This window comes from Tetrao urogallus (assembly GCF_951394365.1).
Source record: "Tetrao urogallus genome assembly, chromosome: 1".
Lineage (NCBI taxonomy): Eukaryota > Metazoa > Chordata > Aves > Galliformes > Phasianidae > Tetrao > Tetrao urogallus.
Window position 1 is genome coordinate 51,635,886 of NC_136813.1, and position 137,859 is coordinate 51,773,744.

At 44.1% G+C, this 137,859-nt stretch overlaps 1 protein-coding gene across 1 annotated transcript; it reads left to right on the forward strand.

The window, feature by feature from the left end:
- Positions 1-33,766: 33,766 nt before the first annotated feature.
- On the forward strand, positions 33,767-117,261 carry CLYBL (citramalyl-CoA lyase; the record flags this gene model as incomplete). Its single annotated transcript, XM_079540243.1, has 8 exons — positions 33,767-33,951; positions 41,240-41,429; positions 92,643-92,831; positions 96,087-96,188; positions 97,905-97,998; positions 99,387-99,554; positions 104,571-104,695; positions 117,166-117,261. The coding sequence occupies 8 exons, from the start codon at positions 33,767-33,769 to the stop codon at positions 117,259-117,261; spliced, it is 1,149 nt and encodes a 382-aa protein (XP_079396369.1).
- Positions 117,262-137,859: the final 20,598 nt, after the last annotated feature.

The following is a 137,859-nucleotide window of genomic DNA, read 5'->3' on the forward strand; positions in this document are numbered from 1 at the left end:
GAGCCAGTGTGGCTAGTGAGCTCCACACTTTGCTTTCAGGCAAAGTCTGGAGGTGTTTCTTTGCAGCATGGCAGGCACTTGCAGTGAGTTTACAATGTGCTTTTTTTTATGTGCATTTGCTTTTGTTTTTTTTTCTAATTTGGCCCTTGCAGATTTAAAAATTGAAACAAGATAAAGGAGGGATCCTAGCAAGATTATGTTGGTTACATTCTGTTAAGGACTTCACTAAGTTTATCATACTGCTAGACAATTTTTATGTATAAATTCAATTTGGGGAGGGATAACACTGCCAAATAAATAATTGGCACATGATGTTGGTCATATTTGAGGGCTTATGCCCTCAATAACCCTCAAATAAATTGATACAAAAATCCTGAACTTATCTTTCTCAACTCTTCTACTCATTGTGCATATAGTGGGCAGTGCAGTGGCAAGAGTAATGGGATGATGAAGATATCAGAGCCCTGAGAAACACGAAGGTTGCAATTATCTAATAGTTACAGAGGAAAGGAGATGTGTGCAGTTATGTCAACCAACTTCAGGAAATCTATAGGCAAATGGAATTTTAAAGCTAGGTTGTATATTAGAGGGACAAGTAGGGACAGGGAACACATCCAAGGGAGTAGAAATATTATTTAGCAGTATTGCTTGTAGTCAGACGGTGTAGTTGGAGTGGTAGCTGTTACCATTAAGATTACAATTAAGAATTTCCCTTAATTTGGTCATAATACTTAAAAAACCTAACAACCCAACTAATTCTTTACTGTGAATGTATACCAAGTAACTCTTCGGTGTGTCTTCTTGTTCATGCCATGCCTTGCTGTGCTGCTCTTTACTCTTCTATTGCCTTCTGTGAAAAGCTCCACAAAGGTTCTTTATAAAGAAAACAAACCAGGAGCTAGAACATTAAGAGAACATTATATGTTTGACCAATCACTTTTATGAAGTCTGATGCAAGTCTTTAATCTGAAATCCTTAGAGAATGCTTTCGTTTTTAATATTTCTATGACCTTCTCCAGGGGACTGAAAAATTACTTTGAAGTATCAAAGTGGTGCATGGAGTTTTAGCTGTGTGATTCCCATTAAAGTCAGTAGGAGCCAGGTAGCTAAAACTCAACACAACTATGAAAACATGCTCCTTGTGCAGTGTTAAGTAGTTAGGCAATTCTGTGACATGGTAGTGACATTTTACTGCATTTGCTGGCTTATAGATCCATTCAGGGCTTGTATTTTTACTGGAGTTTTACTGTTTGGTGAGAATAATAAAGGAATATTTAAAAGTAGGTGTAGGCTAGTGTAGGAGCAGGCACAGATGTTGGGTAAAGCTGATGCCTTGCATAAATTTTTAATGTAAAATGGCGAAATCACTTTTGCAGACTCCTAGTTCTCCTACGTGTAGCAGTTGTTGGAGATGCCTGAAAATGCTTTGTGTATTCTCTTAGCATGGGAACAAATTCAGCCCTCGGTGAATTTGGGTGCTGGCAGAGAATGGGGACATATTCCCATCTATGGCTGCCTTCCCCCAGCAGCGATAGAATGGTTGTGGGTTTTTGTGTCAGAGCTGTGGGTGCTGCAGGAGGACAAAACTCTGTTGGGCAGTGTTTGTCCTATGGACCAGGAGGACAAGGCTTTCTGTGGGAATGTCAGCCCTTGTCAGGAGGATGTCAGTGAAGAGCATCATCACCTGTTTTCAGTGGTGTGTCTTCACTTTCAGTTCAAGCTGTAGTATTTTGCATTTTATCTGTCAGAGATCTCCATATATTGTATACGAACCCACTCCAGGCTTTCCTGCAGATGATTTTACCCCTCACAAAAAACCGCATTACATTATTTTGTGTTGACTATAGTAGTCTTGCCTTTGTCTCTTCTAGCAAAGGCACCCCAGAAAACCAGAGGCTCATCCTTGTTACTGAACTTTCAGCTTCTCTGGATGTGTTGCCCGTGATATGCTGTAGCTGTAGTGCCCCTCTGTGTGAGGATAGATGTGATTTACAAAAAAACTCTTGTCCAACTGAATTTATACCACGTAAGTAAGCACAGAATATGAAATGTTTTCTGCAGACATCTAATTATTTTGTTTTTAATGACAGAAAAGTTTGTGTACCAGGTTTTCTGAAAGACTACATTCATTGAATCACAGAATGGCTTGGGTTGGAAGGGACCTGGATTGCTCAGTCTGGAGAAGGCTCTAGGGGGACCTTATTGCTCTCTGTAAGTACCTATAGGGAGGCCGTAGGGAGCTGGGGGTCAGCCTCTTCTCTCACCTTTTCCAAACTTGGTGATTCTACAATGTTATGATTCTATGACCTCAAAGACCAGCCAACCCCAACCCCATGCCGTGGGCAGGGCTGCCACCCACCACCTCAGGCTGCTCAGGCCCCCATCCAACCTGGCCTTGAGTGCCTCCAGGGATGAGGTATCCGCAGATTCTCTGCAGCCTGTGCAATGCCTCACCGCCCACTGAATGAAGAATTTCCTCCTAACATCTAGCCTAAATTTCCTATATTTTAGTTTAAAGCCATTCCTCCTTCTCATATCATTTTCTAGTCATGTAAAACATCAGTCCTCCTTTTTATAATGTCCCTTTAAGTACTGGAAGGCCGCAATAAGGTCTCTTGAGAACCTGCTCATGGTTGAACAAACCCATCTCTCTCAGGCTGTCTCCATAGGAGAGGCGTTCCAGACCTTTGATCATCCTTGAGGCCCTCATCTGGACCTGCTCCAACAGCTCGACATTGTCTTCAGGGGCTGGAGGCTCTGGGCCTAGATGCAGTACTCCAGGTGGGGCCTCACAAGGGCAGAGTAAAGGGTGACAGTCACCTCCGTCTCCCTGCTGCCCCCTCTCTTTTGTTGCAGCCCATGATTCCACCGGGTTCAAGTTACTTCCAAGATACTTCTGAGCTGCAAGTGCTCACTGCTGGCTCATGTCCAGCTTTTCATCCACCAGGAATCCCAAGTCCTTCTCTGCAGGGCTGCTCCAGTCTGTACATATACCGCAGATTGCCCCGGCCCAAATGCATCACTTTGCACTTGGCCTTGTTGAACATGGGCCCACTTTTCAAGTTTGTCCAGGTCCCTTTGGATGGCATCCCATCCATCTATTGTATCAACTACACAATTCAGATTAGTGTCATCAGCAAAGTTGCTGACAGTGCACTATGATGGAGGAGAAAATGCAATGGTATCTCCACTCGGTCATGTCCTAAGATGCAATGAATTTCACAGAGGCTTGATCCTAAACCATAATTTTTCTTTTTCATGCAAAAGAAACCCATCCTTTTTGTCTGTGGAGCTGCATGCAGGGATCTGTAGGGTTACTGTATATCACAGACCAGATATAGAAATAATTTATAATACCTGAAGTGTTGATAATGTTTGAGAAAGCAGATGACAATGCCATCACAATCTTTAAGCAAAACTGAGTTGCAAGTTTTCCCGACAAGGTCATCTTTCCTTTGTGCACTATTTAGGAGAAGAGCAAGAGTTCAGAAGGCCTGGCAGTCAGAGCTCTATTCAGCTCCTCTGAGTTGTGCTTTCTCCATGCTGGCCTTTGTCCAACTCAAAGCACCCTTGGAACCAGCGTGTTCCTTTGCATCCTTTTGCCTGGAACCAAAACATCCTTTAAAAAAAATCACAACAAACTCAAGTAGTTAGATGCCTGTGAAGTTTTATTTACACCGATCTATAATAAAAATCAGGTATTCTATTCATCTTGCCTCAAATCAAAACAAGGCTTTAAAGCTTCCTGACCTCACATTTCACCAGTGCACCCAACACACCAGCAAGCCTCCGTGCACAGAGCTGTGTACCAGGCCATGCTCCCTGGTGCAGCAGGGCATAAGTGCCTGATGCTGCTACCAAAGGTCCTTGAGGAAATCAACTGTCCCATCTGTTCCACAGTCATCCCTGAACAGTCAAAATGAGTTACTCCATAATTCTGGGGCCTGAGCTCATCCCTATTTGGCATGACATGCTGAGAAGCCCACAGTACTCAGAAGATAAATCCAGCAATTAATATCTGATTACAGTTTCTTGATTACGGCTGGTAACATGCTGACTCTTTCCTTTTCACCAGAGAGGAGTCTGGCTTGTGCATAATACGTCACATTACCTCAACTACTGCAACTTCTATGCAGCTAGGCAAGCATATTTATGGAGTTCATGTTATAGCATATCAAGTTTTTATAGCACCAAGTGTTACATCATTAGCAAGATTGTTTCAGTTTTCCTCAAGCTGTCTGAAAATAGATTGAAAAAAATACAGAATGTAATAGCATGGGAAGAGAACAGGTAGTGTCCCCGGGGTAATCTACCCTTAATCCCCAAATTTTGCTGGTGTGAGACTCAGTGCCGCTTGCCAGGAGCTCAAGTACTACGCAGGGTTTTCAGAGAAAAGTAGTGGTAATTCATCTCTAATATGGGTATGTAGCTCCCAGGATCCACGGGCTGCAGCATATGAGCTGCCCCTCCGTGACCCAGAGCCCAGGCAGCAGGGATGTAATCTGGTATCGCAGAGGTGTTTCACTGCACCTCTGTTTTAAAACAGCAAGCTGCATTTGAAAGTCATAGCACTGACTTCCTTGGGGCAGTCATTTCTATGAATTAGATTTCTGGAGCTGCTTTGATTCCTTTCAGTGCCGTTTTAAAGCCTTTTGAAAAGGCCAAATTTATGAAATATTGACCTGTGCTTTAGGGTTCACGGTCAAGGCCAAGTACTTGCTCTGTTTTCTCCTCAGCTACCTTGTGCATATTTATACTGATCTGTTGGAAAACTGAGCTGGATCTTCATTGCCATATGACCGTAGAGCGACTTTTCTCATATAGTTAATTCATACTGATGCTTCTTTAATTTTAATAAGGCAATGTGTGCATGTGCTTACCTGTATTTGTATGATACGTAGTGAGCCATGTCCGAACAACAGGTGTAGTAGTATCATTGCATTGGCTTTATTAGGCTTCTCAGTTTCAGAGATGTAAGCAGATTGTGATTTTGTTTAATGGCTTATGATTTTATTATTTGTTTCTCTTTAATTGAGAAATATTTGGAAGTGTGCAGAGACTGAATCAAATGTTCATTATGTACCTGCTCAGGGACCGGGCTAAATGATTCTTTAAGCAGTTTGGAGAAAAACGCTCATAGAAGACTTGTTAAGTCGTGTGAGAATATGCATTAAATGCTTATCTCTCCTGTGGGTATGTAGGTATCAGATATTTGGTTTGCTGTGTGAGGTTTAATGCTTTTCTTCTAATTTCTAATGAACTTTACCACCAGACTACTTGATCATGACTAAGCCTATGAACAATGCAAATGGAATTGCCCCCTGATGGTGAGGAATGGGGCCCAGATGGCCCTTAAAAGGTGATAATTAGGAAATATAGCATATCTGAGTAGCTAGAAAGAGAGAAATTTGTTGAAGACAGTCAATCTGTTTGAAGCAATGGTCTTTCCCTTAATTATATAGATTTTCAGTTAGGGCTGCTTTAAAGTAAATTTTCCTGGAAAAAATTATTTGCAACTGGGAACTAGGAAACACTGCTTCTGCTGCTCCCTGCTTTAAATTATCTGTGGAATCTTCTTGTCTCACACTGTTTTCAAAACCCAGATGAAGGCTGCTTGTATACATTGTGGCAGCATTTCAGGCTGTTGGGATTCTCCTGCTGCAAAATGGTAGCAAAATGAGAAGTACTGGAGGTAGATATCAATGTGCTGTAATACATAAGCCTGACCAGAAGTTGGTTGTAAACTCCAGTAGATGAGAATCTGCTTGCTTCTACAATGATTCGACCTCGTTTAGAGTGTTTCATCGCCTTTTGGGGCTTTCATAAAGCTCAGACTTCTATTCCTCCATTTATCTTTATAACTTCATTAAAATACCGTGATTTGGAAATAGGTTCTTGCTTTATATTGTAGCTCAGATGCTAATGAAATAGTAGCACAGGTCATTTAAGGCTTTCCACTGTAGTTTTCCTTTTACAGCTGCTTTATGAAACGATGCTTTATGTTGATTGCATTTGCTGTGTTCGTTTTGAGAAAAAATGCCAGTGGGAAAGGAGCATCTATATTACTGGGTTCTGGCAGGATATTATGAGGGAGAGACAACTTACTGGTAAATCCACTGCTATTGATTTTGTCTATTTGCTAAATTCTGTACCTGAGAGTGCTGTGACTCAAGCACACATTTCAGAGAAGAGGCAGGTACATGTAAAAGTAGATACAACTGATAAATGCTGATGTTTTTTTTTTAATTTAACCTTGAGTTCAAGTGTCAAATGCAGGCATGCGACAAATATTTTGCAGTAAAACCTGTTGGGATGGCTTGTTTGCCTGATAGTGATAGGACAAGAGGGAATAGCTTTAAACTAAAATAAAGGAGATTTGGATTAGATGTCAGAAAGAAATTCTGCTGTGTCAGAGTGCCAAAGCACTGTCACAGGCTGTCCAGAGAAGCTGTGGTGCCCCATCCCTGGAGGTATCCCTCAAGGCCGGGTTGGATGGGCCCTGGGCAGCCTGAGCTGGTGAGGGGCAGCCCTGCCCAGGGCACAGGACTGGGGCTGAGTACCTTCCAACCCAATCCGTTCTGTGATTCTACAGTTCTAAGTTCCTGTATCCTTAAACATAAATGCATTACTGGTGTCTTTTCTGCTAGAGCATCCTCTTCTCACGAGAAATCAAAGATAGCGCTAAGAGGCAATCTACAGGAAAAGTACTTTTGTTATTCCTCTGGATTTTCTTTCTTCCAAGTCAAAGGCACTCCAGTGTCTAGTGCGATACCTGTACTCGGTTACTACGTTTGTGTCTGGAAGTGCAGCAAGTGAAAGAGTTCTCAAGGCTTTGAGCACTGCGACACCAGCCAGAATACCTGGGGAAGAAGTATAACCGCAGCCAGGACTGTGGGCTACACAAGGTCATGGCTTCATTGTTACCTGTTGCAATCTCAGAAAGCTCTGAGGGTTGGACTTCTTTCGGTTCTGATTGTTGTAAGCCAAATAATCAAATCTTGTCTGCTAGTCACAAGTGTGTGGCTTCCCATAGTTTCCATACAATAAACATTTTAGGTACCCTTCTGCTAGGAATAGAGAATTTTTGTTTATTCCCCTGCTCCTCTGCAGCTGGTTAAAAAAAAAATCTAGTCATGTTTGATGCTGATTATTGCTTAAAGAGAGTGCCTTTGGTGTCTCTATACATCCCATCCTACCTAAAATCTTCCAGAATGGCATTCTGTCATTTTACAAATAATTTATTGTAATTTATTTTATAGAGCACAAAGGAGAAGACAGACATGGGAGGTTACTTCATTGGGCTCTGGTGTGATTCAGTACGCTAGTCGTGTTTATTATAATTGATTGGGAATGGTTAAAGTACCTAACAGCTGCTGCCTGTATTGTGCTGATATTTATATGGTACTTTAATACTCTGTCTGAAACCATAAGCACAAAAGGTTTCCAAAGAATTAATATTAAACTTGCTTGTAAAACTCTAAGGTTTACAGCATGATTTCTTCAGTGCAGGCTTGCTTGGTTTATGTGAGTAGATGCTACTTAACTTTGCACGTTCTTTTCTGTACTTCTTTCTTGCAGAAAAATGCCAGGTTTTGAAGTTTAAAGCCCTTTTACCTTACCGAGACACACATACTGCCTTTTTGTAAGGCAGTTATTTTGAAGGCAAACAACATGTATACGTGCAGGATTGGTGTAGTGTAGGTACATATAGATATCCTGAAGTACTTTAAGCCACTTGAATAACCAGTGGCCTCTTTTCCCTAGCACTTGGAACATTTTGTTTAGAATTAACTCTTCAATAGCTTTCCTATTTTTTCTTTTTTTAATTTTTCCTTTCAAGCAGTCACAGCCTATGGCTTGATCCAGGAGAGGCTGCCAGTACAAACTGGCTCAGAACCATCTTTTCTCCTTTATCCCATGACCATGCTTACCTTGAGCCTGGCCTCTTCTGATACTTTCCCCAAAGCTGAATTTACGGTTCAGGAGTTTTACACTGGCTTCCAGCTGTGCTAACACAGCCCACCTCTGTTTGGTAGCCACAGACTGCTTGTTTCCTTGTGAGCCTGTGGCCATTGCCAGGCTTCACACCATCTCCATCCATATGCCTTGCCCTGTCATTGCAGGGGCACACAATAAGGTAGGGGAATCCTGCAGCTCTTTCTATATGTTGGCAAACTTGGGTGTCTCAAACATATCCTCTGGAGCCTCTGCACACATCTCCCACTCAATTTCGGTGGCTTCTCATGATCCACTGTATTTCATTCCCATAACTAACGTTATCCTCATGGCACCTTTCTCTCCATACCTTCTCTGCTCTAACTTGAGTTGGAGCATGCAAAAGCTGAGAAAGGTGGGCATGCACTGATGGGATCGAGGGAAGGACAGTGGGCTGTAGTCCCCAGTGGGTGGCTGTGCCAAAGGCATTGGAAGTGTGATGTGTATTTTTTCAGAGCCCTTTCTGTTAAGTTCTTTGGTATGAGGGTGATAAGGCACTGGAACAGGCTGCCCAGAGAGGTTGTGGATGCCCTGTTCTTGGAGGTATTCAATGCCGGGTTGGATGGGGCCCTGGGCAGCCTGGTCTAGCATTAAGTGGGGAGGTTGGTGGCCCTGCATGTGGCAGTGGGGCTGGAGATTCATGATCCTTGAGGTCCCTTCCAACCCTGGCCATTCTGTGATTCTCTGATTTCCGACTGCAAAAGGTGTTGGGTCTGTCCTCGTCACTCCCAGCTCCTATAAGGTTGGTCTTTCCCCAGCAGTTCTGCCCATGTCTTGGGGTTGGTGTTTGGCCACGGAAGAAGACCTTGCAACAGGCAGGCAGAGTGATTCTTGTGTTTCCTATGGAATTGTTTCTGAATTTTTGGTGTAGTCCGTGCCCAGCCAGTCCGTGCCCAGCCTGGACTAGCGTGCCAGGAGCACCAGAAACACAAACTCCCTGTCTCTTCCCACCCCTCCTACCCCCAGCTCCGATGTTATTACACAGTGTTAAGCATATTCTTTCCTTGACATTTGCAAAAGAATAGGAAGATTACCTTATTTTCATGTCTATAGCCTGCATCCCAGATAGCTTGTGCCCTGTCAGAAGCACTCCTACTTGAAACTAAGTCTCTGGATAATCTGCACTCTCAGAAAACCTGTATTAAATGAGGAGGCAGAGTGGGATTAGAGAGAGCAAGGACTAATTAGTCCCCCAGAAGAAGCTTTTGGCTGAGTGGAAAGTAAACTTCCCATCACATACAGGCTCCATTCTCCCTGTTTGCTTTGTATTTTATCAGACAGCTCGTGGTTTACACGCATACAAATCGGAGAATAGAAGCCTGCACTTCAAGCGAGGTGCGAACCTGGCTGCTTTGGCAGTGCGCTTTGCCGGGTGACAGAAGGATTGCCTTCACCTTGCAGTGCAGTTTTGAAGCTGGGTAGCTAATAGACATCTGCTGCGCACAGGTGAGGCCCAGTGAAGGCAGGCACTCGGGCTGTGCTCTGAGGCCATACCCAACTGCGTGCTGTTAACCTCCTGATACAAACAAAGTGCCCGGGTTCCACTGCCTTCCTACCTGCCGATGTCTGCCATGCACACGGTATCCCAGTGGGGAAAAAAACGAAAGCTCCTTTTCTCCCTTTTTATTGTGGAGAAAAGCCTGAGGCTGTGGAATCTTTAGCCTTACAAAAATATAAATGACCAGGCTTTGATTCGTGCAGAAGGTTTAAGGCCGATTATTTTAAGAACCGTTGAAACCTGAAGCCTCAGCCCTCTGATTACAGTTCTAGTCTGTATTTGACACAGTGCAGAAATGATTTTGAACATCTATTTTAGTTTGGATTTAGAGAGAGAGCCAACCTACATTGAAGTATATTACCGTGCTCTGACTTGCGAGCATTGTGTAGGAGGTTTAAGTCAGATTATTTTAAGAACTCAACAAGCCTGAAACAGCATTTTTATGATTATAGCTTTTTTCTCCCCCATCCTTTCCACACAGTGCAGTAGTGAATTCTAACATCTCTTTTAGCTGGCTTTAGAGCAGAGCCAGCCTACACTGAATTGGCCTCTTTTGATGCTACAGTATTGACTGAGGGGAGGGACAGATGGAACAAAAATCCTAATTGCCCAAACTTACAATAGATTCCCAGCAGCAGCCATCACAAAAGAAATGTTAATGCAGTAAAAGGTAAATGGAAGGAAGCTAAACCCAACTTGTGGACAATTCAAAACCTACATCAATTTATTTCAAACTGCTTCCTGCCGTTTGTGAACACCTTCCTTGTCATAGTGGAATTATATTTGTTTTAACATTAGTCACCGCTCTGCAGAAGTCTTACCCTGCTTCTGCAATTTGTAAAGTAAACTGCAAACTGTAGTCTGGCATGGGGAACAAATGACTTCCTATGGTCTGGGGCCAATGGTCTCGAAGGTATTTGTTGCAAATGGTCCCCTGCGTATCCTTCGCAGCTGCAGCTGAACACTGTCTTTTCTAGCAGTGAGATGTGAGGGTATCTGCTAGGAAAACAGATGGCAGTAGTATTTTGATACTTCGGCCATGAAATGAGGGGGAAAAATGTCATTTTCCATCCATCCATCCATCTCCCAACAATTCTGTTAACATTTATGTATGCTTTTTCTTCCACTTCCACACCCATATTTTTGACGCCCTTACCTTTGGCTGACTATCACTTTCTTTTCTGGTAAGGGTGCAGCCCATGATAGTTTTAACAAATTCTTTGTCTTCCATGCTAAGCATTAATTCAGTATACAACTTTAATGTATTTTTTGCTGGGATGAAAAGCATCGCTAGTCCCAGAGCAAGCCCCTGTGTGCTCGACAGTTACAATTCAGGAAGATGGGCCATCCTCTAAAAATACATAAGTCATAAGTAATTCATCTCTGATTTTCTTAACTTGTGTTTAGGATGGTTTTTATAGATTGATTGGATTCCATTGCTCAGTGACCAATGGATACCCAGACTTTACACTCTCAGAAGAAGCCAATAAAATTGTCCTTTAAAATTTAAGATAGGAACCGGTAGGTATTTAGCTTCCAATATTTGATTTTTTTCCAACATTGTAATCAAAATCGTTACATGCATAAGGATCACACTTGGAAACCAAAGGCAGCTGTGGCTCAGCAGCTCCCTGAATCCAGCAGCCAGGTGTTCCCTTGCCCTGGTGAGCATCACTCCCACTGGGGCTGTCCCTCATGTGGACAGTCCAAGGTGGCCCCCTCACCGCCCTGTCCCATGGCAGGATATAGCCTTAATTACAAGCTGCTACAGGTTTAGCCTTAATCACAAAGTGCTTTGTCCCTCCTCTGCCTGCTGATCAACCTAACCTTTGCCAGCCCCGTACGCCAGCGGAACATGGGTGGAAACACAGCAGAAGCACTGGGCAGCCCCTTTAGCTCTAAGTGTCTTTTTCTCCAGAGGAATTTTTCATAGAAGCTTTGCTTTCTGTGACCCAAACCCTTTCCTTCCCATACCCTCAACTGCTGGCTTGCTGGCAGTGCTGCTGGCCAGTCCCGCCAAGGTAGTGATCCAGGGTCTGCATGTTTAGTTATAAAAGTCAAAGGTTAAGTGATTTGGGAATAAAATGTCATTTAACGTGACAGAAACGTGACAGAAATGAACCTGCCGATGCTCGCATTTCTCCTGGGGTTTTCTTTTCACGTGCAGGCTTGGTGTTAAGTAATTTTATTAACTGAGGAGGGGGAGACGTGTTATTTGCTAATGTTTTTATCCTCGCGGCAAAATTTATTGTGTGTCGCTTTGTAAGTATTTTAAAGCTGAGGGATGGGGAAGGCAATGAAAGTAAAAAAATGGAACATGTTTTTTCTCTCGGAGGTGTTACTTAAAACATTGTACGGCTAGTCAGAAAGATTAATTGTTGCCGGTGGCTAAACAGATGATAAATTTTAAAATGATATTATTACAGTGTGTCAGCATAAAGGCTCCGTGTCCCAAGTGTGTCGCCTTTTTATGTTTCTGTTGACAAGGTTCACATTTTATAGCACGCTACCAGAAAGTGTTGACACATACTCAGATCACTGATTAAATGTTTTAAAAACGTGCCACTCAGAAACTAACCCTGATGGTCTTTGAGACAGGCGTTTCAGGAGCCTGAGCGCCTTTCCCTTCATCAGTCATGCTGTAGCACAGTGAGCAGCGGCAATTAACATTTTAACTTCTTTTTAATTTTCCTGCTCTACTATTTTTAGAACAGAACGATGGATTATGTATTTTCAGGCATACTTTATGGCTGCCTTCAGTATGGTTTAAAAACGGAATGCTAATGTAAAAAAAAAAAACACCTTTCTCATGTGGAATTTTGCTGAAGGATTTTTCTTTTCCGTTTTTGTTTGTTTGTTGCTTTTGCTCATTGTTAACATTTTGATGTGTCCATCTTGAGACCATTGGATGATGTTTAAAAGCACAACTCAGTGTTATCTTTGTAATTTCAGTTGTTCAAACTGGAGGTGCCCCTTTGTACTTAAAAGTACATTTCATTCCACGTCCTGTGATCTGCTTTGCCACCTCCAACATTTTCTCCCTCCAGGGCTTGTCCTGCAGTTCCTGAAGCCCAATCATGATGTTGCTGTGCAGTTTCCCGTCCTGCTGCTTTCACAGAAATGTTGCTCATGGGATGAAAAGCAAAAGCAGTCCTGAAAGCACAGGGTGGGACCCACGTGGTTCCTATCCCAGCCCTGCTCTTGTTCACCAATTCAGGCTGCTCTGTAGCTCCTTTTCCCACCTATTTTCCATTCTGGGAAGGCAAGTGCAGGAACGGCTCTGCGTGTGCTGGTGTTTGAGGGATCTGGGAAAGTCCCTCCCACAGGTCACGGCTGGCATGAGCACCCTCGTCTCTCTCTCTGGGCAGCAGCTGCTAGGTGGTTCCTGCAGGAACTATCTGCTGAAAGAAAATAATTAACCCTAATGAGGAAAGGAGTGCTTTTCATTGAAGCTATGCTGTGAAGCTCAACTTTCTGTTTTCTTAATGTTTCTTTTTATTTTTGAGAGAGAAGGCGTTACTGAAATATGAAACGTGCAATCTATCGGTGTTCTGTCGCCCTGCCTGCAATTCCAGCCTGTTCAGAGCAGAGCTGTAGTATTTCTGGAGTGAAAAGTTTAGTCAAGAAAGAATATTTGGCTGACAAATTGCCTTGCTATTTCCTGTGACAGGAATGTGTAGAACACAAGGAAAGCGCTTTTCTATGTTCTGATCACACAATTGTCTCATCTCTTGGTTCACCAGTAGATTTTATTGTGCTTATTATCTTCTATCTAACTCTATTCACGTTATGAGTTTTCTTTCTCTTCTTCTTGTGATTCAGCTGATCAGAGATTTTTTTCAATTGTCAAAAACATGACTAAAATATTATGCAAAAGGTTGGCCAGCTGAGTGAGGAGTTAATTAATGGCACTTCCTAAAGCTTTGTTTCCAAAAGATCAATTGTGATGAAAATGTGTTCGTTCCCTTCAATTCCTACCAAAACCTCCCTGTAAACTTTTTTAAATAACAATTTTTTGAGAAGAGACTTCCTCCCATCTTTAGGAATTGAAAGAACCTGCTGTGAGGAGATAGGTTCGGTTCCCACATCTGCAGGCCTTGGGAAACACTGAATAACTGTTCAAGGAGAGCAAATCATATAGGCATAGCATCTCACTTCTGCTCTTTTGGTAATGCTGACCTCTCTCTGGTTTTCCTGTCCCATTACACCACCAAAGAGCACTTCTCTGGTGTCTAGATTTTGGAATAAGCCCGTCCGTGGGGCCATGGTGCATTTGCACAGGCAGGAAGTCTGTCTGGACACCATCTCACCCAGGAACTGTCCTTCTCATTCTGCACCTGCCCTCTTGGGGCTGCCACCCTTCTGCTGGTCCTCTCTGCCAGCAGAAAAGGGGATCTAGCTTACCTTATACAGAGTGATAATTATGCATTAATAAGAGAAAAGAAAAAGGAAGATTTTCCTCAAGAAGGTAGTTCTCCTCATCCCTGAAGTAGAGATTTAAGACAGTTGTGATGGGACCATCTTGTGAAGAGCTGCCTCTGTCTCCACTAACTGCTTAAATGAAACAGGTGACTTGCGTGAGCTTGAGACCTGAATTTTAAGTGGCTAAAGTTGAAAAAAGTGAGTCTCAGCCTGGACTGTAGAGACTAAAAAAGTTACGTGTGGCCTCTGTGTTTCGTCAATGATTCTTAAGCAGTGGAAATTATCACCGTGATGCAAAATACCCACATTTATCCTGGGCAAGGGGCATCTCCAGGGGTGTTGCGGTAGCCAGGGTTTGGCACAAACCACAGTGAAACGTGAAGAATGTTGTCAGAGTTGAGGGCAATATCTGGTCGCCGTTTGTGGCATGAAACTCCCAGCCTTGATTGAAACCAAATACGGTGGAAATGCTGCCATTGGCTTCTGAGGGAGCAGAATGTAAAATGGCGTGTTGTGGTGTTGGGTGCAGCGCCGAGCATTAGGGCACCTCGAGCTCCACCTCTGCTGGAGTGACATGGGCAGCGCAGGTGCCACAGTGGCCTCTGTGTAGGGTTTTCTAAGAGAAACAAGCATCCCCTTTTTAATTTGTGTTCTTGAAAGACAAAGTGCATTCTGAGCAATAACAAATGGAGCCATCACGGTGCTAACAGACATGAAAATTCATCCGTTGCTCCACTTAAACTACAAAAAAGCTTTCACCAAAACTCCCAGTTGGGCATTATTTTCTGGATTTACTACAAAAAGAACAATGCATGTTTATTAAAAACAGAGTGGCTTTTAGCAGCAGCAGTAGCACAGCACACAATACACCAAAGCACAACAGGGGCCTTCTCCTCGCAATTGATGTGGAGAAGACCTTTGGCAGAGCAATATGGAAATTCGCATTCAGTGGCTTGATTAATTTGGAGTTTGGAAGCCACCTTCCAGAGATGGATGACAGTGGCTTATTAAATAAATAAATAAGAAAAAGCAAGCCGAAGCAGCGCCGGCACTACAGCACCAGATTTATGTCATCGGCTGAGACAGAAAAGGCCTTTGTGGCCGCTATTGTTCCGCCTGTCAGCCGAGCCCTCAGCAGCAGCCTTTTGTAGGAACTTGTGCTGGGGTAATAGCAGGGAGACGGCGGTTGGTCTGTTTGATGTAACCCGGTTTTATGTATCCTGGAGCTGGCATCTAGGCACGCAGGCGGAAGAAAATAAGCGTGCCGGAGCGCCGGGGTGGACGGCCCACATCCCATCCGGGGCGGCAGCTCCCATCTCTGCTGGCTTTGGGCCCTGAGTGCCGGCACTGGGCAGATGCTGGTGAGGGTCTCCAAAGTCTGTTTCCTGCCTGGGTGAGAGTGACGTGGCAGTGGAGGGCTTCTCATGAGCCCCTCACAGCTCACAGCAGCACAGCCTGAAGCCTAAGTTGGTTCTGCGATGGGGCACACATGGCCAACGCTGCTTGGAGTGCCTGTTACAGAATGGGGTACAATGACACGGTATGTGGTCATAACCTGGCACATTTGGAGTAGAAACAGATAGGGACAGTGAAAAAAAAAAAATTATTCCTGTGCCACAAGTTCAAATACGACACTTTTGGAGGAGTGAACATGCCCTCATTTCACATCCTCGTTTTACAGTCTGTGACCCTGTGCTCCTTACCAACATCTGTGCGTTTCTTTTCAGCTTGATATTTTTCTGTCTTATCCTAAAATGTAGAAGAATTTTAAAAGCGTGATTTTATTTCAAGTGCTGTAGGATTCATTTTCTCTACAGAAACACAGGTGAAGTTTATGTTGCTCATGCTTAGCTCTTCCATGTTAAACACGAAAAGTAGGTAGATGATCACAAGTCGTCTAAAAATGTAAGCATGCTGTCCTGAAGATATAAGATAAAAAGGACTATTAACTTGCAGCTGACTATAAGAGTAACCCACTGTTTTCAGTCTCAAAGCCAATATCACTGTGTAGAAGTTAAGGGGTTCATAGCGTTCACTGAGAACAAACCCCTCCGATCTTAACCTTAAGAATGAAGACTGAACAGTTGCCATGCACCCTGGAAGCTTGAATTTTCAATTTGCAAGCAGAATACAAAAGTCATTTCAACTCTGCTTACGACAAATTGAATAACAGAGAATTTATTATGAAGACTTTTTAAACTGTTTCTCCTCTTTGGCATTTCTTCAGAGGTAAGTAAGTGAAAGTGAATTAAGTTTGACACCAGTAAACTAAGTAACACAGTGAGACTCTTCTTCAATAACCTTTTTTGAGAGAGGTCAAAGTCATCAAGTTTCCTACTTACTTGCTTTGGAAGTAGACTTTATACATATATAAATCCTTATGTACAAAAGTAAAATGCATGCAGTAATAAATCAAAACAAAGCAAAACAAGCAAAACCAACCATGGGCAATCCTCTTATCTTACTGCAACTCATGTCAGTACTGGCATGATTTGGGTGTTCAACTTTTTGACTTGCCTGTGCTGCACAGAATGAAGAGAAATTGTCTAGGGCCACATCTACAAGGCTTGCTCTGAAAGTAATGCCTCCTAGTTATTTCTGTGGAAAATACAACCAATACAAAGATCACAAAAACAGTATTTAATAGAGCAAACCTTCAGTTACGAAACAATATTTTTCAACCTAGTCGCTACCATTAGCTGTGCATTTTCACCAGCAACGAAAAAGAGCCTGCATACTGTGCTCATAACAATCTGCATCAGTGAAGATGACCCACTGTTGCTCTTGCCACCGCTGAAATGTGCTGACCAACACCTCACTGTGCTCACATACGCTGGTTGGTCTCCATAATGTTCAGCAAGTGCCAATGAATGTCCATGGATGCCACTGTGCTCCTGTGGAGGAATTCAGTGAAACCCATTTACTTCATACACACTTCCATGTCAGACACCATTCTGTCAGACTGCCCCTCTTCTGCCACCTGTTGCACAGCAACAACATGGAAGGGAATACTGGCGGACAGGTTCAACCTCTGCTGCCATACCACCACCATCTACCTCTGATGTCATGGGCAAATGTCAGGAAATAGGGGACATTACTTTCAAAGCAGCTCTCACAAAATATATAATATAGTTAATGTATGTAAGTAACAAAAAAACTTACATATTTTCTAATTAAGAAGTAAAAAGGAGAGCAACAAACCCATAAAACTAATGGGATATGTAACCTTGTTTTTGTGAAACTAGCACATCAGTCCGGTTCTGTGGCAATGATTGCAGTTCTTAATGAGCTCCCAAGGTCAGATTTTTGATAAAATTTTGCTCTTCCTGTACTTCATCCTTGAAAACAGTTGTTCACAAATGTACTTGCTGCCAAAAAGTGATGACACAAATAAGATGTGATTGTGAAGCAAGGGATATTTCTCTCTGGTAAGAGGGTGCTAATAGAGGTCTGGTAAGGAGGTAAAGGGATGTGATCAAATTTTTGAATCCAACTCTATGGATTCTATTTTAAAATTGCCAAGTATTGTACTTATTTTGTCTGAAAAATGGAGTTGCAAATAAACCAAATAACTGATGATTTTTTTGGGCAGTCTTGAAACCTGTTCTCAATTTCCTTTATAAAAGCAGAAAGCACAGCTGCATATTTTTTGCTGTTCACAGGATTGTGTTTAGCCAATGTATCAAAACCCAGAAACTTATTTGCTGTGTCTTGAATTAGCACTCCACTGCTCCCTGTGCCCTGGTTTCAGCCTAGAATAGGACACAGGTTCTGTTGTTGTGAGTGCCTGGAGCTGAGCTGCTGCCATGATGGTACAGGGCAGGAGGTAGCAGCAGTGTGAGTTGTGCTGGGTGCATGCGGCCCATGGGCCATGGGTTGGAGATGCCTGGCCTACATGTGTTTTGCCAGGATGGAATCAATACATATGAGTTTTCTATTTTTTTTCTATTTATTTCTTTTTTTCGAAAGGCAAATGGGATCCTGGGCTCCATCAGGAGAGGGGTGGTCAGCAGGGACAGGGAAGTGATTGTCCCTCTCTACTCGGCTCTTGTGAGGCCCCATCTGGAGTACTGTGTCCAGGTGTGGAGCCCTCAGTACAAGAAAGACATGGAGATTTTGGAAAGGGTCCAGAGGAGGGCGACTAAGATGATCAGGGGGCTGGAGCACCTCCCCTATGAGGACAGGCTGAGGGAGTTGGGCTTGTTCAGCCTGGAGAAGAGAAGGCTGCGGGGCGACCTCATTGCAGCCTATCAATACCTGAAGGGAACCTACACCCAGGAGGGGAGTAAACTCTTCATAAGGGCTGACAATTAGCAGGACTAGGGGAAATGGATCCAAGTTGAAGGAGGGAAGATTTAGGTTGGATGTTAGGGGGAAGTTCTTTACGAGGAGAGTGGTTAGGCCCTGGAACGGGCTGCCCAGGGAGGTTGTGGATGCCCCGTCCTTGGACGTGTTCAAGGCCAGGTTGGACGGGGTCCTGGGCAACCTGATCTAAATGTGTATGTTTGGTGGCCCTGCTAGGCAGGGGGGTTGGAACTACATGATCCTTGAGGTCCCTTCCAACCCGGGTGATTCTGTGATTCTGTGATTCTGTGATTCTATAAATTCCACTGGATAGAATTTCGTCTCACCTGTATAATACAAAATCTGTGAAGATACTGGTCGTTTTTCTGGGTTATGTCCAAACTTGTAGTGTTTTTGGAAATGGGATTATTAATTCTTTGTGTGTGCATCTACTGGAGAAAAGTGATTCTGTGAAACAAGTCGTATGCTGTGAAATTGGTGGTGCAGCTGATGGTAAAAACCCTTTTGGCTTTCCCAGTCTTTTCACATTTCTAACATTTTGCTGCTTTCAGAAAAGTTTGTGTTGTCTTATTAGCTAGACGTGTGCTGCAGCTGGATCGCTTGGTCTGAGAATGCCAGAGCAATGCCTGCTAAGGTCAGAGGTGTTATTGAGATTACAGTGTATGTGGTAAGAGCTGAGATCTGTAATAAGGTGAGCTCATTTCAGAAACTGCGCACTGTGTTCACTTGTATGTGAATGACTGGGTTCAGTGTTTGCAGTGTTTGACACTGATGAGCTGTGTAGATTGGTGAGGTACTGCATCAAGCTCATTGGTTATGGCCCAACTACAGGAGATGTTTGAAACGTAAAGGGTAAACACTGTAGGTAGCCTCACTGTAGGTTTTCCTCAGTTTCGTCGTGTAAATTCAGGTTATACGCTTTACCTCAAAATGTGTTTCTTAATATTATACAGAAAACATCCTTGCATGACTTTAGATTACCTAATGAGCACGCTCTGTGCTTCTTAAATAGGCTGACGGTTGCCCTGCGCAGTGAAGGTTTTGTTGGCAGCTTCAGCAGGGACAAGATTTCACCCACAGCCATTTTGTAGGAGTAGAAAATCCGACTTCCAAAAGGTCATCTTCACTTCTGCTTGACTTAAGTTGATGAATTGAGAGCTTTGGAAGTTTCAAAGGAAACAAACCTCATTTTGAAGGGTTTATCCATCCTAATTTACTTATCCCAAATTTTAAAGAAATATATAATGATTTTTTAAAAAAGAAATTGTGAAGCATCCTTCTGCTGGAAATGGCCACAAATTTACGTCTGTGGGGCTATTTTTTCATGCCACTGTTTTGTAAATTGTTAGACAACACCTTTAGATAGTATTCAAAGTGTTTTAAGGAAATTACAGTGTATGTCATATATAATGCAATTGTTACATTTCAGACCGACAGAAAATAATTTTCTCAAAAGCTGGAGTTCTTCTTTGGGTGAAACAAGCACAATTTTTTGCCTTGTAAAGCTATCGAGAAAACTTTCTAACCTGTTCTAGCTGGAGATATCCAAGTCTCTCTTCTTGCTGATTGAGCTGATTGACACTTGCACACCTTAGAGGATCTTTTGTTTGCTTGTTTAGCTGTCCTTAGACATACTGTCATTTGAAAGCAGTATAACTAGTAAAATATAACTCTAAATCAAGAACTGTGATTGAAACAATAGGCTTAGAGATTCTGCTGCCACGGAGGACTGTTTTATATTGCACCAAAATACTTTTTTCTTGTTTCTAAGAAAACTTCCTAGATTCAAACCAGATCTTCCAAAAGAGAGTGAAAAAGAAAGAAAATCTTTATGGAGTTAGCCCTGACCTATAAAAGCACCACTCTGCAGGAGTCACAAATGGCTTTTTGGCTAAGTTCAGCAGCTGAAAAGGCCGGTACTTGTTTTGTCTCCAACTCCAACAATAGCTGTGAAGAAGAATGTCTTCTTTAAAAGTTCTGGGGATCAAGCTGCATGTTCGGCTGCTAGAGTGTTGCCTCTTCTGATCCCAACCCCCCCCCCCCAAAAAAAAAGTATGCTAAATGGCCTAATCCTGCTTCCATTGAAACTGATATAACTTTGTCTCTTCTCAGAATTTTATGGTTGACTCTATTTTGGGGTTGCTTTTTGTGCTTTCAGGTTAAAAACAGGTTTCGTATTTTGCAGCACAATATAAAAATATCTAAATATCTAAGGGAAGGAGAAGATATTTCATTTCTGAAAAACTCATCTGGTTTGACAGTAAGCAGTAGGAAGATTTCTACAGGGTGATTTTTACATGGCTGCAGATGGCATGAGCTCTCCCATTCTTGTTTGCAAGCTTCTGTGCTGGGGCTGTTGGCAGCCCTCAGGCTCCAGCAGGCTCTCTAAAGCTGCTTTTCCAGGGAATAACTGAGTTTTCAATGAGTCTCCTGGTTTATTTCTTACAGTAGGAGTGCTTTCTGCCCAGCATCTTTCTGGTGTTCTGGTGCTATCCCACCTGGCAGTATGTGAGAGCTGGGCTCAGCTCCAGCATCAGCCAGCGAGGGTTCAAATATTGAACTCCGAAGATGCTCTGATCATCCAGACATTTGCACTTTTGGTGGCAGGGAATCCCCTGTTCCTCCTGATGAAATTGAGTAAGAAAGAGTTGTCAATGACTGCTTGTAATGCCAAAATGTACCTACACCTTAGTTCTCCCCAAAAGAATCAGCCAAGGGAGAGAGACAAGGGGGAGCAATTCCTCCAACCCAAAGGTGCCAAGCTTGCTTTTTGGATGCTCTCTGGAAACACGTGGTTCTCTTGGTTGATAGTAATGTTTTAGATTACCGCTGTGAGGTAGGATGAAATCTACTCCTGAATAGCTGACCTGATTTACAATGAAGAAGTGGTGATGCCACTGAAAAATACCAGTGGTATCTGCAGTAGTCCTGCAGCAGCTATGGAAGCAGAAAAATCAGCAAAATAAGTCAAATGGCAGAAATAGGCAGCAAAAATAAGTCAATTAAGCAGAAAAAGGCAAAATAAGTCTCATGGTTAACTGATGGGAAAGAAAAATGATCCCAGGTGTGAATTTCCAAATAGGTCTATCTCTGAACACAAATCCTTGAGTATGTAGAGCTGTAATAAAACCACAACGTGTATTGCAAAGGAATGGAGAGCAGACATCAAATTGACAAAATCTAATTGAACACAATTTTGAAGAGAATTATTACAAGCCAGCATTACCATTCTTACATTTCCCGCCCTGCTTTGTTAAACTTGTTCTCCTACAGTGAAGATACACTGGGTGTGGGTGCGCATCTCCGTGTGTTTGCCTGGGCTGTGAAAAGACCATACAACCTATTTCATGTGACACGAAGCAGGATAAAATTAGAATGAAGAAGGATGGGAAGAGGCACCATGTGGCTCTTGAGGGGCAGGGGGAGAAGCCGAGAAGCACGAGGCTGTAGCTCTGGCGGAGCTGCCCATGCCCATGGGCTGTGGCTGCATGCCCGCTGAGGGAGGGGAGCCTCACTGTGTTCCACCCACGTTCCTGGCTGGAGCAGGGAGCAGCGGGTTCCTTTCGGGGATAATGGAGCCTTTTAACTGCCGTGCCTCGCTTGATGTATGAAGGTAGATTCACAAGGAGTTCCCATAACATTTTGCTGGTGGTTTAATCATTACCGAGAGAAAAGGCTAAAGAATGCAGAGAACAGGACACTGCACTTGTTCTTTTTTTCGGGGGTGGTGTTTTCTTCTGTTTTTAAGAAATGCGTGTCTTTGATGAGATATTGCCACAGGCTAACGTTTTACATTTTATGTCGGCCACCTTTTGTCAGCGGCTCGTTATTGATGCCGTACTCTGTTTTAATTCACACTTCTCTGCTAATCAATTACAGCGTTTATCCATTAATCAGGTGTTCTGACAGGGTCAATAACTGCTTTTCGGTTTTGTGGGACGTTGCGTGTTACCAAGCAAGTAGCAACAGTCGGCAGACCAGCTCAGCACGGTGTTATTTCTGCAGGCCGGCGGGCATTCGGGGGAACAAACACATAGCACAGCTTCTGGCCATTGCTTCAGGTTTGGGATTCCATGTCACAGACCTCAGCTCTCTGCACGATTCACCCGCACCGGCCATAGCATGAATGTGTGTGCCCATGCGTGTGTGCCCATGTGCGTGCGTGAGGCTGCGCCTGCCCCCATCTGTGTGCCTGCGGACACAGGTCGGCACCTCACAGCCCAGATGTCTGCCTTGGGAAATGGGCCTGTTCAGCTGGGAGGCTTGCAGCTCGTAAAGCCACGCAGGAATTAAAGTCTTTTTTTCATTTTAACAAGTGGTGTAGATAACAGAGGGGGCAACATTTAATTGAACAGTTACAGTTTTGGTAGTTAAGTTACCATCTATAATGATGGTAACAGGTTTCAATTATCTTTTTTATGACAGATGTACCAACATTTAATTGTTTCTCGTCAAGTGTGGAAAGAAAAGACACTTCTGTAGATTTTTCAATTCTTCTACATGTCACTTAGCTGTCTGCACCATTGTTTGAGCTCCTTTCTCTCATCCTCTTTGCAGCAATGAGTTGTGTCATTCCCTCATGATCAGCACTTTTGTTGTCTTTGTTTTTTGCTGTACCTCAGAAGTCCATCTTTTCTTTCATCTCCTTCCCATTCATGCATGAGGGAACAGTTGTGCTCTGTTGTGGGGATGTTCCGCTGGATTTCAAACAGTAGGGTTTCTTTTTATTCTCTTCTAAGTAGTACAATGGGGCTGAATGTCTGTTGCAGAATGCACACACTAATATGCCAGGTTATTTGGTTTCTAAGAAGTCAATAAAAATGCTACATTTAGGTTCAGTACTTGGCTTGCTTTTTTTTTTTTTTTGCTGTTTGCTTTTCAGTCTTCAGTTATAAATCTGTTTGTTTGTTTCTGGTTATAAAATATAATCCTCTATATTAAATCCAAGCGTGGAATCAACAAACACTTAGGAAAAAGCGTTACTGGCGGTGGGGTATTTTCACACTAGCAGATTTGGCAGACCGCTTCTTCCCTGATAAGGAAGGGAAAACTGCCGCCAAATCTAATTAATGGGGTCTGTAACAGAGAAGGGGAGAGGGAGCAGGGAGGGGGAGATGCGATCATGAGTTGGTCTTGGCAAAACTTTCCTGTTTCTTGGAGACTCAGCAAGTCTTTGCATTTAAAAGAAGGTGGCTTTAGTAGATTGGATTTTTAAGGGTTGGGTTTTTTTGCCTGTGCTTGTACTTAGTTTATAAACATTCAAAAGCCGCTTCACCAGCAAAAAGCTAAAGACACAAAAAGCTTGAGATACCTTCAGATACTTTGTTCTCATATTCAGGAACAATCTTCAAAATCCTTCTTAATGAGGTCATAAAAGAAAAAAAATCGAACAAGTGGTACTTGTGTACCTCTCTAGGATGTGTCATTGGGGTCACTTGCCACTAGGTTATCCTATTTAAAAAGGGATTGGGATAGTTCAATCAAGCATTGCATTAAGAGAGAGACTTTGATTAATTCCTTCTCTTCTCTATTGTGCTATAGATAATTTCAGTAAATTTGTGATACTTTCTTCTTAGTCGGTGTTGAGGCTTAACGTTCTTGATGCGTCATGCTGAGTATTAGCATTTATTGGGCCTATTTGGCTCTAGTAAAGAGGAGTGTAGGCTGCAGACAGCCCTCTAATCTTTGACAAGTGAGGCCATTCTTTCAGCATTACCGTTATCTCAGGTCATAGAGAGAAAGTGTTCTCTTACAGGTTTGCTGCAGGAACAAATATTGCGTGTAAAGGAAGGGGAAGAATAAAAAGTAAGTAGGCTGATGATTTATTGCAGATTTGTTTTTGGAAAGTAGAGTCGGCTTTTATGCAGAAAATCACTGTTGTGAGTAGCTCGTTCCTTTTGTGGCACAATGAGATGGAGGTTAAGAAATGCAAAGCTGAGCTGCTTTACCGACGTACGCTGAAACACAGCGGAACTGCAACTTAGAGGCCAGCTGCGATTTTGTTATCTTTGTACTGTGTGAGGCCTAACTTTTATTTAAAATGCTGATTGGTTGTTGAGAGAAATTTCCTTCTTCAATTCTCTTAAACAAACAAACAAACAAACAAACTTGTCCTGACATTGACAAAATTGACTTAATGTCCTATTTATCAACTATCTGTGCACATTTGTTCCCTTTAAACTCAGGTCTTTAGAATTTGCATGATATGTCACTTACTCATTGTAAAACTTTCTATCTCCACGTTGCTTGGTGTAATCTCCTTTCTCTCTCCCGGCTCATTTTGAAAACGTGTGCACCAGTCGCTCCGGAGACTCCAGGCCCTGTTGGGTGTACACATATTTAGGCTCTCTTTAAGAAGTGGATTTTTGACCTGATAGACCGTAACGGCTCCCAGGGAGCCACTATGGTCATTGTGTAAATCCTTCTTAGTTTTTGGTTTACTCACTTGATATACCGTAACGGCTCTTAGGGCCGTTATGGTCTATTGTAGTAATCCAGCTGCTGCACATGCGCATGAAGCTTTTGTGCCCAAAAACCCCAGGGAAGTTCTGTGGGGAGCGGGTTGGCATGGATGAGGTGCTGCCTTCCTAGCGGGGCCAAGGGGCTGAAAGGACAGCTTTACGCCCTTCCCTCTGGCGCAGCCAAAAAACCATAGGGTGCACCAAGGCCAGCAGCCTGCCAGCTGGGGTGTGGCAAGAGAAACAGTCCTACTGCCGGGCCTGGGTGCTCAAAATACCATTGGCTTTAAATTGAACGTCCCTGAGTATGAAGGAGCCAGCTTGTGTCTGTGCAATTTTTTTTAACGTGTGTCCGAGCTGCGTGTCAGGCTTCTGCCCAGTGGGGTTTTTGACAACTGAGTTATTGACCCTTGAAAACAGGGAGTTGTAACTGAAAGGCTGATACAGTCGTAACTATAGCAACCCTGTCAGTGTTCCTGTAATTACTAACTTTTTTTTTTTTTTAATACAAAAATTAAGAAGCTGTTTCCGTTCTTAAAGAAACCCTCGTTGCAAACGGATGGTGCCACCGCAGAGATACGCTACGCTGAAACAACACATGCCTGTAGCTAACACAAAGTACAGGCAAAGCAGGGGAAAAAGCTAAGCATTGCTCGCCAGTAGGGCTGGAGTTGCTTGGCAGCTTCAGCCACTGCTTTGTGCAGAGGTGGGTGATGGCTCCGTTTCCTTCCCTCACATCGGGAGAGAAATGCCCGTGCTGGTAGCAGAGGCACGGGCATTTCTTGCAGTCAGTGCCTGCATCTGGGGATCAGCGAAGATGGCAGCTCCTGGGATGTGCTTGCACACTGCTTTGCAGTGCCACCATGCCACAGGAGCGGCCAACCTGCCCTGAGCCACTCGTAGGGGACAATCCTCATTGCAGGCACCTGCACATCCACATCTGGTGGCTGCATTCCTTGTTGTTGGTCTGAGGTTTGCTTGCGTTTTCTCATCCACCTTCCAACAGGCGCAATAAATGGCCGGTGGGTATAAAATGGGTGCACCTTGGTATTTAATGTGAGTGCAGCAAGTGTTTGCTGCTGCCACAAATGGCGGCCGGCCCTCCATTTTCTTGTTCCTTGGAATCCAAACTATTGACAGTACTGTATTTAATGGAGTTCCTTAATTGCTTCTGTTAAACAATCAGTTGCTAAGCTTTCCTTAGCCAGGTTTTCAGATAATGGCTTTTGTTTTTGCTTAGCCATCTGTCCCTGTATTAATTGTCCTTTCCCCCTAGCATCTACCCATAATTTTGGCAAACTGGTTCCTGAGGACAATCTAAATTCCTTGTGCCTCGTTTTCTGTTGTTGGACACCGTTACCTTTAGCGTTTCACACATTTAATGGATGTAGTTCTGGATACTGAAGGCAGTTCAGTCACTTGCACTGCATCGCAGGGAGCTGAAGTTACTCTATTTCTATGCAATGCTAAATGCTGGCAAAACAATCAGAGGCCTCAGTTGAAATGATGGCTTGTTTGAAGGAGATCAGCATGCATGGCAAGTAAAAATGTTTTTCTGCTTTCTCTGCTGAGTGAGGTGACAGCTCGCAGCTAGAGGGCTTCAGAAGAACTTCCTCTGGGCTCAGCACTGAAGTTCCCGTTTTGTTTCCACCCTGCATACTGAACCACCATTTGTTCTGCCTGGTTTGCACAGCTTTGTCCCTAATCTTTGACTGCAAAGCTGCTGAGCCAGGCCCTGGTGCAGAAGGGTGCTCAACCGGGTGATATCTCTGGGGTGCTCAGCCCATTCCCATTGTGCTCAACTACTTGGCTGAACCAGGACTGTTCTGGTTCCTTTTTCCTCCATCCTCCTCCCCTCTGCCCTCCTTTCTTGCTTCCCCCTTCCACTGCTTCATTCTCCAAGACTTCTGCCAGGCTGCCCATCTTTTCCTTAAGTGATGCAGCTGGTTGCCCTGAGTTAAAACATTTCCTCTTGTCTCTGGAGCTGTGTTAAGAAATTCCTCAGGCCCTGCTTTTCACTGATGCTCACTATAATCTCCACGGACTTGTCACACACCTTTAAGGTATCTTTCGACCTTGGTTCCTTCTGGCTCCCTCGGTGCACCCCTACCCTGGTTCCTTTCCTGCATCACTGACTGATGGTTTGGTATCTGCATTTCAGTCACACATCTCACTCTACTGTGCTCCTCCAGAGTTCCCTCAGGCCTTCTACCTGGTGGCTCAACTGGGGCCACAGCCTGTCACCATCTGCCTCCCTGCTTGCACAAAACCCATCCTTCCTGTTGGGGTTCTTGACAGATATCCTACATATCTGTCACTCATCTCCTTTCCATCTGAACCAGAGTCTGGATCCACAGCCACCTCTTCTGCTTTGCCTTGCCTCTAGAGCCATGGCTGTGTGTGGATGGCTTCAGTCTGTGTGTCTATACTGCCCAGTTTTCCTCACCTCATCCTTCTACCAAACCTAGGTTTCTTGCAGCCTTTTATTCTCTTTTTAGAGAATAAAGCACATAGGTGCTTTTTTGTTTTCTTCTTTACTGGTCTTCAAATATAAACAGTCTTAAAAAGTCCTTCATCATTCCTGTATTCACAGCCACCCTTATACTCCTAGTTCTGGGTTAAATACTGACGTGTAAGTTGCTTGCTTGAAAGCAACTAACTAACTAATGAAAGTATGTTTTGAATCAAGGCATAGCAGTGTCAAGAGCCCACATTTGTCTCTCCAGACTCCTATATCTTCACTTTTTATAACTCAGTTCATCCAGGGCAAGAACTTGTCTTCAGTTTGCGTTTCTGGTTGTTTTTTTTCCTAATAGACCACATTTCTTAGAGAGACTAGAAAATAATAAAGCAGAATATTTTAAGACTGGCATGTTGATTCCATAAAATTTACCAACTGGTTATGATTTTTCAAACTAATACAAAAATAAATTCTTAAAGCACCTACTAGTATTTATTAGATCCTTTTTGTGGATAAAAACCTAGCAGCATCCCTTGCATGGTGAAGTTAGCTAATATGACTCTTATCATGGTGGAAAAACAGTTTACATTATAACTGCTTGGGACAGGAACAAAGGCAACATATATTTAAAAGACCAAAAGACATAACTGCATTTGTTGAAAGGAAAAGCAGTGTTTAAGGCCAGATTGCACCAGATTTTTTTCTTTGAGTGTGCTGTGTGCTGAGACTTATCTTTTAGAGCATGCAAAATGTTTAGCAACTAAACTCTTCTTCTGAAGATGTAATGGTTGTAGAATGCAGCAAAGGAAATTATTTATATACACTTGTGGTAGTGGTGGTAATTACCTTTCAACTTTACCCTAAGCACATATCCATTCAGTGCTCTGTCCTGTGTAAAGGGGGATGCCAGCACTGTGGGGAGGAGGACAGCTTGCCAGCAGGACTTCCCAAGCATCAAGCAGGATCTTAGACAGAAAAAATCCACCATTCCTTTGGCCTGAGCATCATCGTCTGGCTATGTTATCGAAAAAATTATCTTCTCAACTATTAATGTATAGTGGCATACTGTTGATCAAACAGCCCCTAAATTCCTTCCTTGCCCTACAAAACAATCAGAGCAGGGACAAGGGAGGATATGAGGTCATCATCTTCCTTGTTTAATGGCTAAAAATGCTAAGCTCTAGGAGACAGAAATGAAGGAGTGTCTCTTGTGCGAAATGCCTGGTTGCTTGCTTTGTTCTGACGGGGATTTGGTGAAGACAGAATGCAGTAACATTAAGGGCAGAGCTGCTTTGGCTTCTTGAGATGCATCTTCAGCATTCAGCAGCTATAAACCTGTGGGGTCATACCTGTTCTTGCAAGGTACGTAGGATGCCTGCAGTATGCGATGCTAAGAGCAGCAGCACTGTGAAGGAAAGCCATTGGCACTGGAACTGGTGGTGGGACAGCCTCCCACCTAGAGTTCCTGCAGCACTGGGGGACTGAATAATTCCTCGTAGAATTCCCAGTTTAATAACATTGCTGGAGATGTGGGAAAAGGCAGTTTTTTCCAGCAAAGCATTTGAGACTAAAAACTGTGGGAAAGAGCACTTTTATTATATATGGATTTTTGGAAGAGGAATCATTTTTGCCACTTTCCACTTATACATGCTATTGTTGTATTATGCCATATTGGATGGTTTTATATGCATGCACGGATACATGTATCTACACTTACATAAGCATGAATAAATAAATTGTAAATGTAGATACATGTGCAAATAAATAAATACATAAATATAAGCACGCATGCAAATAAGTGAATGCCTACTTCTGACTGTCATAGTTACAAGCTAACAAATAACTTTATCTTTTAGACAGGATATCCTACTGCCTTTCCCAGGTCTCAGATTTTCAGTAATTCAGTTTCTAGATTTATTGTTAATTACACATTGTTGCTGTTTTTTAAGACTCTTAAGTAGTAGCTTTTTTTGATTGCATCCAGAGTAAATGAGATTATTTTGCATTTTCTTCCATATCAAATTCCCCAAAAAAAGAGGAAATTCTTTGCTTTCTAGAACTATTCTGGAGAAAAGAGTGGCTATGCCATGTTGGTTTTTTTTTTTCTTTTTTTTTTCAATGCATCAGATGCTAATCTCTAACCACAAATCTTGCTGTCACTGAGACATTAGCTCGACTAAAATGTTATTCAGGGAGATAAATGTTGAAAGTCCCTGACATTCCTCCGATCAGCGAGGAAACAGATGATGATGAGCAAGGGGTGACGTGAAACTAAAACTGGTGTCTGAAACCATCCAATAACGTATTATACAATCTCAGATCTGGGAGTCATACTTTGCAAGAACATTTCAATTTGATCCATAGCACTCTTCAGTACTTGTATGACTGTTTTCTGCCTCTTTTGCAGTCCTTTGTTTCTTACTGTTAGTACAGATAGCTGATCTGCTCTGTAGAATTAAAATGTATCTCAAGAAAATTTTACTTTTTTTTCTGTACTGAAACGTATCTCAGGTGATTCCCAGTTAAAAAAATAAAAATAAAAATAAAAATAGAGGTTTGATTTAAGAATGGAATACTATGGCAGATTTGAGAATGGAATACTTTTTTCCCTGTTTTTCTAGTACAGGATAGAAGGCATACATTAACTAATTATCTAATTTCTGTAAGTCTGAGCCCATATTTCTGACAGAGGTCATTAAAAAAGACCTTTAGCGGAAGAAGAACGTGATGTCTCTACATGTTTTCACAGGGAATTTTTTCCACAAAGTTATTTACCAGAGAGTTTGTATGTTGTCTGTATGTTGCTTAGTTTTTATACGGATGTTCAGTGGTATAATGTTTACTTACAGAAGCACAGCTGCTCATTTAAAATGCCATAAAAACAGTTAAATGGAAGTAGACCTAATCCTTTTTCTCTGTACTGGTTTTATTTACATGTAATCCAGGACTGTTGCTTATATACTGTATATGAACGTTAGAAACCAAAAGCATTTTTCTTTGTTTGTGCAATGGAGGCAATACGTTTTTCTAATCTCACAGTAAGTACTGCATCAAGACTTTGGGGAGCCATGGATCAAGGCCATTGGGGAAGAGAGCAGCTTTGACTGCCAGTGTTGCCTGAGTTTCGGCTGGCTTTTTGCGTTCTCACTGGCCATGGTCAATAGAGGCTGTAGCAACTGCAGCCACACAAGCCATCTCACCTGTGAAATACAGATAAGAAGCCCCCACAGAGCCTGTAATGCGAGGCCTTGCCCTCGTGCCTCCACAGAGCCAGGCTCACCAGGTGCTTCCAGTGCCCAAGAGGGGCTTCTTGCTGCCCATTGAACTTCTTTTTTGTTTTGTGAAAATAAATGCACAATGTTTTGCAGAGGTTTTCAACCCGTCTCTCTTCCGTTCTTGATGATGATTTGTTGAACTCTGGCCGCGGCCAGTGGCCGACTGACCATCAAATGGGATGGGGCTTACCGTGTGGAGGATCTGCAGAGGGGCTGGGGTCATGCTTTTATGACCACTTTAAGTCTCCCAAGATGTGGCGAAGCTGATGTGAAGAGTTCTGTGAGAATGTTTAGAGATAACTAAGTGATAAAAGTAGCTCCTTCTCATCCAAGTGGGCTCATCTCCTTGGAGCCTTCAGTGACCTGTCTGGATGGGGAGAAAGGTTATGACTGCGTTCCCCCTTGAAGGGTGAAACTGGGGCTCTGGCCACCCCCACATACACTCCCTTTTTGGGGCAGGACCTAACTGATCCCTGGGTCAGTTAGGGCAAGGGAGTTTCGCCCCTTTTCAAGTGGCACTGGTGTGTTCTGTGCAAAGTTTATTCCTCATGCTGAAGATTTTGGTGACTGGAGGGGTCTGGGCCTGAAGAAGAGGATAGGCACTAAATATAACATTTCCAGTTTCCTGACTTTACCAAGGAGATGATTTTGGAGGGATGTGTCTGTGTTAGGGGTTGGTGTGCCTGTTTCCATATGAAAAAACATCCTTCAACTGACTGAGGGGGTGGTCAAATGGAATTGATAGTGCCAACTATTTTATCCTTAATTTCACAGTATTTGCCATTTCCTTCAAGTCCAACATCCTAAAATCTCTCTCTCTCTATTTTCTATTTTTTTTTTCTTTTTTCCTTTTTTTTTTTTTTTTCTCTTTTAAAGAAAACATCTGGCTTCAATTGTAAGGGAAAGTCTGAAAATACAAACAAGAACTACAAGAACTAACAAATAATACTTCACAGTGCATTTTCAGGTGTTGAATTTTTTAATGCAGTCTCACAATGCGATGTCACATTCTTAATGATTTTTTTAATTATTGATATTGTTAACAGATAAAAAATGAATGGCTTTTTTGAGAGGTATGTAGAATAATGGGAAGATATGGAATAAATAAAGAAATGGAAGAAAATGTAGGTGTTCGTGTTTTCACTGTAATTGTTCAAAAGCAGTAATAATTTTAATTCTTGCATAGCAAAAGAAAATAAAAAAGCAGAAGAACAAGTAAAGACATTGGGCAATAAAGCTTTGCCAGGTGCTTACTTACAGGAAATTTTTGCAGTCTCCATAACATTGCTTAGTCTCACCTCTCCTACTAATTTTGTGTGTTTTAACTGTAGATAATTGAACAGGGACATAGTTTAAGGCATGAAAATGTAGAAGTCAGAATTTGGGGGCCATCTCTGCTGTCTTTTTAAATTAATAAAATGAGATCTGCCCTAAAGTAGTAGGGCTGGGCATATTATTGCTACTACCAGAACTGTCATAGAAAGGTTCCCACATTTTGTTTAAATTAAATATAGATAGAGGCATAGAAAATTCATTTGATCTTTTATAATGTTTTCATGGTTAATAAGATTTACATATGACATTTTTGTATGATTAAAAGTACTGGAATTTCATTGCAGTAGACGTTAACTCCTGTGATTGAAGTTAAGTGATTTTTTTTTTTTTTATAGCTAATCAAGAGTTTAACAACCTCTGGGGCATTTTAAGAAAACGTTATACTGTACTTAACGAACATTATAGTACAAATAAGAGTGATATTTCTGTAATTAAAACAGTCTGGATATTGCTTAATGAATGTTTTTCTTATCTTAATGTATAGGCCATAAGGATTCATGTAGTTGCCTTTATTAACTTGTGGAGTTAGTTAAAAAGCTGGTTAAAACAGTAAGTCCATATCGGGTCAATATAAAATGCTTATGTAGGGATTTCATTGCTCTTATAAATCTGACTAGTTAAAAAATAAACACAGCTGCTTGTTTGTGCCATCCTGAGCTGTACTGCAGCAAGGAATTTCTGCCTGAAGACATTTCTGAAGTAAGTATTGCCCCGAACTCTGAGCAATTTGGGAGCTTTCTTTATCATCTCTTTAGGAAATATTTTAGAATTTGCTCCACACTGAAATCCAACACAGAAAGTAATTGTTTTTCAATTATTACGGCCGCATTTGCTGGGGAACTAACGGCAGCGTGTGTTTGTTCTTTCTCCTATCATATGACATCAGCTTTGATGTAATTATTTTTCTGAATGTAATTACTATGTATTTTGGTTTCTTCAGCAATTTCATATTCGCTAATTGCTGGCTGAATTTTTCCTCACCGCTCAGCTGTTTGGCACAGAAACAAAGCAGAACTGATGCAAAATGAGGCTTCAATCTGAAATGCTCGATGAAACATAGATCGTATTTTTCCTTTTCATCAGATTCTGAAAATAACACGCAGTTTATTTCCCAGTTGAGAACGACTGCCTTTATGTTGTTAAAAAGATGTTCACCAGCTGGATTGCATCTGCAAGCCTCCAAGTCTCGATTTTGCACCCGTCTGTGTCCCAGAAACATAAAACAGGAGGTTGACCTATGAATAGCCTACAAACACATATAGAAGAGTTTCAGCACCCCAAATGAATCCTCAGTCCTGCGGGCGCTTCAGCACACGGGCAATTGTAAGTGCTTGACGAGTCCTCTTGATTTCTCTGGGCAGAGCACATGCTTGAGCAGCTTTACAGGAGCAATCCCAACGTGCAGAGAAGATTGCGGTATGGTTTTGTTTCTCCTGAGTAGTAAAAGTGTCTGCGCTTTATTTAGTGGCGCAATTTGCATACACTTCTAAGTGCGTGCACAGGAACCGCTGAGCTGTTGGTGCACGGCAAGTGTAGTATGCCGTAAATTGTAAATCGACATGAAATGCAGCCTAGTTGATGAAAAGTCCTCAGAAGTATGAAGGAGACCTCATTTTGTGAAATCGCCTCACCGCAACACAAACTGGAGAGAACAGAACTGGTGATAAAACATCCGAAATCCTGAAAGAGGCAAAGCATGGGGCAAATGTCTTCCTTCTGACAACTTCCCTGGTATATTGATACCGACTCTTCTTTGCCCAGCTGCTTCATTTAAATATTACCAGGTGTAATTTTATTGTAATTGCAACTTGAATTGGAGCTGTTTTCAGGGCCAGCCCAGTTTGCTGCTATCTCTCGCTGTGCATCGGTGCATTTCTGACCCCGCAGCTCTGGTGCAGGCAGCTGCTCTGGCCAACAGCACCGCGGTGCTTCATCGGGGCTGATTTCACCAAGTGCTTGCTTCTTATTTTACGTGGAATTCGTTAGCAGTCCTTGGCTGTGGCTGTTTGGGCCTGGGATGGTAATGACAGTAATTAGCACCCATTTCCGAATCCCAATCTTGGTGTCGGCCCCAGAGCGCTTGGCACACATGCAGGCAGCAGGCCAGCGGCTGTGCCTGTGCAAGGAAGAGAGGGGAGTGGTGAAGAAAAGAGATGAAAAACAGAGGGAAAAAGCTCTGTCCAAATGCTGTTACCCATTTTTGTATGTGTGTTTGCATAGGGTTGTGGTTGGGTGCGTTTTGAAGCAGCAAGGGCAGTGTCCCCAGGCAAGGCAGGGAGAAGAATGTGAATTGTTCCCTGCCAAGATAGGGGTGTTTGGGTGTGACTGCCCACAGGGAGCATCTCCTCAAAACCCTGCTTTTCCACAGAGGCCACTTCTCTGATTCTACAAAAGCATTGATCTGTGCTTGTTTTGTATTCACTTCCTAAGGCAAAAAATTGTACTGGGTTCTCACCAGCAGCTCGTGGGTACTGTGTGCCCCATCCTCCTCCCAAACTTGAGGATGCTCAGCTTCAGAAGCCCTGTTTGTCCCTTGGTGTCACACAGACCTGAGCACACTTTGGTTTGTACACAAGCGCGATAAACCAAAACAAATCATAAATCAGTGCCATATACCCAAAGCAATCTCTTTTACATTGCCACACATGTCTTCTAATGGCTGATCTCACACGCAGCCCTTTCTGAGTCTTCTGATGATGTACTGCTCAATCTTTGTCCTTATAGCGGGACGTTTTTGTGATTTAAAAAGGGTTGTCATTTCGTTGCAATTCTGTAAGAAATGTGTCATGCAAGAGCTTCCGTCTGGACGTTGTATGGCTAAACAAAATTCCCAAAAATCTCTGTGCGGTGTTGTGGATTAAAAATGCAAAGAACAGATAACATTCATTAGATAATTGAGATCACCTGAAATTTATCTATAGAAATTGAAACTTCAAAACACGAGCGATGCAGCAGTGCCCTGTTGGTGTGACATGTTGCAGAGAGGTATCCACACGGAATGAGGGGAGAGGCCCGTCCACCACATGTCACGTATGTTACAGCTCCCCCAGACAGGACACCAGTTAACCTTGGAAGCACACACACATTGCCATGTATGCACACAGGCTTTCCTGTGTGAGCAGCCCGTCGCTGTTAGTGGCAGGCAGCCCTGTCACCATGACCCGTTCTTTAAATCTTTTTTATATTCCCCTATTAACCCAAGAAGCATCACTCCGTCATCTTCCTCAAAAACAGTATTTTTGCTGCCTGAAAAATTCAAGGCATCAGTAATGGGAGCAGCCCTCAGTCCTCTTCCTGCCTCCAGCCTTCTTTGACTGTTCTGAGCGGAGAAGAGAAACCCCACCTTCAGTCACAGCAATTCAGGGCATGGTGGGGCTCCGAGTGAACCAAAACAGCAGGGTCAAATGTGGTTGAAAGAACACGCAGGGGTAAATAAAAGGTCATTTTTTTTTTTTTTTTTTTTTTAATTTAGTGCTGGTGGGAGGAGAAAGTTTGGTTAACTATTTAACCTGCGATAGCCTTTCATCATTTTATGGCTTAGGGGTCTGTGGTTTCATGCCATTGTCAGTGAATTATTGGTTTGTGCTCGATCCGTGCCACGGCCAGGCTCTGGTTTTCAGTGACACGACTCACATAGGTTCACTGGAGATAGGAAAAAAACTACAAATAGCAGCTGGCAGCGCACATTTTCCCTAAAGTGACTCGCCAGCAACTTTTGCTGTGGTACTCTGTTTCCATCTGAACATTGAACTGCTTTCTTCTCCGCATTTCTCCGCACCACCATTTCTTTTCCCAGTGGAGCTCTCCATCCCCAGGTCATTTCCCACTGGGTTTGGGGTACGAGGCTCCGGTGCTCAGCCCACCTTGGCCAGCACTGCCATGGGGTGCCAGCCCCCCGACAACCCGTTACCCAGTTTCTCTGCTCCCCATGCTGCTCCCCCCATTCTGCCCCATCTGGAGCCTGCAGTTTGTCATTCCCAGGTCCTCAGCCAAATTGCAGGATCCCTCGTGGCTCTGCACGAGCTCTCGGGATAATTCTTTTGCCTTCCCAAGAGCCGAGAGAGGGGGTCCCGCTCCCATCTTGGCTCCTGCCTTCTTACACCTGTACGGCTCCATCAGCGTCAGGAGCATTAATCGTAGCGCTGGGCTGCTGGGAGATCACACAAGCCTTACTGGAGACTCGAACGGCAGGCAATGGCTCTTTCGGGATTCCTCGACTTCTCAGCAGAGCTGCTTTTCGAAAGTCCCAAACCACGGGAGAAAGCCGAGTTTGGAGTTTGAAGGCTTTCTAAATTTTCTTCCTTTTTTATTTTTTTTTTTCTTTCGGTGCGTCGGTCTCAGTGGGATCAGAACAAAAGAGCAAATCAGAACGTAAAGCGTGGCGTTTGATGTGTTGATCAGCCGCAGTTTTGATGTTAGCATAATTGGATCACCGTTAGCGGCGGTTGTGAGGCGAGGTGTCTGCATGCAGCCGTGCCTTTCTCGGCAGCAGACATCCCACGCCTTCCCTTTCCCCGCTGCCCCCAGCAGCAGAGCGCAGCGCCCGCATCCCGCACTTTGCCGGCGGAGCCCCGCGCTGTACCCGCACGGCGCTGCCCTGAGAGCCTCTTGTTTTCCGCCCGAGAAAGCGGTGCCCTTTTTTTTTTTTCCCCGTGTTAACTTCTCAACAATCACGGGAAATTTGTTCCATTGTTTTGTTTTGTTTTTCTCTTTCTTTTCTTTTTTTTTTTCCCCTTTTTTCCCCCTTTTCTCTTTCCTCCCTTTTCTCTCTTCTTGATATTTTTATTTCCCTTTTATATGGAGACTTGTAGATTTTGTCACTTCAAACGTCCGCTGGTCCTCCTCTTTTCTTCTGCTTTACAATACGCACTAGGAGATTTTTTTTTTTTTTTTTTTTTTTTTTTGCATATTCCTCCCCTTTCTCAGTGAGATATTGTCGCTGACCAAATTTAAAACACTACAGTATTTAGGATCCCCGCGGTGCCATTTGAAGTATTTGGACCTGGAAAATGCCCCAAGCAATAACTACCTGAATTGCTTTTAATTACACAATATAGCTGCATCATTTTACTTCAGATTCTTTTTGATTGATGCTGTAAGGCAATTGTAACCATGGATGATGGGATTAAGTGCCTCTTGAAGTGACTTTAGCTTCTTGTGGGAACAAAGGGAAAGAAGAGAACACTTAGTCCCTTTTGGAGCGAACAGCCTTTTTTCACTTGCTGTATAAAGAAATACAATTAACAAACATTATCCCCAGAGGTGAATTGAAATGTACGTGCAGACAATAACTGCTCTTGACTGCAATTAGACATATATGATCCGAGGAATTTTGGCCATTCATTAGTGCTAATTGTTTGAGAAACAAGCCCACAGAACAAATGATTAAAATGTTAGTGCCATAACCGGGATTATTAGCATGTGTGATAAAATGCATGCGCTGCAGCTGTACCAATAAAACTCTCGGGAAAGTCGCTTTGATTTGACGAACGCTCGGCTTGGCTGTGAGCTGCTCGTATTTGCACAAGGCCTGCTGATGTTTATAACAAACAACTTCTCGCTTCTTTTCTTAATTAGAAAGAATTACCATGCAAATTGGGGCGCTTTGTAATTTCGCGCAACTCGCCTTTGTCTTTGGTGGATCGTTTGTGCGTGTTGGGGAGCTGCTCCCTTGCAAATCAGACATAGTCAAACCGCCGCGTTTAATTTGTGTGGTGGTGTGTTTTTTCACACATCAAACAATTAGCTGGAGGAGACTTCGCTATGTAAGCTGCGCTGCATTCAGGATCACTACTTATGATCTTTAGAAACTTGTTGCCTGCACCGTGCTGTAGGAGTGGAGATCTGGCCTACCAAGCCATGGGTATTTTCCCATCTGTTGGGCATGTGATGCTGTAGAGTCTCTTCTAGGATGATTGGGTCTGGCCAATAAACACGGAGCGGAGATGCAGGCTGAAGTGCTGATCTTGAGAACAACTTGTGGAAGTGCTTTACTTTCTGTGCTGCAATTTGTTGGCTCCAGTGAGAAGGCACAGGTGTGTACCATTCAGTATATGTGTGAGCACGAGCAGTGCTGGAATATGACGATGCAGTGTGCCTCAGGGGCATCGCTGTGCTTGTCAGTAATTTCGCTGGTTGCCGTCCCGCTGTATGGCTGCCATCGCAAAGTGCAGCTCTTAGTAATCCAAGTGCTTTTGTTTGCTCCTTCCTGAGGATGTGCTATTTGCTCAGTTCAGTTAAACTCTCAGAGGATCAAGAGTAAGTTTAATTTGCTGGCTACTTTTCCATATTTGATGTAGACTTCAGTAGAATGTTGTTTGCAGAAGCAATGTGCCTTGATCACCAAGACCCACAAGCATTCAACATACGCCTGGATGCTATGGATGGAAAAATGCTGCAGTAAAACTATGCACTGAGCATTACCCAGTAGCCTAGTCCTCGTTTTAACTTAGAGTGCTTAATGAAAGAAACATTGTCTTAGCATATTCACCTGGCTTGTGTCAGTGTATTTAGTTTTAAACACAGTCAAGCTTAGTTTGAATCATCAAAATATTTGTAGTCAGCAGACGCGTAAGATTTTCTTCCTCTTTACAGCATGGGGTTATAACAAATTGCATCTCCCCTTTAAAAAAGCAACCACACTGGGGATGTTCTCACTCCATCAGAATCACAGAAGATGGTGATCAAGATAGCATTTGTTGCTGGAATAGCTGAACTATTAGTATGCATGCCACTGTCAGACTTACAATGTTCTATAGGCAAGTGGATTTTGTTGTGGAGTTGTTCTTCCTGGGCAATTAGTTCTATTGCAGAACATAAAATTTGGCTATGCAACACAAATGTGCAGTGAGAATGGGGTTTTTTAAAGAATATTTGGCAAAATAATAGTGTCTGAAAACGTACCTCAGTATCCTTGATAAAAAGGATTTTATTTTGCACTCACATTTCTAGAGCTCTTTGTTTTGGGAAGAGAAGGTGTTGTGTTGGTCAGCCAACAGCAGTTCCTTCCATACACTCCAGTTTCAGAAAACGTCCTGAAAAAGCTACTTCATGTTTCATAAGACTATTAATTTGACAAACTGTCAATATATGTTTCCAATATTTTGTGTCCTAAGAAGCTTGCTTTTTGAGCCCCTGGGGCTGCAAGTTGATTAACTGAGGAGAGCCCAACATTTTCTAACATTGAGCCCAATAGGTTCGCGGATTAAATATGCTGCTTCTTGAAGGGGAGCCACGTTGCTGCCCCATCTAGAGGGGTGTTCACAGACGTGAGTGGGGATATGTAGCTAAGGCTGCTCTACTGGCAGTGAGTGTTTCCTCATGCCATTGTGTGATAGGAGATATGTCTTCTCCTGGTGTGCTCTGAAATGATGGTTTTAGCCACTCCTACCAGAGTAGGGTGGGTTGGAAGGCTGGTGGGAAGCAATGCCTTTGGGCACTACGGAGTTGAAGCCATCAGAGACAAAAAATAGAAATGAATCACTTCTATCTTCTCATACATGTCTTGTGAAGAACTGCAGAATTCTTTACTGACCTCTGTGTGTCACACTGAAAAAAGACCCTCCGCTATTGCACTTCCTCCTTGCTCTTCCAAAGTATACTACTGCAAGAAAATGAGATTAAGCAGACTTAACTAGCAGCCACTCGATTTGCCTCAAGTTGTGTCACCACCCCCTCTTCAACACAAGGCTGGGAATGAGGAATGGTTTGTGGGAGAGGAGCAAGGAAGGTGCTCAGGAGAAACTCAGCTGGTGTTGATTATCAAGATCTCCAGCACCCATGTTTTGGAGCTGCTGCAGCTAGAGATAAGATTAACTAAGGAGGCTAGTGGCACAGTTTGTAACAAACAGTGAAGCATTTCTGTTTAACAGCAAAGCTACCATGTTGCTTAGGTTGAGACACATTACAAGGAAGAGATTGGTGTGGGATTTTTGTGGGCTCAAGAAGTGAATCCACCCAGGATAGGCAGAGACCTGGCAGAGGAGCTAGTGGAGTAATTGTCCTTTTCTGATTAGTTTTGCTGAGATAAAATGTAATTAAAGTTTTCTTTGTGTTTTTAATTCAAGATCTGTCTTTCAGGATGCCAAGTCTAGGGGGAGGGAGAATGCATTGGTAGGGTTAGTTTAGAAAGTGGTCTGTCAGCAAGGCATCACACTGGCTCTGATGTAGATTGACTGAACTCATTTCCAGATGTTTGAGAGGGTTAGTCACTTTGGAAAAAAGCCTTGTGTGCATGTAGCTGTGTGTTATTCAGATGTAGCGACCTGGGAAATATTATTAAGAGGGACATAGGAAAATGCATGGGTCTCTGACGTGATGTGATAATGACATATTCAGTGTGGTGCTAGAAAAGCTTTGCATTATTCAAAGTGCTGAATAATATACATGATAATGCGTAACAGTGTTGGATTATAGTGGGATTATTTTGTGACTTATAAGTGACTTGTGCACTGGCTATGAAGATGAGTTGTGTTATTTTGTCCTCAGTTTTGATGTAGCAGAAAATGTCTCAGGGGTACAGCTTGAAATAGGTAGAAGCAGGGCTAGGGTAGAGCAAGGGCTTTTTTTGAAAGGCCACGAAATGCAGCGGTGCTGTCTGCAAAATATTTCTCTGTGCCTGTAATTATGGAGCAAAGCAAGCTCCCTGCTGTGCTTGAGGCCAGCCTCTTTCAGCAGCCCAGAACACACAACCCCAGATTTGGGATGGGTAGGCCACAGCCTCACCAGGAATGATCAGCATGGAGTGGAGACCACCACAAACTCAACACCTACTCAGATGAAGCCCTGTGGCACTGCAGGCTCATACCTGTGCTGAAGTGTGGGGCACGAAGCCTTTATAAGCATGAAGAGATTCTGTGGCCAACTGGCCTGCTGATGATGCTGGTGGGCTTGTTAGCTCTGCCAGCATTCCTGGTTTTTCTCGCTTCCCTCTCCATCCATTTTGCTTATTTAAAATCCGCATGAAAATACGTTTGTTGAAATAATACTGAGGTTGCAAAATCAACCTTGCAAAATGGTGTTTGTTTAACCAGCCTTCCTTCTTCATTCACAGCATGCCATCCAGCTCCTGCAGCACATGTGGCAGGGAGCAGCCCCTGTCTTAAAGCAGCCCTGTCTTGCTCCCATCACAGTCTGTGGAAGAATCCCATGGCAGAGGGGAAAAGTAAAATAAAAACCTTTCTGTACTTGTCTTGGGGCACAAAACAGGCAGTGCAATTAAGGCCACGTGGATAACCTCAGCCCTGACATTTCTTCAGGTCTGGGTGTTATAGTTTGCGACTTCTGTTGAACATGGTGTTTTGGGGGTTTTATACCATAATTACCTTTAATACTGATATCTCCCTACCTTAGCTATAATACTAATATTTCCCTACCTTATCTCTTCCTGAGAAATAAATTCAAAAGGCCACTATCTAGATAGGAAGGTTTCATTTTTAGGATATCGTCAAGTACTCTTTTAAGAGCCTAATTTCAACTTTCTCCTTTACAGGCTGAGTTCTTCTCTGCCAGCTGGCGTCCCCAAGCTGAGCTATCGCTTTGCATCATCTCACAAGTACATTCCCAGGAGAGCTGTGCTGTATGTACCTGCGGATGATGAAAAGAAGATACAAAAAATCCCATCACTAAATGTCGATTGTGCGGTGTTGGACTGTGAAGATGGCGTGGCTCTGAACAGAAAGGTAATTAAAAATTATCTGTGCAATACAATCAGCGCTAACTTGGATGTGTGGGCAAATATTGCCTTTGCCTAAGGGGAAGTGGCAATCAGACAAAGGTAGATCTTAAGATATACAAAGTACAGTGATAGTGATAGGTTTTATGGAGGTGTTGGAAAACGTGCTTACCCAGAACTGCAAGAGATGGCCCCTAAGTGGGAAGCGAGTTTTGAAGGAATGCAGGGCTGAGCATAAGCACTCACTGCAGGAAAGTGGGAGGTGCCATTATTTTTGCTACATATTTCTTGTAGAAAAAGAGGAAATAGACTGTTAGAAGAGAAGCAGGGAAGGAAGAATTGGCTCACAGTCATCAAGCGGGAATTTTGTTGTTAAAACAAAAGCTTCAGATTGCGAGCAAGAGTTTGGTTTCAGGCTTGAGCCTTGGTGTATTTAGAAAGATTTACTCACTGAGATTTTCTGAGGAAATGTTGGTGCGGTTATTTCTGAATAAGTCAGAACCCAAGTCCACCAGGGACTGAAGGGCATTTTAGATCCAAGGAGCTGCAAGAAAGCAGGCAGAGTGAGAAATAAATGTAGACGTGTGAAGTACCAGTGCTAAGTTTTTGATGATATTTGATTTTGTGAGAGAGAATGATCCAAACGTGCTTTCATCTATCCTTGCTAGCAATCTTTTTAGAGTATCTCAAATGAACCATTAAAATGTTTCACATCTCAAGTAATGCATACCAGAAACTGGTTTGAATCTTTCACAATGAAAGGTATTTTGGAACTGGAATATAAATGTGCCAAAGCATCATCTTCGTATTTGTAAGTCTTACTGTTCATTTTACAGTACCTCAAACAAAGGCAAGCACTACTTAGGGTTTAGGTATTAATTTGTTGTCCAGACAGTTATGAAAATAGGCTTGAAAATTTTTCCAGGTAATTTCAAAAAATGTGGATGAAATTTTATTCTTTTCAGTTTCTTGGGAGTTAATGCTTTCCAGAAGGACTCAATTTGGTAGTGTTCCCTTTAACTTCCAGGTCTTCTTTACAAGTATGTTGAAAAGAAAAATATTACAGAGTTTTCACATAATAATTCTAGCTCTGAAAAGTGAAAATAGTGCTGCTGAATGTTCATGTGTGCTGATGAAGGCAGATGGAAAACATTTTCCAGTTGCTAAAATTCTGTGTAAAAGGCTAAAATTATATCTGCTGTCACAGTGAATTAGTGTTGTTTAGTTCATGTTTGGAAGGCTGGTACTGTAAAATGACACAAGACACAATTGTGTGTTAAACTAGCATTTTTAGGTGCAGCTTAATTGTTGTGAAACAAACCATTTATAGCAGAGGCATCAATTTCTAATACAGGATGACAGCAAAACGAAATTTTATGATCAAGGTGACAAATTTGATAGTAGTAATTTCTAAAGGGTGATAAAATTCTACCTTTGTTGAAGTGAAGGGGAGCTGTGCCACTGGCTGTAAGATTTCAAAGAAATTAGGAGAAAATTATGTAATACAGACTGGAGGTGACAGACAAGCCCCTGACTGAGCTTAAATGCAAACAAGAAGCAGATAGGAGGTAAAAGTAGGGGAAAGCTACCAGAGAGCAGCACAGAACTGCTGTCTGGGCACACAGGGACAGAAGGTAGAAGGTCAAAGCTTGGCTGGAATCTAAACCAATGAAGCTTGAGCAGGTCAGCAAGAATGGCTACCAGGAGTTTATCAGTAGCAAAAAGGAGAAGAAAGAGCAGGTGAAGTGTGGACTCACTGCTCCATGAAGCCTCAGGCTTTACTGTCAGTCTGCTCTCAATCCTCCTGGGGCATTTCATGAATGCCCCAACATGCCTTAACATGAGCCAGCAGTGCGCTCTGGCAGCTCGAAAGGCAAATGGGATCCTGGGCTCCATCAGGAGAGGGGTGGTCAGCAGGGACAGGGAGGTGATTGTCCCTCTCTACTCGGCTCTTGTGAGGCCCCATCTGGAGTACTGTGTCCAGGTGTGGAGCCCTCAGTACAAGAAAGACATGGAGATTTTGGAAAGGGTCCAGAGGAGGGCGACTAAGATGATCAGGGGGCTGGAGCACCTCCCCTATGAGGACAGGCTGAGGGAGTTGGGCTTGTTCAGCCTGGAGAAGAGAAGGCTGCGGGGCGACCTCATTGCAGCCTATCAATACCTGAAGGGAACCTACACCCAGGAGGGGAGTAAACTCTTCAAAAGGGCTGACAATAGCAGGACTAGGGGAAATGGATCCAAGTTGAAGGAGGGAAGATTTAGGTTGGATGTTAGGGGGAAGTTCTTTACAAGGAGAGTGGTTAGGCCCTGGAACGGGCTGCCCAGGGAGGTTGTGGATGCCCCGTCCTTGGCCGTGTTCAAGGCCAGGTTGGACGGGGTCCTGGGCAACCTGATCTAAGCGTGTATGTTTGGTGGCCCTGCTAGGCAGGGGGGTTGGAACTACATGATCCTTGAGGTCCCTTCCAACCCGGGTGATTCTGTGATTCTGTGATTCTGTGATTTCTTAGAAGCAAAATCTGTGGCAGCAGGACATAGCCACAGTAGAGGAGGATGAAGTTAGGGTCTGTTTAAGCTGGTTTGTGGGACCAGGCAGGGCACACTGGAGACTGCTGAGGGAGCTGGCTAGTGTCATCCTGAAGCTGCTGTCAGTCGTCAGTGAAAGGTCATGATGGCTGGGGTGGTTCCTGATGCCTGGAGAAAAGAAAATGCTTACAGGCATCTTCAGAAAGAGTAAGAATGAGGAACCACAGGCCTATCAAGCTCTCACTAGTGGTTGTGAAAGCTGTGGTGCTGGTCCTCACTGAAGTTATTTCATAGCCAGATCAGGACCAAATCATGCCCAACAAATCTCTAAATAAATGATCATGTTTTAGTACGAGAGATGAATAGAGGTCTACCTTGACTTTGTGAAGACTTTGGCATGGCCTTACACAGTATCCTCAGTAAGCCTGAGAAGAAATGGGCCATGTGGACAGAGTGTAGGGTTGGTGGCAGTTTGCCTGGACGTGAGTGGTGCGTGCTGTGTATATTTTGCAGTTGCCCCTTGTGGGGCAAATACCATGAAAATCTTCATCAACAGCCTGGTTGATGGGATGGAGTGCACTTTCAGCAGATTCATGATCATAGCAAATTGGGGTTCAGTTGATAAGCCGGAAGGGGCAGCTGTTCTTATGGGGCTTGGCCTTCAGAGGAATTAGTTGGCAGAGACATAATGAAGTCCAGCCAAAATAAAAGTAAACTCAGAATCATAGAATTGCTTAGGTTGAAAGTTGGCCTTCAAGAACATCTTGTTTCAACCCCTCTGCCATGGATGGGGTTGCCAACCACTAGACCCTGTGATCTCAAGGACAGGCTAGGGGCACAACTGCCTTGGTGCAGCTCTTCAAAGAGGCCCTAGCAGTAGCTGTTTTAATTGCAGCTGAAGGGGTTCCAGCAGCGCATCCTGTGGCAAAGGTGGCCTACTGCCTCAGAGCCATGCTGCCAGGGATGCAGGCAGCTGGTGCAGGGAACAGGTTCCTCACCCTCAATTGGGATGGTGAGGTGAGCAGACTGTGCCCAGCAGGAGGCCCCAAGACAAAAGAGGCACTGAGAAATAGGAGGGAGCCTGTGAGAGGCCACCAAGATGGCCATGGCACAGGGGGCGAGGCTGAGGGAGAGGAATTTATCTATCCTGGTGAGGAGAGCGCAGAAGGGACCTTGGTGAGGCCCTACTTTGATCAGGAGGATGGAGATGTTCTACTGAAGTCTCTTCCAACCTATGAATTAGTCTGTGTGATGCACGACCTAGTAGCAAAGCATAACTCAAAGTGATTGGAAGATCGAACTTCATTTTTAGATCTGCCACAGGTACTCAGGAAGACTTTGACTATTAGGTTCTGTGAATGCGAAGCTGAAATTATTACTGCTCTTGCTGCTTAATATATTAATGTTTCTGAGGTGTTTGGAGTCTTTGCGTGAAAGATATGTCAAGAATATGCACTGAAGTACTGTATTCAGTGGCCCGTTGCAAATGGGTCATCTAAAACTGAGAAAAAAATACTCAGCAACACTGAGTTTGTCCTTTTGATTCATTATTCTTAAAATAAATAGTGCTGATGATTTTTGCTGTTTACTGCCATGTTTTGTAACAATAAAAATTCCACCTGTGAATTTTCTTGAAACTACTATTAAATGTTAGGGCTTAGGAAAGTAAGAACCTGGCTGAAGGTTCACAGTGCTTTGGGCCAATTTCACCTGCTTACACAGGGTCCTTGCTTTAATCATATCCAAGCAGCAAATTTGAACAACACCCCACCAAGTCTGTTTTACAAGACTCCGTGTGGTACACATTCAGATTAAGCTAGATTCAGATAGATCAACGATCTGGAATACCAGCAGTTCCATTTGTTTTAAAATGAAAAGTCATTTCCAAATGAGAAATGTTGCAGTCTGAATATGGAGTCATAGAGTCATAGAATCATTTGAGTTGTCAGGAACCTTTAAAGTTCATCTGTATGTCAAACTGCAATATTTCTGTAGTATCCAACCTGTTTGTCTTTTTTTTTCCTTAACAAGACAGTGCCTCTCTCTATCCTGCTTAAACAGCAATCTTGATGTCTGGGTCTCTGCAAATACGTTTCTGAAACATCCCGGAACCCCAGTAATTGCCTGTATTCAGCTGTGTATTCAGTTGAGAGCATATTCTGCCTCTCCAGGTAAAAAGGTGTTGGAAGAAAGAAAAATTAATTGGCTGCAGAGTTGAGGTTTCTTGGAGGAACATCTTTATTTCTTTGCACCCAATACCGCTGTTGGGGGCAGGTAATTACAGCTTGATTGTCTGCAAAGTAAAGCCATATGCAAGTCTTTGCTCATTTTGAGACAGTAGCTTCATGAGCAGTTCAGTGATCAGGGAACAGCTGGCAGGAAAGCAGCCTCTCTTGGTTATAGCATTTTCTTTGTAACTCCTCTGCTTAGTTCTTCCTCATCCTCTAGCATGAGTCCCCTTCCAGGTTCCTCTGGACTTTTGCCTGTGTCTTCTGCTTCCCAAAGTCTTCTCTTCCTCTAGCCTTTGGTCATGGCTCAGTAGCCTCTGGTCTCATCACTTAATAAATAGCTTTCCCTCAATGTTAGTTTTTGTTCAGATTTGCCAGAATGTTAACCCCTGTAGTGATGTTAGACCTAATTGCCCTTTCATACTAGGGAATTAAATCCTGCCAGCAATATACAGATATTTATCACTCTTTGTCCTAAAAAAAAATTTGACATACAAAGCTTCACATTTCTCATGTTTTTTACAGTACAGGTAAAAAAGCAATCTCTTGGATTAAATATATGTTTAGGAAACTTCCGTGGGATCCCCCAGCATGAAACATTTCATTTGAAATTGAGCAGTGTTGCTGTTTTTCCTCTGGAACTGAAGAGATCATCTTCATCCAATAAAAGTTATTAATATTCAGGGCTGGACTCTAAAATGATGTCGGACTGATGAGAGTTTAAGTTCTTTTGCTGTGAGACAGGATTCTATCACTTTGTGTGGAGGAGGAAGCTGCCTGCTCCTCCAGCGCCTGAGCAGTAGAAGCTGGGGAAGAGGAAGCTGTACTCCATCTTTCCTCTCATCTCTGCCTTCAGCAGACAAACAACAAGCCCTGAGCCTTCCTGCTCTCCCTGTGCTCCTCAGCAGTGAGGGGAAGTTCAGTTTGGCTGGGAAGATGGGTAGGGAAGGACCTATTTTGGCTTATCCGCAGCATGGCCTCTTAGGGTCAGAGCATAAATTTGCTCCCACTTACTATCTCATAGCAGCCACTTAAAAGATCATCACTGTGCTATGCCATGGAAGAAAAAAAAAATCAATTAATTCTCTTGAATCATCTGTTTTTAAAAATAGGATTAAAGCCTGACCACTTTTCAAACTGTTCCATTATGAATAACGCATACGTAAGGGATGTCTCTGGGTTTCATTACAGTTAAGAGCAGATCATCCGCATACATGCTGATTTTATGGAGATTTCTCCCCATGAGAATGCCTCCTCCATCGTTGTAGTGATCTGATCCTGGGGTCAGAACAAGTAGCACACTGGAGAGAGAGCATCCTATCCTAGCATTTTTCTCCTAATATGAGGCGTTCTGACCTTTTTATTCCTTATCACAGATGAGAAGAGGCTCTTGCATACAAAGTAAACACTTCAGCTGAGTTTTGGGGTGGAGATGAATACATAAAATGGGTCAGCACGGCATACAAAAAAATCCTAGGCTTTCCTTATTGAAATGCATTTCCTTGTTGATCTTTTACCGTATCAGTGGAAAAAAGCTGCAGTTGGCTTCCATAAATTTCTAGCTACTTCAATTAAAACCAAAAGTTTTCCTGTATTATGCTATGATGATTTTATATATATATATATGTATATATATATAATTATTAAAGCCAAGATGGTTGGGATTTATCAATGCTGCAGGTATTTCTCTAGACTCATAGTGAGAATGTTAGCTAGTACTTCATAGGCACAGTAGCATGAAACATTGATAACTAGGTTATCTTACCAGGTCTTTGCTTTATTTATAATAAATTAGTACTGTACCTAATTGTATTCCTCCTACGGGGAGAAGGCTTGCTGATAAAGTCTGTAGAGAATGATTAAATGTACACAGGCGCATAGTAGGGTGACTTCTCTTCAAAAGATGCACAAAATTAAAATGGGAATGCTGCTCTCCCTGGTGGCTTGCCATTATTAAAAGTCTCAGTAGCATGGGAAATTTCTTCTGTAGGAACTGGGGAGTCCAAAAGTCTCTCTGGTATATTGTAGGGAAGCTGAACTGTACAGTGAATCTCTGCAAGGCCTTTTTGATCCTTGAAGAGTTCTGATGAATATACATTTTTATGAAAGTTGTAAAGTATTTTCACTTTCTTATTAATCCCACCATGGTACTCGAAGAACTGCCACTCCTTACTGGTAGCTGTGACAATAAAAGTTCTTGTTCCTATTGTTTTATCCTACAAGCCAATCATCTTCCTTACAGAAAGATTTGAAGATTCATAACTATGGTCACAATATTCAGCAATTTTCTTCTTAATGATCTCGATAATGCTTGTGTCTCTTCAAGCAAAGCCTTTGAAATGCCAGTTATTTCTTTTCCGCTGATTCAGTTGTATCCAATTAAGTTTGACTTAGATGTATTCTGATATAACAATTACTACTGACAGAATGGTGTCTAGAAACTTAGTGAAAATGTCTTGGTTCAGTATAAACAGTAACTTCAGGCAGGGGTATTTTAGCAGACCTGAGAAAATGCTTTAAAACACAATGTTTGTTTAGGTGTGGAATTCATTTAAGTCCTCATGAGTAGTCTGCTGTCTTCAGACACAGCAACACATGTGGGTACTGAAGGCTAATTGCAGGGCTAGAACTCATTACTGCTACGTATTTCTGTAACATTGTCTGGATTGTTTTGCAATATTTCCTGTGTTCTCAGAAGAAGAAGGACTTGGCTGTGCAGTCAAGGAGCGTCTAGCACTCTGAAGGGCACCAGTGAGTTTTGGGTGTGCTATACCAAATCAAACCAATGCAAAAAGTTGCGTATTCACATGTAACTTGGAAATCCACTGGATCAAATTTGGGTTGACTTCTGCCTATACAGAATGTGTGTACAGGTATGTGCATGAGGTTATGTTGCCAGGGCTGCGATGCAACAGAGCAAAATGTAAAGTTACTGCCCAGACCCATCAGCAGTGTTCTCGGCACTCAGAAACATTTGTTCCACATCTCCTTTGGTTATGAAGAGAGATACACGTCTGTCCAAATTTCACTTGCAGCGATCTCAAAATCTGGTCTTGAACCTAAGACTTCATGATTCTTTTAACAAGCAGTCCACTCTGCTTATCCTTCCATGCTGTAAAGACCACATTTTGAAAACAGAGGCAAGCCAAGCATTGGGAATCTCACAGACTCCATTAACAATGGCATGAAACAGAAGGTGGTAGGATACAGACACTATAGAACTTGCTCTCTGGTAATTTTTTCTGCTACATATCTCTACAGTTCGAGCCAATGTACCTTTGCTCTGATTTAGGAGAGGTAAGAGAAGGCAGAAATCGATTGTACTTTTCCCATTGCATAAGTCACAGGATAAGGAGGAGTGGAGGGAACCTTAGAAACATTCAGAAGAGACATTTGTCTGCCACAGTGATGTTGAGCTTGCCTTTATCTTGGGTGGAAATTGGCTTGAGTGGCTGTGAATTGTTGGCAAAACCCGTGCTATATTCTACCAAACTACTTAAACATTATCTGTTTACCTGGGAATTAGTGGTATTATTAGGAAACAAAACAAGTGTGGTGAGATACTAGATAAGAAAAAGGAATTTTTGATGTCAGATGGTGGAACAATGTAGTTGTACATACGGAAGTTGCAGATGAAGGTAGCAATGTCTCTGGTCTTGGCTAAGTTTGGGAACATGGGCAGGTATTTGCTGTAATTATGAGATTTAACCTCTGGACCTTTGGTTTCATTAGTTATTCTTCTCGAGGCCAGAGACAACAATTCTATCTCTCGTTGGTGAAAAAGAAAGCCCTTAGTATCTCTGCAGATTACGTACCTGAGCTTCATTTCATCCCATTCTGTGTCTTAATTGTTAAGAGTCTACAATCCCTGCTATGCTCCATCTTCATAGGCAGATTCAGCAAATCTTATTCCAGTAACATTTCTCAGTGAATTAGGACATTTGTGTCTAAATGTGTAATTCAGGATAAATCCCAACAGGAGTTGGAGCTTCCTTCTAGTATACACTACATATAAAATTGAAGATCTTACCAGCTCCTAAGCTTGCCTGATATCCCTGAGTACTTTCGATTAGCTCATTTTCTCAGCAAGTTTCAAAAGTTAACCCCTTTCTTTGAGCTGTTGATGATTCCATGAATGTTCTGTGAAATGAAAGCCAACTGTCATGACAAGGGTTGCTGTGCTGGTATGCACGTGTGTAGTGCAGGACAGTCTGCTCCCAAAGTAAGCAAAGAGCCATCTTAAAACCAGCCATTTATTTCCACTAAAAGCTAGGCAGATGCCATGACATCCCTTCAACTTAGAGTGGAGTAATTTATCTCTGTTCAGCAGAAGACAACACATGGATTACATTTGCTTAAAGCTCTGTTCTTTACATATTCTCTGAATTACTTCCTTCTTTGAATTGTGAATAGGCTTTATGTTGAAGAGTGCTTTATACAGCTGAAAAATACACTTCTGTGGAACAAGCTGCTAACTAATATAACTACAGAACCAAACTTCTGGCTTACTGAAACTGGAGAGTATCCAGAGCCATGAATTCATTTTGTGCTAACAGACCAGAATAGGAAAAAAATGATATGCAATTCTGGTGATTTTTCTTGTCCCTGTCTTACAAGCCATAATTAATTGGGAACAGAAAGTTAGAGAAGCACAAGTACAGTTTACTCACATCTAAACCTGCACATCACTGCTGGTTCTGCAATAGGCTCCAGGGGCAAGAAAGCTCTTGATGTGTCTCTGCATTGCCCACAGCCATGCCCACATTCTGGGCATTCAACCAAGGAATTCTTTGCAAAGAATCAGAAATTATCCTTTTTTTTCATCCTTTCAGCTAAGTCAAAATGTCTAGCAGCATTTGAAAACTACTGTTTTATCACTTCTTTTTATGTACTTACGCTGCCTGTGTGTTTGTTAGCACACCTAAGTGTGTTGGCTGAAGTCTACTGTATTTTTTTTTTCCCCAAAGGCAAATACAAATACATGTACAAACCCAGCATACTACAGATTTTGCTGTTGTAGGTTAATCAGCTGAGGTTGTCCACCTTTTCCTTTTGGCTACAAATGTCACAAGGGAGATTATGATCTCCTTGTTTATCAATAAACAAAGTGATAAGCTGCCTGTGGAGTCTGATTAGCACTTTGCATAATTTCTGAAAGGATTAATAAAATCGTACTGCTTTCTGCATTTGACTGCAATTTCTATCTTTAAAGGAGCTTGGTTGCTCTGAGATTTCTGTTTCAACTTCTAAATGGCTGCATAGCCTCCTAGAATCTGCTTTATATCATTGTAATGGTACTTTCTGCTGTCTTTCTTTCACTGCAGTGCATTAGGACTACCCTCTCCAGAACAATAAACTTGCTAGTTATTATCTCTTCAAGGCTAGGGGAAAAGAACTGCAAATATTTTTCTTCATTTCTGATCACTGAGCTCCAGAAGGTCATAAATCCTTGTATTGTTCCTTTATTTGGGAGCAAATGGTTGTAAAGATGATGGCTGTTCATTTTAGCATCATTGTAAAACACTGCTACCTCATTCTTTCCTCCTTATTTGTTATGGTATCTTATAATGTTGCCTCAGAATAGCTGTTCCTATGCCAAACTTGAGATAGCTTCATCTTCTAAGGTTCCGTGATTAAACTGTGCATTATAAGGGGTTACACTGAACAAATTGATATTCTCTTCCTGCTTAGTGAGGTTATTTGGCTATATTTTAAACTTTGACTCCACACAGGCCCTATCTTCCACTCATTAACCAACCATTTTTAAATGGAATAAATACAGACAATAATTTAGCGAACATTTTCTTGAGAAAAAGGGCAGATTAATGCATGTAAACACGGGTGAATCTATTTAAATAAACTGTCCACAAAATCCTTACAATATGTAAACAACATTTGTTATGCCTTGGAGATAGCAAATGATTGCACTCATGAGACCCTGTTTATCCTACTGAACAGTTTCTTTCATAACTTCAAAGGGAATTTTATATATTTATGGCAATAGCAGGGTGTTAAGTGTAGCTAGACAGAAATTATACCTCAGCTATTTAAGTTAACGCCAATAGGGATTAAATTAGATTTTATAGCTGTTAGTAGAAGTCTGTTTTATAGCTAACAAGTGGGATTTTTAAATCCTGGAAAGCATAATCCTATTATAAAACTGGCAGCTGAATTAACATTATCTAGGAAGCGCGTCTTCACGGATTAACATTTTTTGACATTAACAAAGAAAAACTAATGCTACAGGGATATTAGATGCTTTTCCCAAAAGTGGGAAAAAAAAGAAAGTGAATATAGGACAAGATAAATGGCATAAATACTGCAGTAAGGAAAAAAATGGAGAGAAATATGCATGAGAAATGAAATCTGGGAGTGACCGTTTCCTTTATCAAATACAAAAGAGATACACAGAGGAAGAAAAGGCTCTACAATTGATAGCTCATATGTTAGCCCACGTGTTGATTTATACACGAGGCATGGCTATCCTGTGCTCATAGCCATGAAGGCATTATGCTATCCTGAAGTCTGAGATCTTTGCATTCCAGAAAGATGGTATGAGAGGCAAGAGCTGACAGTAATGCAGAAGAAACACTCATCCCTTGATTAAACGGGACCATAAAGCTGTTCCACGGAGACACTAAAGAAATTCTCATTACCTTGAAGGGCAGCTATGGAACAACTACTGTAAGTGGTGGCTGTACAGGAGATGAGTGAGTCACTGAACTTGCTGTCTTGCACTACGTTTTTTTAGGTATTTATTAACTGAGTAGGCTGACAGCAGTGGTAAAAGCCACATTCCTGTATCACCATAAACTTTTCATTGCTTAAAATTACAAACAATACATCTACTTTTCATTATTTTAAAAGTTTCCTGTTTAGAATCTGACTCCTTGTTCACAACTGCAGTATTGAAATAGTAGAAGTATTTTGTAGTGTAACGTACTGGGGAATCCACTTGATGTACACAGAACAATTTTCTGGACTTTGCAAAATATTCAGTGTTGCTGATCCTATACAGGTTCTACAGTAACATTATCTGTTGGCTGCCATCTTGTCTCACGAATTTCTTCTGTCTTGTCAAATATAAAATTTCATTAATTACTAATGAGAGATGAACTGCAACAATTTCTTCTGGCTTTACCTTCTAACATCCAAATCTCTTGGTTCAAGTAAAGTCACCGTTAGACTGGATTTTGTGATCAAAGGTTGAACTGCGTCTTTACAAACCCAACGTATGGCTTTACAGGTTGATCCTTGGTTTGTTGCATTCAAAACAAACTCTGCATTTTCCCACTGCCTTCACACACATGCTTGATTTTCTAGCTGGTGGGAATTCACATACTGAGCAACCTCTGAACAGCAATTGATTTGACTTGACAGAAACGAGCAGAAAGAACAACTGGCTTTTAGCCTGTGACAGCCATCTCCATCCCCAGTCAACAAACGTCACCTCTTCCTATGTCCACGCCTTCACACCAGCATAATTGTTGTCAAAATGAGAGCACTGCAGGGCTCACATCCTCCCAGGGGTGATGTTTCCAGTAAGAAGAGTGACGATGCTTTGCCGTAAGCAACTCGGTGGGTCAAAGAAGTCTCTCAGAGATCTCTCTTCCTGTCACTGTTGGAGCTCTGAGTTCTCCCTGTGCTGCCAAGAGAAAGCAGTCCCATAAGGGTCACCTTTCCATGCCATATGGCCTTGGCAAGCAACCTCCTTCCATACTGATTGGTGTAAAAAAAAAACAACAATAAAAGCACCTGTAGTAAATTTGTGGGTATCGAGCCTAATTCCTTGAGAGAAGCAGAGGATTTATTGAACTGTGTCTTTTTTTCCTTCTACTGGTAAATATATGCAGCAGGGGAGCCCAAGACCTCCATTTGGAATTGTTTGTTGGAGGGCATTCTGGGGTAACAGGAGTGTTGAGCTGGAGCAGCTGTCATCATCCACTTCAGTCCCCTGATCTGAAGTAGGATGAAGCTTAACCGTGTCAGAGCCTTTGACATGATCTCTCGCCATATCCTTCTCTTTAAACTGGGGAGGTATGGATTGAAAAATGGACGATTTGATGGATTAAGAACTGGTTGACTGATCGCAGCCAAAGGGTTGTGATCAATGGTTCTATGTCTGGGTGGAGGCCGGTCACATGTGGTGTCTTGTGCCCCTTGGTCTGGGGCAATCCCAGATATTTATACAGAGCAGCCCTGCAGAGTAGGACTTGGGGGTCCTGGTGGACAAGCAGCTGGACATGAGCCAGCAGTGTGTGCTTGCAGCCAGGAAGGGCAACTGTGTTCTGGGCTGCATTAAAAAAGGGGTGGCCAGCAGGGAGAGGGAAGTGGTTGTCCCCCTCTACTCAGCTCTTGTGAGGCCCCATCTGGAGTACTGTGTCCAGGCCTGGGGAACCCAGTACAGGAAGGACATGGAGCTCTGGAGTGGGTCCAGAGGAGGGCCACTAAGATGATCAGAGGGCTGGAGCACCTCTCCTATGAGGAAAGGTTGAAAGAACTTAGCTTGTTTAGCTTGGAGTAGAGAAGGCTCCGGGGAGACCTCATTGTGGCCTTCCAGTACTTGAAGGGAGTGTATAAACAGGAAGGGGAATGGCTGTTTACGAAGGTGGATGGTGATAGAGGGTGGTTACATGCTGGAACAGGTTGCCCAGAGAGGCTGTGGGTGCCCCATCCATGGAGGCATTCAAGGCCAGGCTGGATGTGGCTCTGGGCAGCCTGATCTAGTGGTTGGTGACTGCCCATGGCAGGGGGTTGAAACTAGATGATCACTGTGGTCCTTTTCAACCCAGGCCATTCTATAATTCTATAATTCTATGATTCAAACCACTCCAGTAGGTATTTCTGTAACCTGCTGTTGGTGGTGTGGCCCAGAGATGGCTATGGTTCTTCTAATGTCTCTTATAGATTTTCTGATATGTCAACACTGATGAATGGAAAGCTGGACATAAGCCAGCAATGTGCCCTTGCAGCTCACAAAGCCAACCACTGGGTTGCAACAAAAGCAGCCTGGCCAGCAGGACAAAGGATCTGATCCTGCCCCTCTACTCTGCTGGTGAGGCCTCACCTGGAGTACTGCATCCACATGTATGGGAGAGACATAGATGTGTTGGAGTGTGTTCAGAGGAGGTCCACAAAAATGGTCCAAGGGATGGAGCATCTCCCTTACTGGAATAGACTGAGAGTACTGGGGCTGTCTTTTTCATTTCTGGTTCCCAAAACTGTTTATTTCAACTGAATTCTTACAAATGCAACATAAAAATGTGTAGTTGGCTCCTATTTTATACTGTATGATGCTTCTGCTAATATATTTCCAGAATAAGCTGGTTTTTTTTTGTTTTTTTTTGTTTTTTTTGTGTGTGTGTGTGTGTGTGTGTGTGTAATAATCCTGCACTGGTGGCACCTATGAACTTGACCATAATTAGCATTTTCAGCTATGTTTCTGCCTCTGTCTCCGTCTCATACGTGACGTTGTTCTTTTTTTTCACTTTTGACAAAGTTTGAGAACATGTTTGCATGGTCCTCCAAATTCTAAATCCCTAAAGATGCTGTAAATCTAATCACTCTTGCACTTTTCATGTTGCTACTGAAAATATTGAAACCGTGCCCATTCTCCCACTGGGCCAGCTGCTCCACGGAACTGCTGGTTGCTGGCTTCTGAAGGCAGCTTTCCATAGTATCCTATTTCCTTTGACATTATGTGCGACAGAGTCAAAAGCTTTCTCACATCTTGGATGCCCTCCACTGAGCCCTGCCCAGTTTTTCAACACCTCCCTTGAAGTAAATTGCTTAAGCTGGATATTCTACTTCACATTTCACCTCACTGGTGCTGATCAACACAGTAACAGTAACCTCCTTAGTTTTCTGGTCATCCTCCTCACAATGTAGTCCAGTATTCAATTTGTCATGTTTGCAGTATGAGTGCACTGTTCCCTTCCTGGCCCTCATTCGGGTTGCCACTCACTAAAGTCCCATGATCTTTTCAGTAGCCAGTCTCTACAGCCTTTCACTCCTGGCCAGGTAGGTGCATGAGATTATCCTACTCATACTGCACAAGTTCTCTCTTCTTCTTGCCGAGCTTTCTTGAGTTCCATTTTTCCCAGTCCTTCACTTTCTCACGGTGCCCCTGGATTGAAGCTCTACCAGTCACATCCCTCTGGTTTGGCGTCATTGGAAAATTTACTGAGTGTTCATTCAGTGTCATCACTGGTGCTGATGCAGAAGATGCTCAATAAAATTGTCCCCAGTGCCAAAGCATGGGGTCTTTTTACCAGCTGCTAACTAGGCATAAGCCATGGATAACTATCCTTCAAGCTCAGCTGTCAAGACAGTTTTCAGCCCATTTAATAGTTCCTTCTTTCTGCCCATATTTCCTATGCTTCCAGATGACAATGCCATGCCTTCTAAAGTCACAGTGTATTATACCTGCTGCTCTCTGCTCACGTAGCTACTCATTTTGTCATCAAAGGTCATCAGATTGATTGTGCTGAGATGTCCTCCTCCTATCTCCAACCCACACAGACCATACAGACCATCTTCTCCTTGTTTGGTTGTCTGTGATTATCATGATACCATGATTGTAACTTGTTCTGCCTCCTTTTCTTATTTACCTAGCTAGAATCTGTAGTCTTAATAAGCAAGGGACTTTGTTCTTGTTTCGTTATACAACTTCCCAGTCTCGGGTATTGATGCCCCTAGCATTGCAGCTACTTCTGCAGCATACTGCAGCTACTTCTGAGCAATAAAGTTTTAGTTGCCTCACGTTAAATGTGGATGGCTGCATCTGAAAATGTGATTCCTAGCTACAATACTAATGTGGCTCTAAGTGTGTAAAAGTCTGCTTTTGTGCATGCTCATAAATGCCTCTCTCCTTTTTTGGCAGCTTGTTGCCTCTCCAATGTCAAGGCTATCAGAAAAATGCCTTCTGTTCTAAGGCTCTTGAGTAGATGAGATCAAAATTGATTGTGGCACTGATAGGAATGGGAGGGTGGTTGGACTAGATGATCTTGCAGGTCGTTTCCAACCTTGTGATTCTGTGATTCTGTGAAAACTTGCCTAGCAGATTCTGAGAGGAAACAAAGAACAGAAACCATTGCCTTTTTATTTAAAAATGGCTAGAAAAGGAAAGAGGGAATGATGGATAGTGATAGGACAAGGGGGACTGGTTTTGAACTGAGACAGGTAAGGTTTAGGTTAGATATTAGGAGGAAGTTTTTCACACAGAGGGTGGTGACGCAGTGGAACAGGTTGCCCAAGGAGGCTGTGGATGCCCCATCCATGGAGGCATTCAAGGCCAGGCTGGATGTGGCTCTGGGCAGCCCGGTCTGGTGGTTGGTGACCCTGCACATAGCAGGGGGTTGAAACTGGGGGATGATCATTGTGGTCCTTTTCAACCCAAGCCTGTTGCAGTAAGCGCCCGTTCCGCTCCCCCGGGAGACCGCAACTTGGCCAATTATTGAGGTGACACCAATGTGATGAGCAGCAAATGGCGTTTATTACACGTATACACTAGATTTTATAGCCTATGTGCTTCATCTACGCCCCTAAGGGCATGAACCACCCATCAATCATAGAGCAGGGAGAGGGCCTAACGCGTCACATCCCGCGGGGGGGGGTCTCGCAGTTTCGCAGTTGCCGACAACAACATAGCAGGGGGTTGAAATTGGGGGATGATCATTGTGGTCCTTTTCAACCCAAGCCATTCTATGATTCTATGATACTATGAAATAATGGTCTTGTACATAGTGGCATGTGTAACAGGCTCACTGGAAGCTAATTGATCAGGGTCACAGATGAGGATAGTGGAGTGTTGTAGACAAAGTAAGAATAGTGGAGCATAATCATGTTGCCTGGTCAGGGAAGGAGACTGTAGACAAAAATTTCTTTAAACAGCTGAAAGAAGTCTCTGAAATTCTTTCTGGTTTTCATGGACGACTTTAACCATGCCATCATCCCCTGAGAAGGTCGCATAATAGAACACAAGCTATACAGATTTCTGGAGCGCAAGGGAAACAATTTTTGATGCAAGTACTGAACAAGATAACTCGAGGAGATATTCTGTGAACTCTTGAGTGATAATGAACTGTTAATCAGTGACAGTTCTGTCCACCTGTTCACACAGGAGCTGTGTGAAGCTGGAACTTAAGATCCTGAGGGAAGTGAGGGCAGCAAGGAAACGAGATTTCAGCTTGTTCGGTGAGCTAGTAGGCAGGACAGATATCATGTTGTGTTGCCTCTAATGGACAAGGAAACTCATAAGAGCTGGTCAGACTTCAATGGCAATCACCTTAAAGTGCAAGAAAATCAACTTAAGCACAGGAGAACAGGCAGCATGGCAGGAGGCCAGCTGGCTGAAGTGGACACTCTTGATTTAGCTAAAAAGCAGAAAGACTGTACGCAGGGAACAGAAGCAGGAGTGGGCTACCTTGGAAGAAAATAGAAGTATTGCTTGAGCATGTAAGGGCAGAATGAGGAAAATCAGAGCCTGAACAGAATCAAAATTGATGAGGGGCCTGGAGGACAACAAGAAAGTTTTCAATACCTTCAGTAACAATATAAGAAAGGACAAGGAAAATGTGTATCTAGCTGAGTGCTGACCTTTGCTGCAGGACCAGACTTAGGTGTTTAGTAGGTTGTCTTAGGCTTTAGACCTTATCTGAGGGCTTCTGGTCTTAGAATCATAGAATCATGGAATCACCAAGGTTGACCTCCAAGATCATCCAGTCCAACCATCCACCTATCACCAATATTTCCCACTAAACCATGTTCCTCAGTACAACATGTAAATGTTTCTTGAACACCTCCAGGATCGGTGACTCCACCACCTCCCTGGGCAGCCCATTCCAGCATCTGACCGCTCTTTTGGAGTAGGCATTTTTCCTAATGCCCAACCTGAATCTCTCCTGGCACAACTTGAGGCCATTCCCTCTAGTCCGAATATTAGTTACACAGGAGAAGAGGGTGACTCGCACCTCATCACAACCTCCTTTCAGGTAGTTGTAGAGAGCAATAATGTCTCCCTCAAGCCTCCTCTTCTCCAGACTAAACAATCCCAGTTCCCTCAGCGTCTCCTCATAAGCCTTGTGTTCCAGGCCCCTCACCTTCGCTCTTCTCTGAGCATGCTCAAGGGCCTCAATGTCTTTCTTGTACTAAAGGTGCAAGAGTAGTTAGTGAGGATGAGCGAGCATCCCCAATAAGCACATATACACAGTTACATATATATGCACGTATGAATATATATACACACGCATAGAATCATAGAATTATAGAACCACAGAGTCATAGAATCGTAGAGTGACCATATGACCATTGAGTGAGGACCTCAAAGATCGCCTAGTTCCAACCCCCCTGCTACAGGTAGTGTTGCCACATGTGGCCCGTCACACAGCTCAGTTTAGTCAGAAAGCAGTGGCTTTACCAGCATCCACATAAACATGGTGCTCCTACATATATGAACAGCATGGTGGCCAAATTCTATTCCCAGTCCTGCATGTACTCCTTCTATATATTATTATCCATATGCACACAGTGCATGATATGGACACACATAATATGGACCTCCCATATCCGACCCTAGAAAACCTGGATTTGGTCCCAGGTACCATAGTTTCTGTCATATGGACCTGCAAAGTGTGGAGGTTCATGGCCTCACCACAGCTGCTTTAAGTCAAACTTTTCATTAAACATGCACATGCATATACACATGTGCACATATACATGTATATACACACTGTCAAGTAGCCCACCCAGTATCTGGCCCTAGATCTCATTAATAATTTGTGTTCTTTTGCCATTTGCCTAGGATTTACCACTTGTTGTCCCCCACAGCCCTACATAGTTGGTAAATTAAAGGCCAGGTTTCTGAAAGTCATAGACTGGTGAAAAGAAATTTGCTGTCATTCTTTTTATTTCAATAGGATTTGGGTGTTAAACTGTTATTCCAAAAGCCTGTTTATCTACAAATGTACATGTGAAATGAACAGCAGTAGTAATGGCATGATTGACTACTCTATAGAATGAGGAAGGAAACTTCACAAAGGTCATACACCCTTCATTTGAGATTGTAGTTTCAAATTGTTGTATTACTTGTTTGCTGTGTTGACCCACATACAAGGGTCTGTACATGCTATGTGTTTTACTGTTCCTTTTGTAGCAGGAGGAGGAGCATCTCAACTGGGTTAAGCACAGTAGATGGTAGAGATAGGAGGTTGTGGCTACCCTGCTGCTCTTGCAGTTGATTAGCTGTTTTCAGTAATTACACATTTCCATCAGGGGTGCAATGGTTATCACCTCTGGTAATGAGATTACTCCCATTTCATACAAGTGTAATGTTCTGCTGCTTCCCTCTTGGCACTTTACATGTCTCTTTGACTCTCACTCTCAAAGCTTACTGAGGTTGCTCGCCATATTCTCTCCTACGGATCTATTGAACCATGCAAACTGGCTCCCCAGCATTTGTCAGTTTCATGGTAGTGACAAATAGTCCTGCCAAGGTAGTATGACGGCATGGGCAGAAAATAGCCTGCTTTGCAGTTATTTAGAGAACTTGTTCAAATTTTTGTGTTGCCTTTTTTAAAGTGGCTAAATTAAATGTTTTTCACTTCTGTGAGGGATTTCTGCTACCCGTAATGTAGCAGGATTGTTTTTCCTTGTTTTTTCATTCTGTTCACCATGGAAGAGAAACCAAATAAGGTACCATATCTTCATCACAAGATTGAAAATCTTGCAGAATTTGCTGGGATTCTCTAATTGCAGACTACTTGTTCCCCAAAGCACTGTTAAAAATCATTATCGTCAGCAACAGGACAAGGCAGAAAAGTGGATGCTGGTGTTGCCTCTGATTTATACAAACGAATCCCCCATTCTTCTGGTGTTGAGTAAGTCCCGAGAAATGTCTTAAATAGGAAGAGAGACAAACCCCAGTAAGAGGCAAATAAATCACTGAAGAAGACACACACACACACACACACACAAATAGTAATGTGTGTTACTGGAGCTTAACAAAGAGGAATGAGGATGCAGTGAAACATTACTCTGCAAGGAGCTGCAGATTCCAGGCATTTCTTTTGATAGAGCCTCTGAAGGAAGGTTAGTGGCTGTGTACTCTTTTTGAGACAGCTTTGCAGTTCATAGATCTGGCCTAAACAAAAGTATTTTTTCTAAACTACTCTTTTCATTTCCCTCCTCCTCATGGCAGGACTCCAGCAGAGTTTTGTAAGCAGTCTGAGGGCCATCCTGACAGCATCTCTCTCCCTGCCTCTGGGGACAATTCCAGGTCATAGATCACAGTGAAGGTATACTTCATAGAGCTATTTGGCGCTTCCACATTTCCTTTAAGAGTTTTTTTTTTTCCTTCCAGAGTGTTGCATGAAAAGGGCAACACTGTAGGCTACCAATCAACCACCTCCTTAAAATAAACTTCATCATCGCAGCATTTTTCATGTAAGCATCCCAGTGAGTAAGCTGCATGGTGCAAAGAAGGGCATCTGGTTTTCACCCTGTTCTGGAAATCAACTGAGTGCATAAATGCAGTTTTTGCCAAGAAATATAAATGCAAGTGCTTGAGCGGCAGCCTTGGAGAGCAGACTTCCTTGACTCTCCATGTGGTTCCAGGAGCCATGTGACCCATTCCTCCAGTTCTTTTTCCCATTAAAATTGATCCAAAATCCCAAAAGATAGGTAATGAAATTCCCCTTATGTATGAAGCTGCCAGATTTCCCCATCAGGAAACCAGAAAGCCATCAAGAGACCAGAAAGAAATGCTACCTCTGCAGGAAACCTCTCCTACCACTTAGGAAGAATGGTCTCCAGTCTGAAGGTGCTCATAAACCGAACAGTGCTCTCACACAATCTTATCTGGGGGGAAAGAGATTGAAGGTGCAGAAATAACTGTCCAAACTAACTTGGACACCAGGCAGCATGGCAGGACATCTACCTGCTTCTGGCAGGAGAGGGAAGCGTGAGAAGTGAGTTTGCCAGCCAGCACATTAAATAAGCTGGGAGCTCTTTTGCTGTACAGGTTTGAGGAACTCTCTAGTGATCGAAGGGATGGGGAGGTCTGAGCCTCCTACACTGAGAGCCATACAAAGGAGCTGTGCACGAAGCCTGCTGTGCAAGGGAACAGTTTCCAACCCTCCTGCTTTTTGGTATATCCTTTCTGGCCCACCTCCCTTGTTTCCCAAGTGCTAAAATGAGACAGGGTGGTGTTCAATCCAGTCACTTTCTTTGGTCATGCTTCTGGAGACCAGACCCCAGCTGTGAAATTAAATTGATAAGATCTACATTTCAACAGAGTAAGACATATAATTCACCCTTGAAAAGTCGGAAACCTTATTTCTGTCAAACTACTGCTTAAGAGAAGATTTGACTATACTCTAATTCAGTCTAATCTTCCCAGTCAAATTACATGCTCATTTCTTCTCTACTTTAAAAGAATAGTAATATAAAAAGTCATACAAAATTTGGGATCTTTTTCAGCATTGCATGAGGTCACTGAGCTTGGGTCACATAAGTGCTGTGAAGGCAACACCATGGAGTTTTCATTGAAAGGGTCTGATAAGGACCTTAAATTGTAGCAGGGGTAAATGCACTCTCAATTGAACTGGTTAGTTCATGTAAAGCTGCAATAATGAGAAAAATCATATCTAATTTCCTGGAAAAGTGGGAAATTGAGAGAATATATTTTAATGGAAGTCTTATTGTTAACTCTTTGGTATTCTGGTGTATTTCAGTGATCTCCAAACACAGCTGTACAGTACAAGTGCCAGCATTGGCACGGAGAGCATCTGAGAAAGTTCCCTGTTGTGCCAAGACTGTGACATTGCGTTCTGCTGGAGATCTCTTTGGCCTTGTTTCATGCATACCTAGCAGACTTAGCAGATTGTGAAAATGAATGTTTGCCATTCTCATGGCTGATTTTTGCATGCATCTGTTCACTCATCTGAACCTTAGTTACATGCTGCTACGAGAATGAAAATCTATAATTTTTTTCCTTGGAAATTGGGATTGTTTCATGCACTATGATTTCTGCTTAAGAATGCTGCACAGAATTTATGAAACACTTGTCTCACTATTTGTCTTAGAAGAAATCATAGTTACAGGGACATATTTTTCTCTCCCTCTACGTATGTGTCTGGGCTTCATGCTATAGGAAATAAGCACATAAATCAAGAGAAGAGTAGTCCCTTAGAAAGGAAAATGCCTGCTGGCAGGTACCAAAAGGTAAGTATTTAAACAAGGTATTTACGTGTGACATTAATGTACCTGCACTTATTACATCACAAATTCAGCTCTGTAAGCCATAGTTCTTGCTTCATGCGTCAGTTTGCAAGTAAGTACACAGAGTGTCAGATTGTTTAAATGTTGAAGTTGTGCTATATTTCAGAGCTTGCAGAGAGATTTATATGCTGAATATTCTTCTTATTATTTTTTGAAGAAAAATGGCCTGACAATTAGCTTGATATTGTGAATTTGGATGGGATCAGGGGAGAAAACTGCTGTCTATGTAGTGCTCCAGCATCAATAGTGTTTACATTCTCACTTTCTAGAAAGTGCACTTCTGACAGAGCAGCTTTTTATTTATAGTCACTGGAATTATTTACAGTTCTATATATCCCTTAGTACTAATACTTTGTTTCCACAAAGGAGGGGTGTAAGTGGTAAACCATATTTCAAAAGAGATCTAGGCAAAGACAAAGGGTGAGATCCAGATGACTCTCTGCCCACCCTACACCTGCAGTGTTCCCAGTAAATTGTACCAGCTCACTGTTTTCTCCAAACTATTTGTGCTCTGCGGATTTGTATTTGCTTTGCTGTGGTGGTGTACTTTTCTGAGCCTCCTGCTTGTGCTACCAAAGTTAACATGCACCATCTGAAAGCTTAAGACAAGGATATAAAGGCAAGAAAGCCATCAGTGGAAGCATTGTGCTCTTAAAACACTTGCTTCTAGCACTTCCAAAGCACCCATTAAATCTTTATATCACTCTTCAGAGACTGTCATTTCTTTTTCCACAGCATACACTTTACTGGTCTTCCTCCTTTCTCAGGCATCCTCTTTTCTGAGTAGCAACACAAAAGGAACAGAGCTAAAAAGTGAGTCCCATTAGTCATGCTGTGTAAGGTCCAGTGAAGTGGATTTCCAATTATTGCTAATTTATTCAAGGGTAAATTGTTGCACTGCGAGGGGGTTAGCAGTAGGGGTGCATGCAGTGGGCGCCCGACAGGGCATGGCATGCAAAGGCTGTCATGGTCATCACATCTCCCAGAGGCCTTCAGGGGGCTCTCAAGCACGTGCAGGGCAGCTCCACCATCCTGCAGAAGGAAGAGACAAAGGTTGGGTTTCAGCCCCTCCTTGTCATCTGTGCATCCTCCAGGGTGCCAGGCTGCATGCAGGAGCTGCCACGGACTCAAGCCTGGTTCAGCCATTTGAGGCTGGATCCTCTGCAGAGTTTCAGATCATTACATCACTGGCTCTGGTCTCTGTTACCTTCTCTCCAGTGTTCATGGCTCTAGTGAGGATGTGTAGAAGAGCTTTCATTTCAATTTCCAGACCCCATCAGCTTCAGGCTGATGATCTATATGATCATATGATCTATATGCTAGCTATGTTCTGACAAGCCGTCGAAGGAAACTCCTGTGCTCACCTGGTGGAGCATCTACTCCATGCTTTTGTAATGCAATTAAAAAGCTGAAATGTGTGGTTGTCTTAGCTAGCACATTCAGAGCCCTGAATAAAGTCTCTTTGCAATGGCTAGATATAGAACTCTGTGGTTGAGAACAGCTGGCTTGGTGTTAGTGGCAAGCACAATGTTTCTGGCTGTGCAGATATCTGGCCATGGGAGCTAAGCCCATCTGGGCCCTTCCCCAGGGGGCTGGGCTCCCTGCTATGGCTGATGGATATTTCCCTGCCAAGCCTGCCAGTCTTTCCCTGGAAAGGACCAAGCTACTTCTTTTTACTGTGTCATAGTGAGTCTTTGGGCATCCCCTAAAAAGCTGAGGATATTTCCGGTGGTGTTTAGATGCTTAAAAGTCTCATTTAGCCTGTCTGAACCTCTATATCTAGGGCACTCCAAGTATTGCTTTGCAGAAATTTCCTCCACTCAGTGATCACGTTGACTCATGTAGCCAGATCTTCCTTTGCAAGGCAGTATTGTCTTTCTGGCATAGGAAGAAATCCAGTAAAACCAGTGAATGTTGTATCAGCAGTGTGTCTCATAGTAAATCAGGTGGGTCTCGGTGCTTTGCAGATTGGGACTAATCTTGCTGTCTTCTTCACTGTTAGTTTAAAGTCTGCACACTGTTGAAAATCAGAATATGATGTGTTTCTCTAAGGAAAAAGTGCTGTAGTCTTTTAATACCCTATGTGCTCAATACTAAATATCTCCAGTAAGAATATCCCATCATTTTCATCAATTCATCTTTAACAAAGTTTTGCAAAATATCCCTGTGTATTTCTAACACATATTTGTCAGAGTGTTGTGGATTTCCAAGTGCTTGGTTTTGGCAGAATGCTGTAAATTTTTTACACTCACAAAGATTTTGTTCAACTGGAATGCCACTGTATTCTGTACTACGTAATATTTTACATAATGGAGATGTAAGTTTGCGTGCTTTCCTCTTTTTTCCCTGTTATAAAATGTAAGAGCTGAGAAGCAATTAGAAATGGTGATTTTCTTTTGGCAACTAAAAACTGTTAATAGTTGGAAAGTTATGTTTGTAACATAGATTGCTAATAAAATTCGCCTCTTCCTGCCAAAATCAGAGAGTCCAACTTTCAGCATCTCCCCAGTCTCTCTCTCCGCACGAGCCGTTCTCACAGACCCAATTTCACTTCTGGCTGTTATGTTCACGCACTCTTGTCAAAAAATATTTTCTGCATCTCTAATTTCATCAAGATATGCTTGACTGCGGTCGTCAGAATCACTGAGAACTAGTGTTTAATTCAGAATTCGCTGTGTCTATGAGTGTGGCAGCTGAACAACTGAAATATCAGCGAGGAATCAGACCACCGCGGCTCCACAGTTTGTTGGCATGTTTGTGTAATTAGATGGGAAACGTCACTATTGTGTGACTGCCCATTCTGAAGCTGTCCTCCATGCACAATGTAGTGTGCTTTTCTGATAGTCGCACTGGAAAAGGACTATATAAAAAAAAAAAACTCTGCATTTAATTCTTCAATACCTTTTATAGAGAACTGTGTTGTATTTTCTGAAATAAGACGTGCCCTTTTCTTCCTAACACTAACACATTTTTAAAAAGCAATCTTCAGTGGCAATTTTCTCATCTTTGCAATTTCTAAGGTGTGCTGAGGTACAGTCAGTAGCATCAAGGATAAGATCAGTGTAGAAGTCCTGAAGTCAGACGCAGGTAGGATGTGAACATGTAAGGATGTAATGAACTAAGGCTTGAAAAAGAATTAATGGAAAAAATTTAGTGTCCTCCTTCTTAAATGGGGGTTGTTTCTATGAACCTTGATAATTTTTGAAGCGAAGCTGTATCCTTCATGTCCAATGTGCCCTCGCTTTCACTGCTGATCTTAATTTACCTTGACATAATTGCAGTGCTGTGGCTGCCTGCTTCCCTGGCAGTGTCATTGCCTTCACAGAATCACAGGAAAACAGCCTTGCGCAGTTCTTCTTGAGAATTGGCACACTGGGAGAGGTGGGTGCCCATGACACAAGGCATGGCAAGCAATGTTGACTTTGGACATGCTGTGTGGGAAAGTAGCACTGTATGGACTGGCACAGACCAGTGGTGGACCTGCAGTGGTGAGTAGTTTCAGTAAGCACAGACCTTTCTGGGTGGACACCATTTCCAGGTGCCACGGCTTCCAGGGGGAAGGCTATATGGATGTGGATTCTTAAATATGGAGCTCCCTTGTGCTGACAGCAATGGGGGAAAGGTGTTTGGCTCAAGGACACATCGTACTGATGTGCAGGTGGGTGGTGGAGCTCAGAATAGAAAATAGGCCAGGGGTCTAGACTCACACCATGTGTAAATCCAACCATTTCTGAGATTTCTCTGAATATATTTAGCTATGGAATTGGGTTTAGCGGGTGATTGTTTTGAATGATGAGCTGTTCATTACATCTGTTTTCCCTGACTGCTGATGTGAAATAATTGACAGATGAAATGTGAGAGGATAATTTCATGTTTCACACCAGTGACTCCATTTTATGTGGTTCCCTTCTCACATGATTGGGAAAGACTACTGTCATATGAATCCTTTGCCTAACTGAATGATGAATCAGCAGGTCAATGCTGAGGTCATATCAAGACCTCCCAAACAACTCTTTATTGTTGTTTTGGTTTGGTTGGGTTTTGTAAAGGCTTCTGAATAGGTTTTGTGGCATGGCATATGGTTTCAGTGCTTGTCCCAAAGTTCAGTCTGGTTCTGTTAAATATTTTAACTATGCAATGGCAGTGATACCCAGTGGCAGTCCTTTTTCTGGCAGTTAGCAGGGCAGCCAGTAGCTGATTGAACACAGACAGTGGCCTGGGCTTCATCCCAGGGATAACGTCTGTGGCTGAGGGAGGAAAAGGGCACTATGGAGAAACTTGCTTAAGTTTGTACTTCTCTTGTTAGGGTCAAACTTGAGCAGAGCAAAACCCGTAGTATTTTTTGTCCTGGTAGATGAGCCTGAAGTGACCTTTGCTGTGTTCCGTTTGGCAATAGTTTTGGATGCCTCTGGCTCAGAGCAGGGGGCAATCTGGTGTGCTGTGAAATCAGATAGCAGATCCTAAACGCAGCAGGTATTCATGGTGGATACGACACCAACATCCTTGGGAGGTGCTGCGTGGGGCCATCACTCACACTGCCGAGGAGAGGTGCTTGCAAAAGGCGCAGAAACTCTTCCCCTTTCTCCTGTACAAATTTGAGATTACTGTTTGCGTTGTAATCCTACGGCTGCGCCAGGATTCTTTTTATAGAATTTGTCCCAGGTTTGCCTGGTGATACTGAGCGCCCACAAGAAATTTCCCTTTTCCTCCTGCTGCCCCCACCACAGGAGTAGGTGAGGAGCACAGCGGCTGGCAGGAGCCTGACACCAAGCGTATCCTCATGCCCAGAGTTCTGAGCCTTTCTACATGCTCTGAGGTTCCTGCCAGCACAGCTTTCCAATTTCTCATTTACAGAGGGCTTAGCACGTTATTGCCATCGGAAGCTCCTAGGGCAAGATAAATACATGCTTTGTGCTTCTGCCTCTTGTCAATGGCGCTATTCTTGAGCCCAGTCCCAGCCCCGATGCTCGGTCTGCAGGCCAGCAGATGCAGGAGCTCAGTGAGGGTGGTCCGGGCTAGGCGCACTCTGCATCCTGAGTTTCTCAATGCCCAGCGGATGAGCCCTGGGGGGAGACCCAGGCAGCCCTTCACTAGTAGAAGAAGCTGGCAGCAGCACAGGGCCCCCAGAACAGTGCTCATAAAGCCGGGAAGAAGTCTCCTCCTGTGGCGTGGTGCTGTGTGCCAAGCCGCTGTCCCTCCAGCCAAGGCAGGCCAAGGAGTGTCCCGCCAGGCCTGCCAGCCCCTTTCATGAGGCAGCCAGGGCTGCCGCTGTGTGATGCTCCCAGCCAGGGGCTGGGGGCAGGGTTAGAAACCAAACTCCGGCTTTTCTTCTTGGCCCTTGAGTTTTTATGTCTAAACATATCAATAGTCTGTTTTTCTCAGTTTTGTTCTCGGCCTCCATCTCCCCTCCACCAGAGGTGCAGGCATGGGGGATCACACTCCACCAAGCAGAGGGCCGGCCGCAGGCCGTGTGATTTTGTCCATCTCATTACAGCGAATGCATCACCTGTGTGACTCAGTCGTTCTCCAGCCGCCTGCAGAGAGAGGCCTTCGGGAGCTGTTGCAACAATAATCCTGTCTCATTACAGCATGCGGCACTGCCGCTGTGCTAGGAGGCAAGCTAGCAGATCTCTCCTTAGAAAACAGAAGGAGTAAAAATATCTTCTGCATCCTGGCAGAAAATTAAGTGTACAGAAAAAGCAGATGTTCAGTTCTTGTATTTCTCTGTGATGATTTTTTTCCTGAATTTTGGGAGAAAGATGTTCAAACTCAGTGCATTTAGTGGGCCCCTACTCTACGTCACAGTTGGGTTCACCATTTTCATGTTCTGCCATACTCCTCCTCCCACTCACAATTCCCTTCACTCCTACACGTCTTCTGGTGATCCTCCAGGGGTACTGCCTTGGGTAAACCCCCTCAGCAAGGAAAAGCTGCAAGCTGGTACCAGAGGCTTTCCTATAGCCCCTGTTATGCTTTAGGACCACTGGGACCACTTGGCAGCACAGCTTTTTGTCCTCCTACAGGGCAAAGCTCTTTTCTACCACCCCCCCTGCCCCAGAGCCTTTCCTTCTTCTGGGGCTCTGCTGAGGGGCTCCCCAATATGGGTGTGGGTCTTCCACATGGGGGACTCCAGGAGCTGAGCTCTAGCTCACTCTAGATCCTGACTGGGGGCCAGAATGGCCTTCTGTATGCCAGAGGATTTGCTGCAGGAACCTCCTCCTAAACAGCAGATGTCCTTGCCAAAGGAGGGTATTCAAGCTTATGCTTTCTGTAAGAAAAAATGCTTCCTGAGCAGTTAGAATTTTCTCTCCATTTCTCTGTATTAAAACTTAAAAAAAAAAGAGAGAGAGAAAGCATTATTTTGTGCATGTGGTAGTGTAGTTTAAATATAATAAAGGAGAACTAGTCTTTTTTTCTCCAGTTAAAGAGTTGCATTTATGCATTTTAATATGAAGATATGCTCAGTGGGGAGCAAGAGCCTATCATTGGCTCTTACTGCAGGCAACACAAACTGCAAATGTAAAAGAAAGGACTGCAGCACAGAAAGGAGGAAGTGAATTTTAGATGCAGGGGGAAAATACAAGTATTTAGACCATATCTGGGTCTATAAAGCCAGAGATAGAAGGCTTTCTCTTTTATATTTTCTTTTTATTGTTTTTTATAGAGCAGTACAATACAAACATTACAACCTGGCTGACTCCTGCAGAGATGCCAGGCACTAGCGTCGTGTCCAAAAATTAGCTTTATACATATGCTAAATTAAAGATTGGCAGCCGCAGCAGCACAAATCCCATATTGGCAGCAGTTTGCAAATCCCACGTTGGCAGTCTTCTCCACATGAAAGAAGAGAGGAAATACAAAGGGCAAAAAGCCCAAGAGACTTTCTCTATCGAATAGCAGCGAGTGGAACACATAAACTATCTGTAGGGGAAAAAAATCTCTGAATTACTGAAGATGAAAGATTAAACTGAATGTGTGATAAGCTCAGGCGAGGCTCTGTTTACACCTTTTAGAAGCAAACACTGGTTTGGTTTTGGGAAGGGTGCAAGTCCAGAGCTGATCAGGGGATGGCATTTGCCCTATGGGGACTGGAACTGAGGGAGTCTGCTGCTTCTCTGACATTTGTACAAGGCAGGAATAGCACCATTAAGTCTTTTAAATCCAACCTGTCACTAAATACCTTGAACCCTGTAAAGCATGTAAGGTTACTTGGTTACCCCTTCACAAACTGTATATCATGCTCTATCTGCAGAAAATCCATTGTTTTTTGAACTTGCGTTCATTATGAACCGATCAAAATTGTCATCACTTTTAATTCATCAATCTGAACATCTGTATTTGCATGTTACTTCTGCTTATTACTGTATTCTGTGTGTGTTTCACAACAGTGAATATTTTCTTTTACATGTATGCTTTTGGCAGCAGTTTTTCATGGTCTGCCCAGCCCGGATGGATTACTTAGCTCCTTACCCACCCTCCTATGTTATTTTGGCTTGCATTGCTTCCTTCTTGAGAAGCTGCTGCATCTGTTAATTTACCTTGAGATGTAATTGCTTCTAATGCTTTAGCCTGTTTGGATTTTAGAAGTCACAAATGTTGTGTTGGTGTAAGTGTCTGGATCTAACAAAGATATTCAGCAGCACATCTTTGTTAGAAGGTGTCACCTAATATTTAATTGTAATGGTTGGCTGTACTAAAAGGAGTGTCCTGAGATGGAAGTGCAGAGAAGTATAATTTGCATTTTTCCAGGGTTTTTATTTTTGTTTAGTGCTCACTTAAAGAATAAAGCATTTCATGGTCTTCCAAATCTCTGATCTAGCCCAGGACATGAAGTTTTTTTTGCTTCCCCAAGGAGGAATTTGCATTCAATCCAAGAACAGCAAATGGCAGACATTTCACCCTTTCCATTGGCATGCCGAATGCCAGCCCTCACTACTTTAGGTAACAAACTCTGCCCAGGACAACCAATTCTAGGCCAGCAGCGTGGGATCTCATGCACTGCCAAATTGATGGAAGCGGCTCTGGATCAGGCACATCTGTCAGGCAGGATAGCATGTGTGGTACAATGCTCTTGGCCTTTGCTTCCTGCAGGTGAAGGATGCAAGTGTTTTCTGCTTGCACTGGGCTTTCCAGCTGCATCAAGAGGTGGGCTGCAGTGACTGGACATGGGGTTTGGGGGAGGAGAAAGTTGTTCCTGTATTACTCATCAGCTGGCCTCTGGTAGCTATGTCCTGGACAAAGGCACTCAGGTTTTCCACTGGGGCACCCACTGAAGCCTGGCTGTGCTCCATGCTCGTGGTGGTTTTCTCTGCCAGGTCTGATTTCACACATTCACTCTGTCGAGTCTACTCTCACCACTGCAGCCCTGTTTTTGCTCCCAAGCTTTCTCTAGAGCCTGAAGGACTGGCTGTGTCCTTGAGTTGTCTGGCTTTGGCTGCAGATGCCAAGATGCTTCAAATAAGAAAAATTATCAGGTGGCACATTCTAAGCAAATAGAAACAGCTCTTTTAAACACAGTGCATAGTTAGGCTATTTTCCCTCTGTTGAGCAGATGTGCATCAGTCCAAAAAAGCAGTAGGGCATATTCATGAAGGAATCCAATCAAGGGCTATTAAACATAAAAATATTGCCTCTCACTCCAGCAATCTCTGAGTTGTAGGTAAGAAAGGTGTTTATTTCTTCAAAATTATAGGAAAAGTGGATTTTTAACAGCTTCTCTCAATTATGAATGTATATCGACCAGTTTACAAAGGACGAGAGAGTAAGGACGGGAAGTTTAGACAGACTTTTTGGTGATTACTCTGACCAGCTGAGGATACCACACAAATTTGTGACTGTAGCTTGGATCCATGATGTTCTGGATTGACAAATGTGCAACTTTACTCATGCTATGCATATCCTTTTTCTTTTATTGCATACTGTGCCTGTAGTGTATTAAACTATAAGAAATCTATCCAGATTTCTCTAGAAGAGCTTGCTGTGCTGGGAATCCATTCTGTTATCTCAGGTTCAGGTTTGATTTTATCAATTCTGATACACTAAGTGAATGTCAGAGAATGATCTGTAATTACATATGGTTTTTGCTGTATGAAATTCTTGAATCTGACAAAATCAACACCACGTAATTCATGAGCATTGACCTCAAGGAAAGCAAGGCATTGAGGAGGAAGGCCCATTACATAGCAAGTACCCATACTGAGGAGGGTGGAAGTGAGGCCAATTTCTGAACATCTTGGGAAACCAACAAGGATTGAGTGCAGTCCTGCTGAGAAAGACCTGGGGGTACTGGTGAATGGCAAGCTGGTCATAAGCCAGCAATGTGCCCTCAGAGCCCAGAAAGCCATCTCTATCCTGGGCTGCATCAAAAGCCATGTGACCAGCAGGGCAAAGGAGGTATCCTGCCCCTCTATGCTGGTGAGGCCTCACCTGGAGCATTGCGTCCACATGTGTAGTTCTCAGTACAGGAGAGACCTGGACCTGTTGGAGTGCATCCAGAGGAGGGCCGCAAAAATGATCCATGGAATGGAACACCTCTCCTATAAGGAGAGGCTGAGAGAGCTGGGGCTGTTCAGCCTGGAGAAGAGAAGGTTGTGGGGTGACCTGATAGCAGCCTTTCTAAAAGGGAAGCTACATACAGGAAAGAAGGGAACAGACTCTTTAGCAGGGTCTGTGGTGATAGGACAAGGGAAAAAAAGTCTTCAAGCTCAAAGAGGGTAGATTTAGGTTAGATATAAAGAAAAAATCTTTTACAGTGCCCTCACTGGTGAGGTGCTGGAACAAGTTGCCTGGTGATGTTGTTGATGCCCCGTCCCTGTAGACTTTCAAGGCGAGGTTGGATAAGGCCCTGGGAAACCTGATCTATCTATGAATGTCCTTGTTCATTGCAGGGAAGTTGGACTAGATGGCCTTCAGATGTCTCTTCCAACTCTAAAGACTCTGTGATTCTATCATCAACTTGATATGTGCGTGACAGTGTCTGGAGCATCTCTTGGTTGCCCCCTCATGGATGCTGCCTTCTCAGACCAAGCACATTTGAGGCCCCAGAAAAACACTGATGTTCCCCAGAGTACTGCTGCTGGCTTGCAGTCTGTCATGCCTCAGCTGGAGTTGCTGGCCCAAGCCCTGCTGTGCTCCTGTTCAGTGTGGGTGACCTGGGCTGTGGTATCTGAGGGGACACTGAGTGAGAATGGGTGTTTTGTGGTGGACGAAGAAGCACCAACGTTCAGCGAACTTCCTTATGAATCATCATGAATGTGCTAGTAAGGTCCAGAGGATGTCCAGGGACTTGGTGTGGAAAGGGAATGACAAAACCACAGGATAGCTGAGTCCAGTTTTTTTTAAGCCTGTTTGGAAGCTCAGGCTAGGCTAAAGTTACCCTCCTGGAATGCGTGAATAGCTTGATCCTGGCTGATGGACCTTATCCTGTGTCAGTTCTCTGCACCATGTGGGCAAAGCGATTTTAGTCTGGGATTAGGAGCTTTAACCACAAGACACACTTTCCCATTGGCTGCAGCTTTTACTTTTTGTACCTTCTTTCTGATACTTATCCAAAATGCTCATGGAGCTTTTTTTTAAAAAAACACCCTCAGTAACTTATCATTTTCAGTGCAGTGTTTACACGCTTGAATTATTTGTAGATGCCTTCCATCTTAATCACGCTTAAGCTAAACAATACATATTTATCTCATTTCATCTCCTTTTTTCGCTTCAGTCCTTTTTGCTTCCATGTGAACACGTTTCTATTTATTATGATCTTTCCGTTGAGAAAGAGCCTAGAATTAAAAATAACTAGATACTGGCAGTGCTGCAGTGGCAGAGCTGCACAGGGAGCTCCACTGGCTGTTTCCTTATGAGTGCCATGTCACACAGCGTGCCCCTTTCCCATTTGCCATCCCCAGTGAGCCACACCGCCTCTACTGCTTTGTCTTTCTCACTGATGATCCGTGGCTTTGAATTTCGTTTTTATCTTCAGATCTTTTGTATTATTTCTCATACTCTCACACGGCTTTTCATTTTTTCCACATTAGGACCGCTAGAAAATTTTCATTGGGGTGATGCTCACATTTTCTTCAAGACCGTGATGCAAATTACAACAACAAAAAAGGAGGGGAGTACCCTGGGCACTTGTCTTAGCTCGATCTGATCATTTTACTTTTGATTTCTGCTTATAATGTACTTAACAGTGTTTTACAGCAATGTACCGTTGTCCCCTTCAACATGAATTTTGAGTGATTGGAAAGCAGAGGTATAATAGATAAATTGCAGTGAAATGGTAAGAAAATCTTGAACAACTAAAATTCTATCATAATGCATAATGTTTTGAATAGTCCTCCTGATTCCATTTCATTAATTTCATTTTGTAATATCATAATGACATAAGAATATGTATCAAAAAGCCTGAAATTATTCATAATTGTGACCGTCTACTCCTCCCCCATGTCCTGTCAGTTTCTTCATCCCAGATTAGTGTCTGTTGGCTTGGGAAGCAAAGAAGGAGCAGATGGACCACAAAATGAGATTCTGTAACCTTCTTACCCAATAGATCTGCTTTCTGCATGTATTCAGACATATTTACTTACTGTAGTGACAATTATCAGTTTTATTTCTTTTAAGAAAACCAAACAATTTCAGCTCAGTATGAACGAGAGCAAACTAAATTGTCTTCTGGCACCACTATATAATTTTAATCAATTAGGAGTTATATAGCCAAATTCCGAGCTGTGTTATACCTGAATATGTCCATCAAATTAAGAGAAATGCTTTGATATAAGGGGACTTGATGGGGGCCAAAATAATTAGAGTACATGTAGTCTGTGGAAACCAGATAACATTTTATTGTGCATAACACAGATCAGAAGAGCATGACAATATAATTCCTCGGATTTTTTTTTTAATATGCTTTTTTGATGATCAGAAGGAGCATCTTCTTACTTGCAAATGAGGAGAGTTGGATACAAGAGTAACCAAATCATAATGATGACAAAATGCACTATATAAAGAATTTAGTTTATTCAGAAGCTCTGCCTCATTTGAAGAGCGTCTGTTCAGAGCACTAGGTGTGTTTTAAAGGAGAGGAGATACACATCACTGACTAGTGTTTGGATAAGATATCTCTGTGAGTGGAAATTGCCATCTATTCACGGCAGCGATAGATTCAGCTCATCTAGCAATACATTAGCCTTTTCATATTATAAAACGCCATGTGTGTCATCCAGGATAGCAGCCAGTGGTCCCAGAAACATAGGGGTGAGGTTCACCTTGCCAGTTGTAGGTCTCCAGGAGGAAGGCACCTGGTCTGAACCAATTGCCTGTGAGGGAGCTGGGCGGCTCTAATGAAGAAACCATCTCCATGTCTGAGGCAGCTGGGATAAGATGAATCTCCGTTCAGAGACACCAGCCCAGCTCTGTTGGCTGTAAAATTAGCCTCGAAAAAAATCACAGAGCACACGTCTGGCTTTAGATGACTCAAGCTGGATGAGAGGAATCCCACCTCTGTGTCTAGGGCAGTCTGCAGTGCAGGAAAAAAAAAGCAGAGGGGAGGGTTTTGCCCAAAAATGCAAGTTGTACCAGGTTCTTTTACTAAAACAGTGCCTTCACTCCCATGCTACGCACATGGGACTCGTCCAACACCTATATGGCACACACATGGCCAAGCACTGGGTGTCTTCCTTAGGAGGAGAAAGGAGCATGCCAACCTGGTGATTAGGGCCTGGAGTTTTAGGAGTTTAGGTAATCGAGAAAATAAAAATGAAAAGCGGGCACTTGGTGTACAAGAATTGCCTGGCTGCCTTATATGCCTGAGAGCATTGCCAAGAGCTGCAGGTGTTCAATCAGACCGCTTTTATTCAAGGTGCCCAATGTGGATTTGGAAACCACCATGTAAGGAACCCGGCTTGAAAATTGACCTTAATTTCTTCTAATTGCATGTCTTATTCTTCATTATTTTTCTTGTAAAAGACAGAAATTAGAAAGGCAGTTCACTAGTGCAGCTATTTTTGACTCATCACTGACTTTGTCTTACGTCTTGTTATTTAATGGGTTCCAGTGGCCATATGCTGTGGAGAATCCTGGAACAAAGTAAGTAAACTGGGAGGCATTGCTCAGAAGGATAAATTTCACAGTTGGAAATACACTTAATACTAAGCCTTCTAACCAGTTTTTCCAGAAATCGCAAACTTGATTACTGCGATATCTGAACATGGCATTAGCTACTCTAATGAAGAAAATAATTGATATGCCATGGAAATTAGGTCTAATTAGTTCTCAGTAAGATAAATATCTCAGTTTAGCTGAAAAGTCAAAAAGGAAGATTTTACAGTGTTCCAGATTATAAATATGACCCTTGTTCTTCACCCTCCCCTGCCTTGGGATGATAGTGGTAGAAGTGAAAGGTCTACCTGTCAGAGTCTCTGTAGCCTGTACCCACCTGACATGGGAAAAAGTGACAAAGGTGCTAGGTCATTTAACTCTTGCATAGCTTAAAATCCATTTATTTTTTTTCCACAAGTTTTAGGCTAAGATTCTATCTTTAGAACTGCACAGCATAGTATCACATATCTATTCAACATAGTATCACATACCTATTCATTTTCTTCAATTAAAGAAATACAGTGATGTTTTTGTGCAGGTATATAGCAAATAATGCTCTCCAGTCTTTTTGAGCACCATTTTCAGTGACTTCAGAACAACATGAACATTGTATTATATCAATAACATTTTGGTGGAGGGAAAGTGTTGACCTATGACAAAATCAAAGTCACTATTAAATTTTAAAGGACGAAAGATGGATATAGATATATATATATGTGATGGGCCATCCATCCATATATACACCAAGGCCACCTCTAGGCCTTGTTCATGTTTGGACAAGGTGGGTGATGTACAGCCAGAAGTACATCTTTGCAGGGTGCTGGCAAACGATGAGCCAGGCTCTCTTCCCCCTTCACCAATGCAGTTACAGTGATGAAAAGCAGAATTAAGCCTTCATAGTAGTTGCCTATTTTTTGCTTCTTCGGTGCACAGACAACAGAGATCAAAATTGTTCATTGCCCAGATAAGCTTGAATTTCCAGTTTGCACATGTCTCGTTTTCTACAAAGCAAAAGAGAGAGGAATCCATGTTAGCTAATAATTCTATTTTATATCTTCTAATTTTCACAGAATAAGCTCTAAAGTGAACCCTTTAAAAGTCTGCCTCCAGATTATGAATTTTTCAGAGCCTCTGAGCTAGCAGCCCACAGGCCCTAAAACCACTGTGTGCATTCTGCAACACCACAGGCTGTTTTGAAAATGTGAAATATTAAGGAGGCAATTTCCCTTATTTGTTGTGATCTGTTTAATTCCTTTGCCGACAGCCTGGCAGAACTGCCTCTTTTGCCAGCTGCATCTGTTCCCTGTTGCCTCTAGCTCGCCTCTGGGAAGGGAGCATGGCACAGGCGACCCGCAGAGCAGCAGGGACACCTCCTTGGTGTATCAATGGCACTCAGAGCCCAAAGGCATGGGGACAGCGTGCAGGACCAACCCAGAGATCTGCTGGTAAGGAGCAATGCTCCCAGGAGCAGTGTCACTAAGCAGGACCTGGGGCGTGCAGGGGGAAAGTGATGGCAGGAGGCAGGAGAGCTCCTTCCAGATGCATACAGTCCCTCTGCAAAACCAGCTCTCTGTCTGTATGTCTTCTTGGCAAGTTTCGAATAGGGGAAAAGTGAATGATCTGAAGTTTGTAGTCATGGCTCATGATGACTTTTCAGTGCCTCTGTGCCTTGATAAACACACACCTCTGCCCAATGATATTTCTTCTTGCAAAGTGAGCATGGGGGAAACCGTGGCAAGCTAGTATTCAATTTGCCTGGATGAAGGTGAATAATAAGTGAGTAAAACAAGATGACTCTTTGTACGGCCTTTAAATATTAATAAATATCCATTCTCATTACTCATTCCCTATCATTAATTTATTTCTCTGATTTTATTATCGGTCTTTCTGGTTGCTACCACTCTCCTGCATCTTTCATTTTCATACTTGCAAGCATCATGAAGGTTCCCAAGTACTCCATTCATAGATGCACAATTGCAGGATGAGATTCCATGCAGACCAGCAGCATATGTATGGAGATTTCTTCAGTGGGAGCCTATTGCAATGATTTCATCACGCAGCACCAAGACAGCAGTTGTTTTTTAAAATCTATTTACTCTTTTCGTAACAAACCTACTGACTGCAGAAATGAGAACTCAGCCTGCAAACAGTCCCGATTTAAGTAAAAGCACCCCCACACTAGACTATAACAGTGGCAGATGGACAGAGGAAGACTGTGTATGTAGTCATATTTTTTTACCATTATAGTATAGACCCTTTCAGCTTGCAGCGAGCGACTTGCCATCTGCAAATCTGAGTCTTTCCTTTTCTGCTGAGGCACCGATTCAAGAATCATGATTTCTAAAGTTGGAGTTGCAGTATTAAGTGGTTTATCTCTCGTTTAAAGGCACATTTGTCTCGGGATTTTGCTTGAAATACATAGGAAAGGCATCCTGAAAATTTCCCTCAGATCTCTTCTTAAAACAAAAGCAAAACCCGGTGGCTCCGGCTTAGGTATGCGGTGAGGTAATGGATTGCGCACATGAATAGCTTTTTGTCAAACAGTCCCTTATTGCTGTTGTTCTCCCTTCTTTGTGCATTTTTCAAATGGTCTGTGACGCTTCTTGATGCTCTCTGGGCAAATGATTTGCTCCGTGCCTGTCTTAAATGTGGGCTGCCACGAGCACTGCTGTGGCACACATACAGACCTGCAGCACGGCCGTTTGCTGTAGTGCTGCTCCTCCAGAGGGATGGAGAATGTGATCGCTACATAAATGTCTTTGATTTTAAGTGCCAGACCTTTGTGTAAATGGCTGCTGATTTGGCGGGAGTGTCAATTTTACACATATTTGAAACAAGGTCTGGGCACATTTTTAAAACCCCTCGGTGTGAAATGCTGCCTTCCGCACTGCTTTTTTCCACTGTTCTGTCGGTCCATAAGTTTTAAAAGTGTGATGGAGATGTTGAGCATCACAGAGCTCAGGCAAGCATATGCAAGGTACAGCCTACCCAGCCTTCTGCTGCTCTCAAATGATGGGCAGGGAGTCGCTTATTCTCAGGGTCACGACTCATACAAGTTTAACAATTTTTTCCCCTCTGTGTAGCCAGCAGCAACCAAAAAATCTCCTTCAGGGATGAAAGCCCATTTTGAACTTGTCTAAAAAGGAGAGGATGCAATGCAGTTCTGGCAAATCTGTTTCAAGAGGTGCTGCAGTTCGCACTGCGATTCTAATTTTCACCAAATCGGGGTTGCTGTCTACAGAGGGAAAAAGAGGGAGGGTTTCTTTTGTTAATCACACACACAAGAGCCTCGTACAAAATAAACTATTAAACACAGTAATTACAGTCATTTTTGTTGAAATATTTCTACACAGTAAACCTGTGGCTTTGAAAACTCTACCAGAAGCAGAAGGAAAACAACCTGTAATGAAAAAATTGAAATCAGAAGCCACTAATAACACTAAAGGGAGCCCAGAAGCCAAATTAACGTTTCTACAAAGAAATACTTTCCTATACCAGGCAAATTCATAGGAAGACTCTTACCTGGCTCTTTATATACAGGATTCAGATTTCAGTTTGAAGCACGCTTTTTACAAACTGTTTAGTGTTCATATGTCATTACCACTGTTGGGCCAGATTGCACCTGGCATCGATATAAACAAAGCTTTGGCAGGAATTCTTTCCTTTGGGATGGAGACATCTGATTTTCAAGCAGAAAACATGTCAGTGTTGCAAGACACTCCAAATAGCCTGTTTTACCAGTGCAGTAAATTAACCCGCCTGGTGTAGTGTTAAATGCTTTACAAACATCGACTGAAGGTGAGGGAGGGAAGCAGCAAAAAACAAACAAAAACGTTTCAATAACTAGCTTGACTAGTAGCGGTGGAAAAACTACCACCACAGCTTGACAGCAGGAGGTGGGCCTTGGGAGGGAGGAGTACAGGGCACACTTTCTGTGTTTCGTCTGTGTTCATCGCAGAGAGCGTGCCGTGGCACAGGGAGGTGCAGAGAGACGGAACGGGAGCAGTTATACAGGCAGGGGAACAGGCATCTCCCAACAGAAAGCTCCATCTAAAACACAGATTAGGATATCAGCACACAGTGTCTTGAACTCATCATAGCCTTGTCTACAGGAGGAAGCTTATGTGCAAATAATTACACTCAAGGGGCTTGTCTCCAATGCTGCAAACCGCTGGTAGTCAGTGGCAAAAAAAGAGGATGCAATATTCAGCTGTCCCCTCGCTTCTCCGTCATTCAGGATGAAAACACCACGCTACACTTTTGGGCATGCAGAACTGGCTGAGTGGAAGCCCCTGTTGCTAGGTCTGCATTTGTGTTAGATGAATGGTATGCAGTGCAATGGGGCTCAGCCTGCCTGGGGCTCTGTGCTGACTGTGTGTAAGTGTTCAGCTATAACTGCCAGAAAGCGGGTCCGTGTGCATATAACCAAACAGTGACCTGTCCCAAGGAACACGGGCAGAAGCGGTGTTCTTAAAGATAGGTATTTATGTCACTTTTAGTGATCAGAGAAGACTGAAGCCATTTTGCTACTATTGTCTTGCTATTTTAATTACCGTAATAGCCATCTATTTACAAACATGCACGCAAGTGGGCCAGAATAATTAATTAATATTCATAATCACTCATAAAAAGTGACAAAGCTTGTGTTAGGGAGGGTGATAGCTCCAAAGAGGATTAGATTTATATGAAGGGTAGATTTATATTGATATGATTCAGCGTGCTTGCTTCTTGCTAGGGCAGCGATGGAGGAGTTAGCTTCCATACTGGCAGAGATTTTATTCTGGTCAACAGGAAATGAAAACTGGCCAAGAAACTGCCAACAGAATCTGAAGCTGCGAAACCTGGTCAAGAAGAAATTAAGCCAAATAAGCAACAGATGAAAAATTATCTTAAAGCAAAGATCAAATCACTCAGTTGGAAATGAGAATTATATTGGAAAAGGTGATGCTGAGAGTGTGAAGTGATGTAGGAATTTAAAACATATATATTAATAAATATATGTAAGTGTTGAACACTAATATTTTTTTTCTAATGGACTTAAGCATTTTTCAAGGAAATTAAAAAAAAAAAGTGGAAAGCTTTAATATGTCTAAAGACTTACAACAAATAGCAGAGGGGAATTTAAAATCTTATGAATAAGATTTATTTTTTTTTAAGAGAATGCCAGAGGTCTGAGGAGATGATATATCAAATGAGGAATCAGAAAAGAAAGACATTCTGGTAGGGTATATATTTTACAACACTAGTGTTGTGCCTGGTATGGCATCCTCAGCTTTAGAATAGTCCAGAGGCCTCAAGATAAACTTGCTAGGAAGTCAGTTGGGCAATTACCTGCTACATGCAATAGTGGGGAGAGACAGAAAATGAGTGGAGTTCTCTTGCTGTAGAGAAAACAAGATTCAGGGATCACTTTGGTCTATAGTGGCCACAGCCCCATCACAGACAAAAGCAAAGACATCCTAACTACCAATGGACAGCACAAGGGCCAAAAACATGCTGGTGGGGACAGTGTTGCAGAGCCCAGTTGGAATTAACAAATGGAACATGGTGCTTCTGGAGATAGCTGGTGCCGCTGCCAAGGGAATGTGATACTTGGTGGCAGGCAGACAAGGAAGGAAAAAGATGGGAGTACAATCTGTGTCCCATCAGGGTCAGTCTGCACCTGCTATGGGTGATGGGAGTGGTAATTCTGGCTGGAGAAGACCTCTGGGGGAAAAGACCTCTGGGGGAAAAGTTACCTGCTGTTCATTATATGAGGTACATTATTACTGGGGCAGTCATAAACAGTAAGTGGGTTTACCAAGCAGAGAACAGTTTCCATAAAAAAAATATTTGTTAGGTAAATAGGACACATTTTCATGAATCTGTCTTGGTAGTCCTTCATTCAAACCAAGGGGGAGATTCATAACAAATCAAAGGGGCAAAAAAAATCGCTGAATACATATTTAGTGCAGTCAGTTACACAACTATAAAGCCGAGACAATGTGAGTAAAAGTGATAATCTCATGGGTGTCAAATTTGTCAGTACTGAATTCCATTTTATCACAGCTGGTTTAAAATTAATATTGGGGGGGAAAAAAAAGAGTGCCAATGAATGTAGTTATACTGCTGTAAAATCCTGGTTGTCCATTTAGGTCACCCGTACAGGAAAAAAGTGCTATCAGCATTTTGGCAAACAGATGCATGCCAAAGTTTTGCATCAACTTAATGTTATTGGCGTTAACCAAATTAATTGTTAAATCAGTACAGGCAGGGTCTGGGTTGGCCCCAACATTTTATATTTGTACTGAGATGTGGTCTGCACCCATCCTTTCAGTCTTGTATTGATTTTTCATTGAGAGAAAGTATATGATAACCCAGACAAAGAATTTGAGCTCAAAGCCTGATGGACTGCTTGAGGTAGATGAAAGCTCTGTTGCACTTGGACTTGGATATATCTAACAGTAGGTAACAGAGACATGGCTGGAGGAGTCCCCATGCTCAAACCTGGAAAGAGGCACTGAAGAGAGCTAACTAACTTGAGGCAGGAGTTGCAGTAGTCAAGTAATAAAAGATTTAGCAAGGTTCCCTGCTTCCAGAGGCCTCCATCAGCTAAGCTGAGGTGCCATTATGGGTAAATAAGTGTGGATATAAGAATGGTGACTCCTGATATGGTTGTGATGGGATTCAGACACTTGCTTGAATCTCACCGCTACCTCTTCATTAGCAGGAAAGAAATGAAGTCACGGGTGCATAGTTGGCTGGCTCCAGTTCTCTAGGAGCAGCTATTGGAAAAAAAGAACAAAAAAAACCCAGAAAGTTCTTTCTTATTTACCCTCCTGACTGCTTATTGCCAACCTTTACAATGCCCTTGCTTAAAATGGTGCAATTTTTTGTTTGGCCATGCTGAAATGGTCTAGATTTTAAAGTAAAAATAAAAAACAATTTCTCCACCCAGAAGTGAAATAAGTTTTTCTAAGTGATTTCTCTGTGATCCAGTTTGTATCTTGGCTTGAGAAACAGCTGCTTTGGAAGCTCTGCATAAGGGAAAAAAAGAAGGATGGAATGGCAATAAGCGGAAGATAGGAACTGCTTAGATCGTGAAGAAATGAACCTGAATTGATTTATCTTATACTTTGATTGGGAAATACGCACCAACCTTACTTCAAATTTTCCGGAAGCCCCGCTGTGAAGCACCTCCTTAGCCTAGCATTACAAATAATTGATTTCATCAGAAAAAAAGTACAGCTGAAGAAAACCTTAGGGAAGGAAATGCCACAGGTTCCAGTAATTTGTTCTGCTGCAATCAGGAATATCTAAATGAGGAATTTAAAAAGGTGTTGAAGAACACCAATAAATAATTAAGATTTCTTCTCTACGTGTCTATAAAGATGTGTATTGTATTGTACCGGTAACGTACAGTTCATCTATTAGTGATGTACAAACACTGTGACCGTGGGGCTGGCACAGGGGAGATTTGACCTAGAAAATAACCACCTCCTCAGGTGCCTCTTTCAAACCAGAGAAAAATCACAATTTCTTTAACACTGATCATAGGTCTAGGCAGGAACAAATTCACATCCTCAGATTTGGCTTAGACCACAGAAAACAACTGAAGTCATTTCTAGGAGATCCTTTCTCCTTGCCATGAGTACATGAGTCACTGAATTGATCTTATTTTATGCATGAGGGCTCAGTTTCTGTCTCAGATAATCGCTGCAGACTGGGATGTGCGGGATGCAGCATTCTGGTGCTACTTCCCCTCTTCAGAGGTGTAGGTGAGAAGGAAAGGGGGACAGTTGCATAGGGATTCTGCCAAGAGGGAACAGCAAGCTGTAAGCTGCTGAGAAAACGCAGCCTACAGGAGGTGCTAATCTGTATTTGGGGTGGATTTGGAGATCATTGACTCACTGCTGACACCTGTCCTGGTGGGTTCTCTGTAAGAAGGAAGCTCTTCTAGTGGAGAAAGAAGGATTTCTGGCTAAGTCCAGCAGAGTGACACACTCTTAACATTAAGGTAAACGCTGGAGGAGAAATACACATATAGAAAAAGCCTGCTCTGCAGGAAATCAAGAGTTATGTTGATTTGGCATGAAGCTTGCGAGGTCAGAGATTCCTGCATTGAACAACCCTGTGAAGCGCTCTCTCTTCAGTGCTTCTGCCATCTTCTTTCAAGCTTCTAAACTTAAAGATATCTGAAATTGTGTTCGTGGTCTCCTAACATTATTCTCCCATGGAAGTAATTACTGCAATTATAAGCTACTTTACAGCGTTAAAATGTATCTGGTCCAAGGAGCAGTCCCTGGTGCCTTCACCTAGTGGGGCTGAGGAACCATGTTGTATGGGGGCAGCCCTACAGAGCAGACAAACAGCAATGACAGGTGCATGGCATGTTGCTGGGCATCTCCCTGTGAAGAAGGTGGGGCTCTTAGGGACCTATGGTGTAATTGTTCCATGTGGTTTTTCTACAGTTTCAGCAGCTGGAGTAGTATGAGCATTGTGCCAAATCAATATGGCATTTGTTGAATGTTTAGCTGAGAATATGTTTCTCATGTCAAGGTGATATATGTGAGTGGTTGAAGACATGCAGGCCTTGCTGGAGCACTGGACAGCACTGAGCAGTCCTACCCATACTTCTGGAGCATGATCACAGGAGACCCATTGGTGAGACCACACTACTGCTTTGGTTTGCAGTGTGTTGCTCAACGCAGGGGTACCTGAGTGATCAGTTGGTGCCATAAATCCCATGCTAAATCCATTGTGTGGAAACTCTTGCAGCTGCTAAGTGACACCATTTAACTTTAAAATATGAGTTGAAAATGATCCCAGCTATTTTTTTTTTTTTTTTTATAGAAGCATGATTTGCTGTAGGCATCACTTGTAAATATTTGGTCTTCGTGAACTCTAGGATTTTTATCAATTACAAAATTTGAAGAGTTCATTTGGAAGGGAGCTTCAAAGACTGTCCAAATGCCTGACCTCTTCAGGGCTAACCAAAAATTAAAGCATGTTACTGAGAGCATTATCTAAAATTCTCTTGAATACTGACAGACACGTGGCATCAACCATCTCTGGGAAGCCAGTACCAGTGTTTGACCAACCCTCATGGTAAAGAAATTTGTCCTGAAGTCTGATCTTGGTAGCCTACAAATGCATGTAAAGCACTTAATGAAAAGTGAGCTAAGGGCTGTTAATCAGCTTTTGCACGGTTCAAAAAAGTCATGCTCCATTGTTCCAAATTTTGTCTCTAAAATACCTTTTACTGAGGCTGGGTGCAGATTGTGAAAATTCTCTTCAAGAAAAGAAGAAGAATGGAGAAAGCCATTGGTGCAGTTTATCTGATTTTTCTTAATGCCTTCTGTGTTCCCAGGGGCCTCTGTGAACCATGGGGCAGGTAGTGACTCTTTCAGTGAAAGCCTTTGGCCTTCCTTGCTTTCTGTTCAATAACTGTCTTAAAATGTGAGGAGTACTGCAAGTGGTTTTTAATCTAAAGACCTTTCATTGCCTTTTCCTAGATGCAGGCTCTCAGGCACTTTCTTTCTGATAAGATATATTCCCCCTTAGCTTTACACTATTTTAATGTTCACTTTATTTGGCTTATTTTTTTCCTCCTTTCTTTCTTTCTTCCTGTCTTTCTTCCTTTCTTTCCTTCTTCCCTTCTTTCTAACTAATTTATTAAATAATTGTAACAGTAATTAAACAACACTTCTGATGATGTGCATTTGCTGTTCATCACACCTCAACTCAGCATCTGAAAAGGAACAGATAATTTGCTAAAGTAAAGATAGTTCTGGTGGACAGTTATATATTTCGTTATCAGCATTAGAAAAAGATACATTTGTGAAGATAAAAAACGGGCATCTAAATGCAAACATTTGTCACAGTCATTTATTACATCATGCCATGGAAATAAATCTTTAGCTAGAATATTTTAAAATACAAAATAGCCATAGCATACAATTAAGTTCTGTGCCAGATGAAAGGAACATAGAGCTTTCTTTGTATTGATTACATCAGATTGGTTATTTTGTGGTCTCATTTCATCATGCAGTGGCTCATTCGGACTGTCCAGGAAGACTAATTAACACTAATGCTTCTAAAGAATTTTCGTTTGTGATGCTAATCTGTCACAAAACAAAAAGCATCCTCAGAAAGCCAGGGAAAAAAAGTAAAGAGACTACATCTTGCAGCCAGCTTAAATTAGTGTTAGCTTGATTTGTCTTAATTGAAAGGTTGTTTACATCTCTTTTGTAAGTGTTTATAAAAGTTGGCAGACAGAAGAATAGCTGCCCACGTACAAGCACAAAATTTTCTTTTATTGGAGCTGTTGTGTATGAGACTGTCATTAAAAAACCTTTTCTGTACATTTAGTCTTAAGGTATAAGTCTGTCTCTGTATTTATGTATACACACGCACAGCAGGCTGTATTATTTTTACTACGAACAAATTCACGCTAAGTCCTCATATCACACTGAATATTTCTACACATTCATTCTAGCAGCCTCTAATTAAATTTCTGTGAGATATGTGCAAGTTTGAAAAATATCTTAAACACAACTTGTAAAATATCTTGCTCTTGCACTAAGATACATGTCTCTGGGTTCCCTGGATCAGCAGAAACGTGCTGCTCTCATAGCTGAGCACCCCTGCAGCCGCATGGGGAATCACCAGCCCTGTCCTGGACTGTTGGCTGAGGGGACCTTAGGGTCTGCTCGTTCCAGTTCCCCACATTCCTGGCTTCTCAAGCCAAGCCATCATGCCATCATCATATATGGAAGTTGTCCAGCTCTGTTGGTGTTGGCCATTAAATGATGGATTTTTGGGATCCACATTGTCTGTGCTGATCGAGGAAGGGAAAGGCTTGCTAAAGCTACGTGGCAGCAAACAGCTCCCAAATACTCATAAGCATCTTAAAGTGATCTTATCCTCCAGAAAATACAGCAAAAATATCGGAGATGGGTGCAGTGATGCCTTCCTAGATCTTTAGGGCAACTTCCAGGAAAGTGGATAAAGGAGATAAGATTCCTCAGCAGAGCATAATTAAATTGCAGCTTAGTTCATAATGCTGACCGCTGAAGTGGTTTGCTTCATTTCAGTGTTGATAGACCATGTACTACATGTAAAGACAATTAGCAGAGCAGAGAGAAAAGCAGCAGATGCTGGAGATGCACCGAGTTAGATGAGTCATTATGTTACGATGAATCTGTTGTTCGGAAGAGTGAAAAGGATTGTATAAAAAATAAAGGACTTGGGTAGACCAAATAATTCTTAAAGAAAGATTTCAAACATTTTACAAGAGAGTAGCGGAAAAATCAGACTCTTGCAGAGTGCTTAAATGCACCTTTGCCTAAAGTGCAGAGAAGAGGTACAGCCATACACATGGAGGCCTTATTCTCCCTCCCCACTCCTGCCCCTTCTTTCCTTTAAGATTACATGTTGGCTTTGACACGTTCTCTGTGAAAACAGAAGAAAATGTGTTTTAAAAAACTTAATAAATCTTTTAAAATTTCTCGAATTATAATCTGATCTAGAAGGTAATTATAAGACCTGATTAAATAGAGGCTTCCTGAAAGCTTTGCAATAAACATATTTTTTGCAGCAGTTTTACAGTCTAACAAGGCTAGCTAGAAAAAAATAATTGCCATCTCAAGGATTTCTTCTCACAAACAACGGAAGCATATGAAGTAGAAAACAGGTATGAAGCAAGGACCTCCCATGCTCAGCAATGTTCTGCTTTGCAGTTACAGTTTCCTTTGTTTTCTTAAAAATGAACACAATTTTTCCCTTCTCTTGCCAAACTCATTTGAGAATTTGAAACTAAATGAAGTACCATTCTGTATGACAACACTTTATTGATGGAGACTAAGTATGTAAAAAATGTCAGGCTTTCTCTTTACAAAAATGTAATTTTGTCCAAAAATCCAAATATGCACTTCTGCAGAACCATGTTTGAGTGTTGCATTTTTTGCACTAATATAAGTGACAAAAGATTCCGCGATGTCAAGCTCTGTAAACAAACCACTCCAGGGAAGTAACATTAACACATAATTGTATGTTTTTATCATGTCAGACCTGTCACAAAAAATAACTTGAATTGCGATTATAGTAATTAATTTTTCGTCTGCCATTTGAGACACACAAACTCATTATGGCTGCAAGGAGGATATATTCTGGATTGCCATTTTCGTGCATTGTGTATTTATGTTTCTATATGAAGAATAATTACAGAAGGAAGTTAACAGGACAAGAGCTCTACATACACAGGCTTTTAGGTATACCCACTATCTTTGTGTTGAGACCTCAAGGTCTTGAGAAACCAAAGGGTAAGAAAGTGCAAGAAACATGGAGCAAAATAGATACAACTCAAGAGTAATAAGATGCGCTTATGTGTGTATATGCTCCTTCCCACTTCTCCCTAGATCATACAGTTCTGGGAATCACAGTGCTGGAAAACTGGTCTGAGGGGTGTTGCATCAGTTTGAAAAGAAAGAAGAAAATGTAATTTTTCTCTGCTGTTTCTGTCCCCAGTATTCTGTTAATTCCAGTGCCTGCGTTTCGTTATTTCTTTATTAACAGTGTGTCCGTGGTGAGTGGGTGGCTGGGCTTCCACTCCTGTACCATCCCTTCTGTCTCATAATGGAAATCTCTATGCATTGGCATACAACTTAAAGAAACAGAAGAAAAAAAACAAAAAGAAGAAGAAGAAGAAGAAGAAAGAAAGGTACAGATTGAGATGCCAGGAGATGATGCTAATGCTGTAACTTAGGGCACCCATTTAGGTGTGCTTGTACTTGGTTCCATTAGCAAGCCCAGGGGCTCCTTCCCTGCCACCACCTCCCTCCCTGAGTCTCGTGCTCTGCCTGCCTGATCCCACCCGACAGTTGCCCCGACACCGCACTAATCCCTGCAAGTTTAGAACTAATGAACTCGCTGCTGGGCTGCCGCCACGGAGCTTGGTCCCAAACTATACTGTACTTCACACTCGATTTATTCTCCAGATGGCGAGACTGCGCAGCCCTGCCGCGAGGGACCACCTCTTCCACTGGAGTGTAAAAGTGGACGGATGTTGTTTTCTTTGCAGATATGATAATTCAGAGCTAGCAACTCGTGAGTATGGGTAGTGTTTAGCTTTAATGGGTGCCAATTGAGACGGCTACTTGCGTATTCCCGTCTTTAATTTCGGTGTCTGCGTGTCCTGTTGGCAGTTGATTCATCTGCGATGCAGCATCACCAAAGGCTTTATCTTCCCCAGTTGGCGTAGCTGCAGGCAGGAATGGAAATCTCCCCTCGTCCCCCTCTGAGTCAGACAGAAGAGACACAAAAGGAGCTACAGTCACCTTGACCAACATTTTTTCTCAAAAAGTTTTCCAGCACAAGTAGCCAGTTTAGGATATATCAGCATATAATATATAATAATATTAGTGTAATTTAATATCACTGTTTACTACAGACTCTTTCGGTTGTCATCCTTCCTTGATCACTTTGATGAGAACTTAACCTATGGGTCCTAATGGAGTACCACAGTCCCAGAGTGGACCCCTTTGTTTCACGGCCAAGTTTTTTCTTTACCCGTTCAGGACAGAGAGTTGTCCAATGCTGTAGGGTGAAGAATAGGTAAATAATTTCTTCCGCTGTTGTTGATATACTCTAGCTTGACCAGTCTTGACGAGGACTTTACTTTGGAAAATGCATTTATTCTTGCATCCATTGCTACAAAAACATTGTATTAAGTACTTTTTCTTTCTCTACTATTACATCATTGAAGTAGATCAACTAGCTTAAAATCTCAGCTTTTGTCTGCATATTAGAATTGTATTTACATTTCACTGTATAATGAGGCAGAAGATGATCTCCTTTTCCTCCATGCTTTTATTTCATGTTGCCCAGAGATGTTGGTAGATTTTATAATTCAACCATTATGTTTTTTCCTGGAAGCCCAAGCAGGGCCACTAAGATCAGTGGGATTTTCCCTATTGTAGGAAGGGCAGGCGCAGGGTCAGTCCCCTCAAGAGGTCTCTGACTTGGAGTACCAGGTCCATCTGCCTGTCCCACGAATAAAAATGCCCGTTCCTGATTCAGAAATTACAGTGACTAGAGGTTTATCATGGAAGGGAGATGTTTCTGTTCCTGGGGTATCTAGGCAGACATTTACATCTAAAATGTAGTGGCTATAAGAAACTGCATTGATTCTCAGCCCAACAGATGGCATGGGTGTGTTAACATAGCAACATATTTTCTATTAAAATATGGGAAAAAACAACAACCCCCTCCCCATGTTTGTTGGTTGGTATAAATTCAGTGAAGTTGTTAGCTATTTTTGGGATATGTACCAGAGGGCTGCACATTTAGTTTATGTAAATTGATAACAGCAACAGCCTGTTAATAAGTGTTTTGTATGGAAATATACCTAGAAAGACACGATCTGTCTTTTTTGGGAAGGGAGTTTGCAGCCTGAGGAGAAAAATAGCTAATGAGATGCTCTACTGCTCATTATTATAATCTGAAAAAATTGTAATGAATTAGACTACAAGTTTTCGAGAGATGTGCCTTCAGTTGGAATTGGATGCTGCCTTAGCGGATAATTTTGGGAGAGCTTTATTTTGCAAATTGGATCAGTGTGTGCTGAGACGGTGATAATCTGGCTTTAATTAAAAGCATAAATTGTTTTGGAGAATGCATTTCAGATACCGCTCTGCATCACATCCAGAAACCTTTGGCCCAACATAGGCACCAGCCACCCCGCCTTGAGAAGGACAGGGAGGTGGGTGTGCGCTGGGCAGCATCGCGCGGCCTGCTTCACAACATTCAGGCAAACTGGCCTTGGCTGCAGGGAACTCCCTGCATCTTTGCACAGATTTCCTGAGCCCACTCATGACCGCTTTTGGGCTGGATTTTACAGAGACTACCTCTGAGAGTGACCCTGTACAAAGATGCATACTCGTGTGCCCTGTGTCTCCAATTAAGGCCCCTGCAAAGGCACAGATTTGTAGCCGTCTGGTTTAACTCTACTACTGTGTCCCATCTCACTGATTGGTATTAGCCTGAATGTTAGCTTTGATGATTTTTTTCTCCTCCAAGTTTGCCTGTTTTCTTGCAAAGTATCTCTCCAGCAACTGCATAGTGTTATAGTTGTTTCTTTACATTTGCAAGTCAGCAGCTTTAAAGTTTTATGAGGACCACAAAAGCTCTTCACAAATGAAATTACTTTTGATAAACCTTCATTTTGACATTGAGGATTTGTTAGGGCCTGTTGGCAAGTGGGAGGAATTTGTTGAAGCTGAAATGGGCAGAAAGAGAAGGAGACCACTGGTGCTCTTCTGCCACTGCCACTCCTCTTCTTGAGGCCAATAAAAGCACTGCATTTCAGAAAAACACCCAAGTTTTCCTCATGTATATCAAATATTCAGCAAGTTTATAAATTTACATTCACAAAAAATAGTGAGTGGCTACAAGAAGCAAATGTATTTGGACATTTTATTTAGTGCCAGCAGGAGAGTATCTTTTTACATGGTTCATGAAAATCTATAAATCATTGTTGTGGCATTGTTTTCAAATGCAAGTTCTGAACTCTGCTATGAGCCTTAAAACACCTTTTATACATGGAGAAAAGGAAGATTCACATAGCAGAACCAAAGAAAGATATGTACATCTATACTTACTGATACTGATATTTGAGCACAGGCAATATGGAGATGGATTACAAAAATGAATTGTTTTAAGCAAAGGTATTAACGCTCCGCTGTTGTGAGCGTAGACTTAGCATAATATATTATAGTTAGTAGACAGATTCACATTTGTTAGATGTATTTAGTAATTATAATAGAGATGGATGTTTTCCATAAGTGGTTGTTGAAAAATATTTAGGCATGAACTGAGCTTTTGTTTGCTAGTTACAAAGAACTGAAAATTGCAGAATTGCAAGGTGCTGCTGATGACTGCTTTGACAAAGAACCAGGAGTGACAGACTTGTTGGGGACAAAAATACACTGGCTGCCTAGCTTTTTCCCTATGTCGTTTCTGTGAGTTTTCTGTTCAGCTTATAAAAATGTCAGTAGAAAATAAGCTTTCTTTTTCTCTTTCTCCATGGCTTTGAATGTATGTGTATGTGTATATATATATTGTAGAGAGAAGCAAGGCTGACAGTTGTGAAAACGCTTGAAGAGTTTGACATTGGCCGTGCTGAGAAGTGTGTGAGGATAAACTCCGTGTCCAGTGGCCTTGCGGAGGAAGATCTAGAGGTGCTTTTGCAGTCCAAGACTCTTCCTTCAAGTCTGATGCTACCAAAGGTTGAAAGTGTGGAAGAAGTTAAATGGGTGAGTAGCTAACCATGTACCAACAATGTGGTGGTTTTTGACTGAAGCTGCTGGGTCAAGTTACGCCAGGTGTAGAGGTAAGGGACTCTGATGTGTCTTGAGTGCCATGTCCTGTTGTTGCTTGAGTAAGGAAATTGGGAAGTGCTTCTGTTTGAATGTGTGTACAATGTGCTACATGAAAAGCATATGCGGAGTGCATAGCCTTTGTAAAGAATACTAGATTTATTTCTCCTATAGTCAGTGAAGAGTAAGAGCATATTTTGAAAAGTAGCTGCATTGGTATCTGACTCTTATTTAAATATTCTGCCATTGAAATGCTTGTCTGTGGCCATGTGCCATAGTTGCATGCCCCGTAAGAGGGAGCAGGGGAAAGCATGCTAGCAACATGTGAAAAGTACGCCGGGGGGGGGAAGGTCACTCCTGGGGGCAAATGGAGGAACAAACAGGAAGCTTTTAACTACTGTTTTTAATTAGCACAGATATTATTTCCTGAGCAGTTCTCTATTTCTTCCTTTTTAATTGCTGACAGGTGTGTTTGTGTTTCATGACTGACTTTTCAGCCAATAAAAACCTGAAATGTAAATGGCTGGCATGTCAGATTACTTAAGAAAACTTTGAAATAGGCCTAATTACGCTATAATTGTTTTAATTGTCAAGAAGGGGGACATTTGTTTGGGTAAGCCGTGACTGCTGCACGGTGCCAGTGCAGGAGCAGCCGTTCCATGCGTCGGGCTGGCGTTGTGGCAGAGCCAGCAGGCTGGCTGCACTGGGAAGCTGGGAGATGCCCTCGTGCCAACTGTTGTCCTGAACACTAAGCCTCCATCACGTGCTGCCGACGACACGCAAGGGCGCCCTGAGCAAGCGCATCCATCCCGCGCCCAGCCCCACAGCAGCCAATGGGCCACAACATTTGTTTGCCGCAACAGAAGATGTGTGCCTCGAGCAGCCCTGTGAGCTCTGGGCATTGCTCATCACACATGAACATTCATGCTGCCAAGATGGCGGGTCTTCGTAGCCACGAGGCGGGCTCTGGGCAGGGGTGAGGCCCAGGTCCCCCTGCTCCCCATCCCTTCCACCTCTCCTCGGGCCTGCTGCCGTGGCCACCGGCTCGCACACGGCCGAGCCCAGGAGCACAAAGAGCGTGCTCTGCTGAATGACACCGGCGCGTTTCAGAGATCCTGCGGCTTCGCTCCTGCCCGCTTCTTTTCCAGGCTCCCAGCCTAAGAGAAGCTGTTTATTTTTCCCCCCTCATTTTTATTTATGCGGAGCATAAAACCTGGAGGCTGATGCACAACTAAAAGATGGGCTTACTTGTTTTCTTTTGTGTGAGAATCTCTTGCTCTCCTTTTGTCCCTAGTGTGGGTACTTGTTTGACTGGCATGGCTTATTGGACTATAACAAGCGTAACTCTCCCTCCTTTGTGGCGGGACAATTCTCCCACAAATCCCGAACAGTGTGCATTCTTTCCAACACACTATTGGGTGTGCACGGGAACTGAAAGAATTGCGGGGGCCTGCTACTTCATCCCCTCCCCGAGCTTTGTTTTCTTCCCTCCGCCTTCTCCTTTCCCCCCTTCTCCCTGAAATGAACACTTTACCAGGCCGGAAACATTTAATCGTCTCCTTTTGAAAAAAATTAATTGAAACTTCTCCACTAGTTACCTTTTGTAGCGGTGCTTATTGCAAATTTTTTAAAGGGAGAGGAAGGGAGACGCCGTTTAATTAAACCTTCTTCATTTTTCATTTACCTGCCAACAAACCACAAGCTGTCAAAAATCCCAGAGAGTGACTTTTAAAATGTTTTAAGAGTTCCGCATCTTTAACTTGCACCTGAAATATAAACGCAGTAGCACTTTTTCCTTTTTTTTTTCTTTTCTATGGCTGGGAGCCTTAAGAGCATACGCTGATGCGGTTTGATTACCTCATTTTCTGTGCTTGCCTGCACAGAGTTTGCATGTTGTGCTGCCACAGTACCTGCCCAGTCGTACGCTTGCACGTGTGAATTGCACTCGCGTTTTCTTGCTGGCACATTTTTGGTGGAAGTCCCTTCTCCAAGGAAAAGTTGTGGAGAGGGCCCCGCTGGTGATGCAAAGCAGGGACGGGAAGGGCAGAATTCTTTGTCAGAGAAAGCTGTGATTTATTTTGGCCTAATTGTAAAGTTACTGCAAATTGCTCGAAAGCTTTTTAAAGATCTCGGTGATTAGATTTTCCTTCTTTTGGGGAGGGGCAGTGGGGGGAAGCTAAAAGGGGAAATAACACCTCTAATCCAGCTTCTGGTAAATAGGCTGCCAGCTTTTAAAATGAGTTTCCTTTCTATTAGTCAGAATATTATGCTAAGCCTTAAGCATTAGTTTTTTATGTTGCCATAGCAGCCTTATTCCTGCAGGGTTGTGACCTGCGATGATTACAGTACAAAGCTTATAGGGTCTTGAAACCCCCTTTGAAGATGAAAAGTCTTTGATGGTTTATATTTATGCAAATCTCTTAGATATGATTTACCCAACTGAGACTGAATGGAGAGATGATTAAAATTCCCTTTCCTTTGATATCCATTAATAGTCGAATATTCCTTAAATTTAAAATATATGCATATGTTATTTTTGTCTTTATTTATTACGATATTTTTGCCATACCTGCAGTATGTTTATCTCCGCGCAAACTGCCAGATCTGGACCGACATAATAGATTTACAATATAGGACCGAGGGTTTCTTTTCCCCCCTTTTTTTTCCCCCTTTTGAAAAGGGAAAAATCTGTGCTAGAGCTTTTGTATGTTTCCAGATGATAGATTTTGGAATTTGGGCTACCCCACTGGCAGCTCAGAGCTAGCTGTGAACTGGTCTCATGGAAAAAATTGGAAAGCTTTGGTCTTCAAAGAATTAAACTTCCTTTTTGAGGCCTTCCTAGGTAAGCTAAAAATTATGAAGAAAAGCCCGGCGAACAAAGGGCAGCGGTGCCGTAACGAGCCATGCAGATGCCTCAGCGGCGGTGCGGTGCCCGACCCGAGGCAGGCAGGGCAGCACTGTGTGTGCCCCATGACTGGGGCAGGCTGTGCCCCACCAGCACGCCCTAGGACACGAGGTGCAAAGCCCACGCCTCGGCACAGACCTTCCCCAACGCTCTCTGCGGTTTTTAATTACGTCTTCTGAGTTTTGGGGCTTTTTGTGCGCCGGCGTTGCAGCCAGGTGAAAGATGTAAAGTGCTGCACGTGCCCGCGCGTGCTTTTTTCGCCGAAGCCTCACGTTGTCTGGTTTTAGTTTGCAGACAAATTCGCACATCACTCGAAAGGCCGAACACTTGCAGAACCAATGCATTTTATCCCATTTGTGGAAACCGCGGTGGGGTTGCTCAATTTTAAGGTAAGTAGGTTTGGGTGCGGTCCAAGCGTTGGTATTTTGCCCTCTCAGCCACCGGGATAAGCAGAGAGCTCTGTTGTCCCGGCATGATTTCCTCAAGGAAGAGAGGCTAAAAAATGGTAAACATGTTTTTCAGTCCGCTAAGACATTTGGATGCCTAACTGTCGTGTTTATACGGCAAAGGCCTTCATAAATCCAAAATATTTTGGTGGAGGAACAGCTCTACATACTCCTTGCCAACTGAGGAAACCCATCTGCATTTCCTACCCGCGTTTCTAACAGGAAACTTGCTTCTCTGAGGATCTGGAGCACACACGCTGCTGCGATAAACGACTATTTAGTAGCTGTCGAGCTTGACTTTGATATAGCATTTAATTAGAAAAAAGAACAATCCTCATTTCATTGCTGCTAAAGCAGTATAATTTTCTACTGACACAGTTTCAGCCAGATTTCACGTTGCAGTTGTTGTTTTTTTTTTTTCGTGCGTACAACAGGGAGTTTAATGCTAAGATTAAAAGTGCAATTAACTTTAAAAATATCAAATATCTGAAGGGTGGTTTCAACCAAGCCTTACATTTACAGTGCTTTGTAATATAGGTCCCTCCCCCACCACCTCTCACATCCAGCGCAGGTTTTCAGCAAGGAGAGGCAGCACGAGGAGGAGGCATTCGTGGGGCTCCCCCAAAGTGGATGGGGAAGGCTTGGGGCCAGCTGAAGGCACGCAGGGCAGGAGCAGCTCGGGAGCTGCCGGCAGCCTCCGCCTGGCGCAGCCACGTTCCTCCCTGCACGTCATAACATCACCAGGCAGCGTGCTCCCGTTTCAGGGCGCGGGCACAGAACTTGCATTTGCAACTGGTTTTTATTCGACTGCAGTATTTTATGGGGGGGGGGAGGTTGGGGGGGGGTTGATGCTGAGGCCCTTGATGTTGGCAGCAGAGTTGCCTTTTAAAGCATTCGGCTTAATAATAATTTTGTGTCCCACCAGCGGCCATGTAAGAACACCCACTAGCAGAGTTTGTAATTGCTTCTCTCCCTCTCCGCATACCTAATCCTTAACAAATTAATATTACAGAGGTCAATATAAAACAGTAACAGACTGGAAATGCACTTCTTTATATATAGGTACAGTAACAAAATTCTGCTTGCTTTCACTTTAATACTTTTCTGTGATACTGGTTGCATTTTTAACTTCCTTAGCTACTTTTTAGTTAGATGTAGCAGAAGCCTTTAAATTGACAATTTATCCAAAAAGGAATCCACAACCATTTTAAACCACTGAAATTGTTAATTTTATAACCAGTATCCCAATCTTTCTCGGGCAGTGCTGCTACATGTTAAACTGATTAAACATAATAATTTTTGTTTGCTTTTAAGCAGCCTTTGAGGGTTGTTTTGTTCCTTATTGCTACCTGAATATCCGAGGCAGCAATTGCAAGGGCATTATGGTAAGCTCCAGCCAAGAGGCAATGAAGCTGTTGTGATGTCCTGCATCTCCACACTGGAGGCATATAGGTGCTCAGGGCAAGATAATGTTTTCTATTCTGCTGAGTCATTTTAAAGCATTGTGCACACTTGAGTACCTACAATGGTTTTACTTAGCAGGAGCAATTTTAACCAAAGGATCACCAGGTCTTGGTAATACTGAGTTGATGTAACATCCTCTTAGTCTCTCTGCTTCCTGCATTTCTACACAAATTAACAACATGCTCCCATTTGTAGGCTGTCTGTGAAGAAGCATTGAGAACAGGATCCCAGGTTGGCTTTCATTTGGATGCAGTCGTCTTTGGAGGAGAGGATTTCCGTGCCAGCATAGGTTGTTACGTGTTTCTTTTCTATAATGGTTAATGGCATTTGCAATGGAGAAACCCAGTTTATCTCCATTGCATTACTGACAGCGATAATTAATGTAATAAAAACTCTTGATTCTGCATTTTACATATTCCCTTTTCTCCATTTTTATTTATTTTTTTTTTCAATGCGGAATGTATCACTGAGAAATTAAAATGTGGTTCCTGTGTATTACAGGGCACTGACACTTCCTCTTGCTTTCTGCCATGCAGTAGCAAAAATTAGCAAAATAAAAAGTCAAGGCAAACTGTTGAGTCACTGAAATTATTTAAAAATACTATACCCATAAGAAACATGCACATGCTTTAGGATCTATGTTAAAAATCTTAAAATTCTGCTGTCTGCTTTATCTCTGATCTAGAGTCAGTTATCACTTGGGATTTTGACATCATCTGCAAATACTCTCGTGTCATATTTTGCTATAATAAATTTGCTTTAAATATGCCCTGTGTCAATACAGTAATCCCTAGCATATTTTCTTGTAAAAACACTATTAATCTTCCTTGAAAATGAAAAGTTGTTCTGAATTTTTTTTATGAGAAGCCACTTATCTCCTCATTAGTCTGATTCGGTTTAAAGATATTAGTTCACAGCTGCAGACGTTTAAATTAAAAATAAATTTTAATATAAAAATTAGCCTTGATTCATTAAATTATTCCTAACAAATTGGAAATCTGCATCTAAACAGTGACCCTCAGGAAAGGAACGTATTATTATTTTTTTGCATCAGCCTTCACATGAGAATGCTGCTTAGCTGGTGCACCGTGAACACGTCAAGTCTTGTGAATACTTTTGGTTCCTCTCGGTCATCTACCATCATTTTTCATCCAAATACTAAAGCTTAAATATTCAGCTTAGGACATCCGTTGTGACAAGAATCACAACCAAGGAAAGTGCAATTCTGCTCTCAGTGTGAATTTTTTAACCATTTAGTTGTAGCCGGCGTGTCACACTGCAGAAAGCTTCCCTTGCTTTAGTGCTTCTTGCTGCACATATAGTAATACAATAAGGCCATTACTGCACGTTAGTCCCAACTCTGTTGTCCTTACCAGCCAAAACTTCCATCGACTTCATGCTTACAACTTCAGATTCGAACTGAGTCAAAATCTGAATTCTATAAGCGACTCTATAAAGAGAGATTTATTCCTTTTGCTAAAGCAGCTTATTTTTTCCCCGGGAGTATCGGTTTTACAGTACAGCCTTGCGATCCACTTTTGTTTCCCAAATCAGTTAAACGAAATCTCAGATTTTCTTTTCTTTCTTTCTTTCTTTTTTTTTTTTTTCTTACAAAAGATTCAAGAGAGAAAGATTTAAGGCATTGTCATCTTTTCTTTGTTTTCTTTCTTTTCATAGGTGCAACAAGCAATAAGGAAACTCACGATATTTTATATGCCAGGCAGAAAATAATAGTCACAGCAAAGGCATTTGGCCTCCAAGCAATAGACCTGGTTTACATTGATTTCCGAGATGAAGATGGGCTCCGTAGGCAATCAAAGGAAGGTGCCTCGATGGGCTTCACTGGTATGGGTTTCTGCCAATGTCTGAAAATAATGCCTATATTCTTCAATTTCAAGATATTGCTACATTTCTTTGACAAATATTTGACAGAGTAATTCACATTACTTTGACAAATAACTTGCTTTTTTATTACAGGTCAGTTTTTTAAAAACTAAGTGACACCAAGCTCATATGCATTTATTAGCACCTTTACAGTTTTGCCTGGAAATTTTGCCTGAAAAGTCTCAGGCTGCTTTTTAAAACTACACCCCTTGAAGCATATGACTGTATTTTGAAAAGAGGTTGGGGCAGAGGGTGTGCAGGATGTGATTCCTCCAGTCACAGAGTACGGGACAAGCGATACTGTACTTTGCAATGCTCAATCCACAGTCACTTTTTAAAGATATTCAGATCCCTTCTGCATATTTTTTAAGCAGCAGTTGCTTAAAAAGCACTTGCTAGGTGAGGGAATTTATAAGCAAACCTTGCACGCTAATTGCTACAGGAAAGTTCTTTTTTTATTATTTTCTTTGATTTGTTTTTCATCTCCTGGCTCCCCTCCCAGTAAGTGCTGGTGACACCTACGGGTATTGGCAGACAGCAAGACCAGCAGGCTCCTTGCAACAGAGCCCTGTAATGCAGCCTGTTACCCTGTGATTGGTGTACCAGATCACTTGGACACCCTGGTGGGACAGTGCAGCCACCAAAGATTGTGTTTTTGCAATAGAAATCAGCCATTTGACACAGGCGTTATAGAATTCTAGGATTCAGCGCTGATGTTTTATATTATTCGTCTGTGACTGTCATTCAGGGTGTATGCATAGCAATCGTTTAGCTGCTCGGGTTTTGTTAGCAAAGGAAGTGCTTTAGCACACTGCATTTTTACAGTTAATGGCATATGACATCTTAAAGCACTAAGCAAAGTAACCAAATACAGCGAGCGTTCTTTCAAAAGTGTTCTTTCAAGTGATCTGGACTCGATAGTAAAAAAAAAAAAAGACATCGATTCCCTTCAGCCCAAACTCTGCTTCCCCGTCTGCTGAGCTTCAGCAGTTGTAAAAGCAGATCTCATTTCAGAGGCAGAGCAGGAGCTCCTCACAGCTACACAACATTATCTGTGTCCGTGTGGACTTCCACCCTCAATTCGTCCGCTATTGAAGTGGGAAAATAATGGAGCTCCTGAATGGTAGCACCTGCTGATGGCTACGTAATCGAGACCAATCTTTTCTAGTTTAGGGAAGGGCTTGATTTTTGAAAAATTTAAGTATCTGAACCTCCTGTTGACGGAAGATGGAGCTGCAGATGCCCAGCACCTTTGAGAGCAATCTTTCTGAATGTTTAATGTGCTTTTAAATACTTTGCTCAGGCTGCCAGTTTGGAAAATTTTAAATCGTAAAGCATAAACAGCACTGATGGGGTTTTGGACTCCTCTGACTTTCTGTAAGAAGCTTTCTAGCATGAGAATAGGGTCCAGATAGGAGAAAAATAAAAAGGTCATACATGGCAATTTAGAGCATCAAGTTGGTATCTAACGCACCCATAAAGAATAAAGCTGTGTGTAAGGTACCAGCTTCACCAACAGAAACTCACAGCTCTTTGCCTTCTGCCTCTCTGCAGTTCTGATCACCATATCTCAGAAGGGCAGCAAGCAGCCTGACAAACACTCTCATCATAAACAGAGATGGGTCAGTATTCCGATTTTGTGGCCAAAATTCTTAAAAAAAAATTGTTCAAAACAAAACAGATTTTTTCATATTTTTGGTAAAGAAAAAATATTTGAGGGCTATCAAAAATATTTCTCTTGTCTTTTCTCTTTCTTTTGTTTGCAGTTCACTTAATCTTTGTTTTTTGCTTAGTTTAGCTAAATTAAAATGTCACTTCCAAACTAAAAGGAAAAACATTTGGTTCACAAACTATAAAAATAAAAACATTTTAATATTTGCAATTTAATTTTCATCACAGAAATTTACAAATGGGCCCTAGCTTAATCCATGACCTTCTATAAAATACATCACATTTGTCACTGGCAGTTGTCGGATAATGCGATAATAAAATCCTGAAGCACTGCCTTCATAACAAGTTCTAAACACATCGTTCTTGTTATTTCTAACTACTTGCGATCACATCTTTCTACTTTTTCACATGTAATCTAAATCACTGGAATCAACAGGACTAAAATGAGGGAAAGCTCACCAATTACCTGGTAACTGGCAAAACGCGTAGGGCCACATTCACCTCTCTCAAACATAATCATAAACTCCATGTATTCAGCAAAGTTACACGTCCTTACATTTTCTTGTATTCAGAAACCAGTAGAACAGAATTATCCCTAAAGTAATCACGCGTGTTCACTGACAATTTAACAAGTTAAATAATATAGCGAAGAATTTACCGTCTATTTGGTTACTGCTGTGACCCTCAGTGCCAAGTTTTTTTTCCAGCTAGCTTTCAAACAGCCTGGTTTTTCGTCGGCTACTGTGTTTCCATAAAATTGATTGCTTTCAATTGTAGTTTAGCCAGTGTAATATATCTTTTGTGTATTTATTAATATACACGCACACATGCACATACAACAGGATGTTTTACAATGCCGGAGTCTGCGGACTTAAAGCCAGCGTGCAGCCTAAGTAAATGGTCATCAGTTTTAGGAAAGTTTATGTAAAAAATTAAGGAAGACCTACGACAAGCTTTAACAGCCGACTTAGTCATTATAGAAAGTCCTGTGCTCCATGCTGAGAAGCCAGATACAAATACGAAACACTATAGGTTTCCTCTCTTTTTGTAGTCTTTTGTAGAAGGCTAAAACGACACCATCATACAGTTACCTAAAAGACTTGACAGGTATTGATTTAAAGCACGATATATCAAGAGGTACTGTAAAAAGGATTTCATGGTCATAAATTTTAATGTATTCCAATTTTGCACTCTCTCGGTAACTTGTCAATAACAACAATTCCACTTAAAATATTTGCTTCATTCCTGCATGGCATTACGTCTATTATGCAGTTATTTGGATACATAATTCTGTGACAAAAATCCACTGAGTGCTATAAATCAAAGGCTCGATTTTCTTCTCTGTAAATTGTTTGATAATGTTTTAATGAAGCAAAGTACAGCTTCCTGCTATGGATATTTGTATCAGAAGAAAATCTTTTCACGGAAATGTTTCACACCTTAAAAAATCGTACCTGCGTTTTGATTTTTGTTGTGATTTTAAACACAAATTAAAATCTGTTCTTTATTTCTTCCAGAGAGTTAGGTTTTCAGCATTTTGCAGGAACTACTTGTCCACTCTCCCTCTTTAGAATTAGTTTAGAATGCATCATATTAAAAATAAGGAACACCATGAGCTTATCAGTAGTGACATTTAATTAAAGCGACTAAAATACATTTGGTTGGAAAGAATGTAAAGCATTAGCTTAGGGAATTTGTCTGCCTATAATTTCTTTCTTAAAAAAAAAAAAAAAAATTAGATTATTGTGAAATATATGCCATATTAAAATTTGAGACAGAGTATCTGGCCGCCCTCGAGATCTTAAACCAGCAACTGTTTAATGGGAACTAAAATAAAATCGAACGACTTGTGGATTTTAAAGAAACGCGGCAACTCTGAAGAGTTACAATTGCTTTCTATCAAAAGAAAGCACTCACAATCCTTTCATGGCACACATTTATCAGAGAGCCATTGCAGGCTGACACAAGGAATCCCGGTGATGGGAATCTTTTCTCCACTCTGTTGTTTAAAACAGTGGCACACGTGTGCTGTGGTACGGGATCTATTGCATGTAGCGATGAGCTTATTTCTAGCTTCACATCCAGGAGCCCAATGGAAGGGTCGCGTTTCTTCCCCAGGCCGGGCCGCGTGCCGTGGGCAGCTGCCCACAGTGCCAGCGTCACCCCAGAGCTGCACCCCAGAGCTTCCTGAGGACCCCAGGGGTCCCTGAGCACCGCACGAGGGCTGCAGGAGGCGTGGGCCCAACATGGGGCACGGCAGCGGCCCCAGGCCCTCAGCCTAGCCCGAGGTGCCCCGCTGTAGGGCTGGGAGGCGTGAAAGGCTTGGGGATGGGGCTCGTGGCTGCAACCCGCTCTGCCGTGTGGCATAGAGGGATTAATTTGTGTCACGGCGAGGCTTGAGGCTGCAGTAGCCGCGCTTTATTGAAGCGCTCCCACGGCACGGCACAGGGGATCGTGCAGCCATCACGTTGCCTGTGAAATTCCCTTAGAAACGGGCTAATAACGTCGAGTGCCACACTTTGAAAACTGTCAAACAAATTAGATATGTATTTGTTTTAATGTGGCTAAGTACAATAACAGATTAGAACGGATTATGTGGCTGTCTATTCGCATTGGAAAATCTCTGGTAGGAAAAAAAAAAAAAAAAAAAGGCTACACCTATGTTTTATTTTCCTACTGTATGTTCATACAAGAAAGGATTAATAAAAAGTTCTTCGTAACACTTCAGGGTACCTCTGGCAGCAGTTTAATATACCGGTGGCTAAACAAATACCCCAGCCTACCTGCACCTGTGAACCACAACAAAAACATAAGCAGCCCTGAGCATCGCGTGATGCGGAGCCAGTGCTAAGAACTGAGGGAACGATCCCTGCATGGCCGGAAACTTTTCAGTTCGATAAACCTCATTTTCTGAACACACTTTAATGCAATTTATTTACGAGTGACTGGCAGTGCCATTTATAAAGGTAAAATTCAGAGTTGCATTGTGCTCTAGCACTGCTGACTTCCCCAGACCAACAGTTCCACCTGAGATGAACCATGGAAGATGTATGGACTGAAATGAGGAGGGAGGAGAAAGAATTCTGGGTCCCTTCAAACATACTAAATGCAAGTATTGCGCCAGATATTTTTATTGTTAAAAAATCTGGCACGTAGTCCAGTTAAATAATAAAAGAAAACAAGTAAAATAATTAGTTCAGGAGCAGAAAGTCTGCGAGGCATAGGAGAGCCTCAAGTGGTTGGAACATTTTGCTTGAACATCTGTTTGTCGATGCATGATTCTGGTGTTATCAATCTTCTTTGTAGGTAAGCAGGTGATTCACCCTAACCAAATTGCTGTTGTCCAGGAACAGTTCTCTCCCAGCCCTGAAAAAATTAAGTGGGCACAAGAACTGATTTCTGCTTTTGAAGAACATCAGCGTTTAGGAAAGGTAAATATTTTGTTATATGATGTTATGGAAAGTGAATTTAAACAATGTTTAAAATTTAGAGAGATTGGTGGTGGCTGTTTGCGTTCGTCTTACAAAGCATGCTGCATACGAGAGTCACGCTTTTAAAATCTGTATCTGCATCGAGTCTGTAGAGTGTGTATTTATCATAAATGTCGCACCAGTGTGTTTACAAATAACCTGGCTGTCTTTTTCTCTCCCCGTTTTAACCTTAATTTTTTGAGCACAGAGCCTTCTGAGTACATGCATATATATCTGCAGAATCGGTGAATTAAAGCTGCTTCTGAGTCGCACCACCAAAAGAAAATATTTGCCAGCAAAAGGCAGGTAGATGGGCAGAAGACTCCAACAGCTTGTGCAGGCATAATTGATGGAAAGGGGTAAACAGCTGAGGAAGATTCAGTTTTCAGAAAATCTCTGTGCTGCTAAAACTGCCTCGCTTTTGGGGGGGTTGATCCTGCAAACGTCCCTAGCAGTGAGTAGATTTACTTCTGAGCAGAGCTGCTTGCGGATTGTGGTTCTTAATCATTAAAAAAGGGAATGTTTTATGTGCATTTACACCGATTGCTGGACCTGAAATTTGGATAGAGTGGAAAGCAAATTAACACTAGAATATGATTGTTCCTAATTTAGTGCATCATTGAGTCTCACGTTTCCTGCTCTGTGGGTTTCTGCTATGTAAATATTGCGGTGGTGATGCGCAATCTGTCTCCACTTTGTGCCAGTAATACTTAAATTAGGGGTCGCCTGAAGGAAGATTTTATGCTAGTTGCAGCATTGTCAGTTAATTATCTTAAAGGTTATTTGCTATAATCCAGTTTGCCTCTTTTTGAATGAAAAAAGTTGTGGTGAAATATGTTTGTCTTAGTGACAGCCAAGCCCGGGACAGCCAAAATCCCGATGTCAGAGCGGGTAGTGGGGGCGTGCAGAAATGGTTTACACTTGCATGTGTGCATTTTGAGTGGGAAGAAATATCTTTGTTAATGAAGCTCACATGTAGGGCTGTGCATAGATTCTCACTTTCTCTGGTGCAGCTTAGAGATTTTCTGTGTGTTTTGTCGCTTGCTGGTGGGTAGGAATAAGCTGCAGAGTGCCCCTTCCCTGTTCCCTTGTATCTCGGCTGCCCCAGGTGTTGTGTGTTACAGATTCTAAAAAAGGTCAAAGCAGAAACGATGCTTTCATCTCAGGATGAAAGTGTGACAAGGTATTTGTTATTGGTCTGCCCTTCTCTTTGCGAAGCTGCCGCATCCCGTCTGCGGTGCCGAGGTGTTTCTAATGCGTCCTTTACTATCATATTTGGGTGCCATCCTGAGCAGTTATTTCAGGGTCACTGTTACTGTATTACATGCCTGGATCTCTTTGTTCTACTTCCCCTATTTTGGAGGGTGACTGTCTTCCTGTTAGTGGTTTAGAAATAGAAAATCTGTGACCAGCATTGCACGTTATCTTGATTTTAAAAGCTTGGGTCTGTTGGCAAAGGCATCATTATAAATGAGCTGCTAGAGCAAGAGTGTGGGCAGGTAGATGCAGAATGAAAAAGTCAAATGACATGTTCAGCCCGATATTATTTATTTTTTACTGCTTGTAAAATGCTTTTAATTCACCGAATTTAGAAACTCGTCTATGGAATACCCCTGTCGTTTGTACAGCCAGTGAGGAGACTGGGAGAGATGTAACTACAGTCCCAGTCTCACACAACAATGAAGCTACAGATGTTAAAATGCAAGCACTCCGCATTAGCAAGCATTATTCTTTGGATTTGTTTCGTAGCTGCAATTTTATTGGCACAACATTGGTTTCCTGATCACATCAGCCATTTTTTGGTGTGTTTTAATAAATGCTTTTCATTTAGGTTGTAAGCTTCTGTAAGCAGACGCAAGTACAGATTTGGGGGGGTTTGCATCTTGGTGTATTATTTTAACCATGCTTCATATATGTATGCTTTATATCTGTCTGTAAAAAGAACTGGCAGGTTAATCTGAGAACTTCTGATCCTCACACCACTTCAGTGTTGCTGGGCTTCCTAACCAAACTGGAAAAACAGTTTTCTCTGTAGTGCTTCCTGCAAACTTCTTAGCTGGGTTTGCATTTTGGTATTAAAAACGTGTCAGCTAGAAGAGCTCAGGCAGCCTGATTACTTCATATTTTTCCAAAGCAAACATATCTCACCGAGGGAGCCTCTGGCTCTGCGTCCTAGAGACACGCTAAAATGTAAGTAATAACTCTTCCCGTGCCACCTCCTGACAAATGCTCCACACAGTGGTTTTAGTAATCCTCATGTCCTAATGAAACACCTCTTCTGTTTTCCTTCTCCTTTTATTTTATTAAAGCGTTCGTGTCAGTAGGGCTGAAAATATAGCTGTGGTTAATATGGTTGAGACTTGTGTGCTTTTGCCATGTTATTAATCAAAGTTGAAAGCCTGGAAAAAATAAATGTGAGGGATTTGTGTGGTTGTTTGCGCAGCAGATAAGTTACTGGTCTTTGGTCTCTGGGATCGCAGTTTATTATTCATTGGTTTTAAAGTTTGCTGCCCTTGGTCAACAGTATTTTATATTAAAATACAGTGATCAGCTTTTACAATCGGTTCCAGTTTGAGAGAGACAATTACCATAATCATCTTTCTTTGAGAAAAAGCTGAGGCAGGCTCCTTCGTCCTGGAAACTGACAAGCTTAGGCAGAGCAGCCCCCGAGTTGTATTTGAGTATAGAGGTTCCTAAAAATTTGCCTATCAGATGAGCACTGCAGAGCTGGAGATGCTGTGACAGCGTCCAAACAGATGAGTGTTAAAGACTTTGCTGGCCGAAAACAGGTTTACTTTACGGAGACCGTACTGTTTGGGGCGTTGTTTTGGTTTGGCTTCTAGGCTGGTTTCATTGTATTTTTTTAAATATATTTTCAACTTGAAAAATAGCATATGTAGGAAATAAATAGTAACAGTGCATTCTGGGCAAATAAAAGGCAAACGCTAAAAATGTACATTTCATGTTTTATCAATTTACATATTAAATGTTCTCTATTGTCTAGGACTTTGAGATCTAGAAATAAAAAGTACTGGAAGAAAAAAAAAAAAAAGGTATTATTTCTGTATTGTTTCAGTATTTTTCCAGCAGATCTGTTTTAGTAGGGGATGTGATTTCCAAAATCGATAACTTCATCCTAAAGAAAGCGGGTGTAGCTGTTGGGAAAACCTAAGCATTAGATAAATCAGAGTGTGCTCAGAAATGAAGGAGAGAGGCAATAAATGTTGTGTTGGCAAAGTGAAAGTCAGATTCTATTCTAAATTTTTATAGAATTTGAGCTGCATTAAGCACAGAAGTCAGCTTAGAAATCCAGATTAACTGAGTGTGAGAGGGCAGAGTTAATGGGAGAAGCTGCTGGCTTATTGTGGGAAGATCTCACTTTGCTGACTGCCGCTGCTGCTCTCTGCTGTGCAAGTAACTCCCGTGTTTATGCTACCAGCACATCGGGTGAACAGAATACCTTCTCTATCAGTTTGTGCATGATGAGTGAGTGAGGCACTGTTGCTGTAAGAGGATCTTCCTGAATCGTTTGTTTTTACAGTAAGATTCAGACAGAAGGGAAAACAGGAGAATCGAGTTAAGAGGTTGCTTACACGTTTACATCAGCGTACTAATTTATAAGTGTTTTCAAAGCACCTGCACATCGCACCAGGCACAGGGAGCTAAATGCTGCTGCCAACATTGCCTGTCAGGTAAGGAGTGTTTAGAACCAAGGCGAGCAATTCACAAATCCGAGCTGTAATAGGGACAAAACAGAAGAAATATCTGTACACGCAGTATCCAAACACGCAGACTTCTCCTCAGAAAGCTTTTGGCATACGTTTCTTGCATTCAGTTCTGTGCCATTGTACATCGTGTGCTCAGCGGCGGAGGAATAATATTTATGAATGTTAGCGATTTGACAGGCTGTAGAGCTTCTTTTACGGGCCTTTCCGGGATTATGAAAAATCTTAGGAATGCATTTATTTACACAGCATCCACCCAACAAAGGGATGGAAATTTCCAGCAGTGGTTCCCTCATAATGCTCTTTGTCTGGGACAAGCTGCCCCAAGCCACTGTATCTTGGAGACGATGCGCCTCGCACTTGGGCCCTGTCCAGCTCCTGCCGGGCCCAGGAGGGCTCTGCCTGCTGAGAGCAGACCCCTCGCAGGGCTAACGGGGCGGTCAGGACCCCACGGGGAGCACAGGGTACCTTGTTGTGTGTTACACTGATATAGAGTACATTATATTTGGGTATCTGCAAGGATCCGTTGTCCTCACGAAGTGGGCAGCGCGTATTCCTCACATGGAGGATCCAGAGGTTTGGGTGGCATTGCTGGAGTTAGGAAGTACAGGCTCGGGTGCTTCTCTGTGTGTAAATGGAGAGAGCTGCTAGGATTTAAGCATGGGCTGCTGACAGGCTGCTTGTTTTTAGAAGTGCAAATTGATGCATATGTAACAATAGAGACTGCATTCCTGTTTCAAGTTCATCTGTACAGTTGTACAAAATGTGTGTTGTGTTACACTGAAGGCTTTTCTCTTAGGAAGACCCAGCTGGGGGCACTTTCTGAGCCCCCTCAAGCAGAGCAGTTGGGGATGTTTTAACTAATTACTTGTGCTCTACCTGTTCTTATACTGGCACAGTCCTGAGGGAGATGTTCCAGGTGGGGAAAGCAGGAGACAAATTTCACTGCACAGGGCTGCAAAGGCTCCTAAAGCAGGGCAGAAACTCACACAAAACATTTTCTTGCTAATTCTCCCTTCCTTGCTCCCCAACAAGCATGTATTGCATCTTTAATCTGTTCTCCTCCTCTCCTTAAAGGCCAGTGCATGGGGTCAGAGGATCTGGGATCATAAAATCATAGAATGTCTTGGGCTGGGAGGGACCTTACAGCCCATCCAGTTACAACCCCCTGCCATGCGGTTGTAACCCACTAGACCAGGTTGCCCAGGGCCCCTCCCAGCCTGGCCTTGAATGCCTTCACAGACAGATTGTGCTTATATACTGCATTTCTCTGGTCAGGAGGACAGTCTCCACACACCTTCATTGCCTGCCCAGCCAGGGACATGGCCCCTGCCGTCCGGGACATGCACCCACAGAGGACAGAGGATGTCACCTTTCTGGGGTCCAGGTGCCAAGCCTGTCCCTCCATGTGGACATCTCCATGTGGAGGTGCAGTGCCAAGAACCACTTCGCACAAAGCAAATCGTGAAGGCAGCCATGTGCCCAGCCCTGCTTGCAAAGTACTAACAAGTGCTCACTTTTCAAAGCAGGATCTGACATGACATGTCATACTCTCACCAGATGGCCCTTTCTAAGGCTTACTGAGGGGAATTTGGAGGCCTTTACATCCAAAATATTGTTTCAGGTAATTTCAACAGTAGCAGTCGTGCTGCCTTGCAGCTCCATTCTGTGCTAGCTGCCATTCTCACAGAGCTAGAGCAGCTTTCTGCAAAAGCTCCCTCAGCTGGAATAGAGAAACGCAGTGAAGAATGGCTGCTCAACCCTATTCAGAGAATTAATGTGAAATTAGAGATAATAATACAGAATACAAAAATAATAGCAATTCCCTTCTTGTTGACAGAACAAGCTTCACCGTTGCTACTATTCTTGCCTGTGTTGCTTCACAACCACCTTCCTTTTCAGTATCAAATGCCTTCTGAGTGTCCTGTAGGCACCTACTTCCAAATTCAATTTTCGAGGTTTTAACAAACTGCTTCAGTAACTGGAAGCCTCAAGTTAATTTTGAATGACTTAATTAAGGGCATCTGAGGATACTGATCTTAATGTTAGTTACTTTTCATTTTTCTGTATAATAACTATCGTGCTTGTGGTTGAATATGATGTTTATCCAGGGAGCTGCTTTTGTGCTATGAAGTAAAGATTTCCTTGGCAGCAGCATCTCCAAACCAGTGTGCTCTCTAGACTTCTTTCATTCCCCATCCATTATATAGATGACGGCTGGAAACTAAGGAAGAATATTCCTAGGACTCTCTTTGTTTATTTGATTTTATTCCTTCCTACTCTACATGAACACACAGGAAGGCAATAACTACAGTGAAAAGGAATCTAGTGAAATCATAAAGACAGCAATTAAAAATCCTGGTGCCAGCCTTTCACTCAGGGATCTTACACAGGTTCAGTGCAAGGTGGAGACCTCTGTGGCTTGAAGCAGTTTCTGTGGCTGGACCAAGCAGGATCTGTTGGCCCATCCCAGCCTAAATGGCTGTCTCCACTGGTTCAGACAGTCTTGGGGAACTGTGAAATGGAAACACAACTTGCCTGATCACACAGCAGGGCAGGACCTTCATCCGAGGACTGGGAACAGTAACATTGGGTGGAGGAGATGGCACTCCTCAGGACTGAAATAATAGATTTTCTGGGTCCCTGTTCTTCATCTTTCCTGCCCCATTGTGGACTGGGGGGATCACAGAGTCCTTTCCACCTGTTGAGCTTTAGAGAGGACTTTCCTGTCAGAGTTCATGTACTACTGCTAGGGGCTTATTTGAGGGGAAAAAAAAATCTCTGTTTCATGTTGCTGTTGCTCTTTTTTTCTCGACCTTTTGTGTCCTTCCATCATCTCCAAGAGGCAGAATCATGTCTCACACACACAGGCTGTCGACTAAGTCTTGCATTACAAAGTGATACATCCTCTGTACCCAGTAACAGCTTCCGTACTGGTGGAAGTTTACGCAGGTGAGAAGAAACAAAAGGCAGTGATATTTAAAGTCTTATTCACATCAAGACAGGATGATGACAGGGCCTTGCTGGTGTACATACATATATTGCAGAATCCCCTCCCTATTCATCCCTGACTTCTGTGGGTCACAGAGACCCCCTATGTATCTCCTCATGCCAAAAGGAAATTTTTGACAAATCTTTCCAGGCATCATTTATTTTTCCCAAAGGTCTTGTTTATAAGTGCCTTCCTTTCCTCATGTAACATTGTGACCAAAAGAGGCAAATGTCAAAGGGTTCAGAGCAGAGGATATGAAAATATGCAACCGGAAAAGCTCTTCTAGCTTGCTGTGATGGGAGACCTCAGTTTGTTGTATGTGACCGCACTGGTTCTTTCTCCATTTCCTATTGCAAAGATGCTAAAAGAAGGCTGAGAGTTGTGTGTCAGTTTGGAGGCAGGACAGACCTGAGCAGAGAGGAGTGGGAGACTTTTTCTTGCTATAACCTGAAAAACATGCTCAGTTGACCCAGATATCATTGACCAGCTCCTAGCAGCTCACTGACCTTTGGAAGTTCACCAAAAATAAAAATGGAATTGTGACCCAGCTCTCTGTGATGGGTCTTTGGCGACAACTTGCAGCAGAAAAAGAAAATTAATTAAGCCTTCATTCAGCACCATCACAGCTGTTAGCTTATTTCCTACTCTTGACTTCCCCAAAAATATGGTTTCAACCTTCTGTTTGAAGGGAAAGTCATTCCTTTGTGGTTAGGCTAATCACTCCTCCCCCAGGCACAGACCCAGCTCCATGTGCTGCGAGCTGGGCTCCCTTTTGTTCAAATACCTGTAAGCAAATCCAAGCGTTCTTTTTAAGCCCTGAAGCAGAGATTTCCACATTTCCTCTGCAGGGGGGTGCTTAAAGAATGTGTGTTTTCATTAATCCTTGAGGGAATTATCTTCCTGAATGCCATGCTTTTTAGGAGGACCCTTTGCCATCCACCTGCTTCCTCCCCTCCTCAGAAGAGCAAATCTGCCATTCTTCTAGGGCACAGCACTCCCATTTCCTTAGGACAGGTTAATGTGCAGGATAAGGGATAATGTTCTCAGACCTGGGAGGATTTTAATGGGTTTATTGTACGTACATTTGTGGTCTCCAAAAAGTCCTAAGTAGACTTCTAGGAGCTATCCCCAAGTAATCCATCGAATTACAACAGAAATAGAGACTGCTTCTCAGGTAATTGTGTCTCAAAGACATTTCTAGTGTCTGTGGAATTGGGGACACTTGTCTACGGGAGTGCAGGGATTTGGTCTGCAAGGGAAAGTATTTCTAGTGGAATTGAGAAGAAAAGTAATTGAAGAAAGGCAAATCTCCATCAGCAGAGCTGTGTTTCTAACTAGCGACACCAGGGTGCCTCCAAAGGACTTCCCCTCACTCAAGAGCTTGCTCATCTTCTGAGCACCTAACCAGCAGCAGAGATTTGCTGGTAATTTCACAGGCATTCAATAACCATCACCTCAGGCCTATGTCTAATTCAAAATTCAGTAGCAGGTTCTTTCTCATAGGAACTGCAATTCCATGGAACATGACCTTGGCTCTCTTCTCCTTTTCTTTCACTGACCAGAGTACCCCATGCTAAGGCCCTGTCTGCTCATGAACATCTCCTGGTACCTCCAAGCCTGCCATCCAAATCTCCTGAGTAGGATCCCGAAGTAAACTGCTTTGAGAGAGCTGGCTATCCCCACGTGGGACTGCCCAGTGCAGTCCGTACTTGTAGACACACCACTGAGCACAGCACCGTTGGCTATATTATTTCACATTATATGAAATAAATGTTGGGTTTTTTTCTGCAATAGACAAACCACAAGCAAGGTTGATTAGCAGAGGTCAAGGCAATTGATAACAACTACTGTTTCCCAAAACAGAACGCGGAGTCCTCGCAACCATTTGGAGTCACATCTGTAACCAAAAGGGAAGCCAGTAGATTTTGGTGATTTTTTCAGATTTTCTCAGTACTTTCAAATATATATACTTGCTAGCCCTTAGGAAAACTGATCCTGCTTCTGGTATTTTCCTCCATCTAGGGAAGAGAGGATCTGCAGCTACGTTTGCAAGGAGCTCATTGCAGCCACCCAGATGGGTATGGGTAGATGCAAGGAAAGAGCAAATACTGAGGAAACTGCCCCAAGTGTTCCCAGGAGTGGGAATTCCTCTAATTCCTCCCTCTTGTCAACCAAGGGGGACTAGTTTGTCTGATTGCTGTCCCACATGTCCCAGAACAATTACTATTTTGCTTTAATTAACTCATTGTCTTTCATCCAAGCCATCGCTCAGAGGCAAGTGCGCTACAGAGCTATGAGGTCCCCGAAGTGCTCTGTACCCCAATAGCTTCAGCCAGCTTTTTTATTTAGTTTACCCAGTGATACATAAGGAAACAAAAGTGGAGGGAGTAAAACCCTGTATAGCACTGCACATTACATGGAGGTGTTTCAGCAGAAATGAAGAAGTTAGAGACTTCAATTTCCATGATCTTCTGCAAAGTCATGACAGGTGACTCACTGGTTTTTCTGTCCACTCAAAGTCACCACAACTCTTCCACACATAATAAATGCCAGCAAGAAAGTTGGATGTGGAGTTTTTTCCCCTTTCCTGGCTCCCCCAAAACGCATTGATCCCCAGCAGGTACAGAAATCGCTAACTCTGAATCCCATTCATTTACTTTCTAGGAAGATCAAATATGTCTTGCCATAGAAAACTTACGCTATGTTTGTGAGAGGATAGTATAGATTTAGCAAGCTCTTAACCATCCCCCAAATTTCACAAGGCAGAAGATCCTGGATTCTGCCTCATACAACACACAAGAAGAAGATCTGTGTGTTCCAGGAACCATCGCATTAACACATTTAGCCTTCGGTCATTGCACATAAAAGGTCAACGCCAAAACTTTCTGCTACTTGGTGCTTCTTGTATAGATGGGACACATTGGAAATTTATGACCTGATCCATGGCAATGCATGGACAGGGGTGTCGTCTACATTGTGAGCGAGGAGTCCCCAGTTATGCACTGAATTCTGTTAGATCTGAGTTAGTTTAGGCAATGGCTATGATTAGTTGGCCCCTTTTTGTCAGATTGCCTCTCCAGCTCCCAGCCTGTGAAACTGACTGACCTCTGTCAGCTCTCTGTTGCTGCTTCCCATGTCAGCAGGCTGGATTTCTGTGGCACTGACACTGACTGGGCTCAGTTCTCATTTTTCCAAGACTAGCACTTTTTGTTAGTTTCCTCTTGAAAAAAAAAAAAAAAGAGAGAGAAAAAGAAAAAAGAGGAAAAAAAAAAGAAAAGAAAAGAAAGAAATAGAAAGAAAAGAAGAAAAAAGAAGAAAAAAGATAAAAACTTTATCTAATTTTAATTCCCTTCCAGCTGTTTTGTTTGTCAAAAGCCCTCTATGTTCTGTTCTCAGAGCACTTTAGGACACACTGAAATTCATCATAGAGGGGACAGCACCTCTTTGGGCTTGGCCTGGATCTTGTTTCCTTGAGAGCTGACTCTGGGTCTGACCAGCAGCTGAACTACTGGAAGTACAGGCTGGAAGTGTGAGGTGATTGAAGACCATCAGCCAAAAAAAAAAAATTGAGATCTATGGCTACACCGATCCTCAGATTAACACTATCAAAGTCAATGGTGTTTATAGAAAGTCTCGTTTTCTTCGTATTAATGTGAATATAAAAATCAAAAGAGTGTTAAGGGCGAATTTCTGCTACCAGAGACGGAAAAGAGAGCGTGGGGACAAAGCTGTAATTACGGGTATTTCCTATCTGCCGAAACCTGTGGGTGGAAGGGGAGGCAGTGAATAGGGCATATTCAATGGCATTAAAATCGGTTTCTTTTTCTGGACTTTAGCTCAGCACTGCAAATTAGCAGGGAGAAATTAAGCCTCTGAGTGAACGGGCAGAGAAGCCAAATTCTTTGTGCTACTCATTGCTGCTTTTTTTCCCTTTGAGAATTCAAATTCATAACAGCCAAATCTGCAGCTGCGTGCTGACAGGAGGATGCGCTGCTTACCTGCCGTGGTTCTGTGTTCATGCCTCCACGTGCTGCTATCCCATTTCCCTTTCAGGACGGGCCCTGAAGATCATGCCCTGACCCCACAACCATCACTGGGCACCCACCTCTTTGCACAACACTACGGGCAGTTGGGAGAGCTGCTCTCAGTGCATCCACTTCTCAGGGCTGGGAAGGGCCATTCCAGATCTTAACAGCTCTCTGCTTATCACACATGCATGAATTTCTCCTTTAAACAATAGCTATTCTGAAACCAACTGCTTATAGGAAAACAGGCACAATTAAAATGCATTTTTCTCACTGTGAAAAAATATGCCTTATGCTTACCAGGAGCGTTACATCATCGATTTGAGTGATTCCAAAGAATAACATCATAAAAGGTCTACTTAAATCTTAAGGTATTTTCACAACAGTTAATAAATGGAGTGGCTTGATGCTGCATCTTTTGTTAATGTTGAAACTATGCATGAAACTGGCTGGGAAGTCACTAAGGCAGAAAGTATTGTTATCGTTATTGTAATTAATATTGTTGTTGCTATTAATGTAGGCTTGATCGGTTGCTCTGTAAACAAGACATTCGATCTGAAGCATCTGCAGCTGAGTGCTGTCAGTCCGTTATTCTCTGACCCCCCTAAAATACTGCAAGCTCTAGCATGAAATCCTACTTGCAATAAAATCATAGCTCTAACTATTGCTTTGTTAATGGCTCCTACAGAGCCTGCTCTTATATGCAGTGATACTGATTTGTGTCATGTTAGTGTGCAAGAAGGATTTTGTTTTACTTGTTTCACAATGTGATTTAGTGTTTAATTCATACTCCTTCAGTCAACCGATGTGTACCACCAGAGCAGCACATTTCATTCCCATTTCTGTCAATGGGCAGTGTTTTCCCTCTGTTTATGAGATTCCTCCATTTAACCCCTACCAGCCCTCAAAGACAAGCAGACAGCAGCAAGCTGCCTATCCCAACCCGTGTGCCCGCAGCAACCCGTTCCCATGCCATCCCCCCATCCTCACCTCACTCACTGCCAAACCTGTCCCTGGACCCAATGCCACACTGCACAGGGTGCCCCTCTCAGCTCCCTTGGGAGAAAATTGCACCTTCGTGTTTGCTTTATCCAAGAATGTGTCAAGGTACTGTCAGAACTACAAATAACATTTCCCCCCCCCCCGTTTTCTGGCATATCCTGATGCACGGAGCTTTATCATCAAGTCTTCTCTTGGTAAGAACACCCAACTCAGGCTTTGCTTTGCTTCATATGTGTTTCTTCTGCTGAGTGGTGGCTGTGACACATTGCTGACTGCTTTGAACTCAGCACAGCACCAGCACAGAGTCCCTGGAAATGCAAAGTGAGGTCCGGCTTTCCTTGGTTCTCCCATCACTGCTGATGTGTGTTGGGATCGCTGCTGGGAAACCCCCTATAGCAGCATTCAGGTGGGCCTCACACTGCTTCCAGAGATTTGGGCTAGATTCTTACAATAACCACAATATTACAATAACCATTTGTTTTTCCCAGGCTCCAGCCATCCCCGTGCTCCCTGGTGGGGAGGCCCAGCCATACACCCAGACACGGGGATTCCCTCTGCCCACCCCAAAACCATCTTTATTCCAGGTGTTGGTTATCTCATCCCCTAGGAGCCATCTCTGCACCCTGCCAGCAGATGTCTTCTGATGGGAGAGCCAGGCTGCAGCTTCCCATGCTCTCTCTTTTGCAGGGCGCATTCACGTTCCGCGGGAGCATGATAGACATGCCGCTGCTGAAGCAGGCACGGAACATTGTTACGCTTGCCACAGCCATCAAGAAAAAATGATCTGGTAAATGGAGCGCTCACCATGGGGCCACGGAAGCTTGTTTTAAAAGATGACTATAAGACTTCAGGAGAAAAAAAAAAAAAATCAAATGCATCATGCTTAAGCAGAAATTCATTGACGTTTTGCAGATCTGCCATAATTTCCTTGCCAGAATTGCTCGTCGTTAACAGTGCTTGCAAGCCAAAGTGCCGCTCGCTCTCAGTGCCTGCCACGGTGCCATGTCATGCGTGATATCGTGGCTATGGGATCGTGGCTTCACAAGAGGACACCAGCAGGATATGAGCAGTGAGCTCCCCTCAAATAACCTGTGGACACCGGTCAGCCTTCACTCTCCATTTCCATGACAAAGTCCATGTGAAAGTCAAAGCTCTGGGTAATCACACGTCAGCTGAAATAAATGTGATGAAACTCACTGTCCTGCACAGGCTTCTCACCCCCCATCTCCCCCCCGCCCCCCTCCCGTATATGTGCCATTAAAACACTGCCCCTGCACAAGACTCTGTCTCTGCTTTCGGCAGCCGCGGTCGAGGCACGGTTCTCGGCGGCACAATGCGGCAGAACTCGTGCATATGGTCGCGAGTCAGATTTACATCACATTAGGGATACGGCGACAGGTCATGTGGGCCGTGTGGTTAACGGGCTTAGTAAAGCTGTTTTGAAGAGGTTAACCCAGCTTGTAGTAAGGGTAAATAAACATAACAACCGGGCATTGTCCTCTATTCAGCATGTACTCTTATATGGAGGGCTAAAGGGTATTGAAGCTGCAGAGGATCAACTTGTGGTTGCCAGAGGACTCCAATGAAGTTTGAAACACCAACAATCAGAGATTTTGTTTCTGTTCCTCATTAAATCATGAGCTTTTGTGCTCAGACTATGAACAACTGTTCTTTAAGAAATTAACAGAATGGGAAGTTTTAAACTATGCACCAACCTTTTCATGACCTACACAGCAGCAATGCTGCTGCACTTAGACAAACACCGCGGGGAAGGCTGTTCTGTTTATTTAAATTTGTAAATAGAAAACAGTTGTTTTTGGGTCTCATTCCTCGCCGCCTCCATGGCCGTTTTACGCAGGGAGTCACAGCACCTTCTCCCTCCCATCTGCTCTCTTCTCCTGCTTCCCGCACCTCGAACAGCACTTTTTGAAAGCTTTGCTTAGTTCTGATGGAGGGGAGAGGAAGGGAAAAAGAAAAAAGAAATAAGGAGAACAGAATCCAGCCTCAACCCAACACACCGTGCCTGGAGAGCTGTGGCTCAGCCAAGCCCCAGCACTGGGGTACGTATGAGATGACCCCAGGGTCCGAGTGGCACGGGGCGAGCTGTCCTGCTGCAGGGTGACTCATCCCAATGGTGTGGGGTGACCTGTCTCAGAGCAGGGTGAGCTGTCCCCATGGCACGGGAACCCCCAGGCTAATCAGATGAACGCAGGACTACCTTCCCAGATTGTATCTTTTGTAGCCCCCCCCAGCCCTAGCCCTGTGAGTCCCTTTGTTATTAATTCTTGGATGACTAAATTACGGGTAGCGCTGTTAAAACATTATCAGGACTAATGAGAAACAATTACTTAGGAGATGATCTGGGACAGGCAGGGCCAGGCGCATTTCTTGCTCTCCCCACAGATTACGTCTGTAAATCATCAGGTGCAGGGCAGCATGGGGGCGAGGCCTGGCACAGGGAAAGCAAAATAAGATACAGGGTCGGGATCTTTTTTTTTTTTCCTTTCGCATAATTTTTTCATTAATCTCAATAGGACCCGTGTGGCATAGATTGTTTTATTCCCTCTGTGCCGTGTCGGGAGGGGGAGTGGATTCCCCCATAACTCCTGCATTGTCCCTGCAGCCCCAGGGGTCCCGGCAGACCCTGGCCCCAAAAACTTCATTCCAGAGGAATAGAGGACCCGATTCCATGCCTTCACTCCAGCACTGGGGCACTTCCATTTCCCCCAGAGTCCCTCAGATCCCCTCCAGCAGAGTCCCGCGTTCATTTCCCAGCCCTAACGAGCTGCGCTTTATAACAAATAAAATCCCATTTATTTGTTTCTCAGTTTACTTTTGGGAGCGCTACGTGCTTCCCAGCTTTATTCTGTCCCTATTTCTTCCCTTCTCTTTCCCTCTCCTTCTCTCCCGCCCGGTGCCAGGCAGGCAATTGATGAAACAAAACAGATTATAAGATTAGCAGCGGGATTTTGTGCATATTAATGATAGGGAAGGGCGCCGAATGGGTTTGTAATTGCAGATCTCGCGCTCGGGATTGGGAACTGTAGCCCTGCTGCAGCAAAGACCCCCCTGTGAGGTTTTCACATTGGAACTTAGGGGAAAAGTGAAAAAGTAATTACCAGAGCACAACATTGAAATGTTAAAGCACTTATTCTTTCTTTCAGCGTTCTGTTTTAAAGGGGGAAAACGGGCAAAATGGAAAATAAATTACTTTCAAATAAGTAGGTTAGCACCTGAATGCTAGTGTGCATTTTCCCTTCTGCTGTTGCTTCTTTTTTTCTCTCTCCGTTCCTTTCCTTTCCTTTCCTTTTTTTTTTAATCAGATTCTAGCAATTATTGAGCAGGACGCTGCTCAAGCCGCCATCCGGGAGGCAGCACGGGGAGAGGGCAGGGGCATGGCGGCGGGGGCAAAGCAGCAGTCAAGGGCTCTTCAAAGCCGCGCTTGGAAATTTAGAGGGCTTTTTTGAATATATCTTTTTTCTCCTTCGGTTTTGTTTTGAAATCGGGGCTTGAAAGGAAAAGATTGTTTTGGTTTCCTCTCCAACATCGGCATCAAACGGCGCTGTGGCAGGGATGCGTTTCCCAGTGCAGTCCCTCGCCGCTCTCGCACAGCATCGAGCAGTGCCCGACCCCGGGCTGTGCCTCCTCCTAGGGTCCCAGGAACAACCTCACCTTCCCGGGGCAGATCTCCCAGTTCTGGGGTCCGCACTCTCTCCCCACCGCCACCTCACGTTGCACACACGCCCTGCTGCAATTCTGCCGCCAACGGAAATCGATGAACCCAGGAGAAATGGGCTCTGAAAACTTTTTGTCTGGGTGACAGAAAAAGGGAGTACCTGCTCCTAGGCGGCAATTCCTTATTTTTGAAAGGGAGGGAGGGGAAAAAAAAATGAAAAGCAAGCACAGCTTTGGGCACATTTCATCCATTCTCTGGCTATTTTGGAGAACCATGCAGTCCGGGTCATCGGCTCCTGTTCTAAAGAGCAGGATGGGGGTAAACCTGTGGGGTGAGTCATTGCCTTGTTTTCTGTTTCTCCTCAAGCCCCTTTCACCTCCCAGCCCTGAGTGTCCTTCCCTAGGCAGAAGGGACTCCACTCCCCACGCTACAGGAGTGGGTGCCCTAGCAGGGAGATCAGCATCCCACTGTGCTCCGGGGCTGCAGCTTCCCAGCACACGGCTGATACTCCCAAATCTGCTCTGCAAACCGATGCTGGGTCTCACACTTCTGATTTTGTTCCTATTTCAGCTATCAAAAATCCCCGCTGCTGTAACACTCTGTTGGAGGGGTGGGAAGGAAGGATAATAAATTTTTTTTTAATTGCTTCCCTGGCTATAAATTGTCATGCATTGGGCTATTTTTTTTTCCTTGAACAAAAGCACAATTGACAGTGGGGCTTAGGGAAAAACAAGAGGGGGCTTCGAGCCCCACGGCTCCCCTGTGCATTGAACCTGAGCCAGGGGGGTGGCTGTGCCCAGAAGTTGAAGGACACCGAGAGCCGCAACACAACAATAGGGATTTTTATGTCTCACCAACTGTTTTTGCAGCTGCATCTTGCCCCCTCCTCCTCTCCTCTCCCCCCATTATTCCATGTGAGAATCAAGTACAAAAATAGGAACCGTGCTCTCCCTCCGTCCTGAGCAAGTGTGCATAAATCCAGACACCACAGAGGTCTGGAGCTGGTTGTTACCAGCAAGGGCTATGGGCAAACACAACGCTTGTTTCGTGCTTCAGTACTGCATTTTGCTCTTCTTGTCACGGATGGGAGGACATACCCAAAGCGCGCTGCTGGCATGCCTGGTTGCAGTGCTGGCCCCCACAACCACACCTCTCTGTTTCCCAGCATCCCCTCCATGCATGCATCTCCCAAATATCCCAGCAAAACCCCTCTTCTTACACACCACAAGCAGAGGCTGAGGGATGGGGATGGATGCCTGTTCACCCATCCCTCCAGTGGGGCTGTGCTGGGCAGAAGGGCAGGCAGAGCTCAGCTGACTCTGTAGTGGGTGAAAATACAAACACCTGAACTATTTGTAAAACAAACCAGCAAAATTTGAAAAAAAAACCAAACATCCCTTTGAAGACGAGTTGCACTAAAGTCACTAAAGAAAAGAAACAAGTTTTCTTTGGAGCAGGCTAGGTCAGCATCTGACACAGAGCCTTGATGAGGGAGTTGAACTGGGCAAGCTCCATGGTATGTTCTTGCCTTATGTTTTGGTGATGCTCTGCCTCCCGAGCCTCTGCCCTCACTGCCTCAAGGAGCAGTGGGCACAGGATCCTCACCCACCCATAGGCAGCCCCAGCAGGTGCTGCAGCCACAGTGGGCAGCTGCCTCTTGGTGGCAGGCACAGGATTCACCTGTTCAGTGTGGCAGAAACGCAGCCATGAGTCTTTTCACTTTAAGGCATGTTCCTCTTACTGGGCTTAAGTTTATGACAGTATTTATACCCTTTAAAACTCTTTTTTTTTTTCTTCCAGTTTGTATTGTACTTTATAACAAATCCACTCCAGATGCATCATCACTGCATGCAGCATGCAACTATGTAGCATGGGAAGCAAATCATTCCTTTCTCACTGTGGTGTGGAACAGAGCATTTGCAAAAAGCATCCAAACTCTGCCATTCAGTTCAATTTCAGACTAATGTCCTGCCCTGGTATCATTTTGGATGATTTTTAATCAGGCATATTCTCTGCTATTGCTCTTACATAAAACACCTTGCTGGCTGAACCGCGAAATGCTGCAAAGGCACCGATTGAAACAAAAAGATATCGTCTGAACTGAAATGTGTCCCATCCTCAGACAGCGTCCTGAGCATCCAGGTGGTAAGGGACGTTTTTCAGCCACGTGCAAACTGTGAACCATATTTGAAATTAAGTCTCTGTATTAAAATCGGCATCTCTGAGCCTCCCGCTGGCAGCCGCTGCTGTTCAGCACGGTGACATCTTCCCTGGCACCGGCGGGCTGGGAGCTCGCGCAGACGTCGCCAAGCAATTTCCTACTGCTCTGCAGATATCAGGGCTTTACAGCGACATGTGCCAAGGAAGTACAAGGAGTGCAAGGTGATGGAGGGAGTGGGGAAGGGGCCGTGGGTGCTTTTGTCCTGCACACAAGGGTGGAAGCCGTTTCACAATCCTCTGTTAAAGCAGCATATTGCTGATGTCACAAATTATGTCATTTTTCAGCAAGCTGTTAAGGAGCAGCGGGATGCTTAGAGGTCCCAATCTGAGCGCACAGCTTGAGGCCTCATCATCCATTGAAATCAAGGAAACACTCCAGTCCCCCGACCTCTGTTTACAAATAATATATCAAGAATCAGGATTCCCACAAATGAACTTTCAGGAGCCGAGCTAAAGGAAAAAGGTGTATATATATACATATGCATACACACTCGCACACATACATACATATATTGACGTATGTACGTGTGTGTGTATGTGTAGTCAACTGAAGTCTGCAGTTTACCACCAGGTTTCTTTGAACAAGCATTTTCCATTCTTCCTTGGTGTTTGGAAGAAATGCCTCACCACCACTTCTACGGCCTTTTCACACAGAGCCCCATCGAAGTCAGAGATACCAGCACGAGAAGGGAGTACAGCCTAATCCCATTCGTTTCTACTTTTAAAAATAGTTGGGGTTTTGTGTGTGTCGAGTGCTTATATAATGTAACAGTGGTCTGATTTATAAACATATGCATAAGAAGAGACGTATTGATACCGGAATACGTTGTAAAAAAATAAAACAACAACAGAAATGTCCAAAGAGATAGCAATTGGTAGAGCAAACCAGCTTTTGAGGCTCATCTTCTCTACTTGGTGAGCCATGTTTGTAGACATATAGTCCCCCCACTAGAGTGGAGTAAGCCTCCGTGTCCTCCTGACACTCCACGTATACCTGGTGGATCACAGTCTTCATTAGAAGATGAAAAATGCCTATTACATGATAGGCCAACCCAAGAAAAGGAATTAAATCCAGAACTAACCATACCAAATCCATCTCTGTGTGCTTTTACCCCATGCGTTGGTGATAGCCAAGGCTGCAATGCTCAGCCATAGCTCCCAACTACGGCTGCTGCAGCAGTGCCACTGCTGCATGACCGGCACAGGGTGCTGGCAGGGCATGGATGAGGTGGCTCTGCTCTGCTCTGCTCTCTCATTAAAATGATTTTAATATTTTGCTATTGATTCACCAGCATTGTTGGCTGTACCTTCCTCTACTGGAAGTGATATACCAGGGCTGGATCGGCTTCTCCTCCGCAGCATATCCTTGGTTTAATTACCTCTGCTGCTATCCCCCTCTATCTGCACAATAAATGCAGTTGCTTACAGAAACATGATTACAGGATTAGAGTTACTGGGCCCTCGCCCAGACAAACGCGGTGACAGAGCATAGCACTGGCACCTCCGAAAACTGCGCTGACCTCAGGCATCTGCACTTCAAAGGCCACAGCCACAATCTGAGCTTCATTAGCCTTCAAGGCTGACGTTACAGGAGCACTACTTCCTCAGCCGCTAATGGGAAACACTCTCCTCCATTTGCTGTTGAGGTGTTAAAAGTTCCTCTTAATGTCAGTTACCGAGCCACAGCTCCACTGGTACCCAGTGATGCCTTGTGGGGCAGGGCTAAGCCTGTACCAAGGGCAGCACCCTCCTGCACCTGGGGGAAGGAGGGCTGTATAAGGGTGTGCACCTCTGAGTGGCTGAGATTCGTGGCGCAGGCAGGGAGAGGCTGAGCAGCTACCTGTGAGTCAGGGTAATAATTCTCCTGGTCAATCTGCACCCATACAAGAAAGCTTAAGAGACAACTGGAACATTTGTCTTTCCTCTGTTGCTTCTATCTATGTGATGTGTTCAGGGACACTGATCACTTGTGACTATGTTTGCACAGTCCTAGCAGAGTCATTCAGTTTTTGTAGCCATGAATCTAACAGAACAGCAATACTTGGGGGATAAGGCCACATCATCAGCTTGCACAAAGCAGCCTGGCTATGTGTGCTGGAGGAAGCCTCAAAGTTTCCTATTTGCACAAAAGGAGAAAATAACACTTATCCCATTTGGGGTATATTTGGGAGTATGTATATTTGAGGTATATTATATATTTGAGGTATATAGTATATTTGAGGTATATTTGGGAATATTTGGAAATGCTAGAAGACAAGGAAACCATCAGATAGCTTTATATGAGGATGAAATGTCTGAAATTATGTCTGAATTAATGAAATAATGTCTGAATTATTCTGTGTCTTTGCCTATGGGATGGCTACTGCCACGTTTGTAGCAGGAGCTGAATAAAGATGCACGCCCACAAGTTCTCTGACTGGGTCAGTCCCCAAAAACAGGGTCTTCCTCAGGGCTGAGGGTGCCTTCTGAATGGACTGTCTGGATTCTCAGGCACCAGCAGAATCATGTCAGCTCCTAGCATTATTTCAGCTTACATGTCCAATAGAGCCAGGGGCTTGCTTCGGCTCACAGGCTTAGCCCCATTCCCTCAGCTTGCTGGATGCTCAAAAGCCTGGCACACTGTCAGGGCTCACTGCAGATCCCCAGGCTTTTCTCTGGGTTAGGAACTAAGGCAAGATGAGAAGCTGAACAAGAAACATTCAGCTGATTTTCAGCTAAGCAGCTTCTCACCACAGAGGCTTACACAAAGGTATTTATTTCCCAGGAAGTTGTCGCTGGATTTCCTTTTAAATTAAATTACAATCTTTCAAAGAAAAGGGAATTTCCCCTTTTCTCCATGAATTACTGATTCTTTCCAAGCTTTCCCCACACCACACACACAGGGCTGTGACCCCAGTTGAAGATTTCCATCACCCCAGACCCAGGCAGCGCATGAAGCAGGCCGCAGAAGGCAGCAGGAGGGGTACAGGGGTGCTGGGGTCCATGTGAGGGGCTGCTTTGAGAAGCCAGTCTTTGGAGGAGTTAAATGGAATTCTGGTTGCTCCCATAACCAGGAGTCTAAAGCCAAATCAAGAGGAGGAAAGCAGCTTCCCACCACCTCTGCTGTGCCAGCTGAAGGAAAGCCCAGCAGCGCTCTCAGTGCGCCCATGCCGGCCTCCTGCTCACAGGGGCAGGACAGCCTGTCAGCCTGTCACACTGCCGGGCTCCTGGGGTTTACAGACTCCTCAGTGTTACCCCAAGCAAAACCACAAGCCCATAAAGCAGCCTTTTCAGTAAAACCTTCTGCCGTTTGCCTGAAGCCAACACATCACTCGTTTAAAAAGGAAATAAAAAGAGCCCTTTCCCCCTTGGGAAGCATCCCTTCCCCATCTCTCTCTCATGGCCCAGGCCTGGTGGCTTTGCAGGGCTCTGTGGCTCTTCACTTCTTGCACATGGCAAAGCCCACTGGTCCGAAAGGGACCTACTTGAGCAAGGACTGCAGGAATGATCACCTGGCTTCAATCAGAGCTCTAAAGCGATGTAGGATGGCTCGTGCTCACTCCTGACCCCCCCACGTCTTGGCTCCTGCTAAGGCTCCGCCATTTGCTAACAGGGCAGTGGGATCTCTCTTACTGGCTCACACCACCCCAAAACTACTTGCTGGAGGTTTTGCTGTGGATGACACAGTTGGAATCACATTGTGTTTGCAGGTGGCAGGTCAGAGGAGATGTCACCTTCATTTTTCTTATCGAATTGCTGAGAAGAACAGAAACTCCAAGTCCGTCAAGGCTGAACCGTGATAACACCACCATAAATACAGCAGCAATATCTCAGTGTGAGCAAAAAGTGGCAACTTCAAGCTGCAACTTATTCAAAATATGGGAGACGAGCTCTGGCAAGAGTTACGCAGCCATCAATGCATGCATCATAGGGCAGGAGTGTAGCAGAAGCAAAAGTCTGCTGACAGCACAGTAAACAACAAGCTGAAGACTGAAACAAAATCTACAACACCCTGGAATACAGATTTTGGAAGCTGGCACTTAGCCTATACTATGAGCTGAAATCTCGTTGCATTTTACATCTATTTTAACTGAGCATACTCTTCGGAATGAAAATCTCAAATTGCATTTATAGTTCTGTTTTCTAAAATGCATTCACATGAGCAAAAGAGAGTATTTTCCTACCTCCCTAGCAACAGCAGAAGAGACTGTGATGCTGTATGAAAAAGGAACAGCACAGGGACAGCAGCAGACATCTCCAAAGTGCAGAATACAAAAACAAAGCTAACGGAGGAGAAAAACAGTCTGCCATGCTTCCTCAGGACCTCACCCCACAAGGTGCCCTGTATAGAGGCAAAAAAAAAAAAAAAGATTTCAGAAAATCTCAGTTTCTTCCCAGTTCATCAGTGAAGTGCCAACAGACAGCATTTATGGAACAGCTAAAAACTGACAGTGTGACATCCTGCCTCTCAAGTCACAATTCTCTTATGTATGTTAACAAACCAAGCCCAGGAGGACTTGTCTGATGGGAAGCTTGACTTCAGATCCAAGTTTAAGTGTGCCAAACTAGCAATCAGGACAAAACATCTGTTTCTCTATGAGTAGCCACTAAGACACAATAATTTTGAAATCTGTGTTTCAGCTAAACCCATCTTTTAGTATATCCAAGCTTCAAAGTCAGAAAATAATTCATAGTTGCATAAAATAAAACTAAAAAGGCAAATATCCTCAAAAGTTTACTTGCAAGGAAAATCAACCAGTACTTTGCCACTTGTAGGATGCTCTTGGGGTGCCACGGTAGTGGGCTGGGGGTGGAAGCAGAACAGACCTTGGGACTGTTCACTTTGTCCACAGAAGAGCTGTCAGGATACACAGAACTGGTGCTCGCTCAAGGCAGCCGTGCTGGCTCCTGCTCTGCTGGAGAGAGGAGCGTTTGCCACATGGAAGCAGAAAACATTGGCAGGGAAATATCTTCAATTTCCAAACTTGAAAAGGAGTAGAGCAAGCAGGAAAAAGAAAAAGCAGAGTGAGAAATGACATTCACCTGGTTGCTCTGATTTTACTTTAAGGCACTAACCCTATGGTTTGGGGTATATTTGAAAGGCATTGGGCTTTTTTGTTGGCTTGTTGTTTGTTTTTTTTTATTATTATTTGTTTGTTTTTTTACAGTGGGCAGAAAGCAAGGTTAGAGATAACTTCTGAGCATCAGATAGGGAAAACGTGTGTGTGTTTATCACATGTGGGCTGGGATGAGGATGAGCAAGGACTCCCTAGAGGAAGACACTAACACTGTGTGTTTTAGACATATGCATATATATATGTATATATATGACTGTGTTGTTATGTACACATACACTGGGAAAAGACAGCAAGAGAAGCCTGAGCATCCACTCAAGGAAGATGACATTTCTTCTAAAGTGATGGACACTGCTAGTTCTCCAGCCCTAGGGCAGGTGAAGCTCATGGTCCATGCTTGACCCAAGCTACAGCAGACTGTATCTGCTGTGTTTGGAAACTTTCCTTTCTAGCATCTGTTAAAAAAAAAAAAAAAAAATTATTAGCAGGTGTTGAAAAATGTGTCCTCCAAACGAGAGATCCAGAGCCAAAATACCAGAGGGGAAAAAGTCATTTCTTGACAACCGCCTGACTCCGGGGCTCGATGAGACAGAGAGACAATCTGCTGCCATGGGAGATGCCAGATAGAGGAGGGAAACGCAGCACCTCAAGTAATTAGTCTAATTTTTTTGAAGCTACAAGTGGCAAGGGCCAATTCCTTGCCTCTGTGAAGTTATAAGCCTGGCGGTCCCCCCTTGTGCTGTAAAAGAGTCCTAGCAGTATGCAGGTGATCAGAGGAGGCTTGGCTACCTACACACCGCCCAGAGTAACCAACTGAGGGCATTTAACATTTGCTGTGTGGATGGCACACTGCTATGTAAATATACCCCAGCAAACCCAGGAGAATAAATTCTTATGTGCCACGTCATTACACACACACACGTACATAAAATGAGCTGATATAGAATAAATATGCAGATGTCTATGCCTATGCCTATCCCAGCCTCCACTGCAAAGTTATTGCATTACCAGTGTGTTGACATAAAAATGCAGTTTTATAGGTTATATCTAAATAGAAACGTGTGAGAAGGGATTTTGTTCTGGCTACCACCCAACCTCTCGTTATAATTGCTGTTTTTACTACCACAGCTCTTACAACCACCACAACGAATTGGGAGCCCCTTGGTTCTACCCAGCAAGAATGATCCAGGTCTGAAAACACGGCAAGTGAAAGAGGGAGAGAGGCAATGTGATTTCTGCAAGGTGGTGCAGCAGGACAGCAGTGTCACAGTTGGTGCTGCTCTGCTCAGTGTTTCGCAGCAGAGGTAGTAGTGGTAACTGGCTCTGGTGGCCACAGCCATGCTGGCACAGAGGTCAGCAGCCTCAAGTGTGTAGGCCAGCCAGCTGGGCCCAAGGAAGGCACAACGTCTTCCTCATGCCCTCCGTTATGCAGGTGTTGGCAGCGAGGCTGGGACACTTGCCACCACGATGGGGTTACGATGGGTGCTTATGGGTACAGTTCTCTACCCAGTGCATGGGTGATTCAACCACACCTCCTGCAACAGTTTGGAGGGAAGGCTGCTATTTCTTAGACATGGGAGAAAAAGGGCCTTCCAGCTTCCACTAAGGGAATTATTTCTTCTTACAAGAGCCATGTTGGTTTGTCTTGAGGGCGCTGTTAGGATTAGCTGAGTTAGCAATCCATATTGTCAATTAAAATATAATGTTGTCCCAAAGAGACCCAAAATAAGATTCACAAGCAAGAATAACTAGGTTTGCAAAATGATAATCGGCAGCAGAAGCGTCATTTAGGAAGGAGTCCATTTAATGATCCTGCTCAGCTTTTGCCTTTGGGTAGGCATATGCATCAAGCAATTTGCACAGACACAGCTCCCCAAAAAACACTTCAGTCCACACACCCCACACACATCCTTCTTGTGTTGATGCCCCCAGCCACATTGGCTCCAAACACCCCTGGGCCCTCCAGGGCCCCGCTTCCCAAAGCACCCCTTCCAAGGGCAACGGGGTGCATGGAGATACAGTTTGACACAACACAAATGCAAGCTTGGAATACAGCAATACAGATTTGGCTTGTCAGCATAGCAGATCATGTTATAATTTCTGTGTTCGCAGACAGACTTGACGTTTCAGTAGTACTTGGCTGAAAGATGCCATCCAGATAGCTGAGTGTCAGCTGCACTGAAGTGTAGCCTGTGACCAGTTTCTGGCCCTGCTCAGCTATGTACAATACTCCCCACCACTCTGCCTCTGCCACAGCATCCCCCGAGTCAATGACAGCTGCAGGCAGACAGCATCCCTCAGCAAGACAGAACTGCAAGTCCTCAGGAGCCTGTGTATGAATACATGTGGGGTGCATAAGGGATTGCTAATGCATTGCATGCCCCCAGGGATCGTTTAAATAAATTGGTGACATCAGCAAGAAGGAACTGGGTGTCACCCTCACCATCGAGACCCGTTAGCTAAGTGTGATTGCACCAAAACCTGCAAACCTTCCTCAAACTGAAGAACACTCACAAAGCACACTGCAGAATCTGGTTGTACACGTGTGCTGCACCCCTTCATGCTTGTAAGGATTTCTTTAACATGGCAGGTGAGGGAGCCCTGTGGCTCCTGGTGCACAGTGCACCTGTAAACCTGGTCATCCTTCATGTCACCATACTCTCATGTCACCACACACGTGTCCCCAGTGTCACCGGGGAGCTCCCCTCAGCACCGTGGCCTTGCCAGCCCACATCTGGGCTGCCCTGTGCCTGGCCCTGCTCTGTCACAGCACTGGGCAGAGGGCAGGTCACAGCCATGCTTCTGGCAGCCCAAGGTGGGCCCGGGCTGGGCAGTGCAGTGTGATTTGAGCCTGACTTTTCTGAAACTCAGAGTTACGTTTTTAACAGGATGCTCCTTCTCATAGCCTCCCTCCCCTCCTTTTAATCTGATGGGCCCTACAAATGGGCACCCTGCAGTTCTTAGCTCCTGGCAGATAGGCAAGTGTGACAGAGAGCCTCGGTCAGAGCAAGACCAGGTGGTGTGGTGATGAAAATAAAGTGGGTGCCATGAAGCAGGCTGCTCCTTGACAGTGTATCTGCTGCCAAAGGGACACTGCTGATGCACCACAGCCCAGTCTTCCTGTCCTTGGAGAGCTGCGAGGACATGATCTGAGGGTGTCAGCGTGAGACTGATGCCAGTGTGGAGGGCAGAGCATTTCCACTGGCTGCAATTGCAGCAATGGCCTTTCTCTGAGGCTGACACAAAGCAAAACTGCGGCAGCCGAGGAGAGAATAAACTGCTTTACAGCAACTTGCTCCACTGGAATGGTTGTAAAATGCTGCAGAATCCTGCTCACCTGCCTTTTTCACTGCCACTATGAACACTTGGTGCTCTCTGCGGCTCTGTGGTTGGCCTCAGGATCTTCCCATTCCCTGCTCACCATCCAGGAGCAGCCTCACAGAGGTTGCATGGATCCAGCCCCAAATCCCAGCTCAGTGCTGCTGGTGGGCTGGTGCCCTGGGCACTGCCAGCAGGTATCATGGAGAGGGAGTGCCCCATGCACAACCAGAGAACTGGCATGGTCTGCATCCTCTTAGGGATGAAACAATGAACACATCCAGCACCTGAACCTACGGAGAGGAATGCATATCCCAACAAAGAAAACGGGAAGAAAGTTCTCAGTAAAACCCTCTTACTGGTACCATAGGAAGCAACTCGAGGCTCCCACTGACCACACTTCTAATGGAGACTTTTCCTTTGGGGGATAAAGGCTCCCAGGGCCACCCCAGGGCTGTGCAGTGTGGTAGTGACACTGGGCTTCCACAAGCTGCTCTGGAAGACATCACAACCCAAAGGCTGGAGGGAGGGGAGAAGGGTCAGGCTTGGAGTGAAGGCAGCAAGCCCATCCCAGGGCCGAGACCCTGGCTGAGTTGAATCAGTCTGCGTTTGTTTGTGGCTTAAAAGGGGAGTTCTGCGTCAGTGTGCAGAGTCTGCGCTTTTGTGGGATTCAAATATTCCTTAATTAAGTGTTGTCTCTTAGCGGAATGAAAAGAGGGCTTTTATTTCATCTTACTTTACCGTTTTAATTTACTCCCTTTGTGTTTAATAACTAGGTAGGACACGTTAGCAGCAGCTGTACCACATTTTGCAGTACTTTCACCGCCGACAGCCGTGCGGCCCCAAACTTCGGCCCCCATTCTCCACCCGAGTGGCGACAGGGAAGAGTCCCAGCAGCCCCTCCGGCTCCAGGAGGGTCCCGCCGAACCCAACTCTCCTCTCCCGGCTCCAGAGGCTGCCGGGCGGGGCGCTGCGGGTGAGACGGGACGGGATGGGCGTAGGGAGCTCGCCCTTAGGCAGCCCCCGGCCGCACCCCCAGGTCCGGGCTCAGCGGGTACATTTGAGTTCCTCGGCCTCAGACAGCAGGCGGGGCCGTTCGCGCCCACCAGTTTGCCGTCGGAGCCACGCGATGCGCGTACCCTCCGCTTAACTACTGAAAATAAGTCGCAAAGCTCGATCGATTCCAGCCGCCGTTCTCCCCGCGCCAAGTCCCGGCCACCTGTTGTACTTTTCCCCCGTTGTTACAGCCTGTTTGAGGTCGCGCAGACCGCGGCGGCCCGTCTCGCGGCTCCCGAGAGCCCGACCACGCGCGGGGACAAGCGGGGAGTCCCGGCTGTTTGCGGGGGGGCTCCCCACGCCCATCTCACTTCTTCCTTCCCCAAAAGGAAACCCTCTGCCTTCTGACCCCCTCGACCCATGCCCAGCCCGGCTCCGGGAGGCCGCCCCGCACTGCAGTGCTCTCTCCGCAGTCCCCGGTCTCTCCCTTTGTCCCGGGGCGGATGACCCACTTCCTTTTCTCCCCTTTCCCGCTCCCCTCCGTCCCCGCCTCCGCCCCGGGAGCCGCCGCCGGCCCCGCTCTTCCGCGGCAGGCTCGGGGCGGGGGGGCCGCTGGGCCGGGGGGGGGGCCGCGCCGTGTTTGTTTTCTTTCCCCCCACCCCCCACCCCCCCCTACCCGCCCCGATCTCTAGATTAAGACGTGAAGATTACACTTTTATTGTGGCGGCCGAATAATACCACGAGTCAACACAGACGGCAAACAAAAGTGCTTGTAGTACATGGCCAACCCCGCTGGGAACCGGGCTGCGGGCTGCTGCAAAAATCAAGCTCTTCACTGCTAATTACAAATAAATGATGATGTGCTCACTAAGTAATTGATTTAATGAAGTTCCTATGAAACTATTAAAACCGGGTAGAGGTCAGCGCGGAGACGCCCCAGAGCGCCCATTGAGGGATGTTTAACTCCGCCAATCTCCTCGGAAAGACATCGGGGCTAATAGGTGAAGTCACAGCTGTTCCGGCTGACTTTTGCTGCAGCGGCCTCCCCGAGCCCGGCCCGAGGACACGGCCGGCCGGGCGGACCCCAGGCACAACCACGCGAGCCCCATCCCCTACCCGGGGGCGGCCGCCGCCCCCCATCCCGTCCCGTCCCGTCGGGGCCGCGCTGGGTACTCACTTGCTCGACCCGGCCGGCCGCCCGCACCTCGGCCGTCCCCGGCCCGATTAACGAGGGGGGGGAGCGGAGCTCTGAACTTGTGCCTACTGCTGCGGGGCGGCCGGAATTCCACCCCCCGGGCCAGGCCCCCCCTTCCTCCCGCCCGCCCGCACTTCTTCGAGAAACCGAAGCTGGGACGCAGGTAGGGTGCTGGGAGGATTTGGCAGGGCGCCTGGAAGGGGATGTGTGCCCATTGCTACTTGAAGGGTTTTCTTGTTTGAAAGGCCGGCCGGGGCCCCGGGACGGGCTGTGTGAAAGAAGGAGGAGGAGGAGGAGGAGAGGAGGGGGGAACACAGACATTAAAAAGAAGAAGAAAAAAATAAAACTAAAAAAAATCCGGCGATTGGATTTCCCGGCCCCGCGCCCGGCTCTCCCCCCTCGGCCCCCTCTCCGCCGCCGCCAGGTGCCCCCGGCACGGCCCCGCGCGGGGGGGCGGCGGTCCCGGCCTGGCAGCCAGGAAGGGGGGGGGGTCGTCCTTCTTCACCTGCACGGGGAGCCCCCGAGCCGGGAGAGGGCAGAGCTGCAGTCACTGCCCATGGGGGAGGGGGGGGCCCGGCAGCCCCCAGCACACAGCCTCCCGACGGCGGGGTCCGGAGACTTGGGGGGTGCCCGAACCCGTCCCGTTATCCCCGCAAAATCAGCGCGAGGCACCATTTGCTCGCAGGATTTCAGGGAACGGCAGCTGATCTTTTTTTTTTCTTTTCTTTTTTTAAATACATTTTTCGATTTGGTTTTTTTTTTTTCGGGATTGGGATGGGGTGGGAAACGATTAATTTGAAACAACGAAGCTCGCCCGCCCCTCGTTTGCCAGCCGGGTTACGGGGCGACATCGGGCACGACGCTTCGTGAAGGGCCTTGCGCCTTCGAAAACCCCCTTTTCCCAGCGTCGTTCAGCGTCCGACAGCCGCTGTTGGGGTTCCTTTCTCAGCGGTGCCCACGGGCAGGGAAAGCCCTTCAGGCTGAGCGAACTTCTTTCGGCGGGGTCGGCTTCCACCTCCCGTGTCAGACGCAAGCTCTCGGGACGGCAGGACGGGCGCAGCCCCAAAGCGAACGGCGGCCCCCAGGCACAAACGGCGCATTGTGCCGCGGCTCCCCCCGCTGCCCGCTGCCCGCTGCCCGCTCCCCGCCCGGTGGGTGCTGCCCGCGGCCGGGCGCTGCCGTTCCGCTCCCGAACCATTGTCTGCGAGTGATGCCACGCGGTCAAAGGGAGAGGGGAGGGCGCTTGTTTCCAGGCTCCCGAGACAAACGAGTCCGCCTTTCATCCTTTAAGACGAGGTTTAAATGTCACCTCCACGTCTTTCACGGACGGGGGCGACCCTTCAAAGCTCTCCGTAATAAACGGCCCTTATTAAACGCGTCCCCGCCTGGGAAAGCCGAGGGCCGAGGGGCCGGGCCCGAGCCGTACGCGCCGTCGGGGCCCCGGAGCGGGGGCTGCGGGCCGGGCCGAGCCGCCGCTTTTTGTGGCGTCTGCGAGTCTGGGGCGGGCGGTGCCGGGGTGCGGGCTGCATGCTAAGGGATCCCGCGGGCGGCCCGGCAAAGGAGAACAAATCGCTGACAAAGGAGGGCCCTTCCAGCCCAGCGCCGTCGTTAGGGCAACCAGCGGGCATTCGCCCCATAATAAGTTCCACTTCAAAGGGTCCCCCATTCAGCGGGGGCCGCGCCGCACTTTTATGAAGTCGGCGCTTTTTCACGCGGCGGAATCATCTGTTTGGTTATTTTTCATCGTGTTTATTTTGCGCCATTCACCCAGCACTCGTATTAAATAAACACGGGACAATCGCTCTGCAAATAACGGGGCTGAGGTGGGAAATAAGGGGGGGAAAGAGGAGGGCGGGAGGGGGGGCATCGCCCCGCGTGCGTGTGTTTGTTTACGGCCGAAAATACGGAGGAAGGGGGAAGGAGGGCAGAAATATGGGGGGTTCCGATGAAGCCGAAAGCTGCCGGCGCTAACGCGGCGTGACACCAAGGGTCGCCGCAACTGTATCTTAATAGAGTGTCGCGAATCGCGGTGCACCGCTCCGAACGCGGCCGTTCCGCTGCGCTCATCGCCATGGCGATGCCCGAGCCGTGGGGATCGGCGGGACGGCGGCGAGGCTGCGGGGCCGTGCGGGAACGTGGGGAGGGGGTACGGGTGTGTGCATGTGTGTGTGTGCGGGTAGGTGCGTGATCGTGCCGGTGGTTGTAAAGGTGAGCGCTGCTATGCGAGTGCTATGCGAGGGCACACCTCACCGTCTTTCCCTCGCCCCATACCGTCTCGGTCCTCCCCGTCCGTCCCCCATCTTCTCGCAGCATCCGGGCACAGGGCTGGCTGACGAAAGGAGCACGTCTTTCCTATGCTGCCGGTCTGCGCTGTGTCACCGACGGCTCTGGGCCAGGCCCGGCCGCTGCCGCAGCGCTCCTAACGCGCCGGGGTTGGCCGAGCGCCTTTGGGTGCGGAGCCGGGACGGTGCGCATAGGACACGGGACACGGAGACACGGAGACACGGAGACACGGGGACACGGGGACACGGGGAGGGGAAACGCGTTGTGTGCTCCATGCAGGGCGCTGCCCATTGTCCGACGGCTTTTATCTTTTATATTTCCCATGAATGATTCATGCCTCTGTGGCTTTGTGTCTCTCTCCTTTCACCAGAAACTTCATTAGGAGAGCTAAGTTTTCCCATTGACGGGAGCCTCATTTGGGAGCGCTCTTCTGCTCTTCGCGTTGGTCATTGTCACAGTGCCGCTCGGGGCCGCTCCCCACAACCTGCTGCACCGCGCCGCGTCGAGGTGGGGCTGTTCCCGGTGTTCTGACCGCTCGTCTTCGAGCATAGAGGCATTCGATGGGGGGAAAAAAAAGAAAAAAGAAAAAAAAATAGAAATAATAGCAACAAAAAATCCTAGGCTCGTTGCAGTCATATATTAAAATTTAAAGATTAAAAAAAAAAAAAAAAAAAAAAAAAAAAAAGGAAAGGAAAGGAAAGGAAAGGAAAAAGAGAAAAAGTGTCTCCCTTCGGCTCTGCGTGGCACTGCGCCCGGGACAGCGCTGAGGCTGTGGGAGGGCACGGCCGGGAAGATCGCGATTTATTAGGAGCATAACTATTCCTGACGATTGTTATCATTATCGTGATCATTCTCGTCGAAATATTCACAATGAATTTATCGGTGTAACGCCGCGATTTTGCTGTTCGGGAGATAACAGAGGAGAATCGGTGCCGGACCTCCCGCCGTGTTACCCCCGCACCTCGGGTCGCCTGCGGGGTCCCTCGTGGGAGTGGGACGCGGAGCCGCGGGGGGAGGGGAGGAGAGTACGGGCGGGGAGGGAAAGCATTGCCCCTCTCAGCCCCCCCCAGCCGTGTCAGTGCCCACCTGCAGAGCAGCACTTCGGGCTGTCAGCGAGCTGTGCGTGACGCGTGGGAACGCGCCGCTCAGTCACCGTGAGGGGGGACCTTTCCTGCCTTTTTTTTTTTTTTTAATGGGGCTTACAGAGACCGGTTATCATTTTTGTTAATTGCCGTTCTTTTATTCGGGAGGTACCGGTGTCACGGAACGGGGCAGGGCCGTGACCCTCCGCTCAGCGGCGGGGAGATGCGCAGACACCAAGAACTCCGTTTGCAAACAGCGCGGGGATCGATAGAGGAAAGGTCCGCGCCCCACCTCGCCGGCTGCTATAGGTTCAAACGGGCTTTGAAAAAAAGCCATTCTTAAAAATAATAATAATGATTAAAAATATATTTAAAAAAAAAAAATCGTATCAATTGAGCAAAAACAGTTTTCTCTTCCGCTTCTCCGCTTCTCCGTTTGCCTTAAAGCGACGCCCGCTCCTTTCAGCCCAGCACAGCGCAGCAAACGCGGAGCCAACGCGGAAATCCCGGAGCACCGCGTTCTGTCCCGGCGGTGCCGCCACCGCACTGTGCGTGGGGGAGGGCGAGGGGGGGAGATCAGAGCCGGGTCTGGTAGCGGAGAACGGGGAGGTGATGGGTGGATCCAGAGCGCAGCGCCGCACAGCGCACCCGCAGCCGGTGTGAGCCACGCAGCTCCGCGCTCCGGCAGGAAAGATAAAAAATAATAATTTTTAAATAAGGAAACGAGGATTGGGGGGGTGAGAGAGGGGGGTGGGGGGGTGATGTCAGAAAAGAAATTGATTCCGCCGTACAAAAGAATCGCGTTTGCGTACACGTTGCTGACAATGATAAAACCAAACAAATTTCACGCACCAAACACATTTCCACAAGCCCTCGGGGGGGGGAGAACGCGGGGAGATCCGGTCCCCCCTCCCTTGCCCCCCCTCCCCGCAGAGGTGCGGGCGGGGCTGCAAACCCCCCCATAGACCACAGACACGAAACAAAACGAGAGGTGCCAACCCCCCCGTGCTGCCGGTGCGCGCTGTCGGGCTGCAGCGGGGGGAGGGGGGCTGAGCCGGGGGAACAGCACCTGCCCCAGCGGGACGGGAAGCATCGCTATCATCGGCTCCCGCGTTCTTGCTGGTATTTTTTCCCAATTGCAACGAATGTATCGCAGCGTCATCCCCGGTGTCAGACGGCAGCGGGTTCCTCTCACTCCCCGGTGTTTCGAGGGAGCCGTAGGCACGCAGAAGGCGGAGGAGCGGTACCGAAGACCGCATCTTTTGTCCCTACAGCCGTGATACAGCCGAAGGAGAGAGGTACCGACCGGGTCGGCTGGAACCGGCGACTCAGAGGGGAAAGAGAATTACACAGAGCTGCACTGCAGGAGGCAAAAAACGGCGTTTATTTTGCGGCGTTCAGCATCTCCCCAAGCCGGCTGCGGGGCCGGCAGCGCTGCTGCATTCGGCCGCAAACCTGCCTCCCCCCTCCCTCACCCGGCTGTGGGGGCTGCGATGAGGCTGGGAGGGAGCGGCTGGAGCCGCTCCTCCCGGGCCGGGGGGGCGGCTCAGGAGGCAC